The sequence below is a fragment of the Erpetoichthys calabaricus genome, chromosome 6 (assembly GCF_900747795.2).
Source record: "Erpetoichthys calabaricus chromosome 6, fErpCal1.3, whole genome shotgun sequence".
Lineage (NCBI taxonomy): Eukaryota > Metazoa > Chordata > Cladistia > Polypteriformes > Polypteridae > Erpetoichthys > Erpetoichthys calabaricus.
Window position 1 is genome coordinate 208,725,283 of NC_041399.2, and position 136,622 is coordinate 208,861,904.

Sequence of the window (136,622 nt, forward strand, 5' to 3'; positions counted from 1 at the left end):
TAAGCCGGCTAATTTGATGGACCATTTGATGTATCCTGCATGTCATTAGACTCTCTGATGAAATTAGAGAAGTCAAACATGGGGAGAACAAGCAAATTCAACAGAGACAATGACAGAGCCAGGCTACGAACACTGATCCCTAGAACTGAAAGATCCATAAAGCTAATCATTCCGAATGTTATATGGTGCCTTCCACATAAGGCATTGTGGTGGGTGGCCAGTGTGTGGAAGGACCGGGGGAGAGAGTATTATCAAGACAGTTTCTCCCCCGGGCCGATAGAAGGCAATCCCCTTGGTTTCCAGTGGGGCCATGGGTTATGAACTGTGGAGTGGTCTGCCTGCTACTATACGAGAAGCCCCTTCAGTCTCAGCTTTCAAATCCTGGCTGAAGACCCACTACTTCAGTTTAGCACACCCTGACTAGAGCTGCTGATTAACTGTGCAGACTGCATCTCTGTTGTCAGTCATTAGGACTAAAACATAAGTAACATGATAATTAGAATTTGTTACTTACCCTCACCTATTCTGTTTCTCTTCTTGGTACTCAAATGTGCCACTTGGTACCACTGCCCACCTGTCAAGTTGTTCTGCCTGCCTAAAGTAAAGTCATCTCTGATGGAGGATCACAGGAATCGTCAGGTAGAGGGGTCCTTTCATCGGATTGGCTGGCCCAGCGCTGACTCAGCTGTGGAATGGCCAATAAGGGGAGGCAGCTTGATGGCTGAGGTCTCCAGGACTCTAAACAAATCCTGTATGTGATATCATCTACTGTTAAATTCTGATCTGTATTTGTAAAATTTGTATTTTTATACTGTATTGAGGATTTGTTCTCTTCTGTGTATTGTATCGTATTGACCCCCTTCTTTTTGACACCCACTTCATGCCCAACCTACCTGGAAAGGGGTCTCTCTCTGAACTGCCTTTCCTGAGGTTTCTTCCATTTTGTTCCTTACAAGGGTTTTATTTTTTTGTCTTCTTAGAGAGTCAAGGCTGGGGGGCTGTCAAGAGGCAGGGCATGTTAAAGACCACTGTGGCACTTCTTGTGTGATTTTGGGCTATATAAAAATAAATTGTATTGTATTGTATTGTATTGTATGTATTTGTAAATCTCACTCTGAAAGAGTCAGTGCCTCACCAGCCATGAACCTCACCACACATTACTGACCCACCTTGTGCTTGCTGCCCCACTGGCATTCGTAAGAAGCCCCTGGTGATGCCATATATTTGCCGTATCGCTGGCATATGAGTCTTATTAATCTTTGGCTCGAGAAAATAAACTCTAGACAGACTATGTGCTTAGTGACACTTGACTGATATTTATTGTATTGTATTATGAGCATGGGAGCTCAACCCTCTTAGAACCCATGGCCACTACCAGGGGACACACGGACCTTTCCAGGGCCATTATTCGGTCACGCTTCTGTGGGGCCAGAAGAAGCTCGTTAGGCATCTGGAGTCCTTCTGGGAGCCCTTTAAAAGAGGCTAGTCCCACCATTCAGAGGCCAGAGTCGGGAAGAAGGAGTGGAGGTAGATGGACTGGCGGCAAGAAGGGCCTGACTGTTGGTGTGGTGTGTTGGTAATTTGTGCACTTTTGCTGTAAATACAGTCATATGAAAAAGTTTGGGACCCCCTCTCAGCCTGCATAATAATTGACTCTCCTTTCAATCATAAAGATAACAGTGGTCTGTCTTTCATTTCCTAGGAACATCTGAGTACTGCGGTGTTCTCTGAACAACGATTTTTAGTGGAGCAGTATTTAGTTGTGTGAAATTAAATCAAATGTGAAAAACTGGCTGTGCACAAATGTGGGTCCCCTTGTCATTGTGCTGATTTGAATGCCTGTCACTGCTCAATGCTGATTACTTACAACACCAAATTGGTTGGATGAGCTCACTAAGCCTTGAACTTCATAGACAGGTGTGTCCCATCATGAGATATAAAGGTATTTAAGGTGGTCAGTTACAAGTTGTGCTTCCTTCCCTTTGACTCTCCTCTGAAAAGTGACAGCATGGGATCCTCAAAGCAACTCTCCAAAGATCTGAAAACAAAGATTGTTGAGTCTCCTGGTTTAGAGGAAGGCTACAAAAAGCCATCTCAGAGGTTTAAACTGTCAGTTTCAACTGTAAGGAATGGAATCAGAAAATGGAAGGCCACAGGCACAGTTGCTGTTAAACCCAGCAGGTCTGGCAGGCCAAGAAAAATACAAGAGCGGCATATGAGCAGGATTGTGAGAATGATGACAGGCAACCCACAGATCACCTCCAAAGACCTGCAAGAACATCTTGCTGCAGATGGTGTATCTGTACATCGTTCTACAATTCAGCGCAATTTGCAGAAAGAACATCTGTATGGCAGGGTGATGAGAAAGAAGCCCTTTCTGCACTCACGCCACAAACAGAGTCGCTTGTTGTATGCCAATGCTCATTTAGAGAAGCCAGATTCATTTTGGAACAAAGTGCTTTGGACTGATGAGACAAAAATTCAGTTATTTGGTCAAAACAAAAAGCGCTTTGTATGGCGGGAGAAGAACACCGCACTCCAAGAAAAACACCTGCTACCTCCTGTCAAATTTGGTGGAGGTTCCATCATGCTGTGGGGCTGTGTGGCCAGTTCAGGGACTGGGGCCCTTGTTAAAGTCGAGGGTCAGATGAATTCAACCCAATATCAACAAATTCTTTAGGATAATGTTCAAACATCAGTCACAAAGTTGAAGTTATGCAGGGGTTGGATATTCCAACAAGACAATGACCCAAAACACAGTTGGAATTCTACAAAGGCATTCATGCATGATTTGAAGCAGGCTGTCCATCACATTGAACTGAACTGGAAAGATTTTGTATGAAGAATGGTCAACAATACCTCCATCCAGAATCCAGACACTCCTCAGAGGTTATAGGAGGACAACGTCTAGAGGCCAAAAGGAGGCTCAGCTAAGTATTGATGTCATATCTCTGTTGGGGTGCCCACATTTATGCACCTGTCTAATTTTGTTATGATGCATATTGCATATTTTCTGTAAATTCAATAAACTTAGTGTCACTGCTGAAATCCTACTGTTTCCATAAGGCATGTCAGATATTAAAGATAGATAGATAGATAGATAGATAGATAGATAGATAGATAGATAGATAGATAGATAGATAGATAGATAGATAGATAGATAGATAGATAGATACTTTATTAATCCCAATGGGAAATTCACATTTTCCAGCAGCAGCATACTGATACAATAAATAATATTAAATTAAAGATTGATAATAATGCAGGTGAAAAAAAACAGACAATAACTTTCTATAATGTTAAATGTTAACGTTTACCCCCCAACATCCCCCCCCCTCCCCCGGAAGTAAAAGGAAGTTGCAACTTTGAAAACTCAGCCAATGAGAAACAAAAATCCAAAGAGATAAGAGGGGTTCCCAAACTTTTTCATATGACTGTAAATACGGGTGTTGAGTTGAACCCGTGTCCTGCCTGTCTGTGTCTGGGTGGCTGTACGCCCCCTGGTGGCATCACAGTACTCTTACACAGTACTTTACAGGCCTTCTATACCCGAGGTTATATAATCCCATTCTGCAACTGAGAAAAGCGCTATATAAATGTAATGAATTATTATTATTATCATCTTACGCCCTGGCAGGCCACTTTCTGTAAATCTGTGTCTCTCGCTCTTTGCGATGCACAAGCTGGGCCAGACTCGGCGGCTTTGATTTCTGAACACACTCTCAAGTGTGTTGCAGGTGGGATGTGCAGCTCATCACCAAAGGCAGCTCACAACAGCTCATGCAGGATGGCACCAGCTGTCAGCCCACGGGTCCTCAACGGCCCTGTGGCTCTCGTCTCTTCTGGGTCACGTCAGGAAGAGTTTCTCTGTCCAAATCTCAGAGCAGGAAGCATTCGGCGTGCCTCTTGTGAGCAGGCGACACTTGACCTAATTAGCTGAATGGCTTTGTTTGAACAGCCTTCTAAATCTGTCATGTTGCTTTGGATGGCACCTTGAGATATGCAAAGGCACCGTGTGAATTAGTCTTTAGTAAACTTAAACAGAAGTGTAGAAATGTGCCAATGCTGGGCATTCTTTGAACCTCCTAACAAAATTTTAGAAGTGGCAAACTGGGTTTGGACCATAGAGACAGTGAGAATGAAGTAAAAAATAAAAATAAAAGACATCATTTATAAACCCTGTGACCACCAGGGTAAACACAAGAATCTCAAACCCCGAGTCACAACTGCATGACACAGTCCCGGGTACAGGGCCCTCTTAACAGCATTATAGGCCCCCGGGCAAAGAAGTGCACTGGTGCCCCTACCTACACCACCACTCAGCAAATCACAACATACATAGGTTAGTATGGGGCCCCTATGCTCGTGCCCAGCGTGCCCATATGTTAAGATGGCCCTGCCCGGGTTCTAAATACAAGGTGTTTTATTTAACGCAATGCCTTGACAGGTTTCCAGTTCTCTCTTTTCAAGGCAGCACAATTAAACAATAGTTTTTTATTCTCCTTCCACATCTCATTCACGGTCACCTCCAGACTCCAGACCACACCAGGAAGTGCCGCCGGAAGAACATCAGTGAACACCTGGAGCACGTCCGGGTGACTATAAAGGGGGCCGCCTTCCTACAGTCAAGGAGCGAGAGTCGGGAGCTGGAGGAGGACGAAGTCACAGCGACAGGAGGAAGAAAGGTGGCCCACGGACATTGGGAGAGGCCCGTGTTTAGGGGTGTTTGGTGTGGGAGCACTGTCTTGGGACTATGGGTGAAAATAAAAGTGTGTCTTATAACCCTGCTGGTGTTAGTCTGATGGTGTTCGGGGCGACCTCTCACAATATATATATATATACATACAGTGGAACCTTGGATTGCGAGTGTTTTGCAAGATGAGCTAAAATTTTTAATACATTTTGACTTGATAAACGAGCAAGGTCTTGCAATATGAGTAGTCCGTATACGTTTTACCTGCCGAGCGTCACATGATCACGACTGAGCTGATGGTTCTTCTCTCTCTCTCTCGCTGCGGGATTGTGGGTAATCGTCTCCCATTCTTGGTCTCAGTCGGCGTGCCTCGCTCATAGAGTCAACAGCCGTACGAACGTATAATGTTTACTGTCAAATAATGCAAAGAGTACGCGACACGTGTTTCGCCCTAATTCTTGGCTCATCAGGCGTACACACTCACTGCACTCCCTTACGGGAATCGAACCTCGGACATCAGCGCTAGAGGCGAAGCTCCTAACGTCGCGCCACGGCGTGTGGTTCGTTTATTTGACAGCATGTAGATCAGGGTAATTACATTCACGGCATTCGTTTTCTGAATCACAATCTGATTGTATGGGTGGTTACCTACCAGGTAACGCTTGTGGTTGGTCAGCAAGTCGGCTAACATCCGCCACGGTGCCCTCTTTCAGTTGCGAGAAGCAGATCATAGAAAGGTCGAAATAGTTTTACTGTCAAATAATATATATATATATATATATATATATATATAAATATATATACAGTAAATACAGTAAGTAAATGTTCACATACAAGTTTAAAAAGCTAAAACAAAAAGACAGACTTTCAGGCAGGACCAGAATTGGTGCTGACCAAATATAAAAAGGTAGACGATTCCAAAGACTAATAGGTCTTTCTTGCCTTCAGAAGTAAAATTTGCCTTTGTCCCAAACATCATGGAGGGATCTGTATGTGCAGTATGTGAAGGGGTGTATTGTCCTTTCTGATTGGTAATCATGGACGAACGTGTTTTGCTGTTTTGTAAACGTTATAAAACTGGCCTCTGAAGCGTAAAATTAAAAACACACGGGGTGCTAATTTCTGTCCAGGCTAAAAAATAAAAAAGCCAGAAACAGACCCTCCCTCTCCTTTGTGAGCCTCTGCCCACCAAAAGGTCTGTGCTGATCATTACCCATGATGCAGTGGGACAATCCAGTCAAATTCCCCACATTCCGGCATTGCGCCTACGTGTCTGTAAAATCGACCTTCATCTGGCATGTTTCCTGTTTTACTTTGCAGCTTCACTTTCTCCAAGGTTGTTCTTGTACATGAAGAACATGCCGTCTTCTTAAAATGTTTTTGAAGTCTCACTGCTGACAAACAACTCTGATAAAATGTAAAACGTATCTGGTGTGTGCGGTTAGGGGCACCCTGCTCCGCTCCTCTTGTCACAGTCTGACACATATTCCTTGCAATGATTTGTAGAAAAATCTCAGATATGCAGCAACACAAGGAAACTAACTTGTAACCCGAGTATGTGATACTTTCCTCTGTGACTGCGGTTTTTGCTTAATGCACTTAACGGTTTAAATCCATTCACATATACATACAAACTGTGATGGTCCAACCAGAATGGACCCTGCTCCCTTACCTGGCCTGATATCCAGAATACGGGATAGTCAGAAAGGGAAGTGAAATCTTCCCTATCTGTGCCAGGAGGTAAACGCTGTAAACGACACAGTGACAGCAGGTGCACCAGAGCTGGCGTCCTAGCAGCCATGGAGGGACATGTTGGCTGGGGAAGCATGCCTTCTCGTGGGACCCGTTATGGGCAGCATCCATCCATCCATTTTCCAACCCGCTGAATCCGAACACAGGGTCACGGGGGTCTGCTGGAGCCAATCCCAGCCAACACAGGGCACAAGGCAGGAACCAATCCCGGGCAGGGTGCCAACCCACCACAGGACACACACAAACACACTCACACACCAAGCACACACTAGGGCCAATTTAGAATCGCCAATCCACCTAACCTGCATGTCTTTGGACTGTGGGAGGAAACCGGAGCGCCCGGAGGAAACCCACGCAGACACGGGGAGAACATGCAAACTCCACGCAGGGTAGACCCGGGAAGCGAACCCGGGTCTCCTAACTGCAAGGCAGCAGCGCTACCACTGCGTCACCGTGCCGGTTATGGGCAGCATGAGAGTTACAGCTGCCCTTTCAGTATAGGCAGTGGGGACTGCCTGGGAAATAACTGCTGAGTGACCAAGGTGGTCCTGGTGCTTCCTGTCTTGCTATATGGTTGCGAGACATGGACGCTATCCAGTAACCTGAGATGAAGACTGGACTCCTTCATGTGTGTCACTTCAGGTAATCCTTGGGTCCCGCTGGTTTGACTTTGTGTTGCATTGTGAAGGGAGCACCAGTTAACAATTCCTATCTTGCTCGCTGGGACCTCAATGCTGATCTGCGCCACCACCACCACCTAATCAAAGCCCCGTGATGTCCCAACATTGATGGATTAAAGGCCAGAAGTCCACGTGACCGTCATCATCAAGTCCTTCCATGAGAACCCTGAATACAATGAGGACTGATTGAGGTCATTTATGTTAGGTAGAATGCCTAGAGGGGACTGGGTGGTCTCATGGCCTGGAGTATTTTTTTCATCAGACCTTACTTTTATTCTATGTTAATTATCCATCCATGTAACTACAGGGTCACGGGGGTCTGCTGGAGCCAATCCCAGCCAACACAGGGTGCACACACACACACACACACACACCAAGCACACACTAGGACCAATTTAGAATCGCCAATCCACCTAACCTGCATGTCTTTGGACTGTGGGAGGAAACCCACGCAGACGGGGAGAACATGCAAACTCCACGCAGGAAGGACCACGGATGCACATAGTCTCCTAACCGCGAGGCAGCAGTGCTACCCACTGCGCCACCGTGCCGCCTATGTTAATTAGTGTTCTCTTATTTTAACTCTTATTTTGTCTTTTTTTTCTCTTTCTTCATCATGTAAAGCACTTTGAGCTACATTATTTGTATGAAAATGTGCTATAGAAATAAATGTTGTTTTTGTTGTTGTCGGTCTCCTCCATGGCCTACTAGCGTTTGAAACTTTCCAGGTCTCTGTAGTGTTAATTCCACAAATATAGAGCCTGTTAAACAGAGCCATCTTGACAGGAACGGACACGGGTCAAGCACCCTGACAGTACGGTGTGTACACTCGAGACCGCACAGTGCAGAGGGCCGTTACATCACACCTCCATTAGTGGCAATCGTGCAAATCTATATTTACTGTGAGCGGCCATAAAGGAGTAAAATGAAGCATATGGGCACACATGGTACTTAACCATAAAAGCTTTGTGAACACTCATCCAGAGATTGACTAAATGCGGATAAGCTGAGCCGATACATTTATCTCATCATCAGGAGAGCACAAGAGCAGTGAAAGCAATGCCACGCTAATCTCCACTGGCATGGAAACTGACAAAAGGCCCTGAATCAAGGCTTTATGATGCTTACACCTCGCTGAGGCTAAGAGGGGGACAAAAATAGTCAAAGTTGCATTAACCGCAAAAACATTTTTTTGATAACAGATGTGTTGTTATTTTGACGAAACCCATACTGGTTTTTTTTGTCGTCCTGAGAGACGTGCATATTTAAAGGAATGTGGGGCCCCCTAGTGGCAAAGGCAGTCAACTCTAAATCAGAGGTTCTCAGACTCGGTCTTGGTGACAACCTGAGGCTGTTGGGGTCGTTCTCAGGGTTAATGCCAAGGAGGTTAAAGTCTTTATATATATATAAAATCCAATGTCTGTCTGTCATTTCACGAGGCAACTACTTAGAAACGGTTTTAAAAAATTCATGGTCCAAGTGTGTTCTGTCTGTATGTCTGTCCGCTTTTCACGAGAGAATTACTTAACGGATTTAGATCGGGTTTTTTTTTTATAATTTGCTTGAACTTTCCAGTTGATTTTGTGACTTCTCTCATCGTGCGAAGTATCAAGTCAAGTGTCACTAAACACATAGTCTGTCTAGAGTTTATTTTCTCGAGCCAAAGATTAATAAGACTCATATGGCTGCGATACAGCTAAGATATGGCATCACCAGGGGCTTCTTACGAAAGCCAGTGGGACAGAAGGCACAAGGTGGGTCAGTGACGTGCGGTGAGGTTCATGGCTGGTGAGGCACTGACTTCTTCAGAGTGAGATTTACAAATACATATAATACAATACAATATAATTTATTTTTGTTTAGCCCAAAATCACACAAGAAGTGCCGCAGTGGGCTTTAACAGGCCTTGCCTCTTGACAGCCCCCCAGCCTTGACTCTCTAAGAAGACAAGAAAAACTCCCAAAAAACCCTTGTAGGGAAAAAATTGGAAGAAACCTCAGGAAAGGCAGTTCAAAGAGAGACCCCTTTCCAGGTAGGTTGGGCGTGCAGTGGGTGTCAAAAAGAAGGGGGTCAATACAATACAATACACAGAACAGAACAAATCCTCAATACAGTCAGTCAGTCATTCTCCAACCCACTATATTCTAAAGCAAATTTGTGTGACCAAAATGTCTGCAAATCCCCTTCAATGAAAGTCTGCAGTGTTGCACTTTAATCACGGTGTCTGAATTATTGGATTTGTAATTTTAAACTGTGCAGCAGAGGGACAAATCAAGGACAAACGTGTCTTTGTCCCAAACATTATGGAGGGCACCGTAAAAGCAGAATAACTTACGTTGAAATATATGGCTCGGTGACACTTTACTCTACGGTGACTAAACATGTTCTCAGGGCTTCTGTAACTCTAAAAACAATTTCATGGCTGCATTATCAAAAGATTTGAATGATTCAGTATTTCTCTAAAAGTGCAGTTTATCTGCAAAGAGCCACAAGCTGATGTTTCTGAGGTTCCTTTTCTTAGAAATCTGTATTATATAGTGCCTTTCACAGCAAGGGGCATCATGAAGAGCATCAAAATACTGCCTCGCAGTTGGGAGACCTGGGTTCGCATCCCGGGTCCTCCCTGCGTGGAGTTTGCATGTTCTCCCCGTGTCTGCGTGGGTTTCCTCCGGGTGCTCCAGTTTCCTCCCACAGTCCAAAGACATGCAGGTTAGGTGGACTGGCGATTCTAAATTGTCCCTGGTGTGTGCTTGGTGTGTGGGTGTGTTTGTGTGTGTCCTGCGGTGGGTTGGCACCCTGCCCGGGATTGGTTCCTGCCTTGTGCCCTGTGTTGGCTGGGATTGGCTCCAGCAGACCCCCGTGACCCTGTGTTCGGATTCAGCGGGTTGGAAAATGGATGGATGGATGGAGGAGCACACAATTATAATACACTGCAGAATGCGGTAATAGTGAAGATACACGGCCCTAAAGAGCAGAAACCTTTGGAGAGAGAAGAGCAGGGCCCTTAACTTTGATTTCGTTGGGAGGTTGAAGTCGCATTATCCTGCAGGGCGGCATGGTGGCGCAGTGGGTAGCGCTGCTGCCTTGCAGTTGGGAGATCTGGGGACCTGGGTTCGCTTCCCAGGTCCTCCCTGCGTGGAGTTTGCATGTTCTCCCCGTGTCTGCGTGGGTTTCCTCCCACAGTCCAAAGACATGCAGGTTAGGTGGATTGGCGATTCTAAATTGGCCCTAGTGTGTGCTTGGTGAGTGGGTGTGTCCTGCGGTGGGTTGGCACCCTGCCCGGGATTGGTTCCTGCCTTGTGCCCTGTGTTGGCTGGGATTGGCTCCAGCAGACCCCCATGACCCTGTGTTCGGATTCAGCGGGTTGAAAAATGGATGGATGGATTATCCTGCATGGCTGTCCAAATGAAGTGCTGTCAGTAGGCCAGAGCACATCAGAGACGTCCTTCAGATAACTGTGTTAACCAAACTCTGTGGAACGACTCGGATTCTTGATAAGCCTTATCAGATCTGCTTGTCTGGGAGCAGTTAGCCACTTCATTTATTAGGAATGCTAAAAGGCAAATGGGTTCTGTTCATGGCAGCCATGTTTATGCTCTTCCTTCTACTGTGCTAGGAAAAAAGTATTTGTCCCCACCTATTTTCCTCCAAAACTACACATTTTTGATCAAGTGTTTTAAAGTCTTCAACCAAAATTTAACATAATGAAAAAAATGTAATATCAATTTTCTGAGGTTTTTCAGCAAAGATGGAAGAAGTTTCAAAGTTAAGGTAGTTCTACTCATTAATTATAGTGCTGGAAACTGGCAGTGTATTGCATAATGATTAGCAAAGGCTAATAAGAATTTACATTGTATAAATAACAAGACCATGTAATAATAATAATAATAGATAGATAGATAGATAGATAGATAGATAGATAGATAGATAGATAGATAGATAGATAGATAGATAGATAGATAGATAGATAGATAGATAGATAGATAGATAGATAGATAGATAGATATGAAAGGCACTATAAGATAGATAGATAGATAGATAGATAGATAGATAGATAGATAGATAGATAGATAGATAGATAGATAGATAGATAGATAGATAGATAGATAGATAGATAGTGTCACACCTGTGCATCAGTAGATCATCCTCCAGGCTCTTCTCAGGTATGTACTACCACCCCAGGTTGAGAGGAGGCGCTGGCACTAACCTTATCATCTTCTATTCCTTCCACAGTGCTGAGAAGACACTTAATGAGGACAACTGACTCCGCCCCTTGCGGCACCCCAAGCTACATGTGATATGAATGGCGGGTTTAACAGTTGCCCATTTGATGTGCTTCCATATCCAAGATTGTGGTAAAAAAAATCCCCTTTTTTTCTAAAGTCATACTGTGCAGAGGGTGCAGACCTATAAATACCTGGGAGTGCAGCGGGACGATAAATTGGACTGGACTGCCAATACTGATTCTCTGTGCAAGAAAGGACAGAGCCACCTGTACTTCCTTAGAAGACTGGCATCCTTCAACATCTGCAGTAAGATGCTGCAGATGTTCTATCAGATGGTTGTGGCGAGTGCCCTCTTCTACGCAGTGGTGTGCTGGGGAGGCAGCATTAAGAAGAAGGATGCCTCACGCCTGGACAAACTGGTGAGGAAGGCAGGCTCTATTGTTGGCATACAGCTGGACGGTTTGACATCCGTAGCAGAGCAACGGGCACTCAGCAGGCTCCTATCAATTATGGAGAATCCACTACATCCATTAAACAGTGTCATCTCCAGACAGAGGAGCAGTTTCAGCGACAGACTGCTGTCACTGTCCTGCTCCACTGACAGACTGAGAAGATCATTCCTCCCCCAAACTATGCGACTCTTCAATTCCACCAGAGGGGGTAAACGTTGAACATTATTCAAGTTATTGTCTGTTTTTTACCTGCATTTTTTATTACTCTTTAATTTAATATTTTTTGCTGCTGGAGTATGTAAATTTCCCCCTGGGATTAATAAAGTATCTATCTATCTATCTATCTATCTATCTATCTATCTATCTATCTATCTATCTATCTATCTATCTATCTATCTATCTATCTATCTATCTATCTATCTATCTATCTATGTCATTTCTTAATCTGCTCCCTTAACCTTAATGGGGATCACTGGAGCTGATCCCAACTAGCACAGGGCTCAAGGCAGAAACAAACCCTGGACAGGGTGCCAGTCCATCGCAGGGCAAACACACACACACACACATACATCTAAACTACAATCTTTAAAATCCTGGTTTTTTAATGGCACTTTATAATTCTTTGCTGGGCTGTGTAGTTTCTCATAGAGCCATTGCTTGACAAAGCACCATTTCAGTCTGGGGAGGGTGCACAGCATATGCAGCTGGTTCTTTGCGCTTTGAAAAACCTCCTAATATGTAAAAAAAAAAAAAAAAAAAATCAGGAGTGGTCTCCCCTTAACTTTCTCGTATACTGCACGACAATTATTATATTTTTATATTATGTATATCAAAGAACCATCAATAAGAAATCAAATGAATAATATATATATATTGTCACACACGTGCGCTTAGGAGGCAATCAAAAAGCCTAAAGGTGAGTGAAATATCACGAGACAAGGGGTTGTCACATGGTACTTACCTAAATCTCCCAGTCTTCTCAGCAGGAAAACCAAAGAAAAATAAGAAAGCTACTTCCAGGTTCCAAGATGCCCACCGGGACGTCACTTCCTGTGCCCGACAAGACATCACTTCCGGAACACCCCCCCTTCGATGACATCACTTCCGGTTTCCTGCCAACCATTTCCTGCCTCCATTTTCTTTTACTGTATAAAAACGCCATTTTCCCACTGTAAATCATCAACTGCTTATACAAATTGCTTTTGATCATAACGTTTCATTTTTTTGTTTTTTTTCTTGTCTGTTGGACAATATACTGGGATGGTCCCCAAAACTTTTTTTTGTGACGCTTCGTTTTGTTTCTAAAGAAGATATTTCCACAATATATATTTGTTTCTTTTGTGCTCCTTATAATTTTCATTTCCCATTAGGGACAAATAAAGTATTATCAATTTATCTAGCTATATGTCTACAGTGATGGCTGTCCTTCTGGAAGTTTCTGCCATCTCCACACATGTGTAACCATCGAGTTCTTGGTACCTTCTTTGACCGAGGCCCTCCTTCCATGATTGTTCAGTTTTGCCGGACAACCAGAAAGAGTTGGTAGTTGTTCATTTAAGAATTATGGCGGCCACTCCACTCTACTTTTGTGGACTTTCAATGCTGTAAATGTTTTGTGTAGCCATGCCGAGATCGGTGCCTCAACAGAATCCTGTCTCTAAGCTCTGCAGGCAATTCCTTCGACCTCATGACTTTGCTTTTGCTCACCTGTGGACCCCTCTATAGACAGGTGTGTGCCTTTACAAATCAGGTCTAAATAACTGAATTGACCAAAGGTGGACACCAAACAAGACCCACTCATTCAAACAGGGCAACCAATTAACTTAAGGAGCTTCTACATGGGGTAAAAACTGAAACCCATCTATCTACCAATGTTTCTAATCCTTCTAATCCAACCACGCTTAAATATCTATCTATCTATCTATCTATCTATCTATCTATCTATCTATCTATCTATCTATCTATCTATCTATCTATCTATCTATCTATCTATCTATCTATCTATCTATCTATCTATCTATGTAGTGCCTTTCATGTCTATCTATCTATCTATCTATCTATCTATCTATCTATCTATCTATCTATCTATCTATCTATCTATCTATCTATCTATTATATAGTGCCTTTCATTCTATCTATCTATCTATCTATCTATCTATCTATCTATCTATTATATAGTGCCTTTCATAGCTGTCTATCTATCTATTATGTAGTGCCTTTCATTCTATCTATCTATCTATCTATCTATCTATCTATCTATCTATCTATCTATCTATCTATCTATCTATCTATCTATCTATCTATCTATCTATCTACTCCACTCAGACAGCAAGCTGATTGGGATGTGAACTCGGCCTTCTCCAGAATGTAAAGAGATGGTGCTGTTCAAATACATAAAGAGTGACAAGTCAAGTAAAATGACACCTTTTATTGGGTAACTAAAAAAGATTACAATATGCCAGCTTTCGAGGCAACTCAGGCCCCTTCTTCAGGCAAGTTGCCTCAAAAGCTGGAATATTGTAATCTTTGTAGTTAGCCAATAAAAGGTGCCATGTTTCTTGACTTGTCACCACATTCATAATGGCTAACACAGTACAACACCCTAGTACTACAAATACATAAAGACAAAGTCTCAATGTGTGGCAGACATTCCTGGCTCCCCTTTTTGATCTCACTTTACACGGTGCTGTTCCTACTCTTCCTTCTATTACTCCCAATGTCCATTTTAAACATTCATTTCTGCATGATGGGTCAACTCTTTTCATCGGGCCTTCTAGGAATATCGGAGCTATTTAAAGCTTTCTAATCTTGTAGCATGTCTCGCAGTTAAGACGGCAAGGGTGAGCGAGTAAAGTAGCTATTGACCTCTAGTTTGTAAAAACAAGTTATTTTACTCAGGCACCAGGAGCGGGCCGCTTGTGCGTCTTTAGGGCTGACAGCTGCATAACGGACTAGCGAGTCAGCTGTACAAGAGGCTTTGGCGCAGGGCACACGCTTCACAGTCACATGAATATTCATGTTTCTTTGAAAAGAAAAAGCAAACCCCTCTCAGCAGGTAAAGCCTGAGGGTGACACTTGTGACACCATGTGCTAGGGGAAAAGAGGACCCCAAACTTCACACTGGGTGCTTCCGGGACTGAACAGGACCAGAAGATGAGACATAAGACAGGGAGACACAGACACAATTATTGGATTTTTGAAATGTGAGGTGCAAATGACGGAAAGGAGAACTAAACAGCCGGGTCACTCCACTTACTGCCAGTGTCTGACACAAAGAACAAAAATGAGCCCGCATGTCATGATTTGGTATGATTTTGGGTCCTTAAAGGCCACCAGTATTTGTTCAGCCATTAGGTCCGCTGCTAGTGTTGCTAGGCCTGAGGCCTCTGAGGTCAGGACCCAAGCGCAATCGCAGTGACAGGATAAAAGGATGGCTAAGGGTGCTATTCTTATCTGAGCTGTGGATACTGTCACACATGTGTGAATGGGAGGCAGCCAGAGGGCCTAAATAATAGTAGGACCACACCAGACCAGGGGGTGGTGAACTGCACTAACTCTCTTTCTCCGTCCTCTGTAGACTATCCATGGGAAATCCCACTAAGTGCCGCCGCTATTGATGATGTCACTTCTGGTCCCAAAGATGTCACATGCTGTATATACTGTATATGCAGTATATAGATGGACTATGACAAACAATACAAAACATAAAATTATTCTATAACTATTATATAGTGCCTTTCATATCTATCTATCTATTATATAGTGCCTTTCATATCTATCTATCTATCTATTATATAGTGCCTTTCATATCTATCTATCAATCTATTATATAGTGCCTTTTGTTTCTATCTATCTATTTATCTATCTATCTATCTATCTATTATATAGTGCCTTTCATATCTATCTATCAATCTATTATATAGTGCCTTTCATATCTATCTATCTATCTATCTATCTATTATATAGTGCCTTTCGTTTCTATCTATCTATCTATCTATTATATAGTGCCTTTCATATCTATCTATCAATCTATTATATAGTGCCTTTCATATCTATCTATCTATCTATCTATCTATCTATCTATCTATCTATCTATCTATCTATCTATTATATAGTGCCTTTCATATCTATCTATCAATCTATTATATAGTGCCTTTCATATCTATCTATCTATCTATCTATCTATTATATAGTGCCTTTCGTTTCTATCTATCTATCTATTGCTTTGGAGTGGTTCGAGTCCTATCTTACAGACAGGACTGAGTATGTGGCCTTGGGGGATGCTAAATCTCATACCCACACTGTCACCTGTGGGGTCCCACAAGGATCAGTCCTTGGGCCGACCCTCTTTAATATCTATATGCTACCCCTCGGTCACATCATCCGCAAGCATGGAGTTTCATTCCATTGCTATACTGATGATACGCAGCTGTATGTGAGACTGTATTCGACTTCTCTTACACTTCCATCAACTTTTTCCTCTTGCTTGGATGAGATTGAGGTCTAGATGTCCAAGAACTTCTTCAAGCTGAACAGCAGCAAAACTGACGCTCTTTTAATTGGCAACCCCCATCAACTTTGTTCCTCTGTAAATTGTATTTCCTTTTCTGACCGTACCATTACCCTCTCCTCTTCTGTTACAAATCTGGGTGTCAAGTTAGACTCCCGTCTGTCATTTGATACACATGTCCATCACCTTTGTAAAATTGCATTCCTTCATCTCCGAAACATAGCCAAACTCCGCCCCTGCCTCTCCCTCTGTGATGCCAAAAAGCTGGTTCATGCCTTTGTCTCATCCAGACTGGACTATTGTAATCCACTCCTCATCGGGATCCCCAGCAAGAGCCTTCAAAAGCTCCAACAAATTCAAAATAGCGCTGCAAGAATCCTGATGAGGGTGCGGAAATATGAACACACCAATCCTTCAGTCACTTGATTGGCTCCCTATCCACCTCCGTATCGAAAACAAACTCTGTTTGTTTACTCACCAGTGTATCCATGGAAATGCTCCACAATATCTTAAGGAACTCCTCATACTACAGTCCACTACAAGAAACCTCCATTTTGCAAATACCTACCGCCTTTGCCCCTCTGTGGCCAAACTTCATACAATGGGAGACCGAGCCTTTGCAGCCGCTGCTCCACGGCTCTGGAATGGCCTACCAGAGAGCCTAAGAACACAGCAGACTGTGGGCTCTTTTAAAAAACAGCTAAAGACTTTTCTATTTAGGAAAGCTTATTAACAAGAATGCTATAATTATTGTTGTTTTATCTCTGTTTTTATCTTGCTTTGTTCCTTTGTTTAAACTTTTTATATTGCACTTTGAGATTTACTGGTAATGTAAAGTGCCCTATAAATAAAATGCATTATCTATCTATCTATCTATCTATCTATCTATCTATCTATCTATCTATCTATCTATCTATCTATCAGTGCCTTTCATATCTATATACTGTATCTATCTATCTGTTTGTAGTATAGTATAGTTCTTTACCTGTCTTGCAATTCTCCTGGGTTTTGGTATATGTTGTGCCACTGTATGCTGGATGGTATGACCATAATGCCACTTGACTTGACTTGGTAGGGCTGGGGTTGGTCCCTTAATGATGATGGAAAGTTGGCGTGGCCTCTTGGTGATCCACCCACAAAATACAAGACAGAATATGAACATATTCTCACACACTAAATTAATAACAAAATAAAGCTGACATACTGCGGTGGGTTGGCACCCTGCCCGGGATTGGTTCCTGCCTTGTGCCCTGTGTTGGCTGGGATTGGCTCCAGCACACCCCCGTGACCCTGTGTTCGGATTCAGCGGGTTGGAAAATGGATGGATGGATAAAGCTGACATAAAGTACATGAATAGACTAATACTAAAAATACATAATAATATTATAAAAAATAATAGAAAACAATGAATGATAATATAAAGAGCACCATGAAGATGCACTGAAGCACTTTGAACATGTGCCGGGGCAGAACCCTGGCTTGGCCATATCAACTGTTATCAGTGTGGTAGTTGCTGGTGCATCCAGCAATGGCAAAAGGGTCGACATTTACAAAACATAGAAGTGATGCTCTCTTAACTTATTACACAAATATGTACTTCCACTAGTACATAGAAGCACTAGAAGTACTTTCACTAGTTTATTATACAAATCAAAAACATAATGATTACACAATTGTATGCATACAACATAGCTCTATTGAAGTAGACATCTTAACTTATTATAGCAGAAAAAAGAAAAAAAATATGAATTGTGGTCCGCATGGTGGTCTGTTGGTGGAGGACATGTGGCATCCGCTGAATTGCTGTGGACGTCATTTTTCAGTACTTTGCATATAAAAGCTTTAGAAGATGAGACACATGATAAAGGGTACACAGCTGAAACACTGTGTCTGTAACCTTCTTCTCTTTTTATTTTTTACTTTTTTCTTATTGCTGCTTATATGTAGCATCCTGCCTTTACATTTTTGCTTGAGTGAATGAAACACTAAGGGTACGTTAGTCCTGTTAACTCAAAGATTTTATGTAGAAGAGCCCTCAGTAAAGAAATCTTGTAGGGTCATAGGAGTTGATCTGAAGACAGATGAACAGAAAATTGCAAGTGAAAGCCCCCGGGGTAGCCTGCTTTCTAATGCAGCTGCTTCAGCATGCCACCCTGTGGCCAACTGTTGAAACAGCATGCAAAGGAACTTTCTTTATACCTAGGACAGGGGTAGGCAACGTCGGTCCTGGTGAGCCGCAGTATGTGCAGGTTTTTGTTCCAACCCAGTTCCTTAACGAGAACTCAATTATTGCTGATGAAGCACATATTGCTTAAGTGACATTTTGATGCTTCATTTTAGTGGTCTCGCTTGTTAAGGTTCTCCAACCTTAATTGCTTATTTCAATCTTAAACTGCTGCATTCAGTGTTTTAATTGCTCCTTATTAGCAATAAGATGTAAAAGACAAAGCAGCCAGCAGTTCTCCAGCTAGCTTTTTTCCAATTACATCTGTGTGTGTTCATCATGCACTGTTTGATTTAATAAAACACTTAATAGAAAAATGTGACAGACTGAAAATGATCTGTTTTAGGCTTCATATCATTTGGATGATATCTTTGGAAAGGAAAAAAATCTACGATATAAAAGCCTTACATTGCACAGACTAACAAGCCATAAAATTAAATAAGGTCTGAGATTGGCAATGATTGGTTTCTAATTAAGCAATTGGATTGGAATGAAAACCTGTAGCCACTGCGGCTCACCAGGACCGACGTTGCCTACCCCTGACCTAGGATAAGCCTGCAGCCCACCTAGATCATGAGTGGAATTGAGAAGGTTTGGGAATGTAATATTATTTTTATCGCCATAACATCAGTGGCATGAAACTTGATTTGGTGAAGATCATAGAGATAATGGACCACTAACCTTCTCAATAAAGAAATCTACTCCAATATTAATAATAATAATAATAATACATTTTATTTAATAGGCGCCTTTCTTAGCACTCAAGGTCACCTTACGATAAAATTAAACAACATTAGTAAAATAAAAACAAGAGAATTATAAATCACAAAGCAATAATTAGCAAACAAAGATAACAGGGAGTAACAGTGTAGAATTCACAATTGGTATGCCAGTTTGAAAAGATACGTTTTGAGGGTAGTTTTAAAATGTGTTATTGAATCGAGCTGACGTACACGAGAGGGAAGAGAATTCCAGAGTTGAGGAGCACTATGAGAGACGCTCGAGCTCCCATAGAACAGAGTTTGATGTGCGGTACAGAAAGTCGAGCTGCAGATGAGGATCTGAGCAGTGGCAGCTCGTAGCTAAAATTAGTGGGGGTGCTGCTCCAGAAAATATTTAGCCTTTGTTTTAAAATTGTGTAAAAGGAAACAAACACGGGGAAGACGTGCGCCCACGGGTGAAGAAAAGAAAAACCTTTATTTATGTCATACGTGCTTCAGTGTCCATCTGGGTCGGGTTGGGCGCAATATAGCACCTTTGTTACACTGTATTTTTCAGATTTCACATTTCGTGTAAAGTGCGATACTTTTCGATGTATGGATTTGTATCCATTATTGGCTGTAGAATTTCTAATACGTCCGATCGTTTAACTCTTTCGATTCAATGCTGCATCGCTTCTCCGTGATCATAAATATAAACCTGACCGAACTGCGGTTTCTTTGAAATTACACATGCAGTAGCTCTGTCATATCACCTATGCCCATATATTCAATCTCTTTTCGCTGTTCCGTTATTTCACCAAGTAATAATTTCCGTTTGTTAGCGCTAATGCGATCTTTACTATGAGTTTTTTGAGACTTTTGAATTTTAGTACTTTCATAATCTTGTGGAACGAGCCCCGGACACAGACAGGCAGACATGTTATTTTTGCACCACCACACATTTATTTACACTACTACAATTTACAATGTCTCTAAGTGCACCACAAACCCCAATCTTCCCCAAAGTCCAGGCCAACCACTCTGCCTCTTCGGACCACCTCCTTCTCTCTTTCTCCGACCTTGTCCTGCTTCCACCTGACTCCAGCCTTGAATGAAGGGAGGCGGACCCTTTTATCCATACCCGGATGTGTTCCAGGTGTGCACCGGCAATCCCGCGGACACGCCCCAGTGTGGCGGAAGTGCCTGCTGTCCTCCCGGAAGCATTCTGGGTGTTCCCTCTCTTCTTCCACCCAGCACATCCTGGTGTGGCGGAAGTGCTGGGGTCCAGGGTCCATCAGGCACGGGGACGCCCCTTTGCGGTGACCACGTGCCCCTACAGGGTTGAGCTTCTAAGCTCTGTACCCGTGGCCCCCAATACAACCAGGGCGGTCGCCCCCTCGTGGTCTGGAGGAGGCATGAGCCCTCCTCCTTTCTCCCTGGACGTCTCGGCCGGGTAGGAATCCCAGTGCCACAATCTCTAACCTGCTCTGCATGTGTATCACGCCAACGTTTTTGAACCTCTTTATGAAGTTCTATTTTGTCTTCTACTCTTTGTCTTTTATTTCTGACCACGCTTGGAGTTAAGAGCGCAGGAACTGTGTCTGACAATAGCATTCTCACGAATGAGAAGTGAGTGGACCGTAGGCGTGGTGGTAAACGTTTGAGAGGAGGGCAGGATTTGTCAAAATCTCTTGGCAAAAAGTCTCATCTCGCAGGACCTGAAATTATCTCAGAGAAAGTCTCATCCCAGGATTTCCTTTTATAAGAGATATATTGTGGAGATTCGACCCCGAACACAGACAGACAGACACCAGACGTCCCAAAACACACACGTTTATTGCTGCCTCCTGCACACAGCTCTAAACACTGCACGAATCAGCACACAGTCCTCTCCTTTCTCTTTCTTCTTCTCTGCCACCCTCAGTCCTCTTCTCACAAGCTCTGACTTCTTCCTCCCGACTCTGGCTCTCCTAATGGAGTGAGGCAGCCCCTTTTATAACACCCTGGATGTTATCCAGGTGCTTCGTAATGATCTTCCGACGGCACTTCCTGATGTGGCAGAAGTGCCGCATAAACACCCGGAGGCACTCCGGGTGTGCCCGGAAGTGCTGCAGTCCAAGGCTCCATGATCCATCTGGTGCCCCCCTGGCGTTGGCCACGGGCCCGAACAGGGCTGAGCTTCTAAGCAGCTGCCCTCTTGTGGTCCAGGGGAGGTATTTTCCCTCTCTCGGTCCTTCTAGTCATCCCAGCTGGGCAGAATATATATGCATATACACACACACACACACACACTCTTCTGCTGAATAATTTGTTGACTGGAAGTCCTCAGTGTTAATTGTGTCAGACAGAGGATGTGCAGCATTGTTCATAATGGCACTCAGATTTCTCTTCATTCTCTTCTCCACTATAAACTCCACAGGGTCCAGAGTGTGTCACATAACTGTGCCTGCCCTTTTAATTAGCTCATTAATTTGGTGGGCATCTCCTTAGGTCATGTTATGAGCGCAGCACACCATAACCTAGAAAACTGAAATGGCAATTTTGGGTTATTGAGTGTAGATTGATGGGCGAAAATGGCAAATGTACCCATTTAAAATTAAGTCTACAACACAACAAAGTGTGCGGAAACTGAAAGGGTCTGAATGCTTTCTGAATTCACTGTATATAATAATAACAATAAGACAGAAGTTAAGATAGATCGATTCTAAATAAACAGGCCATTTTTTCCAAGTAGACACACTATTGAGCTGTTGCTGCCATCTTGTGGATATGTAGTGGTATTAATTTAGTACAAGTCAGTCAATGTCAAACCCGCTATATCCTAACACAGGGTCACGGGGGTCTGTTGGAGTCAATACCAGCCAGCACAGGGTGCAAGGTTAGGAACAACCCCGGGCAGAGCGCCAGGCTACCGCAGGGCACACACACAGACACACACACCCACCCACCGAGGACATACTAGGGACAATTTAGGACCTCCAATGCACCTAACTTGCATGTCTGTGGACTGTGGGAGGAAACCCACGCAGAGAATATGCAAACTCCATGCAGGGAGAACCTGGGAAGCAAACCCGAGTCTCCTAACTGCGAGGCAGCAGCGCTACCACTGCGCCACCGTGCCGCCCTTATTTAGTTTTACGTATGAGAATACTGTAATGGCAACTTTTAGTGAGATTGTCTTTGGTTTTATTTTTTTTTAGATATTTATCATTATAAAATCTAAAATCGTAATAACATTTATTATAAGTTAGACTATATTGGAAATTTCTGCAATGTTTTGTGGAAATAAGTGTGGTGGTCTTTACATGTTACCCTAACAGACAGACATACATGAACTCAATATTATATATTGTAAGTGCCACACAGGTGGATGAGCATCCCGACCAGGAGAGGGGGTTCTTTACCCTGACAGGAGGCTCCTAAAGGACAAAGAGACATCCCGGCCAAGGGAGGGAAAGGTGCTAGACCCGTCAAGGACTTCTTGGGAGGATGGACGGACATCCTGATCAGGAAAAAAAGACTCCTTACCTGGGAGGGAAGCCACAGGGAGATGCACAGACATCCCAAACGGACATATTTCTAGGATCTTCCCTGGCTAGGAAGAAAGGGGGGGGGGGGGGGACCAGCAGGGCATGTTGGGAGTTGTAGTCCTGCAGCTAAGCTCTGTTGGGGTCTGTGGGTGCTGCAAGAGGGCACTGCAGGGAGATATATTCCCTGTTATGTGAGACTTCTGTTTGATCCGTAAGTACTTCCAGGTCCTCAATAAAAGGGTCTGCACTCCCTTGTCCAGGTGAGCAACACTTGACTGGAGGAGGGCAGTGCAGTGGAAAGAGGAGAGGTGCTTTGGAGCACAGATAACTGTGTTTTGTGCTTCATTTGTGAGGTATTGTGTAATAAAACACCATTTATTTGAACCCAGGACTCTCTTGTTGTGTTCGTGTTGGGGTTTGAGACTCTCTGGGGCACGCCTACCTTTCACAATATAGGGATAGATAAGAAAGACAACTAACAAGTAGTGAATCATCCTATAGATCAGCGTTTCTCAACCTTTAAGTATTTGCGACTCGAGTTTTCATAACAGTTTTAATCGCGCCCCCCCCCTAATGTTTTTTTGAAAGGAGCCCACTAATACCAATTTGTTCTTTTTTAATTAATGATATATCATAGTTGCATATTTTATTATACCTACTTAACTTTTATCGACATTTATCTAACTCTATATTTGTTTTTCTAGTATCAGAATGTAGTTTAAGTTAATTTGTTTTGGTTTCAATAGATGTATTTTTCATATTTTCAATTCTTGTTTTCTTTTTTTCACATCTTCACGCCCACTTTTTTGTTACTTCGTGCTCCCCTAGCCCCACATTTTGAGAACTGCTGCTATAGACTGTGGGAAGTTACCAGGAAGTTTATAGTACTAGGGCAGGGGTACTCAAAGTTTTTGAATGCCGGTCCACATTCAGTTCGCCCTAACCCTAAGCCTAACCATCAGGGTCCGCTATAGCCAGGTTTACCGTGTAGGTCTGTAGGTGTAGGTCTGTAGGAGGCTAATAATAGATTCAACACAAATGATAAAATTTTTACAGAAGACCAATACATGCACAAAACATGGAAAACAATTCAAAAAAGTCACATGACTACTTGCAATTAACACACCAATTACAACAGTTGGTACATAAATGATTGTCACTCAGTGTGAAGTGTGAAACTGTTGTTTCAATTTCATAATGGCAGCATAGTTCGGTGAGCAACCAGTCAGTGCAATTCTCATTGCAGTCCTGAGGTTCTGGTCGGTAATTACACTTCGATGTTTCGTCGTGATAGTGTTCATAGTGGAGAACGCACACTCACAAGAATATGTTGAACCAAACATAGTGAGCACAAAGTTTCTTTGCAGCAGGATACTGAGAATCTGGAACAAACTTTGACCAAAAAATTGTTATGCCGACTTCGTTCAATTTTGCTTTCAAAACGTGAGAAGCTTGCAAATCAGCTGCTTCCATTTGCAACAGTGACGGGTTTGAGTTCGGAAAAATTGAGGCAGCCACAGATGTCCATTCACCGTCAGGCTGGACAATGAAAGGATCAGCAACAAACAAAAACACAGGCTTCAGTTTTCTGAAATCCTTAAAACGTTCATCAAACTCGACCTTCAAATGATGTAGACATGTGGAAATCAACTGAAAACATGCCTGTTGGTCAGCTGTCATGCAGCTCTTCAGGTCTGGGAAATGCAGCATCTTGCCACCTTCCAAGTCATTGATGAAAATGCTCAGTTTTGTTTCAAAGGCACAGCATTTTTCTTGCAATTCGACAACGGTTTTGTCTGCACCCTGAAGTGACAAATTCAGTGTATTTATATGTCCCATAATATCAACAAGAAATGCCAGCAGTGTGACCTTGTCACTGTCTTGAATAAATGTTAAAAATCCTGCAGCTTTCTTTGTATTCAAGGACTGCAGGAAGTCAGCTACATCTTCACGGAGATTCCAGAACCTTTCCAACACATGGCCCTTGCTTAACCATCTGACGTCATTGTGAAGCAGCAAATCTCCAACTTCTGCAGACATCTCTTCAAGAAAAGAACGAAACAGACGATGCAGCAGAGATGAATTACATCGTAAAAAATTCACTAATTTCACAAGAGTAGACATCACTTCCGCCAGTTCGTCACAAAGTTTTGAACAGAGGGCCGACTGATGAATGATGCAGTGATAAGCAATGAGGTTGGGCTGAAGAGCCTTCATACGAGTGACAAGTCCTCTATCTTTACCAGTCATTGCCGGTGCCCCGTCTGTTGTAAGGGAAACCATTTTTGTTACATCCAATCCAGCTGCGTGCATAAACTGCGATAATGCTGAAAACACGTCCTCACCGCGGGTCTGTTTTGCTAGCGGTAGTAATGTCAGAAACTCTTCAACAAAATTATGGCCATCAAAAAATCATGTGAACACACAGAGTTGAGACATGTCAGTTTTATCAGTGGATTCATCGCACGCGTTACATTAGCTTTCCAGTAGCAGCTCAGACAAAAAGTGAACAGACCAACTGAAAAATTTATAGACCAAACAGCTTGTAAAAAAGACCAAAAAAATGGCAGTAGACCAAACGCAAATTTTATATGCCAAACAGCTTTCAAAAATGCCAGATTTCAGTTATTTGGCATAAAAAATGCCAGTTGGCAACCCTGCTACAGAGTAAATAATAAAACAACAATAATTTTGGTGCTTTTATATTCGCCGTTTGAGTACCCCTATACTAGGGTGTTGTACCATGTTAGCCATTATGAATGTAGTGAAAAGTCAAGCAAAATGACACATTTTATTGGCTAACTTAAAAGATTATAATATGCCAGCTTTCGAGACAACTCAGGCCCCTTCTTCAGGCAAGATGTAACCAGGAAGTTTAGAAACTTAAAGTACACAACCTATCACATGATCCAATCTATACCATGTTCTAAGTGAGGTTAAAAAATAAATCCTTTGTTCTATAGTAGCAATAAATATTGTGGCGGACAGCCAGGTCCCTTAACCGGCTGGGACGCCCCTTCGACATATGTTCCGGGGGAGCAACCATGGTTCTGCTCAATACCTCCCCGGGAACGCTTGGTGGCTGCCTACCTGGCTGACGGTGGTGCCTCAGCTTCCTGCAGGGCTCCATGGGAGATGGAGTTCTCCACAGCACTGTTGGGATCTGGGGTGGCCGCCAGGGGGCGCTGCATGGGTCCCTGAGCCCGGCTGGACGAGTCTTCAGCCCCACCCGGAAGTGCAACCGGAAACAGGTGATCAAGCACCTGGAGCACTTCCGGGTGGGCTATAAAAGGGGCCAGCAACCACCATGAAGCTTGTCGGAAGGAGTGGTGGTGCCAGAAGGGAATGTTGCATTTACTTGTGCTTACTGGGACTGTGTTGTGCCTGTGGGGTTCATGGGGAAGACAAATAAAAGTCTTTTTTGTGTTTTTACACGTGCCTCAGTGTCAGTCTGTGCCGGGTCGGGTGCAATATAGTGCCTTACGTTACAATACTAAACATATGTATAAAATTGATTACATAGAAAAATATATAAAAATACATAATTTCCTTCACTACTACCTTCCTGGATGTAAGAGTAAATGAGATACAGAGGGTCCCCAGGGATATCCCATTTAATGTCCAACTCAACGAAAGGTTAAATCAGAAATTAAACAAGAGAAAGGAATACCGCTGGTCTCCCTGTCACTGCGGTCACTAAATGCTTCTTCGTGGGGCTCCTTCCTCTGTGCCACCTGGTGCTGGACTGAAAGCTGACATCACATCATGGAGACTGGAAGTGGTGTCACACATCCTCTGCAGGCTTCTACTTCATTCTGAAGTGTGGAAACGGAACAGAGGTTATTTGCCGTGTCACACCCTCAGTCCTACAGCTGCATTTCCCTTTACTATAACCCGTTAGGCATTTCCATTCCCCAGTCATGGTCACCCAATTTCTAGATGTATAGTCCAGTGTTTCTCAAACTGTGGGGCGGGCCCCTCTAGGGGGGCGTGAAGTAACAAAAAAGGGGGCGCAAAGATGTGAAAAAAAGAAAACAAGAATCGAAAATATGAAAAATACATCTATTGGAACCAAAACAAATGAACTTAAACTACATTCTGATACTAGAAAAATAAATATAGAGTTAGATCAATGTCGATAAAAGTTAAGTAGGTATAATAAAATATGCATCTATGATATATCATTAATTAAAAAAGAACAAATTGGTATTAGTGGGCTCCTTTAAAAAAAAACGTTAGGGGGCGCGATTAAAACGATCATGAAAACTCAGGTCACAAATACTTAAAGGTTGAGAAACGCTGGTATAGTCATTGCCACCCTCTGAAACAATGAAATTCAGCAACTGCAGTCATTAACGTTGATATATTTTCCGACAAGAAATCACAATGAGTTGTGTAGTGTGACAAAAGCTTAACCTGACTTCAGGTTAACTATAAGTCTGCAGCTTTTAGGTTCCAAATTCAGAGGTCATCCCTCCTGAATCAGGTTCTCCCTCTGGAACTCCTGGTGCCATCCTCCTAGGACTCCCCCTGCTGGCCACAGGTCCTCTTAACAGACCACCCTGGCTGCCACCAGATCACACCTGGGGACATCTGTCAAATTTTTAAGCACCTCTTGTTGTCCCCTTCCTAACTGCTATGCCCCTCGAGTAGTCCTTTCCAGGGTACTCCCTACAAACTTGCATTCTATTTTGCTCTGTACAGCATCCTGCATGAAACCTAAAACCCCTTAAGTCTAAGTGACACATGCTATTTTTATCTTTGCCTATATGGGTCACAGCTGTTAAAACCAAAATTGTCCCAAGTGTTTATTTTTTTTGCGGTGTGACACTCTCATTTCCTACTGCCTGTGTATTAGACTCCCAAATTAGTTCCTCCATATCTGTATTTTCTTATAATGCTAATGTATCACCAAAAAAAGGAGCACTCATCTAATGAAAGATAGTGGCATTCAGCATCATCTTAAGATGGGACAGGGCTGTTTTTTTTTTTTTTTCTAATGTCTTTTAAAATTCTGATGGCTGCTTTTCTGTGCCATGGATGGCTTTGCTCTCAGTAAGGTATCTCAGTCCTGAAGGACCACGATCACTCTTGTGACTCAACCACACTCTATCATTTCATTTAAAAACGTAGACATCAGTCTCAGTTTTCACCTTTCGCCCATATTACCCTGGGATTTTCAAACCACAAAAACAAACTCAGACTCGAAATGAGCTCTGATTTGTTCAAGCATAATAAATATTCCTTTCCAGGAATGGTGGCTCTGAAGCTTGGGTTAGATTAGGGCAAGGATCCTCAATCACAGTTCTGGAGGGCCGCAGTGGCTGCAAGTTTTTGCTCCAACCCAATTGTTTAATAACAAGCACTTATTGCTCAAGTAACACTTCTGTTTCACTTTAGTTGTCTCGCTCGTTAAGATTTTGAACCCATATTGCTTATTTTAGTCTTAAAGGGCTAAAGGGCTTGAGTAAGGGCAGTTCCGAATCATACCGGGATGGGGCAGAGTGCACCGACTCTTTTTCTCACTTTTCTGCAGACCGTTCACGAGAAATTCCACCTGGCCCTGATGATGTCAATTCTGGTTCCGACCCCTTTGATGTCACGTCTGGGTCCGAGCCTATGAATGAAGACCCTTCCTGTTCCAGCCTCTCTGATGTCATTTCCGGGCCCGAGCCTATGAATGAAGACCCTTCCTGTTCCAGCCTCTCTGATGTCATTTCCAGTCCCGAGCCTATGGATGAAGACCCTTCCGGTTCCGGCCACTTTGAGGTCACTTCCTATACTGGTCTTTAAAAGCTGCCACCTTTCCCCTGTTCCCTCAGTTCTGTTTTGGACTCCAATTTGTGCACATCTGTATGCTGCTGGAGTATGTGAATTCACTCGCATTGACATTTCGCGGCTTCACTCTATCGCGATTTTTTCTCATACACGCTTACATCACTACACATGCGCTTTCTGAGAACTTTTATCTAAGCCCCACAATGGCTCCTAAACGTGCTGCTTTTTCTAAGCCTTCTGACAATGAAACTAAGCACCGAGAGAAGATGCTTACCATCCAGGAGAAGGTGAAACTCTTGGATATGATCAAAGATGGCAATACCCTACAAAAGCCTCCTCACGCATATGAAAAGACAGCGCCAGCAACTGCCTATCAAGATGTTCTTCAGCCACGCACCCAGACACCCACTGCCTACTTCTAGTACTCCTTCAGCGGAAGAAGACAACGACGCACCTGCTGAATATACTGCACCACCTGAAGACTCTCCTACTGAGGTCGTGCTTTCATAGGTTAGTGGTTGTGTGTAAGAACTGTGTGTGTGTGTAATTAAATGTACAGTACAATAATAATAATATATTTGTAACGTCTAATATGTCTTATTTTCTCTTATTTTGTTTAATATATTGGGTAAAACGAGTGTAATGGTGACTAAAGGGTGTTATTTCATGTCTAGAGGGCTCTAATAATGTTAAAAAAACGTATTTAGAAGGTCATAAACAGGTTTTCTATACTCTAACTGCGAAAATATTTGATTTATAAATAAAGAATCCTACTTTGCGAAAATTCATTTATCGCGGTAGAGTCTGGAATGGATTAACCATGATAAACGAGGGTTCACTGTACTTGTATATGGCTGAGATGACAATAAAGTTCACTTTGACTTCAATGGATTGATTGAGTGCATTTATATCTCTTGGGGTGAAACTGTTTCTGAATCGCGAGGTTCATGCAGGAAAGGCTCTGAAGCGTTTGCTGTATGGCAGATGTTCAAATAGACTGTGCGCATGGCTGAGGCAGCATGTGCTTAATGTTGTACCCCAATAATTCTCTCTGCTCTTGACCCAATCTACCATAGAGCTTTCCAATCAGCTGCTATAGAGCTGTGATTCCACACTCAGATGCAGTGGGTTAAAACACTTCTAGTATTTGGAATAGTTTGGCCATTCCGTGCACCATTATATGGTTAGGGGTTGATTACAATCAGATGCCTTAAACTAAAAAACGCTATGTCGTTATTGTCAGTGTATTTGATGTGAATCTAAAAAATACAGGGAAGCCGCCCAGGAACAGTAGCACTGCTTTGACGCGGGGTGCCGCCAGTTTGCAAAACTTAGCCGAAAACGTGTGTAGGCTATGGTTTGAGCTGGCATGAAAATGTGTGTGGCTTTACACCAAGTTTAGTTTTTGTGCATATGCACCGTTTATACATGAGACCCCAGCTCACTATGTTTCTACCACAACTATCATCAAGGTATTGGTGGAGTGAAAATGATGACAGTAATAACATACCTTGAAAGCCTGAGTCCATCAGCGGTAAAAGCATATCCAGTCTAGGGTTTCATTCCAATACCAGGAGAGAGAGAACTCAATCAAAATGGCTCAAATACCACTGCAAGAACACAAAGAACAGACAGAGACTTTAGCAACTGCAAATCATAATGATCACCACAGCTAGTAACACAAGATGAACCTCTCCACCCACAGCTTTAAAAATCACAGACCAATCTATCAATGCTGTTCTTTTACTTTGCAGCCAATTCCCAGTATGGACACAGGTGCCCACGATGTGACATCCTGATTACTAGCTGCTCTTATTGACTCATGTGCCCCATTCCACTACTCCTTATAAACTGGCTGACTTCGTAGATTTATTTTACTATAAATACGAAAGATATTTTCAAATCAGGTATCAGAGGAAACTGAATATCTCACCTGCGTGGATAACATGTGGAAAGAGGGAAATAGGAGGCCTTCTTGCACAAGAAGTTAAATTAATGAGTGCAGCTGGACATCAGTTCTGCTGACGCAGTGTTGAGTGCGGTTCTGTGTGGACCTGCTTGTTGTGCAGTGTGAGGTGCAGCTCAGTGGCTGACATTTTGAATTGTGTGCTGCAGTATGGATTCTCAGCTATTAATCAAGAACCTCTTAGTGAAATAACTTTGTTACAGAAAAAAAAATGAACAAACTATCACTTTGTAAAGAGTATGTAACCTTTGCATGAGGCAATCAGAATAAGGAGGACAAAAACATGTATGGAATGGGACTGCTCAGTTGGTTTTGTGTAAGATATAAGCATCTACGGCAAGTGCAGGCTGACCCTCGATGACAATGGAAATCACCAGTTCTGCACATATACACATATAATAATAATAATAATAACATTTATTTGTATAGCACATTTTCATACAAAAAAGTAGCTCAAAGTGCTTTACATAATGAAGAACAGTAAATAATATGTATATATATATATATATATATATATATATATATATATATATATATATATATATATATATATATTCACGGCATTCGTAGTCTGTGTCACAATCTGATTGTATGGGTGGTTACCTACCAGGTAACACTTGTGGTTGGCCAGCAATCACGGCACCACAAGCGTCACCTGGTAGGTAACCACCCATACAATCAGATTGAGACACAGACTACGAATGCCGTGAATGTAATTACCCCCGATCTACATGCTGTCAAATAAACGAACCACACGCCGTGGCGCAACGTTAGGGGCATCGCCTCTGGCGCTGACGTCCGAGGTTCGATTCCCGAGAGGGAGTGCAGTGGAGTGTGTACACCTGATGAGCCCAGAATGAGGGCGAAACACGTGTCGTGTACTCTTTGCATTTATTTGACAGTAAACTATTTCAACCATATATATATATATATATATATATATATATAAAACATAAGAAATTAAAATAAGACAATGTTAGTTAACATAAAAAAAAGAGTAAGGTCCGATGGCCAGGGTGGACAGAAAAAACAAAAGAAAACTCCAGACGGCTGTAGAACTGCAGGGGTTCCAGGCCACGAGACCGCCCAGTCCCCTCTGGGCATTCTACCTAACATAAATGAAATAGTCCTCTTATGTCTAGGGTTCTCACAGAAGGACTTGATGATGATGGACATGCAGACTTCTGGCTTTTAATTCTTCACTGTTGGAACATCATGGTGCTTTGAGTAGATGGTGGTGGCGCAAAAGGACACCGGAAAAAGAAACAGAAGAGAGATATAACTGATATAAAATATAACTGCACATATACCTATTCTGCCTGGGAAAAGATCCTTCACTCCTCTAAATGGGCAAGGATGGCAACATCAAAAGCCAAAGAGCCACGGCTACTGGCGTATGGACATCCCTCAGGTGCTGATAAATGGAACTGTTTCCTCTCTCAAGAAAGAAAATCCTTTCTTAGTAAACTTTGGTATGAAAATTTCCTTTTGGGAGTGGTGTGATGGGAAAGGGGATGCAAATGAAGGAACAAAAGATCAGGGTGCAAACCCTCTGTGCACATCACACATGGCAACTTCTAAAGATCTAAAGTGAATGTCTGTGCTTTAAGTCCACTTACTGAAAGAAGAGTTTTAGGCTTAGTTTACACTGCAGAGCCATAAACACAATACACATTTTATTTAAATAAACCTGCCTGGTGGTTCTATCCTTAGCATCACTTTCCCAATATACCCAGCATATATAGTTTACATTTTGTTATTACATGTTACTAGCAGCAGCACCCGACATTGCCCAGGTAAGAAATTTTAAGGCAAAACTTTCTCTCTATTATAAAAAAAAAAATCTTGGGAGAGAAAAACTAGGGAGACGAGATGTGATCTTCATGTGAAGATCACGGAAGACACTTAAAAGACCCGCGAGATGAAAGAGATTGACCCAGGACCGTCTTGCGATGACGTAGAAAATGAGATTCTTGCAAGACATGCCCTACTTACAACCTATACCAAATAAGACCACGGGCAACAAAACACTCAGTCGTGTAAAGGCTTTGAGCACATACAGATCCAGGGTCTCAGCGCATATAAAGCGTATAAGGACAATACGTTATAGATAAAACGTCGATGACTAAGTGAAGAAGAAAGACCAGCGTGGAAAAAAGAGACTCAAAAGCGGTGGAGAGAAAAAAATACAAAAAAGAAAAAGAATAATCTAGGTGCAAATTCAGAAAATAAGGAAAGTAATTATCAGCCCGGGAACAAGTGGAATTGAAACAAAAGCAGGTCCAATAGGGCTCAGAATTAAAAGACAAAGAGTAAAAGACAAAGTAGAACTTCATAAAGACGTTCACAAACATTAGCGTTATACACATGCAGATTAGGTTTGAGATTATGAAAGCAGTGGAATTCGAAAGGCTCAAAAAAAACGTTGGCTCGATACAAATGCAGAGAAAGTTAAAGAATATGAAAGCAGGAAAATTAGAAAGTATCAAAAAAAAAGAAAGTAAAGATCGCAGTAGCGCAAACAAATGGAAATTATTACTCGAAAAAGGGAAAATAATCCCCACGGACCAGGGGCCTCATGTATAAACGGTGTGTACGCACAAAAATGTTGCGTAAGAACGTTTCCACGTTCAAATCGCGATGTATAAAATCTAAACTTGGCGTAAAGCCATGCACATTTCCACGGTACCTCATACCCTGTCGTATGCAAGTTCTCAGCTCGGTTTTGCAGACTGGCGACACCCAGCGTCAAAGCAGTGCTACTGTTCCTGTGTGGTTTATCATTCTTTTTCAGATCCACGTCCCTGACGCGGCTTTATAAATACACTGAAATTAACCGCATATTGTTTATTAGTTTAATGCATCTGATTGTAATTAACCAGTAACAATATAATGATCCACAGAATGGTCAAACTATTCCAAATACCATAACTGCTTTAACGTTGTTCCTCTCACTGCACCTTCTTCTTCTTCTTTCAGCTGCTCCCGTTAGGGGTTGCCGCAGCAGATCATCTTTTTCCATATTACTCTCATTGCACCACTTGGAGACAGCTGATCGGAAAGAGAATTATCGGTATACAGCATCAAGCACACGCTGCCTCAGCCATGCTTCCTATTTGAACTGCTTCTCACATGGCAAACGCTTCAAACCTTTCCTGTACGGACCTCACGGTTCAGAAAGAGTTTCATCCCAAGATGAAACAACCACCATTTAACAACCATTTGATTTTCATTTGTGTTACTCTGCACTTCCACCCTTGATCAAGATTAACCCAACAACCCCCAGCAAAAGTGCATGATATTCCATTTTATATTAGAGTAGATAGAGTCTTATATCACAGCTCCAAATGATCCAAAGCTCTGCTGCAAGAGTCCTTACATGGACCAGTAACAGCAAGCACATTACACCCATCCTGCTTCGCCTTCACTGGCTCCCTGTGTCTCACAGGACTGAATATAAAATTCTATTAATAACCTAGTGAGAAGTCAAACAAAATGACACCTTTAATTGGCTAACTAGAAAGATTAAAATATGCAAGCTTTCGAGGCAACTCAGGCCCCTTCTTCAGGCAACCTACAAAGCTTTAAATGGCCTTGCACCAAACTACACGAGTGACCTTCTCCATCGTTCTGCTCCTGTCCACCTACTAATGTAATCCGATTCTGGTAATCTTGTTGTGCCCCACACTAATCTGTACTGTATGGGTGACAGGACCCTCAGCTCTATAGTGGCCACACTTTGGAATGACCTCCCAAAATGAATGAGATGAGTCGACTCCATTCATTCTTTAAAACTGATCTGTTCAGGAAGACCAAAAACTCAGCTTGGTATTTTGACCCTTCTTTCAGTTTTCCTCTCTGTCCAGATACTCAGGATAATGTGTGTGTCTGTTATATCACAAATGATGTTATTTGTTAGGCTTTTCTTTTAGTATTGAATTTAATATTTTACTCTGGTTTATTGTCTTTTTTATTTAATGCTTTATATATCCTGTTTTAGTCTTCTATTCAGGAAACATTTGTATCTAATGTTACATATATCCTGTTGTTTCTTTATGAGTCTTTGTGACACGCCTTGAGCATGGGAAAGACACTATATACTGTAAATAAAGTGTATTATTATTATTATTATCTCTCTATTATAAAAGAAAATCTTGAGACGAGACTTTTTCCAAAAGATTTTTTCAAGTCCCGCGAGACAAGACTTTTGCCAAGAGATTTTTTCAAGTCCCGCCCTCCTCTCAACCATTTACAAACATGCCCAATGTCCACTCACCTCTCATTCGTGTGAATGCTTTTGTCAGACACAGTTCCTGCTCTCTCAGCTCTTTTAAATTTATTATTATTAAACTGCATGTGGCGTTGCCCAGGTAAGGTAAGTAATTGTTAAGCTCTAGTCATTTTATCTGCTAGTCTGGCGTCAGTCTAGCTTTGGTCAGTTTGGACGTTTCACTTGCTCCGAGCCAGCAGGTGGCACTGATGGGCAAACTGTAGCAGACATAAAAAAAGAGGAAGGAAAGAAAAATATTGTGAGTTGTCTCCCATCAACTTTCTCGTATACTCGGATATGAGGATGGATATTTAAGGAGTAAACTTGTAAGAAAATGATTATATTTTATATTATGTACATGAAAGATCCATCACAACAATCAAACCAAATTAATAATATATTGAACAATTATTATAAAAGTAAAGTTAATAAATTATGAATGAAAAGTAAAAAGTAAAAGTAAATTACCACTTCTGGTGAGCGGAAATAGCTCAAACGTTGATAAAAATCTGTTTTGTACCTAATACTTGTATGCAAAATATGGTTGACCTAAGTGAAAGTGTACTCAAGTTATCGTGTTTACACACATACACACACACACACACACACGCAGACAGACAGACAGACACACAGACATAATTCCAAAAATGGTATTTTCGGACTCAGGGAGATCTAAAACGTTGAGATTCATCAATATCTCGAAATGGAATTTTTGGAAAATTCCAATACTTTCCCTATACTTTGTATACGAGAAAGTCAGGGAAGTCTAAAACGTTGAGATTCATCAAAATCTCGACATTGAATCTTTGGACAATTACAACACTTTCCCAATACTTTTGTATAAGAGAAATTAAAAAAAACTGAGCCCACAAGGTACAAAATTGTGGGTTCCAAAGTAGTCTTTCTTGTCTGTATGGTGCCAGATTTTGTCCAGATAGTTCAAAGGGTGTTGTAAATTGTAAAGGGAACATACAGAGAGACAGAAATTCTATTTTATAAACAGTACTAGGGGGCTCTGCCTGCTGCTCGATTTGCTTGCCAACTCCTGGGCTGGCGCTATGTGCTGGCCGCTTTGCGGCTCTGCCACTCACGTATGAGGAAGCGGATGTACAATTTAAACAGATTGTTATTTTCATGGAAATTGTTACATATGCATAATGGAACTATAAATTTTACATTACAGCAAGTAATTAACCATAGTAAAAAATAGTAAAACGTAATAAATAGAAAAAAAATTATGTTTCATGTTGCGTTAGAGGTATTCGTTGCGTTATATGTTTTAATTCTGTTTGGCTTTGAAATTAACAGGCAAATACTTTTTAAACTTACACTTTTACTATAAAACTTCAGTAAAATCAATTTTTTAATTAAATTTTTGTCAATAATGCATTTAATTTTGATTCCATGTTTGGAGTTACATCGTGACAATGCAATGTATAATTGCCCATGAGTGAATATCGTTTCTTTCTCTCTAATAAATAAACCGACTTTTTCAAATGTTTGTTCCTGTGATTTGTTAATTGTTGTAGCAAAAAGCTATTCTAACGGGAAACTGTAAATGTTTTAATACAAATGGCATATCAAGATCTCCTTTGGTGTCTAATGTTATCCCCTGTACTCCATTACCTTTCTTGTCACCTGTTAAAATTGTACATGTCATTGACATGTAGCCGATCAAAATTTTTTGCGTAAATTCGTTTGACTTCATTGTTTCTTGGTGCTAGGATTGCCTGTGTACACATTTCTTCTGTTGATAACCCTTCGGGATGAAAGTCTTCAACAAGATTTGGACATAATAAGTCTTCTTTAATTAGGAACTTAAAGTGAGGAAAATGTAAAAATTTATAAGAGCTGAGAGCGCAAGAACTGTCTGATAAAAGCATGAGAGGTGAGTGGGCGTAGTTGAAAAATGGTTGAGAGGAGGGCAGGATTTGACAAAATATCTTGGCAAAAGTCTCATCTCGTGGGACTTGAAAAAGTCTCGTCTCAAGATTTTCTTTTATAATAGAGAGACTAGGGGGCTTCGCCCCCTGTTAGCTTTGCTCGCCAACCCCTCTGCCAGCGCTACAGGCCATAGTGAAGGGTGGACTGAATGCACCCCAAGGAGATGCGGCCACCCCTCTGAAACCCCTCTTAAACGGTGATAGAATGGGAAACAAATACAGTGTTTTTTAAACCTTCTCTTTGCTTAATCAGCTGCTGGCTTGCTGCCTCTGTCGTGCTGCGTGATCTGCACTTCACTCGCCTACCCCATCCACCCCAGCCAGCGCTATGCGCTGTTGTGACGAGGGGGGCTGAACACACCCCAAGGAGACACGCCCATGCCTCTGAAACCCCTCTTAAATGGTGACACAATGGGAAACAAATAACAGTTGTTTTTTTTTTACCTCCTCTTTGCTTGATCAGCTGCTGGCTTGCTGCTCCTGCTGTGCCACGTGATCTGCATCTTGTGCAGCGCTGCGATCGTTTAAAAACCTGTACAGCACCTTCCTGTCCCCCAGACATCCTCAAACACTATACAATCTCTTTTCGCTGTTCCGTTATTTCACCGAGTAATATTTTCCGTTTGTTTGAGCTAATGTGATCTTTACTCTCATTTTTTTGAGACTTTTGAATTTTCCTATTTCCATTATCTCTAACCTGCTCTGCATGTGTATCACGGGACTTGCTTCCAAAGATTGTAAGTTTGACGTGACTTGTCCGAGGTGGGACGTGAAAGTGTCTCTGTCTCTCTTCAAAAGATCTCTGTTTAAAAGATCTCTCTTCCAAAGATCACGTCTCGTCGCAAGATTTTTTTTTATAATAGAGAGATATGCATAGATTAAGGTCAGTGAAAGCAGATTGTGTTTTTTTTGCTTTGGTCACAGGGGTAACCATTTAAAAAAAAACTTTAAAAAAAAATAAAGTACAATGGGCAATGAAAAAAATACGATAGAGGAACTGTTAAAAAGAAACTTCTATAAAGCAAAAAAAACTACCTGTAACTTCAACTTCAACTTTAACTTTATTGTCATATGTACTCAGTACAGTACAATGAACATATATGTAAGTAGGCCTCTACAGCCCATGCCCATGCTGACTTGAAAATGAGGAATTGTAAATGAATAAGTTTCCGAACTTTATCAATAAGTAACACATTTCTTAAGTTTATCAATATCCTATCTTTAGATAATGGAAATACATCCAAAGAACCATATTTACAGGGTAAAGTGAGTGAGTGTCATGAGAAACATATCTTGATAATCTTGCTTCATCTTCTTCGGTTTAATGGCGGTTGGCAAACCAATTTCTGGTGAATTACTCCCACCAACTGGACTGGCGTGTTATGAAGAGAAGGAACAAAAACCCTAACTGTGATCAGAAATACCTAAGCAGACGTAAGCTCCGATAGCCCTATAGTTATAGAGACAATGTCCGAAGCATCTTACCTGGGCTAAGGAGAAAACGGACTGGACTGTTAACAGCTCGGTGGTCCAAAGTTCTCGTTTCAGATGAAAGTAAATTTTGATTTCATTTAGAAATCGAGGTCCCAGAGTCTGGAGGAAGAGTGGAGAGGCACAGAATCCAAGTTGTTTCAGGTCCAGTGTGAAATTTCCACAGTCAGTGATGATTTGGGGAGCCATGTCATCTGCTGGTGTTGGTCCAGTGTGTTTTATCAAGTCCAAAGTCAGCGCAGCCGTCTACCGGGAAATTTTAGAGCGCTTCATGCTTCCCTCTGCTGACAAGATTTATGGAGATGTTGATTTCATTTTCCAGCAGGGCTTGGCACCTGCCCACACGCCAAAAGTACCATTACCTGATTTAATGACCATGGTGTGTATCACAGGGCTTGATTGGCCAGTAATCTCGCCTGACCTAAACCCCATAGAGCAGGGGTAGGCAACGTCGGTCCTGGAGTGCCACAGTATGTGCAGGTTTTTGTTCCAACCCAGTTCCTTAACGAGAACTCAATTATTGCTGATGAAGCACATATTGCTTAAGTGACATTTTAATGCTTCATTTTAGTGGTCTCGCTTGTTAAGGTTCTCCAACCTTAATTGCTTATTTCAATCTTAAACTGCTGCATTCAGTGTTTTAATTGCTCCTTATTAGCAATAAGATGTAAAACAGGGGTAGGCAATGTCGGTCCTGGTGAGCCGCAGTGGCTACAGGTTTTCATTCAACCCAATTGCTTAATTAGAAACCAATCATTGCCAATCTCAGCCCTTATTTAATTTTATGGCTTGTTAGTCTGTGCAATGTAAGGCTTTTATATCGTAGATTTTTTTCCTTTCCAAGGATATCATCCAAATGATTTGAAGCCTAAAACAGATCATTTTCAGTCTGTCACATTTTTCTATTAAGTGTTTTATTAAATCAAACCGTGCATGATGAACACACACAGATGTAATTGGAAAAAAGCTAGCTGGAGAACTGCTGGCTGCTTTGTCTTTTACATCTTATTGCTAATAAGGAGCAATTAAAACACTGAATGCAGCAGTTTAAGATTGAAATAAGCAATTAAGGTTGGAGAACCTTAACAAGCGAGACCACTAAAATGAAGCATTAAAATGTCACTTAAGCAATATGTGCTTCATCAGCAATAATTGAGTTCTCGTTAAGGAACTGGGTTGGAACAAAAACCTGCACATACTGTGGCACTCCAGGACCGACGTTGCCTACCCCTGCCATAGAGAATCTATCAAGAAGAAGATGAGAGACACCAGAGCCAACAATGCAGACAAGCTGAAGGCAGCGATCAAAGCATCCTGGGCTTCCATAACACCACATCAGTGCCACAGGCTGATCGCCTCCATGCCACGCAGCATTGATGCAGTCATTCATGCAAAAGGAGCCCCAACCAAGTATTGAGTGCGTACGCGGACATACTTTTCAGTAGTCTTGTAATCTATATAATTCTTATAATAATAATATAATAATAATTCTATATTCTAATATTTCTGTATTAAAATTCATTTCTGAGATACTTAATTTTTAGTTTTCATTACCTGTAGGGCATAATCAGCAAAATAAGATGAAATAAACGCATGAAATACTGTATATCACTCTTTGTGTAATGAATCTATATAATATACGAGTTTCACTTTTTGAATTGAATTACTGAAATAAATTAACTTTTCGATGCTATTCTAATTTATTAAGATGCACCTGTATTATCGATGGATAAAGCCACGGTGCGTTTACCGCGAGCACCACAGTTGAATTAATTGACAGCCTTCCAAGACGGAACCCTCTAGTTTATGCTGAACAGGACCCGCTTCAGTGTGCAAGGCGCGTGCTGCGCTCACTGAGGGCCCAGAAAAGCGCCGGCGTGGGTTACGTCCTGAAAGCTGTGTAGAATCTTTATAAATAAATACAAGTTAAGTATATCAAAATGAAATTAGAATAACTAAAGAATACTTTCAATATATGGGTATATTTGATAAACTATCCATCACGATTCATATTTATTTATCTTTCATTTTTCTTATGATTTTATTGTTATTTTTCATCCAGGACCTGCTGTGGTTTGTTTGTGAGAGTCCGGTTGCAGGCAGCCCAGCGCACTGCATCGAGCAAGAGAGAGGAAGCTACGGGCAGGAGGGTTCGTGGCCGGCGAGTACACGGTTTAGTTTGTTAAGTCAAACAAAAGTGGCAAAGAATTGTATTTTATTTATACTAGCCTGTTTCTTTTCTTTTTTTTTAATCGCGGGGTAGAAGGTAGTGGTATTTTACGGAAAAATATAGACGTTTATTGACAAGTAATACTCGCTCTTTATTACTTTCACGCCCTGATATGTTTTAACATGACAATAATCTAATAGTTAATCTTGAATTTCACCAATGTTTTCACTTAAGACGTCGTTTTATACGTGAAGTTGTGGACAGAACTTAGAAAACGTTGCTTTATGAGATGTTTGGTGAGGCTGCAAGTCGAAAAGCTAACTGGTAAAAGTTTGGCCATCTTATATGGTTAAGAGTACATTGGGACTTCATATTGTTACTCTTATTTTAGAGGAAAAAAAAGGTTGCCGTACGAAGCACAGTCTTATTTATTATTTTTTGTACATGTATACAATACTTTAGTTTTATTAGCGTTGTTTGCGTAGTAAGACGGTAGGGGGCGTCTGATCAAGAACTTGCAATGAGGAGCAGAAGCAACTCTGGAGTGAAGCTCGACAACTACGCGAGGATCGTACAGCAGACCATCCTTTGTCACCAGGTGGGATATTTTCCTTGTCCGCTGAGATCGCTTTCAAGAGCATGTGTAAACTACTTTATAGTTTATTACTTTGAGAGATGGGATCTCGCGTCCCGCAACACGTTGGCGTGGATAGATTCAATAGTTTTGTTTTAAGGTATTGCATCCAGGGGTTCCCAATCTTTGTCATGTTTTTGATTCTTTAGGCATCTGTCGTTTATTTAAACCACTTCAGTAATTCTTTTGTAGTAACCATGCATGCTGTGAAGATTCTTTCTTTTACCAGTGGTTTTATTGTATAATTTTTTTTTTTCATTCGGCCTCTTTTGTTCACTATAGTACACATTTTTATAGTACTGTATGCTGTTGAAACTTCCTATTAAACAACGCAAGTGGAAGGCCATAAAATTATACTAAAAAGAGTTTGGTAGTTTTATTATCTTCTCTTGGGACTTGTGTCATTTGTTTATTCTTATACTCCCGGCTTTAAAAACCTTGGGCATTGTGATGTTTCATAATCATTCCATGAAATGTCCCTCATTATTTTATTGCACATTGCAGTTCTTAGTTTTATATGCTTACGTACGTGGTGCTTGCTGTTCTTTATCACAGTCTATCTTTGTTTCTGCTTATTTGATGTTGCTTGCTGTTGTTTATCATCAGGTAGTGACAGTCAGTCTTTGTACTTAATTATTTTTCAAGTGAATCCCTGTTGTTTTTAAATGTTAGATATGTGTGTCATCAGAACTAGTCAGTTATGAAGAATTAGTATCCGTTAAAGTTTGTATGTTGTTCTGAGTACCTGCAGGTAGTAGAAAAAAGATGTAGGTAAAGAAGAATTACGTCATGCAAAAAAGAAGTAATCGTTCTCTAATCATATCTGCACCAGGCGCACCTGAGCCAGTTAGAAGTGATTAGTAGCTCATTTGAGAATAGCTTGAAAGGTCCAAATATATACAGTATACTCAGTCACTCAATTATAACATGATATTAATACTGGGTAGGGCCTCCCTCTTTCCTCAGTTCTTCATGATATGGATTCTACAAAATGTTGGAAACCCTTCTTTTGAGATTCAGTTCCATGTTGACATTATTGCACCACACAATTTCTACAGGTTTATCAGCCGCACATTCAGGCTGCAAATCTCCCTTTCTGCTACATCCCAAAAGTGTTCTGTTGAATTCAGATCTGATGACTGGGAAGGCCACTGAAGAATACTGAACTCCTTGCTATGTTGGTGAAACCAGTTTGAGACGCGTTTTGGTTTATGACATGATGCATTGCCATGCTGGATGTGGCCATGAAGGGATGTATATGGTCTGCCATGGCCTATTTTGAGTATTGTTCCTTTCAAATAAAGGTTGACTGGTATTAAAGTGTGCCAAGAAAACATTCTCCACTATGGACTCAAGGCAGGTTGGATGCAAGGATTCATGCTGCTGGTGCCCCTACCATCTCTGTGCCTCAGTAGAACTTGAAAGTCATCAGTGCAGGAAATATTTTTCCAGTTAACTGTCCAGTTTTGGTGAGCCTGTGTACACTGCAATCTTAGTAATAATAATACATTTTATTTCAAGGTGCCTTTCTAAACACCCAAGTACACCGTACAGATAATAAAATCATAAAACCAACAAAAACATGAATCCACACATACCCATATACATACACCTATGTAGCCTAAGGTTATGTAGTGAAAGCTAATCTAAATAGATAAGTCTTAAGACAAGATTTGAAAATAGGTAGGGAATCTGTCTCCTGAATGTTTTGAGGTAGTGAGTTCCAGAGACGAGGAGCACAATGACTAAATGCCCTGGAACCTATGGTGATCAGGTGCCCCGGGGGGTGTTTGGTTAATGAGAGGACCTAAGAGTGTGGTTAGGTGTATAACATGTATAATGGAGCAAGGTTATAAAGTGCTTTGAAGGTAAGTAGAAAAGTTTTAAAATCTGTGCAAAATTTTACCGGAAGCCAATGAAGTTGTTTAAGAGATGTGGTAATGTGTTGCATGGAAGAGGTCAGAGTTATAATACGGGCAGCTGAATTCTGAACAAGCTGGAGTTTATGGAGAAGTTTATGTGGGAAACCAAAAAGAACAGAATTGCAATAATCAATGCGGGAAGTGATCAATGATTGGGTAAGGATGGCGGTGCTATTTATTGTGAGGTAGGGTCGCAAGCTTGCAATGCTACAAAAATGCAAAAAAAAAAAAAGACTGTGTAACATTATTGATATGGGATTCAAAAGACAGTACTATCAAAGATAACCCCCGAACTCTTAACCTGAGGCGAGGGATAGATTGAGGTACCGTCAATATTAAGCGAGAAATAATTAGATTTTGATACAGCAGACTTGGAGCCAATGAGGAGAACCTCTGTCTTATGGCTATTGAGCTGGAGGAAATTAGAAGAAAACTAAGATTTTGCCTCAAATAAGACAGTCATTGAGGCAGGAAGGACAGAGTTGCGCTTTGTAGATATATAGAGCTGAGTATCGTTTGCATAACAATGAAAATCATTTCCAAATTTCTTAAGAATGCCACCTAAAGGGAGTAGATATATTAAAAACAGTAAAGGGCTAAGCACTGATCCTTGGGGAGCACCATTAGTGACTGGGAGGGATTGTGATTGAGAGTTTTTTAGTATTCTGTTTTTGGCTGACAGGAGTGGAATCCAATGTGGCCTTCTTCTGTCATAGGGATCATCGTTCTGTGCATTCTCAGAGTTACTGTAGCCTTTCTGTCAACTCATTCCAGTCTGGCCATTCTCCTCTGACCTCCCTCATCAACAAGACATTTCTGCTTTGCAGAGCTGCTGCTTACTAGATGTTTTTTATTTTTCACACATAAATGGCAAAAGTGATTCCACTCCATTGGGCCCTTAAGCAAGGTCCTTAATCTGCAATTGCTCTGTCCTGGGTATGACATTAACCTGCATCCAGTCCTGAAAGTAGGTCCTCCAACTTGCAAGGGAAAATTTGGGGTTTGGTAGCAGGATTGGCACTCCAACTACGTAAAAAAATGTCACACTTTTCCATTCCATCCGAACTTGTGTGGTGCTGTCGTATCACCTGTTGAATGACTACACTCGGGTCTTAATTTGAATCCTGAGGTGGTTTGTTGTGTGGTGGGTGCGGCAATGCACTGTATTAGTGTGTATACCCAACAACCACCACCACGCCATTCTGAATAACTCTAGAGACTGTTTTGTATGAAAATCCCAAGTGATCAGTAGCTAGAGAGGGACACGAAACAACCTGCCTGGCACCAGCAATCACTGCCACAGTCAAAATGACAGAGATCACCTGTTTTTCCCCATTCTGGTGTTTAATGTGAGCATTAATTGAAACTCCTGACCTTTACCTGCAGGATTTTATGCATTGTGCTTCATTGCCATATGATTGTCTGATTAGATAACTGCATGGATTAACAGGTTTACAGGTGTTCCAAATTATTTGCTTGCTGGGTGTATAAGATAAGAAACTTGGTCAGACAGATCTTAACCATACAGGTGATGGGTAACACATCATGTCGGGATCATTAGTATTTATTGCATCTTGAAGACTTTGCAAAGTAGTGTCAGAGATTTTAAGTCAGTCAGTGGAAGGTTATCTAAAAATTATAACTCAATAAGTATTTCACTAAGAATAGGCTGTGTCACCAAATTCTATACTTGTTCTGACTTAGGATACTGTATATCACTTGGACAGAGACAGTGGTGCAGTAAGAATTATGTTTCTGGACTTCTCTAGCACCTTCAACACCATCCAACCTCTGCTCCTTAGGGACAAGCTGACAGAGACGGGAGTAGATTCATACCTGGTGGCATGGATCGTGGCCTATCTTACAGACAGACCTCAGTATGTGCATCTGGGGAACTGCAGGTCTGACATTGTGGTCAGCAACACAGGAGCGCCGCAGGGGACTGTACTTTCTCCGGTCCATACATCGGACTTCCAATACAACTCGGAGTCCTGCCACATGCAAAAGTTCGCTGATGACACTGCTATCGTGGGCTGCATCAGGAGTGGGCAGGAGGAGGAGTATAGGAGCCTAATCAAGGACTTTGTTAAATGGTGCGACTCAAACCACCCACAACTGAACACCAGCAAAACCAAGGAGCTGGTGGTGGATTTTAGGAGGCCCAGACCCCTCATGGACCCTGTGATCATCAGAGGTGACTGTGTGCAGAGGGTGCAGACCTATAAATACCTGGGAGTGTAGCTGGATGATGGACTGGACTGGACTGCCAATACTGATGCTCTGTTCAAGAGAGGACGGAGCCGACTATACTTCCTTAGAAGGCTGGCATCCTTCAACATCTGCAGTAAGATGCTGCAGATGTTCTATCAGACGGTTGTGGCGAGCGCCCTCTTCTACGCAGTGGTGTGCTGGGGAGGCAGCATAAAGGAGAAGGACGCCTCACGCCTGGACAGACTGGTAAGGAAGGCAGGCTCTATTGTAGGCACGGAGCTGAACAGTTTGACATCCGTGGCAGCGTGACGGGCGGTGAGCAGACTCCTGTCAATCATGGAGAATCCACTGCATCCACTAAACAGGATCATCTCCAGACAGAGGAGCAGCTTCAGCGACAGATTGCTGTCACCGTCCTGCTCCACTGACAGACTGAGGAGATCGTTCCTCCCCCACCCTATACGACTCTTCAATTCCACCCGAGGGGGGGGGGGGGGGGGTAAACGTTAACATTATACAAAGTTATTGTCTGTTTTACCTGAATTGTTATCACTCTTTAATATTGTTTTTTATCAGTATGCTGCTGCTGGAGTATGTGAAATTCCCCTTGGGGTTAATAAAGTATCTATCTATCTATGAACAAAACAAACAAAAATACATGTTTTTTTCATGTTACTTTTCCTATGTAGCCTATAGCGATGGCTAAGAAAATTTTTAACCTTGTGTTTTCTTGAAGAACAGAGATAACAAAGTTTCTGATAGAATAGGCATCTTTGGTTATCAACATTGAAGCAACAGCAAACAATATCAAAATTTCACATTATTCGTGTCACATGTTAAGTCATCCAGTCATGTGCTCATAATGTTCCAAATGCATGTATCTTACTAAAATATTGCTAAATAAATCACTTTTGGGTAGCACTCTCGTAAACATAAACAAAGCACAATCAAATGTGACCAAATATTTCAATTTTAGGCTTAGCCCCAACCCTCCATTCATTGGTTATGGGTCCAGTCCATTAACTGATTCATTAACGAATATACTTTGGATGATATCAACAATGCAAAGTTCACTGCGAGATGTATGCAACTAAAGATTAAAATTTAAAGAAAAATAAGTGAAAATATTAAGCAGAGGGTCTGTTTACCTGTGCAGTTTCACAGACCACAGCTAAGTCCAGAAGTACTCAAATTGTGCTACAAAAAAGTGGATGCACAAGCAAAATGAAAGTGGCGAATGGCACAGAAAAGCCTTATGAACATTTCAACGGGTGTATTTTGTATAGGTGGGAATAATGTTGAAAAACAACTTATATGGTTTTCTTGGTGTGTTTTTTTTTTTTTTTTTTTTTTTTTAAGGTAGAGCAGTCCGAAAACTTTCTCATCACCCTTTGTACAAAGTAATTGATTGAATGCTTATAGTGAAAACCTGTGGCCACCATAGATTTCCAGAACAGAATTTCCTTAAAACATGTTTAGTAGTGAAATCTTCATTTCTGAGCTGTGACAGCAAGGTACAGCATATACAGTGATAACATGTACACTGTTAACCTGAACTTTTCACTGAATTGGTTCACTTTCTAAACTGAGAACTGATAGTCTTCTGCAAAAATTTCTAAATGAACAGACAGATTGTACTTTGTTTCTCCCAAAGGAGAAATGTAGCATTTTGTAGAAACTCAAAAAAATATTCCAATAAACTAGCTGTGTAAGCCCGTGCTGTAAAAAGCCCGGGCTCCTAGAAGCTACTGAAATGGTCAGAAAAAAAAATTGAAATGCAGAGTTGGTGGTTTCGTTTTGCGGATGTGCTCGCCCCCTTTGTCTATCAACAGCTAAGTGAGTTTCTCTTTTCGTTTGTCTTTCCTCGGCGGTTTCACTTGGGCAATGGAGTCGCTTTCTTTCAGCTTCATGATATAGCCTCTAACTTCTTTTTTTCTTCCGACTTGGTGCCGCCTTGCCGACTCTTTGAGCTTCATGCTATAGCCTCACACTTCCGGGACAGACAGACATATAATACACACATTTATATATGGGGTGGGGCGTAAAGATCTCCCACATTTTGAAGGGGTATAAAAAAATGAACAAATCTATTTAAAAAAAAAAAATGTATATATTTCTGAAAATTACATAAGCAGTTTTGTTTAAATGGGTTTTAAAAAGACGTTCCCGGCAAGTTCTCCATCACTCTCCGAGTCATCTTAGGCGGAATGGCATTGATTTCCTGTTTGATCCTTTTCTTGAAATCCTGAAGAGATCGAGGGCGATGTTTGAAAACATTTTCCTTTAGGTAACCCCAAAGGAAAAAGTGACATGGGCTTAAATCTGGTAACCATGCTGGCCACCCCGTCTCCCCTTAAAGAGATCAAATGCCCAGGAAACATTTCCCTCGACACTCTGAGTAAACGTCATGCTGTGTGATCTGTGACCCTGTCCTGTTGAAACTACCAGTCCAGCTCATGATGGATACTGAAAACTGTAGGGTCTAACCTACCGAATGAGACCTACCCCACCTCTCTAGCCCCAGTACAGCCTGCACAGTTCTCTCTCAAATTGTGGGAGATCTTTATGCCCCACCTTGTATACGATAACAACAACGCCCCACAAATACATGCTAGAATTACTAAAAAGAAAAAAAAGGGCTGACTTGACTAAAGATAAAAAAGAGCAGTCACGATTACTGTGAGGTGTTGTAAAGTTCTATTGCCATATGTATGAAGGAGTCTTCGTATCGTTTCTTGACACCGTTCGGCTTGTTCATATTGGCAGTCAGTCTTCTCTTCATGCCGTCTTCCACTTCTATCTCCAGCAGTTCCAAAGGGCATCCCATAACTGAGTGTCTTTTTTAATTAGCTTGTTGATTTGGCATGTCTGTTTTGAAGTCATGTTATGGGCCTATCTCACTACAGTGTGGAAAAGTGGTTCCCAAGCTCGGCCCTGGGGACCCACTGTGGCTGCAGGTTTTGTTCCAACTAATTTCTGTTTTTCATTGGACTCTTAGCATAATTAAGTGAGTCATTACTTCCCAGTTTCTGTGTTTTGGGGGCAATGTAGAAATTACAAACTAAGTCTGGTAGATTTTTATTAAACTGTGATAAGCAATTATATTGGAAATACCGTATATACTCGCGTATAAGTTGGGTTTTGAAACCCGCAAAATCGATCATAAAATTAGACCCTGACTTATACGCCCGTTCAAAAATGTGAGACTTAAATTTTTTTTTTTTATATATATATATATCTTCTTGCTTCCTTCAATCTCGCACCAGTTTCTCAGACACATCGAATTTTGTTGCAGCAGCGCAGTTACCAATACGATAAAGGTGTATGAGGGAGTGAAATACACAAACAGTGCAAATGTCACTTCGGAATAGTTCGGTGTTCCCATGTGGTCACGTAGGCACAATACGTAGAGAAAAAAAAAAAAGGTAGTGTGCCCCATGGTTACTCTCTCAGGTGGGCGTGAGCATATCATAATCTCTAGGATCAATAGCATGAGTTTTCCGCATTTGACTTCTATGACTGACATTATAAAATACCGGAAATTATATGGTAAAATCAAGCCCTGACTTATCCGTGAGTATATACGGAATGTGTGTTTTTTTTTTTTTTTTTTTTTTTTTTTTTTTTTTAAGTCATTAACAGTATTTTCAACCTAATTTTCATTCTGCTTTTCCAGGTGTTTTGGTAATTTCATTGATTATGTACTAATTAGCGAGTCTGACACTTGAAGTCGTTGCTGCTTCATCATCCTGGCTGTCTGTTATGCTGGTTGTTAATTGTCACTATTAGGGTTAAATGAATGGAGTGAACTACACAGGAAAAGCGGAAAATAATAGATCAACAAAAGAGAGTTAAGCATTTATAGCTTTAGAAAAAAAAAAAGACATATTTCTAAATGTCTTATAAATGTAAAAAAAACATACTGTTGTTTTTTTCTGAATGCAGAATGAGAGAAGAGTAAAAAATACAAGCTAATCAAAAGAAATCGGTTGTTATTGATTAGTATTACTGATTGTGAATCTGGTTGGAACAAAAACCTGCAGCCATTGTTGGTCCCAAGGACTGAGCTTGGCAGCCACTGGCTTAGAAAGTTGCAGTTATGAAATATGTGAAGAATGTCACTACCTACATTGAAGGAACACAGTCTCATTGGAAATTCTTCCTTATACAATTTTCATAGTTACCTCCACAGTTCTTTCACGTCAGTTGAACAGTAGACTTTAAAAATGTGAGGCCATTCTGGCCATCCAGTTAACTTGGTTAGCTAATTTCTAAATTCTACCAATGTCTAACCCTGGAACTTTTTAAAATATGTCAGTGTTTCACTTCAACTAAATTACTTGGTAGTTTGTTTTAGAGTACCATAGCATTTTATTTAAAAAAATTTTTTTTTTAAACAAAGTATTTCCTTGCTCCACTTTAAAGGTCACCTCCCTTAATTCCCTGAAGGGTTCTCCGATGTAGCATGTTATTCCCAGTTTAACTGAATGAATTCTGCTGGTGAACTTTATCAATGTGTCTATCAGAATTTGCTAAACCTTGAATAGGTCCCCACATAATCTTCTCTACCCAAGAGGTTTAGTTCCTTGAGACTCTCAACAGTAGGAGATGCATTTTTGTCTTGTCTTTACGGATTATTGTTTGGCAACTAAATCTACACTCAGTGTTGCAGTTGTAGTCTCAGTAGTGCATTATACAGTTTGAACATAACATCCCTTGATTTGTATTCACCAGTTTTTACACCATAACCTAGGTTTATTTGCTGTTTTTAATTTCTTTGGCAATTGCTTAGAAAAGGAGAATGCCGTTTCAATATTATTTTACATAGCGCTAAACCAGTGTTTCCCAAACTCAGTCCTGGTGAACCCCTGTCGCTGCAGGTTTTTGTTCCAACCGGATTCCTAATCGGTGACAACACCTGATAGCACTGATCTCATTTAATTAGCTGGGATTTTTTTTTCTTTTATTCAACATTCAGAAAAGCATAGCAGCATGATTTTTACATTTATAAGACATTTAGAAATATTTCTGCTTTTGCTATAGATTTAAATGCTTAACTCTCTTTTGTTGATTTCATTATACTTTGCCCTTTCTCTGTGCAGTTTTTCCCCCTTTGTTGTATCTTAATAATGACAATTTAAAACGAGCAGATCAGACACCCAGGCAAACAACACTGAATAATCAAAGGCTGCAACTACTTTAGAGTCAGACCCACTAATTAGTAAGTAATAGATTAATTAAACAATTAGAAGATCTAGAAAAGTAGAATGACAATCAAGATGAAAATACTGTTAAAAAGAAAAAAATACTTTATTCCTATATAACTGCTTGGAACATTTTAATATTTTTATTTTTAGCAAACTTAGTTTTCTAATTTCTATATTGTTCCCAAACAAAACACAGAACTTGGGAAATATCAGTTCACTTAATTAGCCCAAGAGTTCAATTAAAAACAGAAGCTGGTTGAAACAAAAACCTGCAGCCACAGGGGTTCCCCAGGACAGAGTTTGGGAAACACTGCGCTAAACATATCTGTATTACTGTTTATGATAGCTTAGGTAAAATCTAGTAAATATGTTAACAGGTCATCATTAGCCCATTTTGTAAATGTGGCTATATTTTCAGAAATGAAATGTAGTCCCTTTAAGAAACCCTCAAAAACATGAGGAGGCATAACATCTCAACCTGGGATCCATATTTAGGCAACTCTTGCTGTTTGCAGCACCACCATGCAGCCTATAACAATGATTAATTCAGTCTTTACAGTGAGAAATGCCACTCTGAAAAGTTAAATGATACACATTGAAAAGAATAAAGACGACAGAAAATATGATTTTCATTTTTCAGTTTAATTTTTTTAGCAGTACAATGTGTCATTCCCTTACATAGCAAATAGCTTCTCAAAACAAACAACTAAACATCCGTGTCAAGCATACTTTCCATATGGTAATTCCCTGCATACATTTGAATAAATCTCTTCTTAGAAGACTGTTCCATTTTTTTTTTTTTTTTGTCTTGAGCAAATAATTTGCAGGTATTCATTTTAGTATTTAGGAATGAACTTCAAACATGTAGCTTTCAGCTACACCTGAATTTCAGGTTTCTTAAGAAATTAAATCTGCGTAGCAAAACAAACACCAGATGTACAATATAGTACAAGTCTGATATTTGTTGTTAACCTTCATATAATACTTAACGACAAGCATTTGCTTTAGACTTGGCACTTGAGTTTTCTTTGAACAAAAGAGGAGACAAATGGTTGAAAAGTAGCCATAGATGGATTTACAAAAAAACAAAAAAGAAAAACTGAAAAAACAAAATTCTCTAGTCAAATACAGTAAATCCTCCTCCATGTTGTGGATTCTTTTCCCGCATATTCACTTACAGCATGGCTGTCAAACTCTGGTCCTGGTGGGCCGCAGTGGCGGCAGGCTTTCATTCTAACCATCTTCTTAATTAGTGACCAGTTTTTGCTGCTAATTAACTTCTTTTTTCTTAATTTTAAATAACTTGACTCAAGCTCCTTTGTTGTTGCTTTTTTCTTAATTAGCAGCCAAATAATAGTGAGACACGAAACAAGCCGCCACATGACCAGCTCACCTGTGCCCACTGCACAATATCTGAAAATGAAGAAAGGTGAAGGTCTCAGTAAGGTTGATCTCTCTGGTCACCTAAACATTTTGACGATGAGAAAATCATCACTTTTGGAAATGTCTGCTGTGGCAGAATGAGAGCAGCAACAAGCCTTAGAATTAAATAACTGGTTTAATGACCAGCAAGAATCGGCTTCTCATTAAGAGATTGGTTGGAGTTTGAAATCCCAATTCAGCTGGTCATCTGTTAGCTCGTTTCACGTTTCATTTCTGTTTGGCTGTCATTTAATGAAGAAACAAATCATTTCAGAGGACTGAATCCTTAAAAACAGGGCTGTTAAAATGAAGGGAGAAAGAATTTAAGTAGCAGTGAAAAACTGGTCACTGGTTAGGAAAAGGGATAGAATGAAAACCTGCAACCACTGCGGCCCTCCAGGACTGCAGTTCGACACCCCTGACTTAAAGGTTTCAATAAAAACATTTATTTCTATAGCTCATTTTCATATAAATGATGTAGCTCAAAGTGCTTTATATGATGAAGAAAGAGAATAAAGACAAAATAACTAAGAAAATAGAATTGGGGAACACTAACATAGAATAAAAGTAAGGTCCTATGGCCAGGGAGGACAGAAACCTAAAAAACTCCAAATGGCTGGAGAAACAAAAAAACTGCAGGGGTTCCAAGGCCACGAGACTGCCCAGCTCCTTCTAGGCATTCTACCCAACATAAGTGACCTCAGTCAGTTCTCATTGTAGTCGGCGTTCACACGGAAGAACTAGAATACGTAACCATTCAATCACACCTACAGCCTACTCGTGTCTGCTTGTGGCCATGCACAGTAAAAAAAAAAAAAAAAATCTCAGAAGCTTACCTTGGTAGCAGCGACATGAGCTACACTGGGGACACTATGGTCTTGTTATTGAGGCTTCTGTTATGTTAACAAGCCTCCATGTTCTTACTATATTACACATTTTCTCAGTATTTTGCGTTGTTTTTCAGATACGTTTCTTAAATTAAAAAATGGCAGTTAAGCATAGTGCTAATGAAGTGGTGGAGTGGTGTCTCTAAGGCTAAGGATCTGCACTGGTATCCGGAAGGTTGCAGGTTTGAATCCCCATTACTGCCAAAGGGGACCCATCTCTGCTGGGCCCTTGAGCAAGGTCCCTAACCTGCAATTACTCCAAGGGTGCTGTACAATGGCTGACCCCAAGGGTATATGAAAACTAACAAATTCCTACTAAAAGAAAATGTATAAAGCAGAATAAAGAACAAAAAACAAAAATGAAGTGCTTTTGCCAAGTGCTCCTAAGCACAAGAACACATTGCAGTGAGCTTTGTTGATTTTCACTGCAAAAACTTGTGTTTATGTTAACAGTGCAGCACAAGCGTTTAGTGAATAGGGTCAGCTAGAATCTAACCCCCTTTTCCCCATAGGATCAGTTCTTCAGTACCCGTCATTTTTGTTTCTGTGGAGTTTTTGAGGAACATAATCCCTGTGGATAATGGAAATCGAGTGTAAATAGAAAATATAAAGGTGAATGTATAACCTTGGCAATACCTATACTGTTCTTAATGTATAAACTTGCTGTCTTTACATATTCTAAGCAGTTTACTTGTATCTGTTAGATTTGAAGAGTCCAGAATTATCCAGAGAAGTGCTCAAAGTTGTACCTTCCTTTTAAGATTTTCCTTTTTGTGTGTTGTTTTTGTTTACTGTGACAATTGTTAAGCTTTTTACACATCCATTTTAGAAATATGATCCATACCAGGAGTAAATAGATTTACAATTTTTCCGGAATGTTGCAGGAAGCAACCCTGTAGCATTTTGATGTAGATCTCCTGCAGACCTGTAGATTTTCAGTCCTGTCATTGTATGTAAGCCTGTTTGTATTTATAGGTGTGTATCATGTTACTGCAGTTTCAACTTGCAGCAAATCCGCAGATATGAATGAGCATGCACATAAATCCACCAAATTTTATTTTCACTTAAAAAAAAAAAAAAAAAAAAAAAAAAAAAAAAAAAAGCAAACTTTTTTTTACTTACTAATGCAACAAACTATTTTTGGTGTAGATGAGTAAGTAGCAGCAATCATTAATGCTGAAGCATAATTCACTGTTAATCCACATAATTTTTCTCAAGTCTGAAGCATAGATAGATAGATACTTTATTAATCCCAAGGGGAAATTCACAATATAGAGTTCTAAAGATTAAATTTGCTGTACTGTACATATTTTCTTTCACTGTCCCTCAGTGTGGTAAAACACTTTGGTCTATCAAGCCTGGGACTATACGTTTTACAGTATATCAATCCCAACTCAAACTAACTCAAAACAACCTTAACATGGTAACCTTAGAGTTTTTCACATTAATCTAGTGAATACCTAATAATCATTAGTGTGTATATAGTATAGTTTGATGATTTGTATGAGCTTCACAAAACCAAATTATGTGCAGATGGCTTCTCTGTACAATAAATAAAGTTGATTATATATATTTTTTTAGGATCCTGTAACAGGACTTTTGCCTGCTAGTGAACAACAAAGAGATGCTTGGGTTAGAGATAACGTTTACAGCATCCTGGCTGTATGGGCACTGGGACTGGCATACCGTAAAAATGCAGACCGAGATGAAGATAAAGCCAAAGCTTATGAGCTTGAACAGGTCAGTATACATTTTTTAGATGGATGGTACTCTGGGTGGGGGTGTAGGGGCATTTATTACATATGTTCATTTGCACCTGTTACAAAATTTTAAACCGTGTGCTTATTATTGAGAGCTTGCTTAAGTATTAAGTAACATTTATGCTAAAGTAAATCCTAAGTACCAAGTGTCAAAGAGAAAAAATATGGAGCAGAATGAGTTTGGTGTAGTGTTACAGACTGAGGCTAACTGAAAGGTCATGACTTGGTATAACTGCTGACTGTGATGTTCTCAGTTTCCTCTAACTGGTGTGTCTAATTTTACAGAGTGTTGTGAAATTGATGCGAGGACTTCTACAATGCATGATGAGGCAGGTATGACATTTAACTGAATTTCTGGTTTCCCTTTGATTTAAGAAGGTAGCAATCCACTCATCCCATTTAAAAAAAAAAAAAAAAAATGTACTTTAAATTCAAGATGTGAACCCATGAGTTTTTTTTTTTTTTTTTTGCATGGTGAAATCATACAATTTACCAGTTCCTTGCAATATTTTCCATCAACAATATGAAGCAGAGGCTAGCTATAGACTGTACTTTTTAGTGGAACTTTCATTACTTTGATTTTTTTTTGTTTGTTTTTAATTATTAAAAAGTCTTCCAGAATAAAACATTTTGATCTAATTATGTAACACAGAAAGTTATTTTGTTGTTTTAATTTAAAAATCTGTCCTCTATTACTTGTCCCTGAGCCATCAAATGCAGTGTACGCCTTTGCCCGCTGTTTACACTTGGGTATTCCTGCTGGATCTACAGAACACTATGCTCATTTTTCCAATATTAATTTGGTTATTATTTACACAACATAATGAATTGTCTAATAAATGTCTCCAGCACATGATTTTTCCATCCAAAAACTGTGATTTTAGTACTTAAATGTTACATGCCATTATAATTATGTAGAATGAAATGGAAAAATTATTTCTTGAAAAAAAAGTATTCTCCTTCCCCAGTGAATACTTACAATCAGTATCTTGAAATTATTTACTGTGTGTAGCATAATCAGGTGCATGTAGTACACTGTCCTGGACAGGGCACCATTTGGAACACATCTATGCAAGGAAGTTGGCTGCGTGAATATTAGAAGTTTCATAAGAGTATTCCTGGAAATATTATAATAAGAGAAGGAGGTAGGGGTCTCTTTCCCACAGAGTCGGCAAAAAAAGTCCTTGTGACCTTGTAATTGGGCTTTTGGTCCCAGTGTGTTTAAACAGATTCCAGCAAGTTTGACTGTTTAATAGTCAAAGAGCCATTGGGCTTGTATGAATAACTGGGGCAACTGGTCCAGCCTGGACATTTACACTCAAGGTTTACTTGGATGGACAAGCAGATATGGGGTCCTGCAGTTCCAGAAGAGTCCGCAAATGAGAAGTGAGGCTGTTCTTGACTTGTGTGGAGTGGAGCAGTGTGACTGTGGGTTGTCAGGATATGGTGTGATCTACACCCACCCAAACAATATGTATCTGTATTCTTCCTGTTGAATCTCTGATTTAAAAAAAAAAAAAGGTCCAGGAACACTTGTTCTTTGTTAACTGAGCTATTACTATAATTTGAAAAATCTTGCAATTTTATTTAGTGAAGTTCAGAGTTGTACAGTGCCAATTTTAGAGCATTCTGAGTGCAATACTCATGAATGTATTCATAGTTTACATATACATGTGACAAAGTAAATGGAGTGCAAAAGTTCATTGAGATGACACATTAGTTGCAGACTGCTAATAGTTATGTTCCAATTAAAATAAGGATCTTTTAAGAAAGGAAACATCAAGTAAAGTAAATATGCTAGCCTCTGAACTTTAGGCAGATTGAGCTTTGGCATCTGCTTTTTCTGGTTATGTTTCCATTTTTTTCTTTGTTTAATGGCCTTTAATTCCATGAGGAAAATAATACAGTTGATGCATATTAAAAAGCTATTTTTTTGTTTGTTTAAAGCTGAACAAAGTGGAAAAGTTTAAGTACAGTCAGAGTACTTTGGATTGTCTCCACGCAAAATACAACATAAGGACTTGTGCCAGCGTGGTTGGGGATGACCAGTGGGGTCATCTTCAGGTTGATGCTACATCCCTCTATCTGCTCTTTTTGGCTCAGATGACTGCTTCAGGTAAAAAACTTAAATTCCAAACTTTGAGATAAAATAGTATCTTTGTTTTTGTTCTTTCCTTGTGGTTTTTCTCTTATCTGGGGTTCTTTGCAGTGGAAGTGCACATCTTTTTGCCATGGCAGTCCATTCACACCTCCAGCACTTCTCTTCACTCCATCTGGTCTATTTTACTTTCGCCATTTGAACTCTTGTCCATTACTACTCTGTATTATCTTTACTGTAGTCTTCTTGGCTGGAGGGTGCATGTAAAACTAGATCAGAAACAACTTCCAGATGCCAGCAGAATTTTCCCTAGCAGCACAAATTGTCCCTGCACTCAGAGACCCCATGCTTGCTTTGAAGACAAACCCTGATTATCTTCCCATTAATAATAGTTATAGGGCAGGAGGAGGAGTATAGGGACCTAATCAAGGACTTCGTTAAATGGTGCGACTCAAACCACCTACACCTGAACACCAGCAAAACCAAGGAGCTGGTGGTGGAATTTAGGAGACCCAGACCCCTCATGGACCCCGTGATCATCAGAGGTAACTGTGTGCAGATGGTGCAGACCTATAAATACCTGGGAGTGCAGCTGGATGATAAATTAGACTGGACTGCCAATACTGACGCTCTGTGTAAGAAAGGACAGAGCCGGTTATACTTCCTTAGAAGGCTGGCGTCCTTCAACATCTGCAATAAGATGCTGCAGATGTTCTATCAGACGGTTCTGGCGAGTGTCCTCTTCTACGCGGTGGTGTGCTGGGGAGGCAGAATTAAGAAGGACGCCTCACGCCTGGACAAACTGGTGAGGAAGGCAGGCTCTATTGTAGGCATGGAGCTGGACAGTTTGACATCTGTGGCGGAGTGACGGGTACTCACCAGGCTCCTATCAATTATGGAGAATCCACTGCATCCACTAAACAGGATCATCTCCAGACAGAGGAGCAGCTTCAGCGACAGACTGCTGTCAATGTCCTGCTCCACTGACAGACTGAGGAGATCGTTCCTCCCCCAAACTATGCGACTTTTCTATTCCACCCGGGGGGGTAAACATTAACATTATACAAAGTTATTGTCTGTTTTTACCTGCATTTTTATTACTCTTTAATATTGTTTTTTGTATCTGTATGCTGCTGCTGGAGTATGTGAATTTCCCCTTGGGATTAATAAAGTATCTATCTATCTATCTAGTTGCCAAGAACTACATATACAATAGCAATTTTGTCTTCTGTATAATTTGACTCAGTTGTAGTGTTAAAATTCACTTATATAATCTGTTGCCAGTACTCTTTATCGGATCATCATAAAGTCCAACTCCTGTCCTGTATCAGATGTAACCTCCTCTTACGCTAACCATGACTAGGCCCTCCTACACAATACAATGCATTTTTAGCAGTGTACAAGGCCAGAATTCAGTTTTTTTTTTTGTTGTTGTAATGCACAGCTGCTCATAAATGATCATGCCCAAATCAGTATATAAAAAAACTTACTACTACATGTCAAAACCTATTGTGCTGAAGTTTTGTCAGTCCAGCCTTTGTCATACATATAAAAACATGAAAGCCTGTCTTCTGGGTTTGTCACAGGAAAGTGTTAGTGCCGGATGGTAAACTTCCACAGATAACAGTATAGCCAGGAAGGCAGAATGCAATCTAAACATGTTGCGTGTTTTCAATGGAATAAGGAATTGATGTAGTGGTTGTGTTACAGCTACCACAAAAGAAAATTGGTAATCTGGGCCTCATGCTTTCTATCTCTTCACCATTTTACTCAGTCATTCAGAATTTTTGCACCTCACCCATGGTATCACTGTTGTTCTCTCGCCTCCATCTGCGCTTAGCATGACATGTAAATAGCAGAACTTCTCTGCTTTCTCCAGAACAGCTCCTTTGCCTTTGTATAAATTTATACTCATTACATCAGCATTCTGTAACCCGCTCATACAATTTCTTGAGTTTGGTGTTGTGCTGGAAATGCTTGTGTGCAATACCATGTTTAAGAAGGAGGAAAATGAGATGGTGACATATGGATCTGGTGGTGTAAGTAGGGCCCTACGATTTCCACGATGCGGAAAACACAGACAGAATCACGGAATTAACACATAAAAATGGATTTTAGATTTAAATTTAGAGACTGAAGGGGTGACTGTTACAAAACTTCCCAATAAATTAAATGATTGAATAATCTGTAGTTCTATCATTTAGATACTTTTGTCTAATTTGTTGTTTTTCAATTGAACGCAATGCTTGTAGAAATCTAGTCGTGCCTCTATCTGTTTGTGTGCGTGTTTTCTGCGTGTTTTCTCGTTAAAGGCATGTGCATTAGCTAGCTGTACAAGACAGAAATGTCGAAGCAAGCAGTATCAGATACCCTAACTATGTCCAAAAAACTAAGAAACATGACCTTAACTGCAAAATTGAGGTCACAATAATATCCCGGCAACTTTTACGAATCTGGACAACAACTTTTCTGCAAGTTTTGCTAGCAATACCATAATACCCTTTTAAAAATACACAACGGTGTTTCTGGATTTAATAAATGTTTTGCCTTGTGGTGACGAGGCATGTGAGGTGCATATTTGACTCTTCCATTATAAACTCGGCACCTACAAACCTAGCCAGAAAAGCAGGCTTCTCCTCAGATGCAGTCCTTAAAAGCGGTCTGTCTTTTTTTCCTGTTTAACTCTCGTGTTTAGCGACTTGCATATTAGTTCGCTTTTGCTTTGTAATTAATTATTTTAAGATATGTAGTAGATAAAGCTACAAATATAGTGATGCACATTTTCAATCTGTAAACATTTAAGGTTTAAGAATCATTAGAATTAATTTACATAATTACTGAAGACCAGTATTTTTGGCAGATGTTATCTTTATGGAGAACTGCAACTTTTCCACTTTTTCATAGTCAGCACTTCAGTCCCTTCACAACAGCCAGCTGAATTTTAGTGACATTTTAGCAGTGGTTACAGACAATGCCTCATACTGTCTGAAAGCATACCAGCAAGTTTTAAAAGGGGTTATGCCTAACAATGTACATTCAACCTGCTTGTGTCATGTCATCAGTTTGGTGGGAGAGATCTGGCAGCACTATAAATACTTTAGTGAGGCTGCGTAAAGTCTGCCTTCTTCAGGTAGCCTGGCAGGAAACACCAGATGGAATTGCTGGTTTGAATCAGTAGGGTACCTTTGCTTAACATATTCACCTCTACAAAAAGTTCTTTCCGACTGAGAACATATCAACTCGGGCCGTAAAAAATATCCTAGACCCTAAAAGTGAAGTTAACCTTCATCTCAGAAGGATGTATCAAACTAGTAACAGCTCTTACAATTCTGGAGGGCACTCACTATCCTACAGCAGTCTCCGCATACAGCATCATGGAGGATCTAGGCTCCTACCTGAGAACTGTAAGATAAGGTTCAGTTGTGCTAGTGTGCTGTTTCATTAAAAGTAATGTAAAGTGCCATTTCATTATTGTTTGTTTTCTTGTAGCTGTTGCTACTTGCAGTAAAATATAAAAAAAACATAAAAACCCAAAAATCCTAATAAAGGAAAAATAAAATGATATAAAATGGAAATTGTGAAAAAATAAAACTGATTTCATAAGGCCCTATGTAAGGAGCACAATGCAGTATTTTTTGTTGAGAGAAGTTGATTGGGGCATGGTGATTAGAGCTGGTTGTACATCACTACATGGTTGGTTTTAGGAGATCTTTTAGTTAGTGCCATGAAGAAAAGTATGTCCCAAGTTTGAAGTTTTGTATGTTGGAGGAGAGTACAAAAAGTAAATTTCCTGTAACATTTGTAGAAAGACCAAATGAGGTTTCAGAATTATGAGGAGTGAGTGGCAATGTGTAAAAGATGTGGAGCAAGTAATGGTGACATTAAATAGCATGCCAGGGAAAATAATACATTCTCAAGTGAAAGTTGGCAAAGTGCAGTTTGTTGTAATGCCTGAGAATGGAACTACTGATGTAATGTTTGCTTTCCAAAGAATCAAGAAAAGTAAAGAAGCTGCTTTTATGAATTTATAGATCTAAAGAAGGTGTTTGACAGGATACCATAAAAAGTGGTGACAAGAAAGATACGTGTTGATGAGTGATTAGTGGCAGAGGATAATGTAAGGGAGCACAAATGTTGGTCAGGGTAGAAGATGGACATAGTGAAGTTGGGATATGAAGGTAGGCCCTCACCATGGATCTGCTGCTTATTGTGTTAGCGATGGATGTGGAAACTGTTTTTTTTTTAATTTTAACATTTTTGTGGTCACTGAACAATAAGCCTGCAGAATTTCAGTCTTTTTCATATAAAATGACAGATAACACCTATGGTCTATAGTGTAATTATAAAAAATGCATTTTAATAATTATACAAATGTATATTTTGATTATAAAATAGGCTTTAATAAAGGGCATAAGGTGTGTCTGGTTATACAGGAGCTTGTGTAAAATGTTTTTTACAGGGATAAAGGAAAACAAATTGGAATCTGTATCAGAATTGGACGATCAAGTAACATGAAATCGGTGATTGGTTTTGGCCTTAAAAAGCCTGATCGGAACATCCCTATTAAATTTTGTATATATGTTTTATGATGATTTTACATTTTAAGTAATGTATAATGAGTAGATGTCCTTAGTTTAGTTGCTTGATATATTTTAAACATTGCAGTTCCACTTGATGCACAATTATTCTGTGTCAGAGGGGCTTGATACATTTATTTACTTTTTGTATTCTTTCACGTAGGCCTTCATATCATCTATACTCAAGATGAAGTGGATATAATTCAAAATCTTATATTTTACATAGAAGCAGCCTACAAAGTTGCAGTAAGTAATTAAAGTACAACATTTAATTAAGTGAATAAAATAAAGTAGCTTCCTAATTATGCATTTAACTGTTTCAAATTTATTTTCCAACTCTTATCAAAATTACTCAGCTGCGCATGTTACCTTACTGGACTTAATGCTTCTATTGCGTACTTGTGTTGGATTGCATGGGGCTGCTGTGGGCCTTGCTTACATTTCAGGGTTTAAGTGTCCTGCATTTAAATCCTTTGCACTATTTTTTGTGCAGAGTTTGCACAATCCCTCTTGTCTGTGTGCCTTTCCCTCTAAATACTCTTGGTTCTCCTCCATTACATCCAAAAAAGATGTGCTTATGTGGTTAGTTAGCAAATCTAAATTGAACCTGTGTGGATGTGGGCATGAATGGACTAGCCCCTTGTCCGAGATGTGCTCTGGCCTACATTCCTTAAGGTGCAAGGTGGCTTTTATTTACACGTTCTTTTGTGCAGACAATGCTATTTAAAGATGATGGACGTGTAAAAAAAACTGATCAAGTATTTGTTCAATTCAGAAAGGAAAAGACCTAAATTAAAACTGAAATTATCCGTCTGTGATAATAGACAGTACCAGATGCTATATTATCAGTGTGTTAGGAACTGCTAATCCTAATTTTTACATAAAGCCATGCTGACCTTTGAATCATCATGAGCACCACCCTAAAAAGCCACATTAACTATTTGATGGGCCTAATAAATAAAGTGGTCACTCTGAGTAGTATGTGCATATAATGTAAATAAAATTAAAAGATCAACATTATCAGGAATTATTTTTATTTTAATTGCTAAAATTAATTGCTAATTGACACAAGTACTGAGTCCACATTTTCAGAGATATTTGATATCCTGTTTGCAAATTTAGAACTTTACTACAGACACAATTTAATATTAGTATTAAACTTATGTATGCTCCATGTTGTGTCCAGTGCTTTCAAGTCTTCAAGTTCTGCTTCTAAAATGTTAAATGAATTATAAGAGAGATTCATACTAAAGGTGTAAAAATTGAATACAGTGTCTTCTGATACATAGGGAATTATTTAACTTTTATTGTTGTATTCTGGATGTTTTAAAGGCATTACCTCTGAAGTAGTAATTGTTTCTTTAAATTGGCAGTGAAATTTATATTAATTTCACATTTCTAATGCGATTGTTGTTGTTTTTCTTTATATTATGCAGGATTATGGCATGTGGGAGCGTGGTGACAAGACAAACCAGGGAATTCCAGAGCTCAATGCCAGTTCAGTAGGCATGGCCAAAGTAAGCATGCTCTGATAGAAAACTTAAATCCTGAAAGATACTATATATATATATATATATATATATATATATATATATATATATATATAATATATAATATAATATATATATATATATTTAAAAAAAAAAAAGTGGTAACTGTTTGAAATTATGTACACTCTTGCTGACATAAAATGTTAAAATATGTGTTGGTGGACCTAAATATTTGTATATTATAAGGGAATTAAGCAATTGTGGGTGTATACATGCGTGCGTGCCGATAATGGACTGGTGCCCTGTTCAGTGCTTTTTCCTGACTTTCCTATAAATGCCACCAGGATCAACTCTGCTTGTCTGTAAATTAAAATAATTGGGTTTGAGAATATATGAATGCATCATTTTGTTGTGTTTTACTTTACTTTGTCTCTGCAGGCAGCCCTTGAGGCATTGGATGAGCTTAATTTGTTTGGAGCAAACGGTGGCCCAGGAACAGTTGTTCATGTTTTATCAGATGAAGTACAACATTGTCAGGTAATATCGCCATTATTGAAGGAATTAAAGCTTGTGTTAAACCTGATCCAATTAAATGCAACATGAGGGACTTGTATTAACTATGATCCCAAAAGCCAATCAACAGTATATTACTACACTTGTTTTTGATTTGAAAGACTGAAAGCGATCCTGCCCTCATACCAAAACACCTTAATGAACTCATAAATTGCAGAGTGATACTATAGTAATTACAGGTGTTCCTTCTCCAGGGGAACATATCTGCCATCCAGGTCTGTTAAAGTAAAAGAGGTACATAATGCTCAAATAATGTTTTATGTAATTTAAGTAGGAATTTCTGGTTTAGCAACCGAGTGTAATACAGTAATCCCTCCTCCATCGCGGGGGTTGCGTTCCAGAGCCACCCGCGAAATAAGAAAATCTGCGAAGTAGAAACCATATGTTTATATGGTTATTTTTATATTGTCATGCTTGGGTCACAGATTTGCACAGAAACACAGGAGGTTGTAGAGAGACAGGAACGTTATTCAAACACTGCAAACAAACATTTGTCTCTTTTTCAAAAGTTTAAACTGTGTTCCATGACAAGACAGAGATGACAGTTCTGTCTCACAATTAAAAGAATGCAAACATATCTTCCTCTTCAAAGGAGTGCGTGTCAGGAGCACAGAATGTCACATAGATAGAGAAAACAATCTCTAGCAAACAAATCAATAGGGCTGTTTGGCTTTTAAGTATGCGAAGCACCGCGGCACAAAGCTGTTGAAGGCGGCAGCTCACACCCCCTCCGTCAGGAGCAGAGAGAGAGAGAGACAGAGTTTGTTTTTCAGTCAAAAATCAATACGTGCCCTTCGAGCTTTTAAGTATGCGAAGCACTGTGCAGCATGTCGTTTCAGGAAGCAGCTGCACAAAAGATAGCAACGTGAAGATAATCTTTCAGCATTTTTAGACGAGCGTCCGTATTGTCTAGGTGTGCGAACAGCACCCCTGCTCAATCCCCATACGTCAGGATCAGAGAAAGTCAGCGCAAGAGAGAGAGAAAAGTAAGCAATCTAGCTTCTCAGCCATCTGCCAATAGCGTCCCTTGTATGAAATCAACTGGGCAAACCAACTGAGGAAGCATGTACCAGAAATTAAAAGACCCATTGTCCGCAGAAATCCGCGAACCAGCAAAAAATCCGCGATTATATATTTAAATATGCTTACATATAAAATCTGCGATGGAGTGAAGCCGCGAAAGGCGAAGCACGATACAGCGAGGGATCACTGTAGTTTTATCACAATAAAACCACACTTGATGAATTCTTGTACTTGATCCTAATGGTTGGCTACACTGTTGGATTTAATTTAATTTGTAATTTAATGAAGACCTTGTAATTTTTGATCATTTGAGTTTTAAACACTTGTCTATAGCCTGAAAAAGTGTAAGAACTGACATTTTCTCTCCTTTTTCAATACTAATGGCAACATATTCTTTGAAATTTATTTAAAACTCTTTCAAACAGCTGATTGTGTGGAAGACAAGTCTTTTTTTAAAGTCATTGTAAGATGTTGGTGATGCTATTATAGAATTACTACTTATATTTTTAATCTGTATATTAAAATACAGTGGAACCTCGGTTCATGACCATAATTCGTTCCAAAACTCTGGTCGTAAACCGATTTGGTCGTGAACCGAAGCAATTTCCCCCATAGGATTATATGTAAATACAATTAATGTGTTCCAGACCATACAAACTGTATGTAAATATATATTTTTTTTAAGTTTTTAAGCACAAATAAAGTTAATTAAACCATAGAATGCACAGCGTAATAGTAAACTAAATGTAAAACCATTGAATAACACTGAGAAAACCTTGAACAACAGAGAAAACTAACACTGCAATAATTCACGCTATAGTGCTACCAACCGCTGGCTAAAAACACTTTTTTTTTTTTTTAATGAGTTTTAAGCACAGGTAAAAAAATGAACATTTGAAAAAATCCGTAATTTAATAAACCACCAAGAAAAGTAACATTGCAACAATGCACGCTAAGAACCGATCACTGTAAACAGAAGTGAAAACAAAATCAAGCCCAGTGCATTCTTTAACTGCCTTCTCTACCTTATGAGTCCAGCCCTCTCTCTCTCTCGCGCTGCCTGTGTGTGTGCGTCTGTCTCTCTCTCTCGCTGCCTGTGTGTGTGCGTCTGTCTGTCTGTTGCGCTACTTGTGTGTGTGTTTGTCGCATGCTCTCTTGCTCGCTGCACAGGGAGAGACTGAACATGTACAAACTGAAAGGGAAACTGGCTTATTCGTATACAGAGTGTGTGGTCGTGAACTGAGGCAAAAGTTTGGCGAACTTTTTGGTCGTAAACCGATTTGTACGTGTACTGAGACGTTCGTGAACCGAGGTTCCACTGTAAACTACCATGCATTGATATCAAGATGTTTAATTACAGCAGAAATTAGATGCCATATGTTCAATGCAACAATGTGCCAGAGCTATGAAACCTGTAGGTCCATTGTTCAATGTCGGCTATGTATAACTTTGATTGTTCATCCTGTATTAAATACTCATTCATCGGTACATTTCTGTGCCGCCAAAACCTTGTCACTGTATAATGTTACAAAAGTATGCTACTCTTTAAATGCCTCTTTAACATTATGCTGTTCTTACTAAAGAGCAGCAGTGTTATATACTAATCATAACCTCTCTCAGAATTTGAATTAGTGATTTCTTATGGGTGGTGGTGTTGTTAGGTGCCTAATCCTAAAATGCCCTTAAGTTCACATAGTATGGTAATAACACAAGGTTTATACCTTATAATTCTTCCAAGATTCCAACAACCTTTGGAATCTCCTTTACAAAAAGAGGCTTCTTAATTAGGCCCTCAAACGTTTTAAGAAAAGTTTCTGCCCCTTGTCCTAAAACATGAATTCATACAGCTTTCATATAGTTAAGCTTTTTTTCACATTTGGAACTTTTTTCAACAACACGTATGTATTGCTTCAGTTGTGCATGAAAACAATGTGCTTGAGGTAAGTAGGTTTGAAAATACTGTATATGAATTAATGAAAATGGATGTTTGCAATCTAAAATATTGTGGATGAGTAATGGCCATTGATACACATATTCATTACCATGTTGTACTGGGATTTAATACAGTCATTGTATTTTGTGTATACAGTGATCCCTCGCTATATCGCGCTTCGCCTTTCGCGGCTTCACTCTATCGCAGATTTTATATGTAAGCATATTTAAATATATATCGCGGATTTTTTGCTGGTTCGCGGATTTCTGAGGACAATGGGTCTTTTAATTTCTGGTACATGCTTCCTCAGTTGATTTCATACAAGGGACGCTATTGGCAGATGGCTGAGAAGCTACCCAACTTACTTTTCTCTTTCTCTCTCTTGCGCTTTCTCTGATCCTGACGTAGGGGGTGTGAGCAGGGGGGCTGTTCGCACACCTAGACGATACGGACACTCGTCTAAAAATGCTGAAATATTATCTTCACGTTGCTACCTTCTGTGCAGCTGCTTAGTGAAGCGGCATGCTGCACGGTGCTTCGCATACTTAAAAGCTCGAAGGGCACGTATTGATTTTTGCATGTTTGTTTTTCTCTGTCTCTCTCTCTCTCTCTCTCTCCCTGCTCCTGACGGAGGGTGTGTGAGCTGCCGCCTTCAACAGCTTTGTGCCACGGTGCTTCGCATACTTAAAAGCCAAACAGCCCTATTGATTTGTTTGCTTTCTATGTCTTTATGACAGTCTCTGCTCCTGACACACACTCCTTTGAAGAGGAAGATATGTTTGCATTTTTTTAATTGTGAGACAGAACTGTCATCTCTGTCTTGTCATGGAGCACAGTTTAAACTTTTGAAAAAGAGACAAGTGTTTGTTTGCAGTGTTTGAATAACGTTCCTGTCTCTCTACAACCTCCTGTGTTTCTGCGCAAATCTGTGACCCAAGCATGACAATATAAAAATAACCATATAAACATATGGTTTCTACTTCGCGGATTTTCTTATTTCGCGGGTGGCTCTGGAACGCAACCCCCGCGATGGAGGAGGGATTACTGTACACAAGGTTTTTGCTTACTTTACCCCTTGAAAATGTAACTTTCATTATGATTAACAGACCCAATGTAAAATTTAAGATGCCCAAGTAATTAATGATTAAAAGCTTTAACATTGGTTTTTATTTATTTTAAGCTTTTTCCCCCACATATAATTCTCTTGATGATTTTTGAATGTTTATAAAGTCATGTTCTTCTTAAAGGTACAGTTGCTAGAGTTGAGCAACTAACATTTTCACTAAAATTGTACTATATGTGTAATTTGTATGTGACAATATATTATTATTTGAAAGCAATATCCCTGCATGAACTATCTAAAACTGTCTTAGTATAAATATGGCAATGTATTAAAACTTCATGGAAACATTTCATATTTATTTTAACGATTCTTGCATTAACGATATTTTATTAATTTTGTGTTACTTTTTGAATGATGCTATTTCTTTTTGTCATCCTTTTATTTTTTCCTTAAATTATAGTCTATTCTTCACTCTATGTTGCCAAGGGCTTCTAACTCTAAGGAAATTGATGCTGGCCTACTTTCAGTCATATGTTATCCAGCATTTGCAGTTGAAGATATGCAGCTTGTTAATATAACTAAAGAGGAAATTATTGTTAAATTGCAGGTAGGCATATTTTTGTTTTAGAGTATAGTTAGGAATAGTGGCATCAGTACTTAAATAGAAAGACGTAAAATTTTCCTGAAAACAAAAACAGATGAGACAAAAATGGTCTCCTGAAAATGGGTTATTTATTTTTGACACTTATGTTAATAGGCTTTGGAATAAATATTCTGTGTTCTAGTGGATAAATAAAAGCTTTAAATGTAAACGGTGTCAAACAATGTGTCCAGTGTAAAATGAAAACATTTAGGTCCAGGTGAATTTTTTCTAAGAAGTTCTGAAGCTCCCTTTGATTGATTGTACAAGGTTAAGCAAGTAGCATGGTGGGTGACTCCAGGATTGTGAGGTTGAGCTAAAACTACAGCATTGGTTAACAAAAACAAATATTCAATACTGTAATTTTTCATGAATAAAGTTTAAATGAGTGTCTATTTCTGAAAGTTATTAATTGAAATAGTTACTAATTTACGAACGGCAGGTATAACAGTCCTTTAAGGCACAGGTACTAGAATAATTTTGTATCAAAGACAATTTATACTGTAGATGGTATATGGCAGGGGTAGGCAACGTCGGTCCTGGAGTGCCACAGTATGTGCAGGTTTTTGTTCCAACCCAGTTCCTTAACGAGAACTCAATTATTGCTGATGAAGCACATATTGCTTAAGTGACATTTTAATGCTTCATTTTAGTGGTCTCGCTTGTTAAGGTTCTCCAACCTTAATTGCTTATTTCAATCTTAAACTGCTGCATTCAGTGTTTTAATTGCTCCTTATTAGCAATAAGATGTAAAATAGGGGTAGGCAATGTCGGTCCTGGTGAGCCGCAGTGGCTACAGGTTTTCATTCAACCCAATTGCTTAATTAGAAACCAATCATTGCCAATCTCAGCCCTTATTTAATTTTATGGCTTGTTAGTCTGTGCAATGTAAGGCTTTTATATCGTAGATTTTTTTCCTTTCCAAGGATATCATCCAAATGATTTGAAGCCTAAAACAGATCATTTTCAGTCTGTCACATTTTTTGTGTTTTATTAAATCAAACCGTGCATGATGAACACACACAGATGTAATTGGAAAAAAGCTAGCTGGAGAACTGCTGGCTGCTTTGTCTTTTACATCTTATTGCTAATAAGGAGCAATTAAAACACTGAATGCAGCAGTTTAAGATTGAAATAAGCAATTAAGGTTGGAGAACCTTAACAAGCGAGACCACTAAAATGAAGCATTAAAATGTCACTTAAGCAATATGTGCTTCATCAGCAATAATTGAGTTCTTGTTAAGGAACTGGGTTGGAACAAAAACCTGCACATACTGTGGCACTCCAGGACCGACGTTGCCTACCCCTGGTATATGGTATCTTCTTACACAAAACAAAATGTGGTAAAAAAGTAATAAAAAAAAAAAGTTTTGCGTTTAAAAATTTTCTGAAATATATATGTAATTTCTTTTATTAAAAGCAGGTTAATTAATTTAAAAAGTGATGATGAAATTGTGCAGTCCCCCAGTAAATAGAAATGTATTTACATGACTTTATTTTACTTGGAGATTATTTCAGAAATAAATAGTATAAAGTACTCTTATTGGGGAAAGAAAATCCATTCAAATATATATTAAAATTTTATGTGTTTATATACAGTATGAATAAGTCTGGTTGTGTGTTTAAAAAAAAAAAAAAAAAAAAAAAAAAAATATTAGTTTAATTTTGCTCTTGTTATGGTTTTAGTTTTAAGGGTGTGATACCTGAAACTATTTTGAAGATTAAAAAAAGTTATCAACTTTTTACTTTAAATATTATCTTGACCACTGTAACAAGTGATAATAAAACATTGTAGAAGGTTAAAAAAAAAAAAACTACTTTAAATGTAAATGTCTAAGATCTAACATGCTTTCAAAACCACCATCCTTCTTACTTTATTTACTGAAATTTAAAAATTTAAGGCAAAGGTTATTGTGAAAGTTTATACTTAGTCATGGTTAATAGGAAGACGTTGAATGCCAGAAACACATTATGTAATGCAGTTCTCTAAAGTTTAAAAACAGTTTTCTCTGTGAGAATGTGAAGATGGGTAATTCTGCTGGTGCTTCTTTGTTTTTCGGCTGCTCCATGTCATAAATGGGCTATTTCTTAGTATTTATTTAACTGACTTTAGGGAAGATGCTGTATCTGTGGTGATATAAAATGTTAAGAGATTCAGCTTTTTCCCCTTTTGTTTGACATTTATAGGGGCGATACGGTTGCTGTCGTTTCCTTAGAGATGGGCACAAAACTCCAAAAGAAGTAAGTTTTTAAAATATATTTGTATAGAGATATACAGATAAAATTCAACGAACTGACGGGGACCTAAAATATTTAGTTGTAATGAGATTCTGTATTTGTTGCTATAGTGATTTCTTTAACTTGTGTCCAGGCGTTTGCAATCATTTCAATACAGTAGCTTCTTGTGTTGTCTTCCTGTCTACAAGTTATGCTGACGAGAATTTTTCTCGGGATTTCCTTGCGATAATACACTTTCAGGGTGCGAATAATGCCCAAATCCAATGGCTAAAGCACTGCTGTGCAATTGGGTGGGAGGAATTCAATGCGAACATTATCTAAATGCGGAAGCATGTTGTGGGCAGCACAGTTATCAATCAGAAGCCGAATGATTGTTTTCTTCTTCTTCATATTGTGAGGTTTCTGAACTCTTTTGGGATCCACCCAACGGGAACGTCATGCTGAATTGCATCACCCATCGAGAAATTTTCTGTTTGTTTCAGTGCCGAGCCACAGCAGAACTGTGAGCCTGCTGTTGCCCCGGCAACAGATAAACAGTCTTCCACAGACTCGGTGATTGCATTTCAGGATGCTCTTCAGCGTGTTGTCCACTTGGGGGAGGTCCCAAGAGAGTTTAGAAACCTCACGTTTTCTTGAATGAGTGCCACATTAATAGGAATGTTTCTTGAACGAGCATCACTGAACCACACAAATACTGCTTTTTCTGCGTCTTCAAATTCTGCAGTTCGCATACATTTGCAACCCGAGATTTTTCTTCTTTTTTTGCTCAGTCTTTCAAGAAAGTTGACAGTGTTGATTGCGAAATTCCGAATTCACTGGTGACGTCTTTTTCTTTTTGCCGCAATCGAGAGCTGCAAAAATGTAAAGCTTTTTTTTTCTAATATGAACTGTTATCGTTTTTTTGTGTCTGCCGTTTCTATAGAAGGGTGACAATGAGTTAAATTCCAGTGGATGTTTTTCAAATGTTGACGAGCAATAAGCAGAAGGTATCACTGAAAACCACCGAACAGCAAAAAAACAAAAAACAGTACGAGGAAAGTCCATAGAAAGAAATTTTTTTTACAGTGTTTCTGTTTGGGGATCATTGTGCACAACTGAGCTGCGACCACAGAACTAACTGCACTGTGGATGATTCATTCAGGCATTTCAAGGTCTTTTGGGCACTTCGTTGTAATGAAAGTATCTGCTGAATGTACTTCAAAGTAACGAGATTTCTGTAGACTCTTATTATATCGGGACTATAAAAATACTTTGTTGTAATGAAAATTTCGTTGTAAAAATAATTGTTGTAACGGAATTTTACCCGTTTTTTTTTTTAACGTGAATTATTTGAGGGCAAGTACTTTTTTGCATTATGCATCAGATTATGATTTTTTTTAAAAAATGTTTCACATTTATTTTTCACTAAAAATTGGGAAAGTATAGTATTTTAAAGTTTTTTTCAGCAAAGTATAGTTCACAAAGTGAAGTGTTGGTTTCAACCAGAGAATGCCAATGTTTTCTGCATAACTATTATGCTGTTTAAAGGCAAGCTTGTAATACCCATCTTGTTAATGCACATTAATTTTTTAGGACCCTAATAGGCTATACTATGAACCTGCTGAATTAAAGCTTTTTGAGAACATTGAATGCGAGTGGCCTGTCTTTTGGACTTACCTAATTATTGATGGTATCTTCAATAAAAGTTATGGGCAGGTAAATTAATCTAAATTATTAGTACATAACAACTATGCCTGGCACTAAACATTGCGGTTATTCTTACAGTAACCTGTGTTCCTAGCGCAGTAATGATTTGTGTATCCCTTAGGTACAGGAGTACAGAGATGCACTAGATGGCATTCTTATCAAAGGAAAGAATGGAATTAGGCTACTTCCTGAGTTATACAGTGTACCACCTGATAAGGTTTGTGATTGTGTTGTAAAACTTCTTTACAGTTTGAACATGTACTGTATGTTATCTTATAAGGGCTATAAACTTCTTATTTTATTGATATGTAACCTGGGGAGAACACCATGATATTCATTGTAGAAAGTGTACCGATCAATTTACAGTTAGTAATGCTTTGTGTAAAATTACTGCACCATTAAACCAAAAATAAGGAATAAAATGGATATATACTTAGTAAAAAAAAAAAAGTAGCTGTAGACAACTTTACTACTGTCTACAATTTTTGTAGAGTTACCGTATCTATTCTTGATTCTTTATTTGATATCATTTTTAAATGCCCTTGCATATAATTGTGAATTGATTAATTATCTTAAGCAATAGCACACCTCATAGAAACACCTGCTTTCAGTTTGTCATTGGACTCCTTTATTCAGTTTGTTTGTGTATGTAAATAACGTTTAGTATGTCCATTTTTTAAAATTTTTTTTGATAAAATGCACTTTTACTTATAACTTTCATATTATTAACAAAAACATCATTGTCCATTCCGTTCTGTTTTTGTCATAAATGTCCGTGGTCTTTATGATCCTCATGTTATGCTTCAGACTCGCATAATTATTTTGACTTTGATACTTTATAATCCTGAAAGTACATTAGGTCAGTAGAAACTATTTGAAAAGAGTGTGCCATTCAGTTCAGCAGAACATAATTGCTACATGTTCAATATTTGTAGGCAAGGCTTTTGATACAATTTTATTTCACCTATAAAGACATCTCATGCAAATTAGGCTTTTCCTATTCTAACCTGTAGTCATTCAGAATACTGACTGCTATCTGAAATCCTCCTTACAATTATTCTTTGATATAAGAACACTTTTGTTGAGAATAGGTTAGTCACTTGAGCGTAGTTCACCTTATTCACCATGTTCAGCTGATCTTTTTAAAATACAGTCGAGCTGAAATTTGAACTTCTTAAACCGCCTCTTTTCATCAACCCTGCTTGGCAATTTATTCTATATATCTGTAGTTCTCTATATAAATAAATATTTTCAAGCATTTAAGCAGAATTTACATTTAACTTCCATCTCTTTCGCAGCCTTCTTGATATGGAATGGATTTTGAAGAAACAATTGCCACACACCTTGTATATCAATTTCATAATTTTAAGACATTTGTCACATTTTAATCTCTTGTTTTCTCAAGAGGAAGAGATGTAGCTTCTTCAGTTTCCTTCAGTCCCAGAATAAGTTTAGTCTGACTTCTCTGGACTTCTTGTAGAACCCTTCAGTACTTTGTGTAAAATGAAGACTATATATGCACACAGTGTTCAAGTGTATAATTTGCTAATGAGGTGTATAGGAAAGAATTCCGATAGCTTTTTTTAATCACTTATAATCACTTTCCCGGTTGATGACACCCATGCTTTTAATAGAATTTCAGATTTACACTTTTACCCTAATTGTTCTGAAATTGTGCCATGTATCAAAACAAGCTTTTATTGTGTTAAGTCTTTTCCCTGAAAAGCCTTTTCAAAAGCATTTTCAAAGATGAGGCATGCAATTTTATTTGCTCCACTATAGTCAGATGCTTTTGTTGCTTATTTATAAATTTAGAGTGTATTAGTGGGGACAGGGTATCACCCTTCATCACCCTTGATTATCTTCTAACAAATCTGTGAGTGATGATGAATTCTCCATCATGTCTTTTTTTTAATTGTTTCCATTAAATTGCTAGTAATGCACATTAATCTAAGCGTATAGTCACCTTGTTACACAGTGGTGCATTTGCTAGCTTTCAGTCATTAGAAATGTCTTCTGTATTGTTTGTGTATAAATCTTGTTAAAGGTTTATATACTGTATAATCAGTAGCTTATTTGGGCACAATACAGTAATTGTAGAATGTCTCCTTGTTTACTTTGGTATAGTTCAGTATGTCATCTTTTTTTTCTACGCACAGGTGGAAGAAGAATATAGTACTCCTCACACTGTGGACAGAGTAGCCATGGGGAAGCTTCCACATATGTGGGGACAATCTTTATATATTGTTGGGAATTTACTGGCCGAGGTATTAGAAATGTTTTCTTTATGCTTTAGACATCAGTTAATATTTGTTGGTTATTTTTAATTTATTTAATATTTATTTTGTGTTCTTTAAGGGTTTCCTAGCACCAGGGGAAATTGATCCTCTTAACAGAAGATTTTCTACTGTTCCAAAGCCTGATGTTGTAGTTCAAGGTTAGTTTTATGTTTCTGTTTGTCTTCATGTACTAGTTAATTATATCTGCCTCTGTCATTTTGTGTTTTTTTTTTTTTATGCTGCAGTTCAAATTGTGACTGTTTAAATACAAATAAAGGATTTCTTATTTATTTATAATATTTTTTTTGTTTTTACATTTTCTTATAATTCAGGTAACATCTAGTTGTTACAGTGACTAACATATTTTTTGTTAAGCTTATAAGATTTTATTTATTTCTATAGACATGGTTTGACAATTTGTTTTTATAAATAATTTGCTTTGACATCAAGGCAAACATATGAAGTTTAAACATTCCAGTTATATTAATAAACTTGTGTGAATGTAGGCCCTTTTTAATGGTACATTAGCACATTTTCTTTCTTGGGTCACATTATTGAGACATGATAAAAAAAAATTATTCTGTATTTCTAACACATTTTGTAATGTGTTGATGTGCACAGGAAGTTTTAACAGGTGTTTTGTTTAGGTGAATTTTATTCATACATTAGAATTTACAGTAGTATAGTGAGGTTGATAAATGGGTGGTAAGATTATAGTATTACTTAAGCAATAAGAAACACAGCAGCTTTAAATGACAAGTATCTTGATATCAGTTAGTAATAGTTGCTAAGGACTAATAATTGGTAGAGAATATTTTGAGTCTACATTAAGATACAGTGGTACCTCTGGTCATGACCATAATTCATTCCAAAACTCTGAACGTGACCTGATTTGGTCGTGACCCGAACGTAATTTCCCCATAAAATTGCATGTAAATACAATTAATCCGTTCCATACCTTACAAACTGTATGTAAATACAGTAATCCCTCCTCCATCGCGGGGGATGCATTCCAGAGCCACCTGTGAAATAAGAAAATCCGCGAAGTAGAAACCATATGTTTATATGGTTATTTTTATATTGTCATGCTTGGGTCACAGATTTGCGCAAAAACACAGGAGGTTGTAGAGAGACAGGAACGTTATTCAAACACTGCAAACAAACATTTGTCTTTTTCAAAAGTTTAAACTGTGCTCCATGACAAGACAGAGATGACAGTTCTGTCTCACAATTAAAAGAATGCAAACATATCTTCCTCTTCAAAGGAGTGCGTGTCAGGAGCACAGAATGTCACATAGATAGAGAAAACAATCTCTAGCAAACAAATCAATAGGGCTGTTTGGCTTTTAAGTATGCGAAGCACCGCGGCACAAAGCTGTTGAAGGCGGCAGCTCACACCCCCTCCGTCAGGAGCAGGGAGAGAGAGAGAGTTTGTTTTTCAGTCAAAAATCAATACGTGCCCTTCGAGCTTTTAAGTATGCGAAGCACCGTGCAGCATGTCGTTTCAGGAAGCAGCTGCACAAAAGATAGCAACGTGAAGATAATCTTTCAGCATTTTTAGACGAGCGTCCGTATATTCTAGGTGTGCGAACAGCCCCCCTGCTCACACCCCCTACGTCAGGATCACAGATAGTCAGCGCAAGAGAGAGAGAAAAGTAAGTTGGGTAGCTTCTCAGCCATCTGCCAATAGCGTCCCTTGTATGAAATCAACTGGGCAAACCAACTGAGGAAGCATGTACCAGAAATTAAAAGACCCATTGTCCGCAGAAATCCGCGAACCAGCAAAAAATCCGCGATATATATTTAAATATGCTTACATATAAAATCCGCGATGGAGTGAAGCTGCGAAAGGCGAAGCGCGATATAGCGAGGGATCACTATATATTTTTCTAAGCACAAAAATAGTTAATTATACCATAGAATGCACAGTGTAATAGTAAACTAAATGTAAAAACATTGAATAACACTGAGAAAATCTTGAACAACAGAGAAAACTAACATTGTAAGAGTTTGCGCTAGACCCTTACGAACCACTTGCTGTAAACACTTTTAAGCACAGGGGAAAAAAATTAAATGACACTTCTCTTGCAAAACTTTTCAAAGCATCCTCTAGTGGCTTTAAATTCCTCACCTTCTCCACTCAAAGGATTATTTTTCAGCAAATCGCCATGAATCTTCCTGGCTTTCTCGCATATGATTGCCTTGCTTATGGTATCCTCTGCAAATTGCTTCTCGTTCAACCACACTAGCAAATGTTTTTCCACCTCTTCCAGCACTTGAGGCCTCTGCTTGGTTAACATTGTAATTCCTTTTGCAACATCAGCTGCTTTGCTAGGCCCTGTATACGCAAACAAAAGAAAATGGAAACAGAGAATGGCACATCATTGGCGTGTATGAACGCGCATAGGGAAACTGGCCGCCAGTGTTTTTGTTCGCCACCAGAGCGTGTGGTCGTGAACAGATGCAAAATTTTGGAAAACTTTTTGATCGTAACCTGATTTGTATGTGTTCGGAAACATTCATGACCAGAGGTTCTACTGTATCTAGTGTTTAATGGGTGTGTCATTTTATTTTTTTTGCTTTTTGCTTGAACCTTTGGAGTGGCACTGGAGATGATGTAGTGTTGGCTTACCAGAGTCTTTAGATAAGATCATATATTGAGAACAAATGCTGATATAGTTTCTTAATGTATGTAATTTTTTTATTTTATTTAATTCAAACAGTCATAATCAATTACATTTATAGATTCTTATTCAGTTCACTTTAAATTGTGAAAACTGGTGCTGATCCTTAAGTTTTGGAGTTGAGAGGCTCACTAAGGAACCTGCATCTCTCTGCTTGCAGGAGTTTCTGGGGATGCACAAGTATTCTGTGATTGTCAAATCAAGTTTTTGTACATGAAACATATTCATGCTCTAATTTATTTATTTTTTTAGTATCCATATTAGCAGAAACTGAAGACATTAAAGACATCCTGCAGAAACATGGTTTTAATGTTGAAACTGTTGCTGATGTATACCCAATCAGGGTTCAGCCATCACGAATTCTTAGTCAGATCTATGCAAGACTTGGTAAGTACAGACATTGAAAATATCACAGAAATAATGAGAAAACAATAGGAACTATTAAAGTATTTTCCCACTTTATTTGCCCATTTCATTTTTGTCTCCTAATGAAATTGTATTGGAGTATTTTTTTTTCCAGTTTTCAGTTTTTACTTGCATGTACTGAAATTAGGAAGTTAAAAAAAAAAAAAATAAAAATACTTGAGAGTCCAGGACAATTGAAGGTCTCTTTGCATCAGCCGCTCCCACCTTCAACCTCCACAAGTCAGACAGCAGGTACAGGCCCTGGAGAAACAATGGGTGGAGAAGAGCGGGGTGCTGCATCGGGCCCTGGGGTAGCAGGAACTGACACTTAGACAAGAGTTTGCATGACTTGCAGAACACCATACTTTTTGATTAAGGATGATTTCTTATATTGGGTGATTTCTGATTGCAGAGGGCAAGGGCTGATTGAAGAGTTGGTGATCTCGACTAGTCATAGAGAGAGAGAGAGATGGTTTTAAAAATTGCTCACACTCATGTCTTGGGGGTTCATCTTGGCATGGAGAAGACAATGGATCACATTTCGAAACACTTTTATTGGCTGAATATGGACAGAGCTGTGGAGCAGTTTTGTAGATCCTGCCCTAACCGCCAAGTTGTTTCCGTTCATAGACCTGCCAAGAATCCCCTCTCACCGATGCCTATTTTGCATGTCCCTTTTGAGAGTGTTGGGTTAGAATCTCACAGGTGTCGAACTCCAGTCCTCGAGGGCCGCAGTGGCTGCATGTTTTCATTCTAACCATCTTCTTCATTAGTGACCAGTTTTTGCTGCTAATTAACTTCTTTTGCTTTAGTTTTAATTAACTTGACTCAGGCCATTTAGTTGTTTCTTTTTCTTTAATTAGCAGCCAAACAATAATGAGACACAAAACAAACTGCCACATGACCAGCTCACCTGTGCCCATCACAAAACATCTGAAAAAGAAAGGTGAAAATCTCAGTAAGGCTGATCTCTCAGGTCAAGCTTTTAACTATGTTCTTAAGAGAAAAAAAAAAAAAGAAAATAAACATTTTTGGAAATGTCCGCTGTGGCAGAATGAGAGCAGCAACAAGCTGTGGAATTAAATAGCGGGTTTAATTAACAGCAAGAATCAGCTTCTCATTAAGAGACTGTTTGGAGTAAAATTGGTTGGAGTTTGAAATCCCAATTTAGCTGGTCGTCTGTTGGCTCATTTCACATCTCATTTCTGTTTGGCTGCCATTTAATGAAGAAACAAATCAATTCAGAGGACTGAATCCTTAAAAACAGGGCTATTAAAATGAAGGGAAAAGGAGTTAATTAGCAGTGAAAACTGCTCACTGATTAAGAAAAGGGTTAGAATGAAAACCTGTAGCCACTGCGGCCCTCCAGGCCCGGAGTTCGACACCACTGGATATTGTTAGCCCACTTCCCAAGAGTAAAAGTGGTTCTTAGTACATGCTCGTGTTGGTTGATTATGCAATAAGGTACCCCTGATAGCTGCTCTGTGGAAGGCCAATGCCCAAGCTGTTGGTGAGGCTTTATCAGAAATATTTACACATATTGGCATTCCTCGCAAGATTTTGACTGACCAGGTTACTCCCTTTGCTTCTTGCATCATGAAGCAACTGTGTGAGAACCTTGCAATTAAACAATTGAGCAGCACTGTTTATCACCTGCAAGTGAATGGCCTGACTGAACAATTTAACAAGACTTTATAACCGATGATTCAGTGGTGGCCCATGATGACCCGACCTCTTGGGATGCCGTATTGCCCTTCCTCCAGTTTGCTGTTTGGGAGTCCCCCCCAGGCATCCACCAGCTTGAGTTCAATGGAACAGTTATTTGGCCATCGGCCACAAGGAATGTTGGATATTTTTTGGGAGGAATGGATGGAGGTTAGTGGTGCAGCTCACGGGGTAAGATTTGTCAGTTGGGTCGTTTCATTCCAAGAACAGATTTCTAATTTGTCCTCTGTCATGGTATAGCATCAGCAGCACAAATAGGAAGCACAAAAATATAACACTGACAAGAAAAGCAAACTTCGCGAATTCAAAAAGGGCGATTGGTACTGCTATTGATCCTGTCTGACCCACATAAATTTCAAGTGGCTAGTTCCAGTAGTAGTGGAAGAACATTTGTCTCCTGTAAATTATAAGACCAGGATTCCTGTCCAACAAAAGCCCATAAAAATCTTGCATGTGGCTCTTTTGAAGGAGTGACATGAACCCCAGCAGGCCATGTCTGCAGCAGTCATTTGGACAGAGGTTGCTATTGATTTGATGGACACCCAGAAGGCTGAGATGTTGTCATTGATTGGAAGGAACTCTGATGTCTTTTCGCCCATGCCTTGCCAGACTAAAATTGCATTAAAATACAGATGCACCAGTATCATCTTTCGGAAGCGGCGAGGAAGGGGATATGTGAGGAGGTGAAACAGATGCTTGACCTGGGTGTAATTCGTGAAAGTAAAAGTGAGTGGCAAAGCCTAATTATTCTGATCCCAAAACCCAGTGGCCCAGTTCGGTTCTGTATAGGTCTTAGACACTTTAATAATATATCCAAGTCTTGATGACTTCTTTGAGAAACTTGGGCAAGCCTTGTATATTTCACACACTGAGTCTCATAAAGGGGTACTGGCAGATGCCTCTAGATGAGTCCAGTTGCGAAAAGCCAACATTAATCACTCCAGATGGGTTGTTTGAATTCACCAGGCTTCCTTTTGTTCTCCATGGTACACCATTGACTTGACTTTTCAGCAGATGATGGATCAGATTCTCCGACCCTGTTCTTCATATGCTGAAGTGTATCTCGCTGATATGATCGTTTTTAGTATTGACTGGAAGTCTCATCTTGACCACCTGTAAGCAGTGCTTGACAGTCTGAGGCAGGCTAGGTTGACCGCTAACCCCAAGACGTGTAAATTGGGTTTGTCAGAAATGCATTATTTGGTGTACTCTATGGGGAAACTTTTTGATTAAACCTCAGGTGGATGAGGTGGCTACATATACGTGTCCGAAAAACCAGAAGCAGGTTCGAGCTTTCCTCTGACTTGCTGGTTATTACATTACATTCATGTCAGATTTTTCACCTAGAGCTGCTCTTCTCACTGACCTAACGAAGGGCAGAAAAAAACACGCCATTGTCTGGACTGCTGATTGTCAGAGGGTTTTCTCTGACTTAAATCTACAGATAGATACAAGTGCTTTTGGTTTAGGGGCAGTGCTGTCTGTGTTTCGATGGGGAGAAACATCCCATCATATTTCTGAGCAGGAAATTGCTGCCCAGGGAGAGTGTAATTACTCAAACATTGCGAAAGAATGTTTGGCTGTTAAGTGGGCAGTGGAGACCCTCTGCTACTAATCATTGGGTCGGCGGTTTACCCTGGTGTTTGACCATACTCCACTTCAGTGGCTCTACAGACAGATTGATTCTAATGCCTGGTTCACTTGGTGGTTTATTAGCATGCAGCCGTTTGCTTTTGATATACGTCACTGTCCCAGTTTTGCACACATCAATGCTGACATTCTCTCTTGTCTGGCTGTGCAGGGTTTAGGCGGTCGCTTTGTCCACACCAGTGTGAACTAAGCTGGGGGTGGGATATGAGATATTTTAGCTCTTTTGAGACCCTCCCCCAACTGTGCTTAACACCAAAATGCTGTTGAAGCGTCTGTCAAGGGTTGCTTGTCCATCACCGAGGCAACTGCAGGTTTATGGCGCCACTGAGGCAACTGCAAGTTCACAGCCTCCGTGCATAACACGTCTCTCGCCCATTGGTTGATGTAGGGAACATTCTAACCTGGCCATTGACCTGTGACCCATCACTGCTTGTTTGCTGTGTCTGTGCGTATTGAAGTGGTAGGCCCCGTCTGAGTAAATACCCTGACTGTTCTCGTTTCATTTGGGGAAAAAATTTGGTTTTCTCTGAGCCTTTGGACTCTTGAGTCTTCTCTTGGGTACAAGACAGTGATAATAATGTAATGTTATTCTTTGAACATTTTTATATTTATATTTTATATATTATTACTTAAAACGTTTTTTTTTTTTATATAATTAGTGATTTTTTTTTTTGGGCTTAGCCAGGATTAAGTGATAAAATATATCTGTTAGGTGCTTCTGTCCTTTTTTTTTTTTTTTTTTTTTTGGTCCAATTTGTTAACCTTTTCATTCATTACTGCTTTTCATTGAATACATTCATTTTCTTCCCACCCAAGGTCGCAACAAAAGACTAGGACTGAGTGGTCGACCTTATAGGCGGATAGGTGTTTTGGGGACTTCAAAACTCTACATTATTCGAGACACCATCTTCACATTTACTCCACAGGTGATTCTAATGAGAATATAGTGGCTATTCACATTTCATACTTTTCATTTATAATGTAATGCCCTGTAGGGATATGTTATTTTCCAAGTCTGTGAGTACACCAAATGTTAAAAAAGCCATAAATGCAGTTTTATGGTGATGCATTGATTACTCAGGCAGTGATTTAAATCTCATTTTTATTGGCAATGTACATTTAGGTGAACAAATGATATGTGGATGTTTTTTCTTTGCCAGTTTAATGTTAACATTCTAAATCAGGTAATTCCAAAGTAGTAATATTTCATAATAACATCCATTGTGTTGCAAACCAATGAAATCAACACATTTACGGGTGACTGCTGTTAGAAATAAAAAATGGAATTGTAACAGATGCATCTCTAAAACATAACATGATATCTGCCATTTAGCATATTAGCACTAATATTCAACATTTTAAGGGACTTTTAATAGCAGTGCAGTAACTTACAGGTTGCAGTGCATTTAAAAAAAAAAAAAAGGTGTTGCTTAATTTTTCATAAGCTAATTTGTGGCTCGTTACTTTTATAGTTTATAGATCAACAGCAGTTCTACTTGGCACATGATAATCGAATGATTGTGGAGATGCTTCGAACTGATCTGTCGTACTTGTGCTGTCGCTGGAGAATGACTGGTCGACCTACAGTCACCTTTCCAGTATCACAAACCATGCTCAGTAGGTTTGGGGATTTAATTTCCTTTTTATTTTTTTATGGTTTTCTGTTTTATTAATTACAGTTCTGCATTAGTTTTAAAAGTTAATGATTTTATCTGTGTACAAATTTGTTGTGTCAAAAAATGCATATTAAGTGATAGCTTTTGTAAGCATTATAAATTCAGCTTTTAGACAGCCTTGTAGAGAGCTGTACTTTACTGATTCCCAAAGAGAAATTCACCACCCCAGTTACAACATTACAAAAAAAAAAGTTTAAGTGTTATGGAATTGCAATTATTTACAGGAATTTTATCCTAGAAAATTTAAAACAGATTTTTTTTTCTTTACACCTTTATTTGGATTTTCTTAACGTCTTATAGCTGAAAATCGCTTGGACTTGGATCCACCAGTTTTAGCAACCTTGAGGAAGCTGCAGGATGGTTACTATGGAGGAGCGCGGTAAGACCTAATATCTTGGGTAGAGTTTTCTGAAGTTTTTATGTTGAATGTTAAGAGCTGCAGTGTTTAAGCTTTAAACTTAAATGATTTACAATCTCTCTGAATGGGTAGGGTGCAAGACTAGAAAAATAAGATTTACTTACCTAACAAAATCCACACTTTTTACATTGTTAATTTAAAAAGATTAATCATTGCTTATGCAGTGTGTGGTTGGTTTAAATAGACACTACTGGAAGCCTTGTCTTGGAGTTTTTCATCCTTATATATACTGTGTATGTGTGTATATATATATATTAATTAACAATCTCTTGCACTTCAGATGCCCATCCTAACAGCATTGATAATAGGATGGGAACCAATTCCACACATTCCATTGCAGGGGACACTCATGCACACATTGTCACACCCACTTAGCCAGTTCATAAATGTGAGTTAACGAAACATACATTATTCACATGTGGGAAGAAACTCCATGCAGACTCAAAACAGACCTTTACCAGGCTCAAATGTAAAATCAGGACTTTAAGTACGGTGTCACCATAATGATGACCTCTCAAACATAGAAAAGAGGAGGCAAAATTGCTGAATGTTTTCACTTTTAGAGGTTGCCTTTTCTCCTGCATTCTGTATTTTTTTTCCTGAGTACAAGTATGCCATGGTTTTTCCTGGAGCTCAAGACGAGTCCTGTAAAATCTGAATGTCTGCTCCAGCGTAAACAGTCAATGTTGAAAAGTATTTCAGTAGATACAGTAATTCCCTTTAAACAGTATTACAGTAGAATGGGCTGGGGCTACAATGAAGACTATGTAAAATCAAAATTCCTGTTCCATCTCTAAAAAAAACATTCAGTTTTGTTAGAACACAGTTTTCATGGTAGCCTTAAGGTTTTCTTTAATGTAGTGCATCTTATATACATTTCAACTTACAATATCTGGCATGTAGTCTTCAAAAACTCAAATGGAACCACGTTGTTCCATCATCTGAGCTGAAAAATGTTTATTTTATGTTGCAGGAATTTTTTTGGTTGTGCCCAGTAATTTTGTTTTATTATATTTGAACATCATTATATCAGTGCATTTGAAGAGGTTTGATGTAAACACAATCATAATACATATTTAAAAAGATACAGTATCTAATGGGAACCCTTAATGGTCAATTGCTGATAAGTGTCTTGCATTTATGTATTACTGATTACCAGTAACTCAAGTCCCATCTTACAGGGTTCAAACAGGGAAGTTGTCTGAGTTTTTGACAACTTCATGTTGTGCTCATCTAAGTTTCATGGATCTGGCATCAGATGGTAAGCTGCCCCATGATGGCTTTGGTAGCAATGATGTCTCCATGCATCAAGGCGATGATTTACATACTGCAGAGTCTCTGCATGCCTTTCACTTTATTGATGATGGTAAGGATAAGCATTCATATTCATTTCAAATTACATTGTAGTTGGAGCTGCTCATTAAAAAATGTCTATAACATTGGCAGAAATAGTGAAATTTAGTACATAATAATATAAAAAAAACTATAATACATTTTCCTTTTCTTAATAAATACTAATTTGACAGACTTTGTTTTACCAGTGTTTCCATGTATAACTGAAATCCTAACTTTTTTTTATCACAATGACATTTACACTTGGCTTTATAAATTCTGTGTGCTGCCATCCTTTTTTTAAATAATGAAAAATATGCAAATAATATAAATTCTAGCTTTCCTAAAGTAATAGAATTTTATATCTGTTGTACCATTCAGATCATTTCCTAACATTTCACAATGTTAGCCTCCATGTACTGTATTGGCACAGAGAAAAGCAAAAATCTGTTTTGGTGGAGATATACCAAAACTAAGCAAAGGCAAGCATTACTGCAACGTTGCTAAGGTTTCAAAGTAATTCAAAAACAATGTGTACAATTCCTCTGATTTTAAATTGATTTGCACAGATGTACACACTACATAAATTACTGAGATTGGTATCTTGATTGGTATCTTGTGCATTTATCTTAAAGCACTAGAACTTCCTAATGTTAAAAGAGAACAGAACAGCTGGCCTTTTTATGTGTTTTAAATCGAGAAGTTTGTAGTTTATATTCGTAATGATAAACTTCCTCATTCCGTACATAAGCTACGTATCTTCCAAGTAACACTTTTTGACATTTAATACAGTGTTTGATAAAGGTATGTACGTCCCATGATATCTTACTATTGAGCCTTTTTGAAGAGAATAAAAATAAAACTATAAATAAACTGCACCGTCAAGCTCAACCTATGGTAGCTAACATTTATTTTTAATAATAATAATGCAGTCTTTGTACCACAACTGATTAAGAAACAAAATCACATTTTATGATGTAGCTTATGTTAAAATTGTGTAAGTTCCTAATATGAAACAATACATTATACCCCAGAATGACAAGAGAAAACAAGATTTTAGAATTTTTTTGGAAATTTATTTAAAATATAAAACTGAAATCACATTGATGCATTAGTTCAGACCCTTTCCTATGACACTTAGAAACTTGGCTCTCATTGTTTTGTTCATCGTTGACATGTTTCTTCACTTTGTTTAAAGTTTGTCTGTGGTAAGTTAAGTTGCTTGGGTATGATTAGGAAAGGCACACATTTCTCTATATACAGTAAGGGCCTACAGTTGGCAGTGTGTCAGAGAAAAAAAACAAGCCATGAGAGCAAAGGAATTGCCTGTAGACCATAGAGACAAGATTGTGTCAAGGCACAGATTTGGGAAAGACTGTGCAAAAAATATCCGCAGCATTGATGTTTCTCAAGAAAAGTGATCTCTCCGTAATTCTTTAATGAAAAACATTTGGATCCACCACAGATTTTCTCAGTGCTGGCTGCCTGGCCCAATTGAGCCTTTGGGGGAGAAAGGCCTTGGTCAGAGAGGTGACCAGTAACTCAATGGTCATTCTGGCTGAGCTCCAGAGAACCTGCGCAGAGATGAGAAACTTTCAGTAAAACAGCCACAACAACAACAACAACAACAACATTTATTTATATAGCACATTTTCATACAAAAAGTAGCTCAAAGTGCTTTACATAATGAAGAAAAGAAGAATAAAAGACAAATAAGAAATTAAAATAAGACAACATTAGTTAACATAGAAAGGAGTAAACCCCTGCAACACTCTAGCCACTCTGACATAAAGCACAGGCCAATAGAGTTTGCAAAACTGTGAAAAAAACAAAAGATTCTCTGTTGTAATGAAACCAAGATCGAACTGTTTGGCCTCAGTTGTAGCATCTTGTCTATAGGAAACCAGGCAACATTCATAACTTGCACAGAATGGGCCGAAGGTTCACCTTCCAACAGGACAAGGACAACAGTATTGGCTTATTGACAACTCTGTGAATGTCCGTCCTTGAGATGCCCAGCCACAGTCTTGTCTTGAACGTGATCAAACATTTTTAGAGAGACCTGAAAACAGCTGTCCACCAATGGTCTTCATCCAACTTGACAGAGCTTGAAGGGATCTACAGAAAAGAATGGCAAAAAATCCTCAAATCCAGGTGTGTGAATCATGTCGAGTCAAACCCAGGAAGACTCCAGGGTGTAATCGCTGCCAGAGGTGTTTCAACTAAGTACTGAGTAAAAGTTCTGAGTCTTTGTATGAGTGTGATAGTTCAGTGTTTTTAAAAATTTTAATAGATTTGCAAAAATGTCTAAAATCCTATTTTCACTTTGTCATTCTGGGGTATTGAGTGGTGCTTGATAAATGAATTTAAATGATTTTAGCATAAAACTATAACAAATGTGTTATATAAAAAAAAAAAAAAAAAAGTGAAAGGATATGAATACTTTCTGAAGGCACAGTTTATAATGAGGCATTTAGTTCAATGGTACTTTTTAAAATCCACTGTGTTAATGAAGTAATTTGCAACAATAAATAGCTTTAGTTCACTTGAGAAACACTGAAATATGTTGTGAACCTGAAGTGCAAGCAGGCAGCAGAATTGTGTTTTCAGGTCATTTTGAATTCAGTGGTAAAACGTATTGTTGGGAATGAGGGCATGCTTATTGACTGCTTCTAGTGTAAACATTTAAGAAGTTTAGGATCTTTTTCATAGGTTTTGACATTGAGATCATAACACTGGTCAGTGTTCAAAGTACTTGGATAAAATTTGTATTACTGATTAATTTCTTCACCTGGAGTTATGAACTGTGGATAGTGACTAAAAGAATATTATTGAAAGTATGAGAGAAAGAGATGAAGTTTTGTTCCCAAGGTGGTTGGTTATACAGAGACGGACCATGGTAATCCATGGAGGTCCGAGATTAGAGCAATTAAAGTGGTGTGGGAATTCAGTTACGAATGCTCAAAGGAGAGATCCAGGACATGGTAGAGGTATTGTAAGTTACAATTATCCCGCAAATACATTGAAGAAGTAGAATGTTTTGATGAAAAAAGACAAACCTATTCTTCCCTGCTTTCTCCGTTTCCACCTTGGCTGTCAAAAGATCGAGCTATCTAAAAAAATAGAATGATAGGTATGTGATTTTCCATGTATAGTTATTCAGACAAAAGTGATAGCATACGTTTCAACTTTCAATTCTTATCTTGATAATACTGCATTAATAACTGTAGGTTATGTACATATTTCACATATTTCAGGTTGAGTTTTATTTGCTGTATACCATAATATTAAAAAATACATAAAAGGAGGAATAAAGGCAGCAAAAATATACATTCTAGATTTGTTTCTAATCATCATATGTAACATTTAATAAACAATGTTTTTTTTCAAGCATGCTCCTAATATCCTATCCATCATTGTTTAAAGTCTGTAAGTATGCTCTGCTTTTTAATGCTGATGAAAACCTTTTTCTTTTGCAGTGTGCATGTAAGTTGCATATCTGGCTGGAATATTCAAACATGATGAAATTTTTGATGCATTTCCATTTTAAATTAATGTATGCTTCTATATGTTTCAAGCTATATTGTATGTGTGTGTGATTTGCTACTGCACGACTTAGAGGTACATATGTGACCTTTGCATTTCAAATTTGAATTTATGTTGATGTTTCAATGTGAGACCATGGTGCCTCCCTGGAGAGTCAGTGACCAACATGAAGAGTCAAACCGTTGAAGTATGTAATATGTTTTTGTGTGTAAAATATTAAATCTCCAGAAACTGTAAAAAATACCAGAGTGGTGACCATAGGCTGATTAGGGTAAATAATACATTTCTTTAAAAAAAATTTATAAATAAGCTGTCCTTCAATGGTCTTCAGAAAGCTAATGCCTTTTCAAGCAATAGAAATTTTTAACAATTCAGTGTCTGCTTGTTCTATTTAACTACTTGTTTCTTCAAAAATGTACAGTACCTACTTGCAAAGAGCAGTGGTTACCTGACACTTAACTGCCACTTGGTATAAGTTGAGAATTCCATAATGATTTGCCTTCCAGTGTTGTGGAATCTCGGGATGTCTTAAGCTGCATCTTCTAGAACCGGAGTGTCAAACTCTGGGCCTGGAGGGCCCCAGTGATTGCAAGTTTTCATTCTGACCCTTTTCCTAATCAGTGACCAGTTTTCACTGCTAATTAACTCCTTTTCCCTTCATTTTAATAGTCCTATTTTTAAGGATTCAGTCCTCTGAATTGATTTGTGTATTCATTAAATGACCGCCAATAAGAAATGAGACGTGAAACGAGCCAACAGATGACCAGCTAAATTGGGATTTCAAACACCAACCAATTTCACTCCAACCAATTTCTTAATGAGAAGCCGATACTTGCTGGTAATTAAACCTGCTATTTAATTCCAAGGCTTGTTGCTTCTCTCATTTTGACACAGCAGACATTTCCAAAAGTGATGATTTTCTGTTTTTTTCTAAGAACATCATCAAAATGTTTTGGTGACCTGAGAGATCAACCTTACCAAGACCTTCACCTTTCTTCATTTTCAGATATTGTGCGGTGGGCACAGGTGAGCTGGTCATGTGGCGGCTCGTTATTATTGTTTGGCTGCTAATTAAGGAAGAAGAGACAACTAGGGGGGCCTGAGTTAATTTAATTAAACTTAAGGCAAAAGAAGTTAATTAGCAGTAAAATGGTTAGAATGAAAACCTGCAGCCACTGTGGCCCTCCAGGACCGGAGTTCGACACCCGGGTTCTAGAGGATCTCGGGCACATTTATGCCACATATCAAAGACTGATCCTTTTACAGTACTATGCTCTCAGACTTTCCTCTGAGCAGGCTCTTTGCCCAGCTGGGTAATTTTGCACATCCTGTTGGTGGATGATGAAGGCATTGCTGTCATCAAATTGAGCATTTCCAAACTTTATCATAACTCAGACTGCACTTTTCTATTCAAGGAGCATTTACAAAGTGTTCCTGGCCCTACATTTTGGGCTACAACATTCCTCTATATAAAAATAACTAATTAATAGAGGTAACAGTCTTGTTTTTTCATATAACACAAGTAATAATATTCTGAGGGTATGAGCATCAATAATTCATTGTGGAGGTCTGTTGCCACTGACTAAGAAACAATCATGCATTATGCATATTTATCTCCTATTTCATCTTTCTTTCCATTTGTATGGCTTTTTAATGTTTTGAGATTTCATAAAACTGCTTTACAGTAACTGAAGTCCATGGAGATCTCAAGTGGATAGGAAAAGAAAATTAATTGCATTCTTAAACATTTCAACAATGTAATCTTGTATCAAATTACTGTTTAATGAGGTAAATGTTCTTTCATGCAAAGTTCCTTATTTGTTGCAAACATTGTAGCTTATGTAACATTTGTGGTCCACTTAAATATTTATAAATATAGTTTGCCACATCTGGGTCTCAGTTTGTTTCCTTCTGTTTTATCTGCTTGTATCTACAGTATGTAGACTTTTTATTCATATGTTGATAAATGCATTAAAGACATTTTTTTATTTCTCCTTTTATTTGAGTTCAGTTAAGCAACATGTATAGTCTTATCCGGCCTTATAAAAAGCTTCACATTTATTGATTTATAGTGCCATTAAATATATTCCTTATATTTCTGATAGCTGTTTTCATTGAAAAGCATTTTTGGTGTCCTTGTTTATTATAAAACTGCAATGTTTCACCATGGACAGCACAAACTTAGCACATTCTTTCCTTTTTATTAACAATTTGTTGAGTTTAACATTTACATTCCAATGAGTAAATGACATGACAGTAGAATAATGCCACCATCGTAATCAAAACGTGTCGCATGCACACTCGGCTACCAATCCTTTTAATACACTAATCATCCGTTTGTTTGTTTTTTTAAGTAGAATATGCCTTAAATTTTACTAAACCGTTCCCCAGAAACAGTTTACGTTCTGTATTTTGCTTCTGACTTATATTGTACACATTTAGCTCAAGGCTTGCTAGAGGTGTGGCATTAGGGAACTACGATTTAATAATAATGGAAACCTAGCATCTTGAAGTAGATTACTTGCAAAGAATGAATTATTTGCATCATTTTTAATTAAAGTCAAAAATGAATCTTAATCTTAATAATCATAAATATAATCCTGGCTTGCGCCACCACCATCTATCCAAAGCACCATGATGTTCCAACAATGATGAAGGCATTAAAAGCCAGAAGTCTGTATGGCCATCACCATCCCATCAAGTGACTCCCTAACTACAAAGAGGACTATTTCATTTATGTTAGGTAGAATGCCCAGGGGGGACTGGGCGGTCTCGTGGCCTGGAACCCCTACAGATTTTGGTTTTTTTTCTCCAGCCGTCTGGAGTTTTTTTTTTTTTTGTTTTTTCTGTCCACCCTGGCCATCGGACCTTACTCCTATCTATGTTAACTAATGTCGTCTTATTTTAATTTTGTGTATTGTCTTTTATTTTTCTTTTCTTCATTATGTAAAGCACTTTGAGCTACTTTTTGTATGAAAATGTGCTATATAAATGTTGTTGTTGTTAATCCATCTGACACCCTTGCATACATGTATTGTTGGTTTTCTTAAACTGTAGCACATGGTCTCAGATGTGGCATTTCATGTATCCCAGAGTTTTAAAATAAATACATAATATTGGTTCTCTTTTGGACATAATTTGAGTCACCCATTTTGAATTTATGTAAAAATCAATCAAATTATCTTCAATATAGCAAAAAAGCCAAATGAGTGCTACTTTGAACATAATGAGTTCTTCTTTTTTTGGTTGCTCCCGTTATGGGTCGCCACAGCAGATCATTGTTTTTCCATATCCTCGTGTCCTTTGAACCTTGATCTGTTACACTTACCCACCTGCATGTCTTCTCTCAACACTGCCAAGCTAAATTGTCCTTCTATGGTTTGACAAATTCTCAAGTAGCTGCATAATTGAAATGATGACAATTAACACAAATAAAGCTTCTCTTTTATCTGTCCTTCACCCAAACTAATAACTCATTGCAATATTTCTAAAGCATTTAATTGGCTACTATAACCTAAAAATTCTAAAGCAAAAGAGGAAATATAAAATTGAACATAAAAAAAATACTGTACATTGGGAGTGACATTTTTGTTTCTTTTATAAAACATGGTAAATGTATAGAACATATAGTTTTGTTGATTTTTTTTTTTTTTTTTCTGTGTCATTAATTGATTTTTTTTTTTTTGGAAACTCTCTTTCTCTAGGAGATGAATATGATGACCTCAATGAGTATTTAAATCATCTCCTAGAGAGTGGCGCCCCAGTGACACACCCTCCTCCAGGTGTTCAGAAGGTTGCAGGTCTGAGTCGTTTTCGTGCTGCAGCTCATCAAACACGGGACATGGTTTCCTTAATGAACAAGGCAAAAGGACTTAATATACAAAGTGAGTTGAATTTCTGTGTTTAAGCATTAAATCCTTTAAACATGGTGTCATCTAAATAGTGAATTTGCAACAGATTTATGTATCTGTTCCTGTAATACCCCTGAACTTGTGCATTTAGGTGTTTCCTTTCTTCAGCTGTTTAATAAGAAACCTTTGAAAACATGGTTGCTTGCATTTGTTACAGGTAGTCCCAAGGTTATGGACATCCGACTCATGAACGAGGACGCAGCTGCGACGCATGCACCTCAGTAACTGCCACTCCATCATCTTCGGCCTGGGGATGCTGCAAGCGGTGGCTGGAGGGGGGGCGATTTCGATGCTTGTGCAGTGTACTGTCCCTTGGGCGACTCCCGGAGGCAAGCGGTGACCCGTGGTCCAAAGACACCGGGGCCACAGCTATCGCTCGTGTGTAGGACGATGGTTCGCTGCCTGCCCACTACGCCGCCCCAGCTACTGCTCCTGACTGGATGCAGGCTGGATGGAGCAGAGGGGGGCGTTTCACTGCCCGCCCAGCACACATGGCTGGTAATGCTGGAAGCGGTGACCCAGTTGTGGCTGAATGGGGTGACGGGGGTAGCATTGTAGTGTTCCTCGAATGGCTGCCTGTTGAATTGGGGTTGGGCGATTCACTACCCGCCTTTGGCCGCACCGTGTTCATTCTCAGTGGGCGGACACTGCAGAGAGCATACTGTAGTGGAGGTGACTGTGAGGTGGGATGGTGATGAACCGCCCCTCGCCGCCCCCATTCATTCTTAATAGCAAGCCTGCTTGTACTGTTACACACATAGCAGGAAGTTGCCTCTTGTCAGTACATCAGACGTGTTGACTGGTGCCTTCCTGCTGTGATAGCGTGTACAGTGCTGTGCAGAAGAGCTCATCTTAACCTTTTGTCTTCACCCTTCAAGAATGTCTCTGAAACACAAATCTGATGCAAGTGCTGGTGATACAGTAAAGAAGAGAAAAACCATCACCATTGAAAATAAAGTAGAAATAATAAAAAGGTCAGAGAGAGGTGAATCTCCATCATTCATTGGCAGAGCACTTGGTTACAGTTGGTCAACAATAGCATTTATTAAAATAATGTACCTGTTCCAACTTGTATACAAATTCTACTTAAGTACAAACCTACAGTCCCTATCTCGTACGTAACCTGGGGACTGCCTGTACTTACTACTGTTTGAATTTTATTTAATTTGCTTTGAAAACGTTTGCCTTGCATTTTTTTTTTTTTAATTCCACATAAGGCTTGGACCTAGGACCCTGAGGTTCTGGGTGCAAATCCCACTACTGACACTGTGTGACTATGAGCAAGTCACTTCACCTAACTGTGCTCCAACTGCAAAAACTAAAGAAATGTAACCAATTGTACCTTATATGTTATAAGTTGTTCTGGATTTAGACATCCGTTACTGTAAATAATAACTAATAATATTACTAAGTTACTGAAGCAGCTTACTCATGTACATGCTATAAACAGTTGTCTATGATGAAAATATTCCTACAGTAGATCAATTCCTGTTTTATTTTTATTATTTTTCCCTGCTCATCCTAGTGACTTGGCTTTTGTTTCGGGTCATTGCAAAACATAATTTTACAGTAAAGTGTATTCTTTTGAATTGAAATGGGTAATCAGTAGAAATAATGTGAAATTTGCATATATGTTGTAAGGAAAAGCTGTAGTAGGGTAAAGGAATTGAACACAGCATGAAGATTTATTGGATTCTGAGGCAGTGGCCCGTGTATTATAAATCAAAACACTAGAAAAACTGTAATAGGCTGAGAACTATTTACATAAAGTTGTTACCCTCCATTAGGGAGAGAGAGAGAGGTTATCAGTTAAAAAGCTCTGAAGTTTCAGGCTTGGAGCACACTGCAAATGTCTTTGTAACCCACTCCAGTGCCCTTGCCCTGGAGCATGTCACAAATGTCTCTGCATCCTACTCTACAGTTCTTACCCCAGAACACAGTAACATTAATCTGTTAAGTGCACTGGCCTCTGAGCATGCCTCCTTCTTGGAGAAAGTTCCACCTGAGAATCCCTCTGCACAACAATCCTCCTCTTAAGCTCCATTCTCTACAGCTTTTCTTATTTCATCCCACTGACTGCTCATACCGTGCTGCTCACCCTTTTTTTTTTTTTGCGTTCTCGCCTCAAGGCTTTCACCCATCAAAATTTCTGAATGTCAGCATTTGCATATGTTACATCCACCAGCCATCCCTCTAAACACTGCCTTCTACCCTGCACTGCTGACCGGTGTCTATTAATAGTGTCTCATAATGCAGCAGTATATAGGTTTGCCTGTTACCATTATTACATATTTAAGATTCGCATTTGTTTACAACATTCACTCAAGTATAGTATTTCTCTCTCGAGCTTCAACAAACAATCACTTCTGTTCCATCTTCATTTACGTAAAGCCTGTTCCCAATGCAGAGCATACATAACATAATATTCATAAATATTGAATTTAAAAATGTCAGCTGTTTTTCTTGTTTCTGTAATTTCACCAGATTATTCACCAGAAGTATTTTTTAGATTTTGGGGGATTTAGATTTTCATTTTTTGGGAGGAGTTTACCCCTAAATATCAAAATGGCCTTTCTTGGTGGATACCTACTGGCTGATATTTTTTTTTTTTGTTCTTTATTTTGCCTTATACAATTTCTTGTATTAGGAATTTGTTAGTTTTCGCATACCCCTTGAGGTCAGAGCGCAGAGTCAGCCATTGTACAGCGCCCCTGAAGCAATTACAGGTTAAGGGTCTTGCTCAAGGGCCCAGCAGAGTAGGATCTGTTTTGGCAGTGACGGGGATTCGAACCGGCAACCTTCTGGATACCAGCACAGATCCTTAGCCTCAGAGATATGTACCATTCTATCAAATTTCTGCTTTTTAACTAAAGAGAAATAGTGTTTATGTTGAGTGAGTGAGTCAACTTTGCTATATGTATACTGTATATAGGTGAGAAGTATTAGAAGGCTGGTCCCTGTAGATCAGTTTTATTTTTTATATGATTAGTTATTAAGATTTAACCTATTAATACTTATGTTCAGTGCAGTTTTTAGAGGATAAAACCTGTTTTTTTGTCTTTTCATGTAGATATACATATGTATATTCCTACTAAGCTGTTGCGTGCTGCTCAGCCATCATTTAACCTCTTGGATTCTGATCTGGAGAAAATTCAAGATATTAAGGTGTGTATATTTGTGTGTGTAGTGTATATTTTGTATATTTTTTTTTTGTTGTCTTTATTGCTCTCTAATTATACAAATTGCTGTTAAAGAAAAAATATTCATGAAGAGATTATTCAAGCACAATTGTTTAAAAATTTTCACTTGATGAAAAAAAGTACTTTAAAGTTTTACATTTTAACATCAGGGTTGGGATGCTTGAGGGTGGTCAACCTTTTTTTACTAGTAGTTAATTTTTTAAGGTCTATTACTTTTATAATTGAAAATTCAGGGAATAAAGAAAACAAACTTCAAAGTGAAATTTAAATTTAATTTTCAATAAATCAAATTTTAAATTTGTTTTAATCAAAGTGAGAACCAGTGGAAACTCATTTGAGCAGTAGACCTTTGTGTTTGCAAAAGTGAGAGAATTCACTTACGTTATTATTGTAGTTGTATTAAAATAACCACTGTTATACAGTGCATCCAGCCAGTTTTTTTATTTTTAATAAATTTGCAAAAACCTCAAGTAAAATTTTTTCACATTGTCATTATGGGGTGTTGTGTGTAGAATTCTGAGGGAAAAAAAATGAATTTAATCCATTTTGGAACAAGGCTGTAACATAACAAAATGTGGAAAAAGTGATGTGCTGTGAATACTTTCCAGATGCACTGTAATTGTATACACCTTAAATCTGTCCTACAGAAAATATAATTGCTATTGTATGGTCTGCTGATTACTGACACAGTCGCACTGTATCACCTAACCAATTCTCTGGGTATTGTAAAGCCTAAATATTGTTGACAGCGTATCAAATCTGCGGGTAGTCTCCTAACCAACCCCACCCACACCCATTTACCCTAGTTGTTACACATTTTGAAGATATTAGTTGTCTTGAGTTCCATGTGACTTAAACTACTGAAGTCAAGGCTTTCTTTTTTTAAATGCTGGTAAAAGATTGTCTTTTTATCTGTAAAAGCAGCAACTGACTTGTGTCAACTTAAAGGTATGCAGCATTGTTTTTTTTTAAATGTTACTTTTTTTTAAATATTTAGAAGTAAGGCTTTAACCTCTAATATGAATTATTGAATTATTGCAGATCGTAAAGAACAGTGACAGTCAAGTGTGCATTTTGTTATATATTTTGTCAGACCAAAAATGAACTACACACTGTGATATTTATATCAGGAAGTAGTCTGTGAAGTTTGGTGGGAACACAGCCATGATTTAGCTAATCACCAGTGGCTTAAATTAACTGTAAGAAGCTTTGCATGTCATTGATCCAGGATCATTTCTAATTAAACCTTCAGCATAAGCTATTAAGTCTGAAAGCCTCTTTTTGCTTGAGTACAAATTACATATGTTTTCTGTTTTTGTAATACTTCTGTTTTACACTTCTTTTTGTGTTTTCATTTATTTCAATATTATTCCTAAAATGAATGGTACCAGTAGTTTTAGTTAAAAATAAAACAGAGCAGTATACAGTAATCCCTCGCTATATCGCGCTTCGCCTTTCGCGGCTTCACTCCATCGCGGATTTTATATGTAAGCATATTTAAATATATATCACGGATTTTTTGCTGGTTCGCGGATTTCTGCGGACAATGGGTCTTTTAATTTCTGGTACATGCTTCCTCAGTTGGTTTGCCCAGTTGATTTCATACAAGGGACGCTATTGGCAGATGGCTGAGAAGCTACCCAACTTACTTTTCTCTCTCTCTCTCTTGCACTGACTTTCTCTGATCCTGACATGATGGGATTGAGCAGGGGGGCTGTTCGCACACCTAGACGATACGGACGCTCGTCTAAAAATGCTGAAAGATTATCTTCACGTTGCTACTTTCTGTGCAGCTGCTTCATGAAGCAACATGCTGCACGGTGCTTCGCATACTTAAAAGCTCGAAGGGCACGTATTGATTTTTAATTGTTTGTTTTTCTCTGTCTCTCTCTATCTATCTCTCTCTCTCTCTTTCTCTGCTCCTGACGAGGGGGTGTGAGTTGCCGCTTTCAACAGCTTTGTGCCACGGTGCTTCGCATACTTAAAAGCCAAACAGCCCTATTGATTTGTTTGGTTTTCTCTATCTCTCTGACATTATCTGCTCCTGATGCGCACTCCTTTGAAGAGGAAGATATGTTTGCATTCTTTTAATTGTGAGATGGAACTGTCATCTCTGTCTTGTCATGGAGCACAGTTTAAACTTTTGAAAAAGAGACAAATGTTTGTTTGCAGTGTTTGAATAACGTTCCTGTCTCTCTACAACCTCCTGTGTTTCTGCGCAAATCTGTGACCCAAGCATGACAATATAAAAATAACCATATAAACATATGGTTTCTACTTCGCGGATTTTCTTATTTTGCGGGTGGCTCTGGAACGCAACCCCCGCGATGGAGGAGGGATTACTGTATTGTGAAAAGTCCGTCAGTTTTATCAGAAAGTACTGTTACCGATTTTAGCACTTTTTTTGTCTTTCAAGTATTGTTAATTATTTTGGTATGTGTCAACTGAAAACAAAACTTGTGCTTCATCTTCTGCTTTGTATTGTCAAACAAATTATAATAATTTTCACTTTCTGTAGATTCCTCGTATGGCTATTTCAGAAATGGATTTGCCAAAAGATTCATCTGGTGAAATTGATTTTAAAGCAATCATTGAGCAGCTGAAAGAATGTCCTTGCTTACAAGATCAGGCGGACATCCTGTATATTTTGTTTAACCTCAAGTAAGCCTTTTTTGTCTATGTAAATATCTGTGTTACGATAATATGAATCATTTTTACATATGATCTTCAGTAAAAATACCTAATTTTAATCTTCTGTTTTTGTGACCCTTGCCATTTGTGCCTAACCCATGCCCAGTCTGAAGTTCTTGACATGGGAATAGGCCATAATAAATAACATAAGCAGGTATTGATAGATTTTTATGTTTTGTTGCATTCTTCTTCTGTGGTCTCATCTTCGTTGTACTGTGTGTGCTGCTTTCACTGAAACATCTCTTATGAATTATATCAGCATCTTGCCCTCATGTTATTTGAAAATGAATTATTACTTTTTCCTTGCCCCTATGGACATAATGTCCACAGGTGTCATGTTTACCTGCACTTCTAATGGGTTCAGAGCATCCCAATTTATTCAAGAGGTTCTTCTCCAGGTTATAAAGTCAGCAAAGTGGCTGCACTCACCGGCTGCACTGGAGTTTATGGAAAATGGACAAAATAACTTAAAATGAGGCAGGACCCAGAATGTAATGAGATATTGGACTTTGTCAGCATGCCCATGTCGATCAAACACAGGAAGCTCTGCAGTCTACTCGTGACTTTATGCTGTAAAGAGATAAGTAAATAAACCAAAGTAAATAGGTAAATAACAATTGAAATGGCTTTTATATAAGTAACATATAAATGTTTTTTTATGTAAAGACAATCACAAAACATAATCACAAGTAGGACTTTGCATGATATCTTGGCGAGCTCTGTAAGCCCTGCTGTTTTGTTGAAGGACATGCTTGTGGCAGATTCTCTGGCAGGATGACGCCCAACGTCTTGCTGCATCCAAATGGTTTCATCTTTCGTCTTTACGCCCGATGCAGCTGCGTTGTTCTTATATGTGAGTAGACATTTCCTGCGGGGAAGGCTTCTGTTTCCTTTCTCCGATGCAGCATCCTCATCCGAGTTCACCTCTGTTATAGTACGTCTTTATTTGAAAACTAACAGTGTCTGATCGGGGTGAGTGGGAACGTGACTGAGAGAATAAAAGTGAATAAATAAACAAAACGCTAAATTTTGCAACTACCGGAAATTTACGCTGGCCGTTGCAGACTCAATTAAATCAAACGTATGTTGTTATTCTATAATAGTAATACTAATAGCCGCTCACTACTCAAAATTCATGAAGAACCCGGGATCAAAACCACAACCTCTCAACTTGGAGACAGCAGTTCTTACCTTTGCACCAACCAAGCAGGTGTGTGTGTGTGTGTGTGTTTCATACCCTATCTCAATTTCTTTTACTTTGGTTAAATTCTTGAAAAAAGCGTACTTGTTTGTTATAGCTGTGTCTTTTGTGAAAGTGTTTATTTGATATATGGACTTCAGTCTTTACACATTATACACTTCATGTCAGCATTTTGGCAATTATTAGTAGAACATGAAAAAAGTTTCTGTTTTAGTTGTGTGTTCATGATTTCTTGCCTCACATTTCCTGTCATCCTGCATTTACACAGATTGTTGTAGACATGAACACACTTGAAATATATGTGTTTCAAATAACAATATATTTACGCTATACAACTCCAGGCACCTGACACCCAGATAAACAGACTTGAGCTGGGAGAACTTGGTGTACGACTAAAGCTGCTTTGGTGGGGGAATGGGATAGCAGGCTGTCTGCTGCCGGTGCTGACCGACACATTGGCAAAACAAAAGACACTAATGAGGAGGAACAAGGGAATTTAAGGTGGCCCAGCATGAAGAGTGTTTTCTTAGGCTTCAGGGATTCCAGTGTTAAATGGTGTGAATCAACTGAATAACTAACAGCATGTTTTTCAGATATTTTGTGTCTTCAGAAAAAAAAAATCAAGCCAACATTTGAATTAAGATATTTAAGTAAACCTGTCTATAACCCAAACATCAGGTGTGGGTGCATTTCATGATATTGTCTTCTGTAAGAAGTATAAATAGCCTGTATATCCAAGAGGGAGTTTGCTGTTAAGATTTTCAAACATATGCCATCTACTGCAATACTTTAAAAACCATCTAAGAAGAACTTGCTCAAAAAAATATGAATCATCATTAGGTGCAAAATGGCACTCTACATATTGTAGACCCACTTTTGCAAAGATGCCTATAAAGTACATTTCCCTTTGTAATAATTGTATTGCTTCATTTAGTAGTTTATATTATAATGCTATTCTGAGTAGTTAACATAAATATGAAATAAGTAAGGATCCTGAAAAAGTGGTACAAATATAAATAAATTGTGATAATTCTAACGCTAATAGCAGTATCTTTTCATAGAAATTAATGGAGCAATAGTAATACTTGTAACTGAACAGTTTTTCTTAAGCATCTAGTAAAATGTTTCTCTATGTAGCTATAAAAACTAGTTTGCCAGTTATACACAATGCTGTGTTTCATCATAAAGGAATATTTTACAAGTTATGCCAATTTTCACATCTGATGCACTTTCTGGGTCCCAGTTGCCAGCAGATGATTTAATTCTTTTAGGAATACAGTTGATCTACTTTTCTTTTCTTCAGAGGAGCTGATTGGGACACGGAGCTCTATGGTCATCCTGGCACAAGTGTTAGAGAACTTCTGATGGAACTTTATAATAAAGCAGGTGCTGTGCGTCAGTGGGGGCTCATTCGCATGATTTCAGGCATGCTGAAGAAGAAAGTAGAGGCACTTGATGAGGTAATACCAAATCCTGGTTTTGTGTAAATGCAGAATTAAAATTGGGGAAGAACTCCAAATGACCTTGACATACCCTACTCAGGAAGTACATGACAAGTGCAAATTAGAGGAAAAAGGACCACTATGAAACAAGTCGTGTTGTGACGATATTGGCTGTTTCTCTTAATGTAATAAACCATTGCAGGATGCAAAATGATTAATAGACCAACCTTGAAGCAGGGGTAGTATATAATGACTAGGAAAGAGCAGACTGATTATAAATAGGCAATTTCAGCTTTATCACAGAACTCAGAACCATGCAAGCAGGAAATAACTTACACAGTTAATTGGGTAGATATTATTATTGTGAATGTACATGTTAAAGGATTAATAAAGAAAGTGAAGGATTGAGTGTAGCAAGAAGTGTGTCATAGCCATGGGCTGTACTGAAGATTTGCATGGAAGAAACAGTGAGGAAGATGTTAGTGTACTACTCACCGAATTTATTTCCCGGTTCTTTCAAAGTGAACCTTTTTTACATATCACAAGAATACAATTTAAAGAAAGCTTTAAGTACTAGTACTGCAGGGAGCTGTAATTCATGTGCAAACCAAACAAAACGCTTAACACGGCTACAGACTGGTTCTCTCTAGCTTCTGTATTGTTCTGTTCCTTTCCTTTCCCTGCTTTGTTCTAGTTGTGTCTTTGTTCAACTTGTATCCATAACAAAGCTGGGGGCTTAGAACACAATGACTCCACTGATATTCTCTCTAGTTTGAAAATCGTTGTAGGACAATTTTAGGAATGCATGTGTGTCAAGTTTGAATTTCTGACATGTCTTTGTCTCAGACTTCTATTATATACAAACCCCTCCTTTAGGTTTAGTAATAAAAGTAGCATCAAATTATGAAATAAACATTTATTATCACTTTGCAAGAATTTTAGAGAATATTGACAATTTATATTAACAGTCATCCAAAATTCCTTAAATGCATGTTTTTTAAAGTAGCTTATCTGTTTGATATTACTGCTGCCTCACAGCTCCAGGAACCTGAGCTAGAATCACAGCCCTGTCACAGTCTATGTGGAGTTTTGTGTACCCACTCAGGGAAAATACAGTTTTCTGCTGGTAGTAAGCTTTTCTCTTATACTCTTTATACATGCAGATTAGGTTCAGTTCAGATTTTCATTTGTGTGATTTGTTTCCCTCATAGTTGCTTTTATACTCTCATACATTTATGTATTGCTGTATTTGCATGTACAGACATTTTCAGATTTTATTTTTCTGTATTCTTTTCCAGGCATGCTCAGATTTGTTGTCTCACCAAAAGCATTTAACTGTTGGACTCCCGCCTGAACCCCGAGAAAAAACTATTGTAGCGTGAGTAAATATTACTGTTGACAGCATAAATTAATTCAAGGTCAAGTTTACATCATCTCCCTACAGGTTGCATATTTTCCTATTACTGAAATGTCATTTATAACTGGGTGGTTCTTCAACTTATTTGACACGCATTATGACTGAGTTATATTCAACCTGCGGCATGGTGGCATATTAACCTTTTTTCTGCCACTGCTTTTGGATCTCTGTCAAAGTCAATCCAAAGCTGTAACATTCAAGACCTTGGAGATCTTGCACCTATGGAGTGCTACCTATGTTAATGTTGAAATCTTTGTTAAGGAAGGAAGATTCAATAAAAATTGTCTAAGTAACTGGACAGAGAATACAGTATGTTGTAGCCATTGTTTCACGCTTACACTTTTCTACAGTATTTACATTACCATACAGCCACAGGTTATTTTTAGCATTGTTAAATTACCAAAAATCTAAGGGTTTTTTCAGAAGTTTCCATACTTTAATTTTCTAAAACTGTGTATTTGGTTCTTGGATAGTACTGTGCTAAGGTTGTAGGCCTCCCAAGAACATTATTTTTAAAGCTAGTTCTATGTGAAGTGTTTATTTAAACACTACATACGTTTGTATTAATTCCAGTATTTACTTGTATGTGCCATTCCCTAATAGTTTTGTGAAAATATTTGTACCTGACAAAGCCATTATGTTTGAGTGTTGCATTTATTAAATAAAATTTTATCAGTAGTATTATTTTAAAAGACTGCTTCTTTGTGGCATCTCTTTATAATATATCTATGCTGATATTTGTCACTTGTGATGAACATTCATTAGAAAAGGAAGAGCAGAATAATGCCTAAAAGAGAAACAAAACTGCCAACTTGAAGCAGGCATAAAGATTAAATGGAAATTGCAGTTTCAGATAGGGTTTATGAGGAGCTCACTCTAAAATAATTATCAGATTAGCCATTCAGGATTGTTGCTAGGAGCAAAGGCACAACATGGAAAAGTATTACTTGTCTTTATTGTGTGGAAACCCTATTGGATGTGTGACTATGAAGTGGATATGGCTTGAAGTATAAAGTATAGTCTTGATGGTTCAGAATTCACTATTAACTTATTATTTGACCATGTTTAAGATGCTTGCCCTGCCAGTGCTCCAATTATATGAGGTACAGTTTAGAACCAACTGAACCTTTCATACTCCAGTGCAAAAAAGAGGACTTTAAAGTGTTTCAGCACATTTACATTGCAGCATATGTTTTTTTAAATCGAGAAGTTTAATATTTTGCCACTATATTTGAAGCACTGAAAGATTAAACAAATGGCTGAATTTCACGAGGATTCAGAGGCAATGACTGATGAGTTTATACTGCAGTCCTAAGCTATACTACTCCACAACACTGCTTGTCTCACCTGTTGTCTGATCCAGGGAAGGCTTCTGTTCATGAGGTAGCTGTGCAACACTCTCTAAAGAAGCAATGTTATAATATTATATCAGTTTTTGAAAGAACTGTTTTTTCATTGGTTATGCAGTAATTATGCTCTATGATTTCCGTGTTGGTATGTGTTTCAAAGACAGCTGTCTTTCTTTGAGACACACAATAGGACATGCTGTCCTTTGTTATTAGCTATGATGTTAAGCCCTAGAGTGCCATACTTGTAGTACTCAGATGTACAGTACAAAAAGCCATGAAGTGATAACTTATGTGCACCATCTGAGTGATAGCTATGTGTCAAAACAGCTGCTTCAGTTGTGCTTTAAAAATTTAATTTCACAATCTGTATCCAAAAATATAATAAAAGAATATACTTAATTTTGTGTGTTTTTTTTTTTCTTTCTCCACAGTCAGCCTGTATTTGCTGTGAATCCTTTCTAGTGCTTGGCATTTCAGTAACACAACACAGTTCAGCATAAACTGTATCAGTTGTTATCATTTTTATTACATAAAATCTGACCAACTAATTGAATATTTGCAGCAGTATGCAGTTGATTTTAAGTCAGAAATATATTATAGTGTCAGAAAGGAATAGTAATAGAACCGAAAGTACAAATAGATGTACATGATACCAATATCTACTGCATACATGTATGTCATGCATGTGTATGTAACAAAAATATTATGAAGATAAAAGTATAGTAAGCAATTGTTTACCTGGTATAAAATAACTAGTATACAGTCAGGGTAAGTTTCATTAATTAACATTGTTTACTATTTGTGCTTTCCGTTCTGTTAGCAATCATTTTTGGCACTATAACCTACTCAACTCTGTGCTTATTTTAAGTTTCTGATAAACTTTTATTTAGGATTCAAACTTAATTTAACAAAGACTGCCTTATAGCTTTTTCAGTATCTCATTAATGTGTAGTGAAAGCAATGAAAATTTTGTATTTCTTTAGACCCTTGCCCCCTGATGAGCTTGCTAAATTAATTGATGAAGCCAGTGGTCACGATATTAACATAACTGTTCTAACCCAGGTCAGTATAATTTATTGAAGTATGTTTTCTGATATTTTTTTCATTCACACATGATGAACTTTTTGCTTTCTTTTTAGTGTTTGCTTATATTATATTGAGCTTTAATTAGTGTTTATCAGAGTTCCTAGTAGAATAAACTATTTTTCTATTCAATCATTGTTTTCTTATAATGCTACGTGTTAGTGTTATTGATTTTATTCAGACAATTACATGTAAGTTAGGGGTTCGGCTTGTTCACTGTGCCACATACAGTAACTGCTAACCGTTAAATTTTTTAGATTATTTTGGCACTAGGTGGACCAGGACACAAATATAAATTGTGCTTTCTGCTCTGTGCCATTTGGAGGAGTGATTCCATTCAAATATTTCTTTTAACTAACATAAGACTTACTATTTTGAGTTTAATCATTATATTTAATATGTTTTGCTTTTTATATACAGGAAATCATGGTCTACTTAGCCATGTACATCAGAACACAACCTGCACTTTTTTCTGAAATGTTCCGTCTTAGGATTGGCTTAATCATTCAGGTGATGGCAACTGAGCTTGCCCAGTCACTCAATTGTTCTGGTAAGAATGGGTTTATAACTATATTCAGGAATAGTGAAGGGTTTCTTTTTGCCTTTTTGAAACTGGCAAATTACCACCTTTTATTAATGAAGGTACCTCTTTATAGTTCTTTGCTTGGCATTTTCATGAAAGTTCATTCCTTTTAATGCTTAACAACAAGATGAACTAATATCAGCATATTCTTACCTATGGATAGTTCTTTACGTCTACTAACATTGCATCAGTTCTCTTTAGCTGTGTCTCAACAATTCACATACATTGGAATTGTTTGCATTGATCTGTTGAAAATTAAATTTGTCAACCTGATAGAAAGTGGATTTCATTAGGTTAAGTCATGGTTTAATTCAACTTAAAATCGTTCATTACACACAACTCCCTCAGCTCAAATTAACCACAATGTACGTACTCTGGTCAAGACTCAACTTATGAACACTTTTCTTGGGCACCTGCCTTACTAGGTCACATGTTTTGTTAATATGCCACACTTACACTCTATTAGAATAACTCTTCTTGTTTTCAGGTGGTTTGTGATGCTAGACAATCAATATCCATCTAACAGCCCTGCTTGGAGTAACAACCAATAAGGTTGTCACTGTGTAATGAGCAGTGTATTGTAGTAATATATACTAGTAACATTCTGACCTCAGGTCCTCAAAGAAATGCCTCTCATGAAACACAGCACCTCGGGTCACTCCACCAAGATTGCTGCAGTGTCCTTCATTGCCATTCATTGTCGCTACAGATTTTTTCTTGACAGACATGCCACATTCTCACATAGCCATTCTTTTGGCTGTGCCTCCACTTGCCATGTGAAGCACCCGAAGCACCAAATTATGGCACAGGAGGCCTGCAAGTCAAATTATTTTTCCTTATGAGTTCCCGTTGCACATGGTGTATGATTGACATTTGGCCTGTGCAATGTGGTTCACTGTCGGCAGAGCTCACCATGTTTTTTTTTTTTTTTTTTCTTTCCTGTCGGTAATGCTGCGTACCTTCACCACTATTTTGTGCCCACACTGCTGCTGTTTTCCTGTCAGCTGTGCCATGTACCCACACTGCCACTTGCCGTGAGGAAGACTCAAAGATCAATTTTGTGGCTGAGGTAGCCTACCTGAGCAATTCATGAGTCACAATACTCGTGTCACAGGATAAGCTGCTTGACTGAGACCAAAATCAAAGTCTAAGGCCCATTGATGTGAGAGTTCTTGCTTGATAGACAAACAACCCTTAGCATTTTACACACACATACACATATATGTTGAGGCCATATATATATATATATATATATATATATATAATATGAGACTGCTGGTGGTTTAGATTCATATTGCTTATTTATAAACATCCTACTAAATCTGTCCTAAACTTGTTTTTCTGATTTGACGTTTATTATTGATGTATTCAGCACACTGAACTTTTGCTAACCTTCAGTATGTATCAGTGATTTAGCATGCTGTCTAGGTGGATAGGTAGGACATGCCAAGCATGATTTGAGTAAGACTTGTAATTAATTTATTCCGATGTGATTTATAACATGAATAAAAAAAATGAAAGGAGCTAAAAAAAAGAGAGAAACCCAATTATAAATAATTATAGATTGTTTACTGTCTTAAAAATCATGTAAATCATATGGTTTCCAGAATATTATGTATGTCTTTTTTATATTTCACTTATTTTTTCAGGTGAGGAAGCCACTGAGAGTTTAATGAATTTGAGCCCATCAGATCTAAAGAATCTTCTCCATCATATCCTCAGTGGGAAGGAGTTTGGAGTGGAAAAAAGTGGTTGGTATTTTTTTTTTTTTTTTTTCATTAATGAACACTCTATAAATACACGTCTGTAAAGAAATTGTTCTTAACACATTTATATCTATCCATCCATTCATCCATTTTCCAACCCGCTGAATCCGAACACAGGGTCACGGGGGGTCTGCTGGAGCCAATCCCAGCCAACACAGGGCGCAAGGCAGGGAACAATCCCGGGCAGGGTGCCAACCCACCACAGTAACACATTTATATGTTGGAGAGTAATAAAGTGTCCAGTGGGGACTCTGTAGTCTTTTTCTTTCCCCATCCTGGAATCCTTAGTAGTCTCACCAGCAGGAGTTTTTGTTTTGGTCAGATGGCCAGGTAATGTAGTTAAGTTAATAGCAATTAAATTGAGTTATTAGCAATTGAATCCATGCTTAAGTACCCTACCTTCTCTATTACTTATTTGCAGTGAGTTTATTATGTAATTCTATGTTATTTTTATCATTTTTGTATTCCATTTATTTTAGTTTCTTTGTAATTATATTTTCTTTAATTTTCAATAAAGCTACAAAATTTGTATAAAATGTGCTATATAAATTAATGGTTATTATTCAATATTGGAGTGTATCAATCATTTTTGATAAACGCTTCATTAGCCTGTTAGATTTCTTTTGTATGTTGTTGTATAAACAGTTGAATACTCTATTGTTTTTCTTTGTGTTTGTTTTATAACAGTGCGTTACACTGATTCTGCCGTAAGTCCAGCTATATCAATTAGAGAGGTGGGAAATGTTGGCGCAACAAAGAGTGAAAGAGCTGGCATCAGCAAACTCAAAATGGATATGAAGCAAGTAATTCATTCTTTTTGTTTTTCACTTATTGGTGATGTATAATTAAAATCTATTAAGGTGCACTCAGAATAATTTTGAAAAAAGCCGGTATCTCAACTACTCGGCGACAACTTGTTTGTTTAATGAATTTAGAAATGAAATTAAACACACTGATTTGAACTGTTAAAAAAAAAAAAACTTACAGCATAGTGTATTGTCAGCACAATTTTGGAGAGTCAGAAAATTAGTAAAAACTAGTTTTAAACTCCTCTTCAAGATAGACTAGGAGGTGTTGGGTATAAATGCCATAGTAGATGTTATATATCTAAATACCTGTTAAAGAGTTAAACTCATTCACTTTACACAATGATACATAATTTATCATTTTGAGATACTTTACAATGCCTAAAAGTACATCAGATTATTAAGAGTATCCAAATATTCAGTCTCTTTAATAATCTTTTGCTCATAGCATAGATAGATGGGTAGAGCAGATTAAGATTGTTAGGAGCTATGTTCACAAACTGATGTGTTTTTCTTTTCTATACTTAGTCCTCACTTTTTCAATCCATTGATGGAGATTTTGCTGACTCTTCAGCAGTGGTAAGTTTTTCTAGTAATATTTACAAAATGATCAGAGTTTACTATGTTTTACCAGTGACATTTACTAAATACACAGCTGCATTTAATTTTTTAATACAGGAGTATTAGTGTGATTGCCCAGGACAGTTCACTGTAAATGTATTCAGGGATGTACCAATAAAGGCCTATTTTGCTAAATGACATGCATGTAATTTAAAAAAAAAAAAGATGATCAAACTTACCAGTACTGAATGGCTAGTTTTGTTTTTGTTACCATTTACTTTTTGGTATGTATCTACTAGCCACACTAGTAATATAATAATATTGCCCAGTGTCCTGAACTATTTTAATTTCTAGGTAAGTATAGACAAGCCTAAACATTTAAATGGCTTTAAGGGTAGCATGGTAGTTGTTGTTGGCTAAGTCAGACTGACTATACATAAGAAACAACAGCTTATAAAATGGGTCTGAAAAATATCCAGACAAATTAAAACCTGAGAGCAGAAACATATTGTTAATGAAAAGAGCAGAGAGAGGTTTGTACAGTTTACTCAGAGTAGCAGACAAGTTAGTCAGTTTACCTGCAGCCCAGCACACCACTGGCACTAAAAGAGGCCTATCAAAATCCTCATCTCCTCAAATATCTTCAACATGAAGTAAAGAAGCTGAATGTCTAATCAAGTTGTACTTGTTTCAGCAAAGAGTGGGTCGGCGTGGTTGCAGTAGGCCTTGGAACAAAAACATTAGATTCTGGAGAACAGGAATAACATTGCTTTGTCTGATTAATCTCAGTTCCTGTTAATTCCTACTATTGGCTGATTTGAGGATATGATGAAAATTCAAACCGGCCAACCATGCGTTTTGATTGGTAGCTTTGTAATAGGGAAGGATGTGTTTTGATTGAATGCATTAGGTACTTTTATACAAGCAAAACAATGTTTTAAATGCTACAAGGATATCTGTACAAGTATTGTTGGTGATCTGTGCTATTCATTTCCTCCTGACACTTTGAAATCAACATGAGCCAGCAGATCTGTTTTACAATTTTGTCCCTTTGTTGAGGCCAAGTGCAACTGATTTCAGGCAGTTCTGAGAGTAAGTGGGTAATGAACTGCTAAATGCAGTATCCATGTAATAACATTTTATTATAAGTGTTTCTATTCCACAACATAAAGAGAAGCAAAATAATGTACAACTTTTTAAGCCTGAAAGATTTTAAATTGTTCCCCAACTTAAATTAAACAAAGAGAATCAAGAACAGGTTAAGTTCATAACCTTGGTGTCATATCCATGTTGCAGTTGATTTTGCATTTGATTTTTTTTTTTTCCCCATTCCTCCTTACTTTACAGTCTGTACCACCAGCATCTTCCCCTGGAGATTTAGTTTCGAGTAGCCCACTGAGGCCTGAAGCTACTTCTGACAGTCGACAGGGGCAATGGCTCCGAAGACGAAGGTTGGATGGTGCTCTTAACAGAGTGCCTGTGGGTTTTTACCAAAAAGTTTGGAAAATCTTACAGAAGGTATATTAATAATATTTCAATGCCAAATATTGAGAATGCAACAAAAACAGTGTAAACAGCCTTCAAAACAGGTCAAATACTTGAAAATTAAGTTTAATATAATTTAGAAGTGTCACATATAGGAACATTACATATAAGAGTGTGATCGAAATTGTGAGCCTGACCTATTAAGAGTAATGCTAGTAAAAGCAAACATTTTATTTTTCAACATAAGGCATATTTTTACAGTGGAATAACTTTTTATAGCTTACTTCATCACTGGCATATTTCGTCCTGTAGATGCCAAACTTTCGGATTGGGGAATAGGTGATGACCACATGAGAATCACATTTATTGGCAAACCATGCATGCATACAAGGAATTTGGCACCTTTACCTTTTTTGTCTCTCTGTGCATAGTTCAATGACAAATGCAATTTAAGTATACATGTGAGAAAAATACAAAACAAGGAGTGTAAGCATATGCCCACATAGTACAAGGCAGTTTAGGAAATACAAAATGAATACTAAGTTAAGCATTAGCTGTATGTAACACTACTGCAAGATATGGGCAGTGTTGAGTAGCAAAGTCTGGACAGGGACAGATGAATTAACCATTTATTAGCTTGATGGCCTGTGGAAAGAAACTATTCATATACCTGCTCATTCTGGTGTAGTTTAATGTATAACGCCTGGCAAATATGAGAAAATCAAATTGATTGTGGCCTAGATATAAGCGGTGAATGATGACTTTTCCCTTCTCATTTCATGCCTGTGGAATAGTACAGGTCCTGTAAGATTGGAAGACTAATGCCAATGGTCTTTTTGGCAGACTGTACTATTTGTTGTAGCCTGTTGTTGTCATATTACTTGCTGATCCAAATCACACTGTGATGAATGAGCGGAGAACAGACTCAATAATTGTTATGTAGAACTGAATCTGCAGCTGTTTTGGTAGATTGAGCTACCACAATATCATGGAAGTACTTAAACTGCTATGCCTTTTTTTATAATGGAATTGATATTTGTCTTCCATTTCAAGTCCTGTGTGAGTATGAATTCCAGAAACATGGTTTCCACAAATGAGTACTAGTAATGTTACCTGTCCATTACAAGTAATAGAATATTTAAAAAAAACATTTTCTAACTTTTACCCTATGTACCTTCAATACATTCCCTCTGTATTTGCATGTCTGATCAGCTTTTACTCGGCACTCCTTGTCTCAAGTGTGTTCCTGTAAAGCCTGCTTTTTAGACTGTTGTTTTTTCAAGGCACCTTTCTTGGTTTTATACTTGCCGTCTTTGAAGGTGACTCTCTCAGCATGCCTCATACGCTTTTACTCCTCTTTATACGTTTCACACTATCTCCTTCTCTTTTGTTGTGTCACCAAGGCCAAACTGACCAATCATACCAAAGCCAAAGTGACCAATCCAATTGCTAAGAGGGACTGGACACACAGACCTTAGTGTTTTATTATATAGTAGATACAGTGGTGTGAAAAACTATTTGCCCCCTTCCTGATTTCTTATTCTTTTGCATGTTTGTCACACAAAATGTTTCTGATCATCAAACACATTTAACCATTAGTCAAATATAACACAAGTAAACACAAAATGCAGTTTGTAAATGGTGGTTTTTATTATTTAGGGAGAAAAAAAAAATCCAAAGTAATTGCCCCCTGAACCTAATAACTGGTTGGGCCACCCTTAGCAGCAATAACTGCAATCAAGCGTTTGCGATAACTTGCAATGAGTCTTTTACAGCGCTCTGGAGGAATTTTGGCCCACTCATCTTTGCAAAATTGTTGTAATTCAGCTTTATTTGAGGGTTTTCTAGCATGAACCGCCTTTTTAAGGTCATGCCATAGCATCTCAATTGGATTCAGGTCAGGACTTTGACTAGGCCACTCCAAAGTCTTCATTTTGTTTTTCTTCAGCCATTCAGAGGTGGATTTGCTGGTGTGTTTTGGGTCATTGTCCTGTTGCAGCACCCAAGATCGCTTCAGCTTGAGTTGACGAACAGATGGCCGGACATTCTCCTTCAGGATTTTTTGGTAGACAGTAGAATTCATGGTTCCATCTATCACAGCAAGCCTTCCAGGTCCTGAAGCAGCAAAACAACCCCAGACCATCACACTACCACCACCATATTTTACTGTTGGTATGATGTTCTTTTTCTGAAATGCTGTGTTCCTTTTACGCCAGATGTAACGGGACATTTGCCTTCCAAAAAGTTCAACTTTTGACTCATCAGTCCACAAGGTATTTTCCCAAAAGTCTTGGCAATCATCGAGATGTTTCTTAGCAAAATTGAGACGAGCCCTAATGTTCTTTTTGCTTAACAGTGGTTTGCGTCTTGGAAATCTGCCATGCAGGCCGTTTTTGCCCAGTCTCTTTCTTATGGTGGAGTCGTGAACACTGACCTTAATTGAGGCAAGTGAGGCCTGCAGTTCTTTAGACGTTGTCCTGGGGTCTTTTGTGACCTCTCGGATGAGTCGTCGTCTGCGCTCTTGAGGTAATTTTGGTCGGCCGGCCACTCCTGGGAAGGTTCACCACTGTTCCATGTTTTTGCCATTTGTGGATAATGGCTCTCACTGTGGTTCGCTGGAGTCCCAAAGCTTTAGAAATGGCTTCATAACCTTTACCAGACTGATAGATCTCAATTACTTCTGTTCTCATTTGTTCCTGAATTTCTTTGGATCTTGGCATGATGTCTAGCTTTTGAGGTTCTTTTGGTCTACTTCTCTGTGTCAGGCAGCTCCTATTTAAGTGATTTCTTGATTGAAACAGGTGTGGCAGTAATCAGGCCTGGGGGTGGCTACGGAAATTGAACTCAGGTGTGATACACCACAGTTAGGTTATTTTTTAACAAGGGGGCAATTACTTTTTCACACAGGGCCATGTAGGTTTGGATTTTTTTTCTCCCTAAATAATAAAAACCATCATTTAAAAACTGCATTTTGTGTTTCCTTGTGTTATATTTGACTAATGGTCAAATCTATCTATCTATCTATCTATCTATCTATCTATGTGTTTGATGATCAGAAACATTTTGTGTGACAAACATGCAAAAGAATAAGAAATCAGGAAGGGGGCAAATAGTTTTTCACACCACTGTAGATGGTGAGAGGCGATAATAAAGTCTACTATCTTTACAATGTTGAGCATGTTTAGCTCCAGATTGTTATCACCATGGCAAATGGCCTACTACTCACGTGCACGGTCTTGGGGAATAGGATGGATGTTGCATCTCTAAAAACCCATAGATTTGTAATCTATGACTTGAGATTTGGGAAGAGTGATAGTTGACAATTTTTCTCCACTGCTTTTCCCTGATAGAATACCACAAACACCAAAGCAAATCAGCATAATATATAATGCTTAGGAAGGCCTTTTTAGGCTGGTGTTCAGTATTTTCTACAACATAAACATTATAAAACACAGTGTACTTTATCTTGCTGGTGCTGGCTTAGACCTTGGAGAATCATTATGCTTTCATCATTTTAATTGTTGTTTGGACACTGGATCATAGTCATGAATCCAGTCTCAACTCCAGTTATGGAATCCTACCTACATTTCTTGCTATCTTAATTCATTAGTTTTAAATTCCCCTTTTGGATCCCTGGATTTCAGGAGTCAACGTTCTGGCCCCCCAATAAGTACAGATCTTGCCTATGTTTAACTGTTCATGAAGAATGGTTTCAAGCAATCCATAAACACAAAGTGTGTTGCTGCATGAGATAGCAGACCCACTCCTCCCTGTGGGTCTGCTATCTCATGCAGCAAAACACTTTGTTATTCTGCATAATGATTTGCTCAACAGTGGCAGCATATTCTTCTGTCAATGCTGTCAGAGGCTAGCCAGACCTTATTTTATCTTCTAGACATGTCCTTCCATTGCCAAAATCAGCACTCCATCTCCTCCTGACTGTATCAAATGAAATGGACTGGTCCTGTTACAAAGTTTGTACAAAACGCAAGTAGTCTGAGATGTCTACATTTTTACCTACACTTGGGTATCATCATTTTGTGTGTACAAAACGGCCAGATCTCATCCTGATGTGCCATTTAAATTAGTTCTTAGACTTATTCCTCTAACTACGGACGGAGTGGTAGCTCTGAGGCTAGGGATATGCCTTGGCAATCTGAAGGTTGCCGGTTCGAATCCCATAAATGCCAAAAGGTACTCTGCTCTGTTGGGCCCTTCAGCAAGGCCCTTAACCTACAATTGCTGAGCGCTTTGAGTAATGAGAAAAGCGCTATATAAATGCAAAGAATTATTATTATTATTAACAATGAAAATTGTGCCTGAGCCAAGACAGGGCCCTCAAAGCAAAATAATGATGGTTAAAAATCACTGAGGAGGAGTGCAAAAGACTGACTCTTGCTGTTTACCAGAATGTATGTGTATGTGTGTTTGTATACATGTACATGTTTGTGTAAACAAAATTATTTACAGATATTAAATCTGTTTTTTTTTTTGTTCCTAGTGCCATGGGCTTTCCATTGAAGGTTTTGTGTTACCATCTTCTACTACTAGAGAGGTAAGTTACAAAATGCCATTGTTGAAGGTTAATTTAAAGTTTAGTTCTTGTTAATAGCCAATCTTCTGCATCTTTGTATTGCTCTTCAAGCTTGCCCAATGACTTCATATATGTAGTACATGCCAAACTCTTCCAGTGAATCTGAATTTTTTGCACTGCATAGTGCCTACTATAAAGTTTAGTGGGGAAAGAGTAATGGTGGGGTTTGGGCTTGGTCCCCTTTGTACCAGTACCAGTGAAGGGTACTGTTAATGCTACAGCATGCAAAGACACTTTATACAATTGTACAGTTCCCACTTTGTGGCAACACTTTGGGAAGGGCTGTTTTCTGTTCCAGCAATGCTGTGCCTGAGGGACAAAGCCAAGTCCATAATGACATGGAGGAACTCGAGTGGCTGGCTCAATGTCCTGACCTCAACCCCAATGAATACCTTTTGAGATGAATTGAAACATCAGTTGTGAGCCAGGTCTTCTCATTCAACCTGACCTCACAGGCGCTCCTTAGGCTGAATGGGTAAAAATTGTCACAGGTACACTCTAAAGTCTTGTGCAAAGAAGATGAAAGAAGAGTCGAGGTTGTTTTAGCCATTAAAGGTGTTTTGGGGGGTGGTTGATGGGATTGGACTCCATATCAATGGCAATGGTTTTGGAATAGGATTTTCAACAAGCACATATATTTGTGCTGGTCAGGTGTCCGGTCACCCTAATTTGGCCAGCTGCACTTTGCTTCTGTCTGTCTCCTCACATGGTCGTCATCCATCCATTGTCTCCCGCTTATCCGAGGTCGGGTCGCGGGGGCAGCAGCTTGAGCAGAGATGCCCAGACTTCCCTCTCCCCGGCCACTTCTTCTAGCTCTTCCGGGAGAATCCCAAGGCGTTCCCAGGCCAGTTGAGAGACATAGTCCCTCCAGCGTGTCCTGGGTCTTCCCCGGGGCCTCCTCCCGGTTGGACGTGCCTGGAACACCTCACCAGGGAGGCGTCCAGGAGGCATCCTGATCAGATGCCCGAGCCACCTCATCTGACTCCTCTCGATGCGGAGGAGCAGCGGCTCTACTCTGAGCCCCTCCCGGATGACTGAGCTTCTCACCCTATCTTTAAGGGAAAGCCCAGACACCCTGCAGAGGAAACTCATTTCAGCCGCTTGTATTCGCGATCTCGTTCTTTCGGTCACTACCCATAGCTCATGACCATAGGTGAGGGTAGGAACATAGATCGACTGGTAAATTGAGAGCTTCGCCTTGCGGCTCAGCTCCTTTTTCACCACGACAGACCGATGCAATGCCCGCATTACTGCGGATGCCGCACCAATCCGCCTGTCGATCTCACGCTCCATTCTTCCCTCACTCGTGAACAAGACCCCGAGATACTTGAACTCCTCCACTTGGGGCAGGATCTCGCTACCAACCCTGAGAGGGCACTCCACCCTTTTCCGGCTGAGGACCATGGTCTCGGATTTGGAGGTGCTGATTCTCATCCCAGCCGCTTCACACTCGGCTGCGAACCGATCCAGAGAGAGCTGAAGATCACGGCCTGATGAAGCAAACAGGACAACATCATCTGCAAAAAGCAGTGACCCAATCCTGAGCCCACCAAACCGGACCCCCTCAACACCCTGGCTGCGCCTAGAAATTCTGTCCATAAAAGTTATGAACAGAATCGGTGACAAAGGACAGCCCTGGCGGAGTCCAACTCTCACTGGAAACGGGTTCGACTTACTGCCGGCAATGCGGACCAAGCTCTGGCACCGATCGTACAGGGACTAAACAGCCCTTATCAGGGGGGCCGGTACCCCATACTCTCGGAGTACCCCCCACAGGATTCCCCGAGGGACACGGTCGAATGCCTTTTCTAAGTCCACAAAACACATGTAGACTGGTTGGGCAAACTCCCGTGCACCCTCCAGGACCCTGCTAAGGGTATAGAGCTGGTCCACTGTTCCGCGACCAGGACGAAAACCACACTGTTCCTCCTGAATCCGAGGCTCGACTATCCGACGGACCCTCCTCTCCAGGACCCCTGAATAGACTTTTCCAGGTAGGCTGAGGAGTGTGATCCCTCTGTAGTTGGAACACACCCTCCGATCCCCCTTCTTAAAGAGGGGGACCACCACCCCGGTCTGCCAATCCAGAGGCACTGTCCCTGATGTCCATGCGATGTTGCAGAGGCGTGTCAGCCAAGACAGTCCTACAACATCCAGAGCCTTGAGGAACTCCGGGCGTATCTCATCCACCCCCGGGGCCCTGCCACCAAGGAGTTTTTTGACCACCTCGGTGACCTCAGTCCCAGAGATGGGGGAGCCTACCTCTGAGTCCCCAGGCTCTGCTTCCTCATTGGAAGGCATGTTAATGGGATTGAGGAGGTCTTCGAAGTATTCCCCCCACCGACCCACAACGTCCCGAGTCGAGGTCAGCAGCGCACCATCCCCACCATATACAGTGTTGACACTGCACTGCTTCCCCTTCCTGAGACGCCGGATGGTGGACCAGAATCTCCTCGAAGCCGTCCGAAAGTCATTCTCCATGGCCTCCCCAACCTCCTCCCACGCCCGAGTTTTTGCCTCAGCAACCACCAAAGCCGCATTCCGCTTGGCCTGCCGGTACCTATCAGCTGCCTCCGGGGTCCCACAGGACAAAAGGGTCCTGTAGGACTCCTTCTTCAGCTTGACGGCATCCTTCACCACCGGTGTCCACCAACGGGTTCGGGGATTGCCGCCACGACAGGCACCGACCACCTTACGGCCACAGCTCCGGTCAGCTGCCTCAACAATAGAGGCACGGAACATGGCCCATTCGGACTCAATGTCCCCCACCTCCCTCGGGATGTGGTCGAAGTTCTGCCGGAGGTGGGAGTTGAAGCTACTTCTGACAGGGGGCTCTGCCAGACGTTCCCAGCAGACCCTCACAACACGTTTGGGCCTACCACGCCTGACCGGCATCCTCCCCCACCATCGAAGCCAACTCACCACCAGGTGGTGATCAGTTGACAGCTCCGCCCCTCTCTTCACCCGAGTTTCCAAGACATGTGGCCGCAAGTCCGACGACACGACCACAAAGTCGATCATCGAACTGAGGCCTAGGGTGTCCTGGTGCCAAGTGCACATATGAACACCCCTATGCTTGAACATGGTGTTCGTTATGGACAATCCGTGACGAGCACAGAAGTCCAATAACAAAACACCGCTCGGGTTCAGATCAGGGGGGCCATTCCTCCCAATCACGCCCTTCCAGGTCTCACTGTCATTGCCCACGTGAGCATTGAAGTCTCCCAGCAGAACGAGGGAGTCCCCAGAAGGTATGCCCTCTAGCACCCCCTCCAGGGACTCCAAAAAGGGTGGGTACTCCGAACTGCTGTTCGGTGCATACGCACAAACAACAGTTAGGACCCGTCCCCCCACCCGAAGGCGAAGGGAGGCTACCCTCTCGTCCACCGGGGTAAACCCCAATGTACAGGCTCCAAGTTGGGGGGCAATAAGTATACCCACACCTGCTCGGCGCCTCTCACCGGGGGCAACTCCAGAGTGGTAGAGAGTCCAGCCCCTCTCAAGGAGATTGGTTCCAGAGTCCAAGCTGTGCGTCGAGGTGAGTCCGACTATATCTAGCTGGAACCTCTCAACTTCGCGCAGTAGCTCAGGCTCCTTCCCCTTCAGAGAGGTGACATTCCACGTCCCAAGAGCCAGTTTCTGTAGCCGAGGATCGGACCGCCAAGGTCCCCGCCTTCGGCCACCACCCAACTCACACTGCACCCGACCTCCTTGGCCCCTCCCATAGGTGGTGAGCCCATGGGAAGCACATGGTCGTCATGCTAGTATAAAATATACTGCATGTTATATTGTATCTTAGCTATTGGTTTTGCATCTGTGAGTGACCCCATGCTTGCTCTCCTTCTGAAATGTGTTATGAAAATGAGTGCACCAAAAAGACACTGAATATCATAGTTATAATCAAGAATGAAAACTAAAATAATATTTTACCAATATAGGATATGTAACACTTTGTCCAATAACTTTGCAAGTTGGAGTTTTGAAGGAGCAATAACAGCTGTTGTATCAAGTAAGCATTCAGATTACTGTCCGTTAGCAAGGCAGCTAAACATGCAATGAAGTTCAAAGCTGACTAAAATGTTTTTCACCAGATAGCCTTTGGTTCAAGAATATGCACTAAAGGCAAGTTACATATTGAAACATTAAAACTGTCGAGCGTGGCAAGCCCTTCATGGAAGGGGAGTTTCCAAAACATGATATGATGGAGACTGCTAGAATAGTATGCCTGGATAACTAGAAGCCATTCAAGAGCATTAGGTTATCACACCACCTGATCACAGGGTGAGTTAAAGTAATAGCATAGGAGTTAATCAGTAAATGAAACAAGAAGATAGATGATGTATTTTTTTAAATTGTGCTGGATGAGTGCTTAGACATTAAGGATCAAGTTATATAATAATAACATAGTATAAGTGTATGAATGGTCCATTGATTCCTATTCTTCATTGTTGAGTTTGATATTTCCTTTCACAGTATAACAGTGTTTCCATTCTTCTTCTTTTTCTTTAATATTCAGTTTATGACGCAGGCTGCATTTTCACTCAGATTATTTTATATGGTGTTTTGTAATTTATTTTTTTTTATTCTGAAGAGGTCATTCATAAGATGTTTTCAGATAGATAGATACTTTATTAATCCCAAGGGGAAATTCACATAATGTAATGTAATGTTAATTTATCATGTCTCAATTTCTCCTTTTTAGCATGATGTTAGTTTTATATACATGCTTCTAGTAATTTTTATGTCCATATCCATTTTTAGGTCTATTTGTAATGTCTTTCACTGCAGTGCCTGCAGCAGTGTTCTGGGGATAGCAGGGTAAACATACGCATTACTTAGGGTACTCGTTACTTTAAAAAGTAATCTGACTAACACAATACATAACTAATTGAAGTAAAAATATGAGAGTTGCAGTTTAACAAAAAAAAAAAAGGACCACACTTGTTACTGCACTACTAGAGAAGCTTATAGCCAACACTTCAAATAACTGCTTCATTTTTCAGAAACATTGCGTTTTTATTTTTTACGACCCTGATGGGGTTGGTAATATTGTGCACAAAAGTACTCCTGCTAGTTAGGAAGAATTTAACCACATCTGTAGTGTGCAGTCAATTGAAAAGTATTGAATAAAAGTTATACATTTAATCCTGCATGTGCTGAGGGGTAAATAAAATGTGCTCAGTTTAGGGTCACAGCACCACCAAGTGTAAGGCAAGAAGCAGACACAGTGGATGGTACACCAGTCCTTGGCATGGCTCAATTGCATAGATAGGCAGACAGACAGAACTTGATTTGTTTCTGGGGGGGGGTGACATTTGGCCTTTTACAGAATCTCTTTAAATAAATAAATAGATGAATATATATACACTCACACAAGAATAACTAAAAAGTAATAATATTAAAAAAAAAAAAAAAAGAAAAGAAAGGCGTGTTAACTCTACCATCAGAAGCCTAATAATGTCGGTTTAGTTTTCATCCAGCTATTTGCTTTAGATGATTATGTGGAAACAGTCTAAAGCAGTGGGGTGGTGGCCCTGTGTTCATAGTGGCGGCTCACATTGGGAGTGTATAAAGATGATGGATGTTATTTACTTCACAGCTCATGATGGACTAAACGTAATTATAAAACATGAGGAAATGATCAGATTTGGCTGCTTTTTCTGGTCAGTTTCTTGAAGGTTCATCTGTGGGCTTAGAATTTAATTACAAATGCTGGCCAGTGCAACGTTCAGTTCTTCACACAATAGAAGAAGTAACACAAAAACAACAAACTGTAATGGATTACATTTTATAACTATGTAACACATTTAATTACTTTTTCTTGTAAGTAATGAGTGACGTAAGAAAGTTTCTTTTAAAAGTAAAGTTCCCCAACACCGGTCTACTGTTTATAAGCTGTGTCAGTAACTGTATGTCGATGTGAATAAACAAAGCTTTACATGTTTGTGTTACAGGTTTCACGTATCTATAGTATGCCCATCATTTGCCTCTAGAAGTTTGTGTGTATCTCAAATTTGAAAAAAATTGCTCACCTATGCTGAAGGTCTCTAAACCTTACCAATACAAATTAGTGTTCAAAAAATGTGTACGCAACGGGATCTAACATAAGCCATATTTAAGTGCAAAGTTTTCTTTGTAAATTTAAGGTTGGAAACCATGAGGTAAAATCTGTATTGTGCATGAATGAGGCATATGATGAAATATTTCATAAATATTACTTTATTTGGCCCTAAGTGGTAAATTTAGCTTTTTAGAGAAAATGAAAAAAAAATTAACAACAACAATCTTCCTCAAATGTACACAGAAATTACAAAATAAAGAAAAGGTCTGACTTGGCTAAAGAAAAAAGTGCAGTCCCAGTGAGGCACTATAAAGGGGTATTTCTGTAGGTACGAAGAAACCCCCAGTAAACAATTATTGATGTTGGCTAGGAGTCCTCAGTACTTGTGTATCAGAGAGAGGACATGCAGCATTGTTTATAATAGCCATTAATTTTGTCTTCATCCATTCTTCCACTGCTACCTCCAGCAGATCCAGAGGGTGTCTCATTAGTCTACCTTTTTAATTCAACTTGTTGATTTGGTGGCCCTTTCTTCAAGTGATTCTACTAGCCCAACATACCATAGTGTAAAAAAATCACACTGGCTATCATAAAGAGAAAGAGAGAGGTTAGGAGCACATGCTGATAGATCCCATTGCTGCAACCACCACATGACAAATCAACGGAGGATCTCAGATTAAGACCCGAATGCAGGCATGCAATGGGTTACACCTCAGCACCACACTAGTTTAGATGGAATGAAACCAGTGTGAGGTTTTTTATGGTGGCTGGAGCGCCAATTCTGCCACCAACCCCCACATTTTTCCCTGCAGGTTGTAGGGCCTACTTGCAGGGCTTGGATGCAGATTAACTTCATACCCAGGACGAAGCAATTGCAGGTTAAGGGCCTTGCACAGGGGCCCAATGAAGTAGAGTCAATTCTGGCTATCACAGAGTTATGGAATATCTTATCAACATACATCTTTCTGTGCTTGTTTAATTTCCTATACAGATGACTCCAGGAGAAATAAAGTTCTCGGTTCATGTAGAGTCTGTTCTAAACAGAGTTCCACAGCCAGAGTATCGGCAGCTTCTTGTTGAGGCCATCATTGTGCTCACCATGCTGGCTGACATTGATGTACCAAGCATTGGAGGAATTGTTCATGTAGAGAAGATTGTTCATCTAGCCAATGACCTGTTTTATCAAGATCAGGTAAGTGTTAGTGTTGATTTTTGTTAATTTAATACTGCCATTTAATTCATTTTATAACATTTTACAAGATTTTGCAAAAAACATTAATTGAAAACTGTTCGTTGTAAATGCTGATTGCAGTTTTCATAACTTCGTGATTATCAAACAGACATTCTTAACTTTCAGATAAGTGCTACCCCTACATGCCCTTTATTACCGATGATTAGACTGCTGTAGGATTTGTTATATTAAGCCATGCATTTAAGCAATAAGTTTTTTTTTTTTGTTTTTTTTTTTTTGCAGAAAGACCTTGGAGCTAGTGAACAAATTTTGGAAAGAGACCCTGCAACGGGTATCTGTAAGCTGCTCTATGACAGTGCACCCAGTGGACGTTTTGGCAGCATGACATATCTTTCAAAAGCCGTTGCTACGTATGTGCAAGACTTTTTACCCAGTGGTGGCTGTGCAGTACAGTAAAATTAAAATATAAGGAAAAGTACCATGTTGGTTTTTATAATATTAAAGTAATGAGTAGAATACGTTTGCACATTTTTAGAAATTGAAATAGGAGAATTTTACAGTCAGTCTGTTTTTTGCCGACTTTCCACAAAATAAGGATGGGGATGGGTAAAATTTGTTTTGAAATAAAACATCAGCATCAGAGGTCTTGCATTGAGTTAGACTGGCTGTTTGCTACCACTGACAAATTGTGAAATGCAAAAATCGTACCATAGAACCAACAGCGGCTGTTAACTGTCTTATCGTCTGGCAATGTTAATATCGGGGTCATTTGTATCCTTAACATACTGTAAGTTATTAAATGCTGCTTCAATCCCTCTACCCTAATTTATATTTTTGTTTCTTTCTGAATTATTCTTTGATATTATTTGTGTGTGTGTGTGTATATATAATATATATATAATATGTAATATTACACACACACACTTTATTAATCCGCAAAGAGAAATTGTCTCTCTACATGACCTTGGAGGTCAGAGTGCAGGGTCTGCCATTGTGCAGCACCCCTGGAGCAATTTTCAGGTTAAGGCTTTCATTATAACTGTATAATTTTATTACATGCCACAGCATTAATAGACTATTACTATCTGACCACAGTGGTTTCTTAAGGTCCCTCCACATACCTCAGATTTCCTGAACCTCATTCCTCCAGGCATAGAGCTATACTCAGTTCTTACATTTCTCAACCTGATTGTGGGTAGCACATCACTATTCAAAAATGCATGTCTTTTATAAAAGTGACAGATATTTAAAAGAATATGCTGAGCCATCAACAGAAAAGAAACTCCTTATTTATTGTCTTTATCTACTCATAATGTTTATCCTTGGGTGATGGGAGGACCCCTTTATAGTTTAGTATTCTGGTGTAGAAGCAGGACTGTGCAATGGCTTATTGAGACTTGAACTCTGAACGGTCTGATTTGAATACATTTATTTCTGTTTCCTCATTACTGTCTAGAAAATGTTTCAGTGTAGAATCTAATTTTGTTTACTATACAGTACAATAGTTTACTTAATAAGAAAAATGAGAGTACCTGCTCTCAAAAGCATTGTATGTGAATAGCCTTTGTATTGTATTGTGACCTTCTCCGAGCACTTCATAAGTTTGGACCTATAGTGCTTCTCATCACACTTGGTATAGTATTGGCAGGTGCTGGCTTATGACAAATGTTTTCTGAGATTTTTCCAGGTACGGAAGATCAAAGTTTCAAGGTACTCATTAATCACGGCATTAGGGAGCGGCAACATAATAAGTAATAATTTCACTGTGCATGTGACAATAATGAACCTGTAAACATGTAAAAATGCTACCAATAGTATTGGGACTGTTCTATTTAAGAAAGAATTACAATTTTCTGTGAAACAAGTTAAAACTGACAAAAGTAATTGGCATCCACCATTGTTTATTCCACAGAGAATAGATTCTTTTCTTTTGAGTCACTACTTAACATGTTATATTAAAAAAAGAAACAAATGAAAATGGCACAGTTATAGGAACCCCTAAACTAATACTTTGTAGCACACTTTTTTGAGGCAATGAATGCAGCCAAGCACTTTGTCAAAGTGAACTTTGTCATCTCAACCATATACAAGTATACAGATAGACGAAATTGCGAAGCTCAGGGTCCACAGTGTAACATGATCTTCACTGTCCTTTACAGGTGCTTGTGGTTGGATATGTTGCAGTTACTATACCAGACAGTGATGCAGCTGGTCAGAACACTCTCAATGGAGCCTCTGTAGAACATGATGAGGATGGAAGTGTAGTCTCTGCTGGGCTTTCTTGATTAGTGATGAGGTGATATGTGTCCATATAAGTTCCTCAGTTATGTGCACACCGAGGAACTTGGTACTCCTAAGAGTCTCCACATCTAAACCGTTGATGCTGAGTGGGATGTGGGCAGGATGTGATTTTCTGAAGTCCATAATTATCTCTTTTGTCTTGTCGACACTGAGAGAGAGAAATAATTCTGAATGAGATTTACACTGCTCTGAACTGGCAACTTGGGTCCTCTCTTCTAGACCAAACGGCTCCGTTCTCATAGGTTTGATTGGTTACTTCTCCTTTCCATAGATATTCGGATCAGGACTCCTAGCAGGCCACTTCAGAACATTCACAGGTTTTCCACCCCCCAGCCATTCTTGGGTGCTCCTGGATGTTGCATGTTTTGAGTCTTTGTCCTGCCGGAGGCCCTGTGACCTGTAACTCAGACATTGGACAGTGTGTTTTGCTCCAGAATGCCTTGATAATCTTCTGATTTCATTGTGCCCTGCACTGGTTCAAGGCATCAAGTGCCAGAGGCAGCACCACAACCTCATAACATTAATGAGCCTCCTCCATGTTTCATGTTGCCTTCTGTGAATATGGAGCTGCTGTGACTTACCAAGAAGCTCTCAGTTGGTTTTGTCTGTACTTCTGTAAGGACTGTGGCTTGTCAGAATGCATTTTAGAAAAACTTCAGCCTGTTTTTTTTTTTTTTGTGTGTGTATCTTTTGTCTATTTTCTGCGGTGGGTTGGCACCCTGCCCGGGATAGGTTCCTGCCTTGTGCCCTGTGTTGGCTGGGATTGGCTCCAGCAGACCCCCGTGACCCTGTGTTTGGATTCAGCAGGTTGGAAAATGGATGGATGGATTTTGTCTATTTTTCTGAAATAGTGTCTTCTATCATGGAACCCACTTTCATTCAGGTCGTGACAGAAGGCCTGAGTAGAAAGAACTTTTTTGTCTCTGGGGGGGAATTTAGCTTTTTACAGAAGCTTATCGATTAATTAATTGTGATATGACAAACAACAAGCCCCCACCAAAATATATACCAGAATGACTAAAATGAAAAATCATTTGACTTGGTAGTCCCAGTCCCACTGAGGGTCTATACAGGTGTATTCCCTTTGGTATAAAGAAGCCCATCATGTTTCTTGACAGACGTCTGCTGAAATATTCGTAGGCTGAAAGTCTTTAATACTAGTGTGTCAGAGAAAGGATATAAGGTGTTGTTCATAATGGCACTCAGTTTTTAGGTGTGTTTCCATATGATATATGACGCACCTATTGTGATAGCTCATTGCTGTCTGTCTGCATGGAACAATTCAGCCCTGCGTGGACCAGTTTTGTTGAAATGTGGCATAATTATTTTTCAAAGAAATATGTCAAGACGGTTTAGTTTTGTGCTGTTGAACAGATTGTGCTGAACTACACAATTTTTAAATGTTTCTTCACTGCTTTATATATGCAGTAAGTCACGTCAGTAAGTACTTACACTTTTGGGTACTGATTTTTTCAGTGTAGAGGTGGAAACGCGATGTGTCTGTGGTCATAATGGTCACGTTCTGACTTTGATCAGTTTTTGTTTTCTATAAGTAAATGTGGACGCTCAATTCTCCATTCATACCAAACAGGAGCAGCGAGTGTTTTGTTTTTCTTTTTTATTGGCTGAATGTGCATCAGGAGCTGAAAATCCACAGAAGGCTTTATGGACAAAATAGACATCAGTGTTTTACCACAGCGGAGTGTTTATGAATGGACTGAGAACTTGAGCGTGAAGAAGGAGTGTGACATCTCTTCACATCCACTACTGACGAGAGCATTGAGCGAGTCTGTACCGCTCATTTTAATGAACTGATGAGGATTTCTACCCCAGGTACACCTTCAGTGGATCTGCTGCAAAGGCAGTGCAGAGTGTCCATGTTTACACCTAGAAAACAACAACAGAAACGGACCGACCCAAGTCAAAACGACTATTATGACCACAGACACAGCATGTGCACAAACAGATGGGAACAGGAAGGAGATGCACGACCAAGTTGGACCAAATTACCACGGCAGAATAGAAACTTTCATTTTAAGGGAATTTGCAAACATTTCAGTCACACACTTTTTTAACTTGGTTCCGCCATTTCAGGCGGAATTGTTTGGGACAATTGGCATCACGGGGTGTTTGTTACTCCTCAGGTGGGTTTCATGGTTTCATAAGATACCTTGGCTTGCTTCTACGCTTTGTAGTCTGTAGTCTCCATTGTTCAACGTGAGGACAAGAACGTCAAAGAAGCCATTATGAGGCTGAAAAGCAAGAATCAAACCAGGAGGACTGAAATCACCTGTCTGGAATATCATGAAGAAGAAAGAACACACTGGTGGGCTCAGTAATCACAAAGAGACTTGTAGGCCAAGGAAGACCTCCACTGCTGAGGACGGAAGAACCCTCACTATGGTCAAGAAAAAGCCCCCAATGCCTGTCCAACCGACCAGAAACAGTCTTCAGGGGGCTGATGTGGACATGTCAGAGACGACTATCAGCAGAAGACTTCATGAACAGAAACACAAGGAGGCCACACTGCAAGATGAAGACCACAAAACAGGACTTCAAAGAGCCTGCAGAATTCTGGGACAAAGGTCTTGTGGACAGATGAGACAAAGATGAACCTCATCAGAGTGATGGCGAGAGCAAAGTGTGGAGACGAGAAGGAACTATCCAAGATCCAAAAGCAGACCACCTCACCTGTTAAACATGGTGGTGCTGGGGGTGTTCTGGCTTGGGCATGTATGGCAGTCACAGGTCCTGGCACTCTTCTCTTCATTGGTGATGGACCTGCTAACAGGACAATGAATTCTGAGGTGTGTAGAAACATCTGATCAGCTCAAGTTCCAGTAAAGACCTCCAAATTCATTAGACGACGCTTCCTTCTACAAGATAACGAGCCAAACGCACTGCTGATGCAACACAGGAGTCTGTCAAAGCTAAAAAATGGAAAATTCTGGAATGGCCAAGCCAGTTACCTGATTTCAAACCAATTGGGCAGGCCTTCCATATGTTGAAGAAAAAACTTAAGGGGACAAATCAAACCCCCACCCCCAAAACGATCAGGAGCTGAAGATGGCTGCATTAGAGGCCTGACAGAGCATCACCAGAGAAGACCCTCTGCTCCTACTGATGTCAATGAATCGCAGATATTGCATGCTGGGATATGTGACAAAGTCCTAAATATGACAATGGCTTTAATAGACCTGCCATTACTGTGTACGAAATATTATGGTGCCCTGAAATGTGGAGCGGATTGTGTGTTTGTTTATGTACAGTATGCTCATATGCGTTTATTGATTTTTGTCTTGTGGTACAATCTTGTAAGACCGGTTCTGACGATGAGACCTGATGCTGGACTTCATTTTTCTGCTGGTTGTGGTTCAGCAGAGCTAAGACTGGTTCTTTTTCTCACACCTCACTGGTTTGGTGATTTCTTCTCCGTATGTCCGCAGACTTGTCTGTATTTTATGCAACTTAATATGTTGATTGCCTACCATGAGAACTTGAGTATTTTTTTTTTTTTTATATAGTTTTTTGCTCAGTACCAACTTGTAATTAGTATATTAAAATAATTCCCTCTTTTTTTTTTTGTAATGGCATCAGGAAGACATGTACTTGTCCCTGTGGCAGTCAGCGTGTTAATATCCAGACACGGGTACATTTCAGAGTAACAGGGCTGTTATTTGTTGTCATTTCAAGCTTTCTTTATTATCACTAAGTAAATCTGAACTCTACCTTCTGACTTGACCAAAGAGATGGCTCAAATCTTCTAGTCCACGGGTGTCAAACTCCAGTCCTGGTAGGCTGCTGTGGCTGCAGGTTTTCATTCTACCCATCTTCTTCATTAGTGACCAGTTTTTGCTGCTAATTAACTTCTTTTGCCTTAGTTTTAATTGACGTGACTCAGGAGCCTTAGTTGTCTTTTTTTCCTTAATTAGCAGTCAAACAAAACAAGCCACCACACGACCAGCTCACACAATATCTGATAATAAAGAAAGGTGAAGGTCTCTGTAAGGCTGATCTCTCAGGACACCAAAACATTTTGACGATGTTCTTAGGAAAAACAGAAAATCAACAGTTTTGGAAATGTCTGCTGTGGCAGAATGAGAGGAGCAACAACTTGTGGAATTAAATAATGGGTTTAATTAACAGCAAGAATCATCTTCTCATTAAGAGATTGGTTGGAGTTTGAAATCCTAGTTTAGCTGGTCATCTGTTGGCTTGTTTCACGTCTCATTTCTGTTTGCCATTTAATGAAGAATGTAGGGAAAAGCCAAGCAAAATTACACCTTTTAGTGGCTAACTAAAAAGATTACAATATGCAGCTTTCGAGGCAACTCAGGCCCCTTCTTCAGGCAAGATGTAATCAACATTCATAATGGCTAACACGGTACAACACCCTAGTACTCCATTTAATGAAGAAAGGAATCAATTCAGAGGACTGAAACCTTAAAAACAGGACTAATAAAATGAAGGGAAAAGGAGTTAATTAGCGGTGAAAACTGGTCACTGATAGGAAAAGGGTCAGAAAGAAAACCTGCAGCCACTGGGGCCCTCCAGGCCTGGAGTTCGATATCCCTGTTCTAGTCGTAAGAAACCAAGCAAGTATTGGCAATTCTTTAAATCTCCAGCAGAGGGAGACAGAAGCTGATAAAAAGAGTGTATCTCAACTGGACACCCCATTGACTTTCAAAATCTAAAAGACTGAATTAAATGTGTCACTAATCATTAGATAGCTGGGGTCCTCTTTGGGGGGTTTCCACACAAACTTATATACAACGGTGGTCTGGGCTCTACTTTAACATTTGTCAATTCACTCTTATAACCAGAACGTGTTTTCATGGTAGTACTGTATATGCATACAGTACATATACTTTACAGTATTTTGTCATTTTGCCGAAAAGCCCAGAAAAGAGTAAAGTTGCAAGACTATAACTATGACTACAAATGAAATGACTCTGCATATTGCATGTCCATCTTAAATATTCTTGTGTGTTGACAGGTGGTGTGTCATTCTTATCATGCTAGAATGCTACAGCATATGGAGAAGGCTATGTAAGTAGTGGACATTAGCAACAGGCACTGCACTCGATTGAAGCTGCTTTGTTTTTTTTTTCTCCCCCCCCCCCCCCCCCCCCCAAAGTGTCACCTTTCAAGTGAGTCATGTCGATGTTGTCATAAAAACTTGGAAAAATAGACGTGGCAAATGTATTGAACCCTTTAAAGTTCATTAAAAAAGTGCCTCATGCCTCCTGAAAAGCCAGTCATTGAGATGTCATCGAGTAAAGCAGAGCAAGTATGACAAGAGATCAAGTGTTGCATGTGCTACGAAGATCTTCTAAAATGTTTCTGCACGTACGTTTGTACGCTAAATCATTGGATTCAAGAGATTTTTCCAACTAATTTGTATCTCACACGTCACCAATCAGACAATCTGTCAATTGGCCGATAAAAATGGAGAAAAGTCGTCGCTCTGCTGTTTGGTGTCATTGTTTGTCCCACGCTGAACATGGAGCAGAGAAAGCAAAGGAGAGAGTCGTCTGAGGAGATCAGAAAGAAAATGATAGACAAGCATGTGAAAGGCAAAGGCTAGAAGAACATCTCCAAGGAGCTTGATGGTCTTATGGCAACAGTGTCAAATATCATTAAGAAGTTTGAAGGTCCATGGAACTGCTGTCCACCTCCATAGACGCAGCCACAAGAGGAAAATCAACCACAAAATGGGCAGAAGGATAGTGAGAATGGCAGACAGAAATCCAAGGATGACGTCCAAAGAGATACAAGCTGAAATCCAAGGTTACGGTCCATCAGTGTCTGACCGCATCATCCAGTGGGCTCAATGGGAGAAGACCCTGGAGGACTCCACCTTAAAAAGCCAGATGGGAATGTGTTTAGGGAATGTGTTTAAGTGTGTATTGACAAGTCACAATGCTTCTGTGTGAAGGTCCTGTGGACAGATGGGACAACACTGGAGCTTCTTGGCAAGTCACATCAGCTCTGTGTCCACAGACGGAAAAAATGAAGCTTTCAAAGAAAAGACCACCATGGAGGAGACTCACTTATGCTTTGCTGCATCCGACATGGGGTGCCTTGAGTCTGTGCAGGGAAACAATGAAATCTCAAGACCATCAAGACATTGTGGAGCAAAATGTCCTGCCCAGTGTCAGAAAGCTCAGTGTCAGTCGCAGGTCATGGACCCTCCTACCGGATAAGGAGCCAAAACACACAGCAAAAAGCCCCCCAAGCATGGCTACTCTGAAGTGACCCTCTAGGAGCTGTAGATTTGAATCAATCAAACATCAATGGAAAGAACTGAGACATACTGTCTGGAGAAGACCCCCTTCAAGCCTGACGCCGCTGGAGCAGTTTGCTCAGGATTGAGTGGGCCACACGACCCGTGGACAGGTGCAGACGTCTCACGGAGACCACCAGAAAACACTGGTGTGCAGGGACTGCAAAATCCCTGCATTTTCGTTTGTGTTCTTATTTGAAAAATTCTGTTGAATCCAAACTCTAAATGCAAAATCTGAGTTTTCTTGCCATACACAGTGATGGGTGACGATGACTTTTGTGCGTTTCAAGTTATTCCTGAGACTATTGTGGCTTCTTCTGTTCTCGTGGAGGGGACATTTGTCCGGGTCTGTAAAGCCACGTGTTTGTGCGGTGGGTCACTTGCCATTCTGTTTGAACGTCCAGCTGGCAGGCAAAGGAGCCAAAACCTCGGGAAAGACCGCAAGACATCATCAAGGTCTGAACAGCGGAGTGAACCCATCTTCACAGGGCCATCTTAAAATATGGGCACGCTGGGCAGTTGCTGGGGGTCCCAAGCTAATCTATGTATGTTGTGACTTAATGAGTGGTTGTGTAGGTAGGGACCCCAGTGCACTGCTTTGCCACTGGGGCCTATAATGCTGTTAAGATAGTCCGGATCGTCATAATCATTTGAGTAAAGTGCACTTGTCACAAAGCTACAAATGTTATGGATTCAGAATGTAAGGAGAAGGACAAAGCTAAAAAAAAAAAAAAAGCCATACTATGAACGTTGACAGTGTTTTAAACATTTGAGAAAAATGGAAGTTTGAAGAAACTAGATGTTTCCAAATGTGAACGTTAAAACGGAGCCACAGCCAACCGCTTTGCTGGTCTCACTTATTTTATGCTAACTTTCTCAAATGCACATTTATGGAAGAAGCAATAATTGAACCCAAGACTGTGTTTCAGGCTGTGACCCCGAGAACCCGACAGCCTTGCAGGTGGTGATGGACACCATTTATGCAGCAAGGATGAGGTTTGTTATTGACGGCATGGAGTTGAGGGAGGTGGGCCCTTCAGGCTTGATGTCAAGTTACATTGAAAAGAACGTCTGGTGCGGTGCCAGAGATTTGGTGGAGAAGAGAAACACTGAGCCTGAAGACGTGACAAGGGGAAAAGAAGAAGGAAGCGAGCTGCAGTTGGCATCAGGTATGAATTGGGCATTGATGTGGAGATGTTCAGACTTGCATGTCCTCTGCAGAACAGTTGATAAACATGCAACAAAAATATATGAAATATATATAAGGCAAAATAAAACTACACCACCTAGGGTGGTGGACAGTAGCACTTTAGGGACCCTCGAAACCTGGTCTGATGTTATTTTGAAAGAATTAAGTGGATAGGACTGGCGAGCTTTGTTGGGCTGAATGGCCTGTTCTTGTCTCGATTGTTCTAATGTTCCAGTGTTTGTTCGTGAATACATAGTGTGTTATATAATTATACATACTGTTTGTTATGTTACAATGTTTGAATTATTATGATTGGCCGTTGCACTCTGGGTACAAGCTGTTCCCTGAATCTCCTGGTTTGAGTGCCAGTGGAGAAGACAAGTGGCTGTGCAGGATGGCAAAGCTCTTTAATTACTCTGTTTGCCTTTCTAGGACCCCTCTGTGTCTGTCTGTCTGTCATATGGTGCCTGTCACACTGCGCTGTCTCTCTCTGTCATAGTGCTTTTCATATCTATCTATATATCTAAGGTAGATAGATGGATGAAAGGTACTATATATCTATCTAATATAGCGCCTTTCATCCATCGAACTAATATATAGCACATTAAATCCACAGTCCTTCCTTCCTCTTTCTTTCTCTCAGTCTCCACTCCTCCTCCTCACAAGTTTTATCCACCACCTTTCCGACTCATCACTGTGAGGTTGGCAAGTCTTTTTATAGCGGCCAACCCAGAAGTGCTTCTGTTCTTCCGCCCATGTGATCGGTAAGCACTTCCGGGTTGTGGCAGAAACCCCATGCCACATGGCTCCTCCATTGTTACAGCACCCCTACGGTGCCCAACAGGGCTGAGATAAAGAACTCCAAGTCCCATAGTGCCCTGCAAGCCGGGGAGCTGCCATCTTGGAGTATGTGAATTTCCCTTTGGGATTAATAAAGTATCTATCTAATATAGCGCCTTCATATTTGTCTGTCAGTCAGTCATATTGTACCCTTTACATCCGTCTGTCTGGCTATCACACAAGCCAGCTGGTTTCTTTTGTTGTCTTTTGTTAATGATGTTCTCCGCTCCTTACAAGCTGCAGCCGTGAATAGTGAGAGGTGACTTTTTTTGCTGGATCTGTTCCTGATTTTTTCCATCTTTCTTGCTGTGCCACTTTGCTGTATTGATAAATAGGGGGGTTGTTTATGGTTTTATTTGTTTAGCACATTTTCATACCTGAAAGTAGCTTGAAGTGTTTAACAGTACTGACGGCTAAGCAGAGGGAAAAGACATTCCCCCCCCCCCCCAAAAAAAAGAAATGGAAAATCAACCCTCATGCTTGTCTCTTTTCAAGCCCAATGATGCCCTGATGAAACCTTCACTCTGCCCTGAGTACAGAGGCGGGGTTTGAGGGAGGGGGAGGAGCCAGCAGCAGTGATGTCAGGATCAACAATCAGGACTCCAACAATAAAGGGCAAGGACTGGGTGAACATTTAAAGAGACACTACATACGGTAAATATTAATAAACAATACAGAATATACATGAAAATATGAACAATAATTCAAAATTAACCAAACTCGTGACACAACAGAAAAGCCAGGACGAACACAACCGGGCCGGGGGGGCAGGGACCTGTCCTGTCAATTCCTCGGGTTCAAGTGGACGAGCCGCCTGACCTCCCCGCTCTTCGGTTTCACTGGATGTCCATCAGTTGAATGTCTGTTTGCACTTCCCATTTTTACCAAGGGAAATTAAAAAAACCAATGGGCAACTCAGATCAAACTGTCCTGTAGGTTGTTGGATGGATTCCAGTGCAATATCAAATTGTTTAAAACTTCCTGCTATGTACATTTTAGAATTCCAAATCCGTTGTTTGACTTTTTTTTTTTTTCTTTTTATGCCGTAAGCCTCATTGAATTTCCAAACAATTACGGTTCAAAGAAGGGCTCCTCTTGCTCAGATTTTGGAGTAACATTAAAGGAGCCTTTTGAAAATGCGCTGGCCTTATCTGGATGAATGCCGTTGACTTGTCCAACACCCACACATGTCAGTTAATCATTCTGGAGCCGATCTTGAGCACTTGGGCCTGGCCGCCCACACACACACACGTCACACGCCCCTCTTTCATGTTCACAATCAGGTTTTACCTGTTGGCTGACGGAGGCCACAAGCGTGAAAACGAGAAGCTGGCTGTTCATCTCGGGGATTTGACTCCTGTAGAAACTTCAAGTTTATTGGCAGGTGTGAAGCAGAACTTGCATGTCTCCTCAGACCTGTTGACAAAAAATACAACCAATAAATAAAAAGTAAACGCGGCATGTCATTCATGTATCGCGCTTTCACAGAGTCTTTACACATTCTGTTACGTTGCGGCCTTCTGCTCAAATCCATCCATCCATCCATTTTCCAACCCGCTGAATCCGAACACAGGGTCACGGGGGTCTGCTGGGGCCAATCCCAGCCAACACAGGGCATAAGGCAGGAGCCAATCCTGGGCAGGCTGCCAACCCACCGCAGGACACACACACCCACCAGGGCCAATTTAGAATCGCCAATCCACCTAACCTGCATGTCTTTGGACTGTGGGAGGAAACCCACGCAGACACGGGGAGAACATGCAAACTCCACGCAGGGAGGACCCGGGAAGCGAACCCAGGTCCCCCAACTGTGAGGCAGCAGCACTACCACTGCGCCACCGTGCCGCCCTCTGCTCAAATCATTTAAGTTAAATTTTTCCCCTCGTCAAGCAACACTGAACACCCCAGAACGACAAGGCGAAAGCAGAATTTTAGACATTTTTGCAAATATATCAGTACTATAGGGAGTTGTAAGGTGTTAGCTATTATGGATGTAGGGAGAAGTCAAGCAAAATGACCTCTTTTATTGGCTAACTGAACAGATTACAATCCGTGGCGGCGTCACTCACTTCAAACCAACAGGTCCCAAGCAATGAAGCAAACACAGAACAAAGTAATAAATGCAAAAACTGAAACAGTATGCATAGTGCATGGTTTGCTATTTCAGCAGACCAGTACAGCAAGTTAACAAATTCAACAAATTCTTGTAGTACTAGGGTGTTGTACCGTGTTAGCCATTATGAATGTAGAGAAAAGCCAAGCAAAATGCCACCTTTTACTGGCTAACTAAAAAGGTTACAATATGCAAGGTTTCGAGGCAACTCAGGCCCCTTCTTCAGGCAAGATGTAAGATGTAATGATTACATCTTGCCTGAAGAAGGGGCCCGAGTTGCCTCGAAAGCTTACATATTGTAATATTTTTAGTTAGCCAATAAAAGGTGTCATTTTGCTTGGCTTTTCTCAACAAATTCTTGTAAATTCCAGCAGGGACGTGCGGTTGGGAAGTCATCATGAAAAGTAAAAAAAAAAAAAAAAAACTAATAATTATAACATAAAATAAATGTGTCCACTGGTCTGTGCTATGAATTTGTTTTCTGTATGATTCCAATAATTCTGATAATTTTTACAGTCAAAATCGCTGAATTGGCGCATTTCCTGTTTAACACAAGGGAGAAACGCGAGGTGCTACAGCAACGGGTCTCATCTCACCCTGGACTGCACTCTCCCTCACACGCTGAGGGATACCTGCAGTTGGCGCACACGCGTGTCACTGTTTCTCTGTAATGTCGGAAATATAAGGTTTGCAGCCACATTTATTATACACCCTGACTTTCCACAGTCTGACTAATATCTTTAATGAATGTGTGACTTATTTAGTTTTGCTGATCGGACATAAAACCGCAGTGAAAAGACACAAGGTGAGGCAGACAGTACTGTGTCGCCCTGAAGGGGGCGCATGTGAGCCCAACAGGTGCTCGTTGCTGTTGTTGTTACGTAGAGGCGCCAATAAGTTAGCGACATCAGAAAGTCAAGTGCACTGCAGCGGCCGTTTAATTTTTATTTTTTATTCCGACTGACTGGCAAAGTGGAAGATTAAGATTTTTAAAACTAAAGGAAAATAAGGATTTTCGTGGAGAAAGATAGGCGCATGGACTTAATTTACAAATAAAGGTAAGACCATAAACGGTTTTCAGTTTCATAAAACAAAATGGAATCAGACTAAGAAAAAAAATCCAATATTTAAAAACTAAAATTTGACCTTAAATAAAATATTATTTTGTTTGTGTTGTCCTTTTGTTGAACAGTCTGTATTAAAATTGATTAAAGCTTTAGAATTAAAAGATTTTAAAAACGACTAAATATTTCAGTTAAGGTCAAAACTGAAATCCGTTATATTTTTTTGTACACCACTCAGTACTTTCATTTGTATTGAATGTGTATGAATTATGGAATTGCAACGGCAACTTTAGAACACATGGAGAGTGCTAAGCAAATGCGCTCTCTCTCGCCACTATAAATGTAACGTAACGTTCTTTCTTATCCAAATATGCACCTTAGCGATGTGTGTGGAATGCTGATGAGATATGAAACATAACCAGTAGTCAATGTACATGCTGGCTGTCAATTGAATAGACAATAAACTACTCGTTTGGGTTCATATATTTGTAAATCTGACTGTGAAGGAGTCCGTGCCTCACCAGCCATCAAAAATCTCCATCACTTTCTTGTAAAAGTCTTCCTTATTTTCATTTAGTTTTAAAAATCTTACTCTTCTATTTGGCAGTCAGTCGGAACAAAAAAAAATAAAAATAAACGGACCGCAGGCCCGGCCTTAGGCATAGGCGAAGTAGGCGACCACCTAGGGCCCCGGCGTCCGGGGGTCCCGGATCGACTCCTTGGTCTAATTTTCACGCATTTCGCAGAGCTTCCAGGGGGGCTCCACCCCACTCAGGGGGCCCCTGGACCCCCCCTTTCGCCTAGGGCCCCATAATACCTAAGACCGGGCCTGCGGACCGCTGCAGTGCACTTGACTTTCTGATATCGCAAACTTATTGGCGCCTCTGTGTAACAACAACAGCAATGAGCACCTGTTTGGCTCACATGCGCCCCCTTCAGGGCGACAAGGTACTGTCTGCCTCACCTTGTGTCTTATCATTGCGGATTTATAGCAAGACTAAAAATGTCACTCCCATTCAGTACACACACATGTCATGCATGCAATTCAAAAGGTCTTACTTTTCCTGAGAAACCGCCTAGTGAAGACCACCCTATCTATCTATTATATAGTGCCTTTCATTTATTTATCTGTCTACTAGACAAAGAGCCCGTTTCGACAACGTAAGATGAAACGGGCACGAGTGCAATAGTAGTAAGTATGAGCACCACAAACCTGAGATAGGTGTATTGAATGAATGCGTAATTAGGCCTGGAGCTGTAGTCGAAATCGCCTTTCAGGCCTCTAGAGCTCTAATCGAAGTCGCTTTTCTCTTTGAATTTTTGCGGCCGTAAATCCGCCACCTGCCGCGATGTCGGTCTCGTAAGGTTTCTCGGGCAGCTGCGCAGAAGGCTACTGCGTATTCGGCTTCGCACGTGCGCAGAAGGCGAATGCGCGTTCGGCTTCGGACAGACGTGAGTGAGTGAGTAGACTGGCGAATTATATATGATTATATAGTGCCTTTCATTTATCTATCTATCTATCAAATAGTGTCATTCCTTTCAGTCTATCTATCTTCTAGTGCCTTTCCTATCGACTAGTGCTGAACAGTTGCAATATGGTTATCACAAGAATAGTTTTTATTCTTTTTTTATTATTTGTAATTCAGTTGTTAAATTCTGTTTTAAAAAGCCTGTCAGCCCTGTGCAGGATGGACGCCTCTGCTAATTACGCAACACGTAGCGGAGATAACAAATCCTTTTCCTTGTTGCTTGTTTTTGTACAACGTGCACTTGAAAAGGTGACAGCACATGAAAGCGGCCAGCGAGTTCGTTATCTGCCGTGTTTGCTCTCCCAGATACAACAAAGAACACAAAGGCACTTGAACTGTTGCACTTGAAAGCGGGTGGCCCGGCGCTTATCTCTCCCGTTAGTTCCTCTGCTTTCTGCAGTTTAATGACAAACGTCCGCTGAGTCAGCAAGTGAGGCAGATGGGGAAACTCTTTATATAAAAAAAAAACAACAATTCAAGTTCCAAAACGTGA

The 136,622-nt window shown here is 39.5% G+C and overlaps 1 protein-coding gene across 3 annotated transcripts; it reads left to right on the forward strand.

The window, feature by feature from the left end:
- The first annotated feature begins 40,314 nt into the window (after positions 1 to 40,314).
- On the forward strand, positions 40,315 to 121,626 carry phka1a (phosphorylase kinase, alpha 1a (muscle)). 3 transcript variants are annotated; one of them, XM_028791560.2, is made up of 32 exons: positions 40,316 to 40,984; positions 54,251 to 54,409; positions 54,715 to 54,762; positions 56,377 to 56,545; positions 61,268 to 61,350; positions 62,541 to 62,621; positions 63,033 to 63,131; positions 67,647 to 67,793; positions 70,014 to 70,067; positions 71,637 to 71,759; positions 71,872 to 71,967; positions 73,910 to 74,017; positions 74,109 to 74,187; positions 76,966 to 77,100; positions 81,310 to 81,419; positions 81,966 to 82,110; positions 82,470 to 82,548; positions 83,769 to 83,953; positions 91,170 to 91,349; positions 94,447 to 94,541; positions 97,095 to 97,237; positions 99,772 to 99,928; positions 101,209 to 101,288; positions 103,660 to 103,738; positions 104,180 to 104,309; positions 105,992 to 106,093; positions 106,796 to 106,911; positions 107,443 to 107,493; positions 108,823 to 108,993; positions 113,462 to 113,515; positions 120,607 to 120,807; positions 121,090 to 121,626. In XM_028791560.2, exons 1-32 carry the CDS (start codon positions 40,907 to 40,909, stop codon positions 121,261 to 121,263), a joined length of 3,711 nt encoding a protein of 1,236 aa, XP_028647393.1. In that variant the 5' UTR covers positions 40,316 to 40,906; the 3' UTR covers positions 121,264 to 121,626. The 3 variants fall into 3 exon arrangements, with proteins under 3 accessions (XP_051784918.1, XP_028647393.1, XP_051784917.1); XM_051928957.1 differs by having other exon boundaries at positions 83,769 to 83,848; XM_051928958.1 differs by lacking the exons at positions 113,462 to 113,515; positions 120,607 to 120,807; positions 121,090 to 121,626 and having other exon boundaries at positions 40,315 to 40,984; positions 106,796 to 106,907; positions 108,823 to 108,987.
- Positions 121,627 to 136,622: the final 14,996 nt, after the last annotated feature.

Coding starts and splice junctions, on each gene's coding strand:
- phka1a (XM_028791560.2), top strand. CDS start 40,907: ATGAGGAGCAGAAGCAACTCTGGAGTGAAGCTCGACAACTACGCGAGG. Junction 56,546..61,267: donor GGCTCAGATGACTGCTTCAG/GTAAAAAACTTA, acceptor TCTTTCACGTAG/GCCTTCATATCATCTATACT. Junction 120,808..121,089: donor ACCTGTTTTATCAAGATCAG/GTAAGTGTTAGT, acceptor TTTTTTTTGCAG/AAAGACCTTGGAGCTAGTGA.